The 121,447-nt window shown below is 46.7% G+C and overlaps 4 protein-coding genes and 1 pseudogene across 6 annotated transcripts; 4 read left to right on the forward strand and 1 right to left on the reverse strand.

Moving 5' to 3' along the window:
• Positions 1 to 24,487: 24,487 nt before the first annotated feature.
• BICRAL (BICRA like chromatin remodeling complex associated protein) lies at positions 24,488 to 62,962 on the forward strand (the record flags this gene model as incomplete). Its single annotated transcript, XM_081095063.1, has 11 exons — positions 24,488 to 24,528; positions 24,942 to 24,990; positions 25,077 to 25,145; positions 28,645 to 30,318; positions 50,311 to 50,416; positions 51,215 to 51,312; positions 52,307 to 52,368; positions 53,231 to 53,376; positions 54,820 to 54,914; positions 58,008 to 58,110; positions 59,374 to 62,962. 11 exons carry the CDS (start codon positions 24,488 to 24,490, stop codon positions 60,123 to 60,125), a joined length of 3,195 nt encoding a protein of 1,064 aa, XP_080951189.1. The 3' UTR covers positions 60,126 to 62,962.
• A 6,678-nt stretch (positions 62,963 to 69,640) lies between these two features.
• RPL7L1 (ribosomal protein L7 like 1) lies at positions 69,641 to 76,918 on the forward strand. Of its 2 annotated transcripts, none has more exons than XM_081094832.1 (7): positions 69,641 to 69,973; positions 71,023 to 71,131; positions 71,797 to 71,960; positions 73,109 to 73,246; positions 74,420 to 74,529; positions 74,716 to 74,930; positions 75,372 to 76,918. In XM_081094832.1, exons 1-6 carry the CDS (start codon positions 69,933 to 69,935, stop codon positions 74,922 to 74,924), a joined length of 771 nt encoding a protein of 256 aa, XP_080950958.1. In that variant the 5' UTR covers positions 69,641 to 69,932; the 3' UTR covers positions 74,925 to 74,930; positions 75,372 to 76,918. The 2 variants fall into 2 exon arrangements, with proteins under 2 accessions (XP_080950958.1, XP_080950957.1); XM_081094831.1 differs by having other exon boundaries at positions 69,703 to 69,973; positions 73,082 to 73,246.
• Positions 76,919 to 91,917: 14,999 nt separating this feature from the next.
• On the reverse strand, positions 91,918 to 93,239 carry LOC308521571 (Krueppel-like factor 17; annotated as a pseudogene). The gene is made up of 3 exons: positions 93,218 to 93,239; positions 92,931 to 93,100; positions 91,918 to 92,715 (listed from the first exon to the last, which is right to left on the reverse strand). The product of its transcript is annotated as a Krueppel-like factor 17 (transcript).
• A 9,218-nt stretch (positions 93,240 to 102,457) lies between these two features.
• On the forward strand, positions 102,458 to 104,356 carry LOC308521572 (RNA exonuclease 1 homolog; the record flags this gene model as incomplete). Its single annotated transcript, XM_081094637.1, has 1 exon — positions 102,458 to 104,356. One exon carries the CDS (start codon positions 102,458 to 102,460, stop codon positions 104,354 to 104,356), a length of 1,899 nt encoding a protein of 632 aa, XP_080950763.1.
• A 4,757-nt stretch (positions 104,357 to 109,113) lies between these two features.
• PTCRA (pre T cell antigen receptor alpha) lies at positions 109,114 to 115,189 on the forward strand (the record flags this gene model as incomplete). Its single annotated transcript, XM_081094638.1, has 6 exons — positions 109,114 to 109,171; positions 111,477 to 111,509; positions 112,312 to 112,632; positions 113,779 to 113,823; positions 114,447 to 114,604; positions 115,136 to 115,189. The coding sequence occupies 6 exons, from the start codon at positions 109,114 to 109,116 to the stop codon at positions 115,187 to 115,189; spliced, it is 669 nt and encodes a 222-aa protein (XP_080950764.1).
• Positions 115,190 to 121,447: the final 6,258 nt, after the last annotated feature.

A 121,447-nucleotide genomic window follows, 5' to 3' on the forward strand; every position in this document is an offset into this window, starting at 1 on the left:
TTCTAAATTAAATCTCTGTGTGTGTGGGGGGGGCGGGGCGGGGGTGATGAGGGGCTATATTCTGGTGAAAGTAAGAGTTATGGCAACTCCCTTCCCTCCAACCCTCTCCCATTAAAAATCCCACAAACAAAATCTCTGGGAAATCTTATATAAATAATTAGGGTAAATATTATTCACAACTCGTTAACTGTTCTTAAATCTTCTTTAAGATTTCTACCTTGTGGCTATCCATAAGGGCTATAGCAAGGAGAAAACCTCTAGGTTGTGTTTTTCCTGAATTAAGTTCTATAAGTCTATCAAGTTGTACATATTATTTTCTTAGCATTAAAAAATCTCCTGCAGGCCTGACCTGTGGGGCTCAGTTGGTTGGAGTGTCATCCCATACACAAAAGGTGGCAGGTTCAATTCCCGGTCAAGGCACATACCCAGGTTTTGGGTCCAATCCTGGGGCCTGGCTCGTGCAGGAGGCAGCCGATGTTTCTCCTCTCTCTCTCTCTCTGTCTCTCTCTCTTCTTCCCTCCCTCCCTCTTTTTAACATCAATTTAAAAACATCTTCCGCAGGCCCAGCTGGCGTGGCTCAGTGGTTGAGTACACAGTTCAGTTCCTAGTCAGCGCACATGCCTGGGTTGCAGGCTCCATCCTCAGTGTGGAGGCAGCCAATTAATGATTCTCTTTCATCATTGATTTCTATGTCTCTCCCCCTGTCCTTCCTCTCTTAAATCAATAAAAACTATATTTAAAAAAATCTCCCACAAAAATTCAGGGGAAAAAAAGTTCTCTAAGTCTGTAGACCTGAACTGTCCAATATGGTGGCCACCAGCCACGTGCGACTATTAGCACTTGAAATGTAGATTTAAAGTGCTTTGCCCTGGCCGGTGTGCTAAGTGGTTAGAGTCTTGGCCCCAGTACTCAGGGTCACAGGTTCAATTCCCAGTCTAGGGCACATACCTGGGTTGCAGGTTTGATCCCCGGCAGAGTTGGGGTGCGTGGGGGAGGCAACCAATCCATGTGTGTCTCCCACATCTCTCTCCCCCCGCCCCCTCTCCCCTTCCCTCCCTCCCTTCCACTGTCTCTAAAAATCAACGGAAAAAATATCCTCAGGTGAGGATTAACAAAAAATTAATTAAATTAAATAATATGCTTCGCTTTTCTCAGCAAACATGTCTTGTGATAAGTTGATCAAACTTTTAGAATTTTAATTGATGGAGGATTGAGGATTTTTGCTCTGGGAGGACGTGTTGTAAGATTCTCAATTGCCATCTTTCGGCATGGGAAACATTTATAGAAGTCAGACCTTCCAAAACTCATGTTTTCACCCACAGAGATGAGAAGCAGCAGGGCTTGGGAATTAGAGACTTGAGATCAAACCTCTGTCTCAACTACTCACAAACTCCGCAGTGTTGGGCAAGTGTCTTACATTCTTTATAAAAACAGCGGTAAGAATACACCCCTGGCAGGAAGGAGTGTGTTAGAAGGATTAGAACCATGTGAAGGGCCTGGCAGAGGGAAGGCATTTAGGAAATGTTAGCTGCTGTTACAGTTTTCAGCGCCTCCTGTGCCTTGGTATATCAGTTAATTATAAAAGGGGGTTACTATGACTGTAAATATCCCTACTAGCATATGTTTATTTGTATGCACATTAATAATGCTTTCTTGCAGATTGGAAATTATTTCAGATGTAGGTGTCTTGCGTTTTCAATAAGGTAATCAGCTCCTTGAGAGCTGGGACACTTATGTACTTGTGTGGGTCTTCTGTGTTTCTTTAATCCTTTACACGCCCCTCCAGCACAGGCTTATTTCAATAGATAATCAGGGAATCGAGTCTTTGTTAACATTATGATAAATTATAACAATACTTCAGTATGCTTTCTTTTTCAAAAACATATTTTATTGATTTTTTACAGAGAGGAAGGGAGAGGGATAGAGAGTTAGAAACATTGATGAGAGAGAAACATCTATCAGCTGCCTCCTGCACACTCCCCACTGGGGATGTGCCCGCAACCAAGGTACATGCCCTTGACCTGAATTGAACCTGGGACCCTTCAGTCCGCAGGCCGACGCTCTATCCACTGAGCCAAACCAGTTAGGGCTCAAAGTGCTTTCTTAAAGAAAAATTATGATATTGTTAAGAGCAGCATCAACAGAAGTTATAAGCTATCACTAGAAGTTTAAGAAAAAGTTAAATAATGACAAACCTCCATAGAAGTTAATTTTACTGAGGCAAAAATCTAAGAACTTAAGTCTTCAGAGAGGGAAATAGGTGTTTTTAAGGAAAGATTATTAAGACACCATGAAGCAAGAAAATATTGTAAACACTGCCAACGAACAAACAAAAAGAAAATATTATTCTAATTTGTCCAAAAGGATGATACTGAATAATGGTGATAATGGAACTATGGATCTGTCCTAATTTATTTTATTTTTTTTAAATATATTTTATTGATTTTTCACAGAGAGGAAGGGAGAGGGATAGAGAGTCAGAAACATCGATGAGAGAGAAACATCGATCAGCTGCCTCCCGCACATCTCCCACTGCGGATGTGCCCACAACCCAGGCACATGCCTTTGACTGGAATCGAACCTGGGACCTTTCAGTCCGCAGGCCGACGCTCTATCCACTGAGCCAAACCGGTTTCAGCTTATTTTATTTTTAAATATATTTTTATTGATTCAGAGGGAGGAAGGGAGAGAGAAAGAGAAATATCAGTGATGAGAGAGAATCATTGATTGGCTGCCTCTTGCACGCCCCCTACTAGGGATGGAGCCCACAACTCGGGCATGTGCCATGAGCAGGAATGGAAACGTGACCTAGTTCATGAATTGATGCTCAACAACTGAACCACTGGCTGAGCTGGGCCTGTCCTATTTTAAATGACCCAGAAGTGATATAAGATAGGGCCAACCAATCAACTAAATGAAAAGTGTTTCTCTCTTTCCCAAGGAAAAGGGCTGTGTTGTAGACACGAATCTCTCAGAAGATGGGACAGTTTTCTAAATCAGTTATACAGTTTACCCTAACACCATTCAGTTCTGGCACATGGGACTGCCACCTTCAAAATGACGTGGTTTTAAGTAAAAAAAAAAAAAATTAATTATACTGAGTTGGCCTTGAAAAGGAAATCTAGTATTTTTAGGCCTCTGGAGGCTGTTTTCAGTTACTCGATTCTTATGAGGGTTCAGTAATCTATAGCAGGCTAGCACAGGAGCATAGAAAAAGGTGTTCGTTTAGAGGTCTATTCAATTCCTAGCATTAATGTAAAAAGTGGAAAAGTACATGATTTGTGACTGTTTTCCACAGGGGATATTTGGAAGAAGGAAGATGTGAATTTTGACTAAGTTTTCCTGAAAAGACTGTTGCATGTTTATCAGATGAAATTTGCCTTTGTAGCTCAGCAAGAGTGGCTCAGTTGGTTGAGGTCATCCTGTGACTGAAAGGTTGCCTGTTCGATTTCCGGTCAGGACACATTCCTGGGTTTCAGGTTCCATCCCTGGTCGGGCGTGTGCGGGAGACAACCACTCGATATTTCTCTCTCTCCCTCTCCCTTTCCCTTTTTCTTCCTCTCTCTAAGCATGTCCTTGGTGAGGACTGAAATGTGCCTACTCTCGTCCAAGGTTGTATTTCTGTTGCTCTCTACTAAGCTTACAGAAAATTAGCATACTTGACCTTCCTCACGCAGGGAATTCTTTGAACCCTGGTGATACTGAAGAGTGTCCTCTCTGCACTGTTAAAACGGCAGATGTAGCCACCTACCTGTGCGTGTGGCAGCACCTTCAATTCCTTTGCATTGCAAAAAAGTGCATCAAAACAGTACATGGAAATGACCATCGTGTGCTTAGCTAGTATAAAAATATCTTGTGGATTATATTCAGATGTTTAGAATTCTGTTGTTTGTTACTGGATTGAGTTTATTCATTTCATGTGTTGAACAGCTGCCCTGGATCCCACAGTGGAAGGGCTCCATGACAGACACCTAAAGGATCTGCAGATAGAATTGGGAGAGGAGTACCCATGAACTTGTGTACGAAAAAAATTGCATGTTACTTACACTAGACTCCAATAAAAATTTATCATTTCCTAACTTTATGAATGAAGGCCACAAACCATAGTAGTATTAACAGTGCCTGGGATTTGTTACCAGTGGAAATATTTTTTCTCACATTACATTTGCAGGTATCTTGAAAGATTACTATCTTCCAAATGATAGCAACTACTAGACTCACCACTAAATCTTGTATATAATGCATTGATGAAGAATCACATAGATGCTTTATTATTTTTTATTGCGGTAAAATACACATAACATAAAATTTACCATTTTAACCATTTTAAGTACAGTTTGTGGCATGAAGTACATTCACATTGTTGTGCAACAATCATCACCATTTTTTTCCAGAACCTTTTCATCTTCTCTCACTGAAACTCAGCATCTTAATGGTCTTTGATAGAAATAACTATAAATGTAAATTTCAGCCCACATGGTATTTCTTAGGGTTTGTAAAAGACTTCACACTTTTAGATAGAAGTCTGTGTCTCTTAATTGGAGTTTAGAAAGGTGATATTAATTCATCTTTAAAGTTTTTTTTTGTAGAAACTGTGAAACCGTGGTTGGAGTAATTTGCTACATATATATTTGTCCATATTCTTTCTTTAATCATTTTTAAGCTTAAAACAAGTTCCTCTCATTTTCTCGTTCTTAAATAATTGATTTTGTCCAGATATCTTCCTTTGCATCTGCTATTATAAAAGGGAGTCCTCGGCTTTCTTCCTCAGTAACATTAACTTTGTAAAATGGAATTTTCTTTGTTAATATTGTTAGTTGTTTTTATGTGGCTTGTTTTTCTTGGATCATGCCATAAAACCAACATATTTTGAACGTTACTCATTGACAGAGAGCAAAGAGAGTCAAGAGTTTGCATAATAACTTTAACCAGATTGCTATTACTGATGCTTAGTAAAAGAAAAAAAAATTGTTTAGAATTACTGCCATTTCAAAGTATTTTTAAAATTGGTTTTAGAGAGGAAGGGAGGGAGGGGAGGAGAGAGGGAGGGCGGGAGAATTGCCTCTCATACACGCCTGAACCAAACCTGCAACCTAGGTTGTGCCCTGACTGGTGCACGGAGCAATGCTCCAACCAACTGAGCCACACGGGCCAGGGCTCAAAGTATTTTTAAAAGCAGTTCCATATATAAGGATAATAGCATGCAAACGACACTATCGGAGAGCAGTGGTGTCCTATCATATTAGAGGAAATACAAAAAAATTTCACGCAGCTTTTATTTTATTAGCTTAATTATTACCATACTATATTTTAGTGAATTTTAGGAATGGGGATGCAAACGGCAGTTCTGTTTACTACTTATGACTGATATTGTGCAACAATATCCATCATTTTTAAAAGTAGAGAAAAGTTACATTGGTAGGATTTTTGCTTTTACTTCATTTAAAATGTTTTCTAAAAGTAACCTCCTTTCTATTAGGAAAAACACAAGCGACAGATAAATCTCCATTTCATTTAATAAAAGATATATTTTTCTGAATGAAACTAGAAATCAAAATAGTGTTAGAGCAGCTTCTATTTAATATTCAGATAGTCTGCTTTTATGGAGAGGATACAAGTAAGACTTACTTTGGGCTCTTCTAGTTTTTCATCCTTATTCCTAAAATTTTTGCTTCTGTGTTTGGTTGATACACAGCCAGGTTTGCCTTTGGGTGGTTAGCTTTCATGTTGGCATTTCTTCCTTTTGCCGAGTCTGCTTGTCATGGTGACTGATTCTCTAATTGACTGATCATTTTTAGTGGAAGAAAAGTAATAAATGTGTCAATCATGATTAAAACAGAAAATCACCTTTTATTTTGAAATATAATACTGTTGCGGCCAAAGGTAAACTGAGTGGGGGGGTGAAAGGATTAAGGAAAGACAGATAATGAATGAAAGCTGGGTCTCAGTGGGACGCTGCTCCCTGATGAGGAGGCAACGACAGCGCCCACAAGCCGTGTCTTTATTTTATAGCAGATGCCACGAGGCAAAGCAGGGGCGTGATCACGTTGTTTACAGCATTCTCGTGAGCTCCAACCTCACTTAACTACATGCACCTGAACTCTAGCACAAGGCACGTGGGGTTACGTGTTCGGACCGTAGGTCCAAGCTTACTACCACAGCCATTGGCTATAATTGTGCTGGGGGGGCCCTGCCCTCCAGCTGGGACTTGCACGTGGCAATGAGAGGACCCTGTCCTTTCATTAGTCCGAGGCTTGAACCTGGCCATAACACTGTAGCCACGCCCCATATAATACAAGAATTCTTTCATCAAAATTCAGTAGTGTAGCCCTGGCCTGGTAGCTTAGTTGGTTAAAGTGTCATCCTGATATGGCAAGGTTGTGGGTTTGATCCCTGGTCAGGGTATATATAAGAAACAACCAATGAATGCATAAGTAAGTGGAACAACAAATTGATGCCTCTCTCTCTCTCTCTCTCTCTCTCTCTCTCAAAACAATAAAATAAATAAGTAGATAGATAAATAAATAAAATGAAATTTAGTAGTGTAACTGCAGAGAACTGACATCTTTTTAATACAATTATCCTATGTACCGAAAGAGTATGAATTATCACAAAGATAGTTTCAATTTTATTTTACTTAATATTTAATAGCAATCATAATAGCACTTTATATCATTTCTCAATCATATCTTATGTATTGTTTACCATAGTCATTAAAATGTTCAGTCTTATAAAACACAATAAAAACATTTTAAAGACATTTTGGCAGCGCATCTGTTTTTTTCTATCTTATAGAGTTGATTTTTCTTTTCTGTAAGGTCTAGTGTTGGTCCCCTCAAAACGCCATACATGGCTATGCCAGAGACTCTCTAACTTAGAGTCTTGCTTCTGAGCCTTTTAATGAACATGACTATTATTAATGTAATAAATGACTATGCTAAATATTTGGGGACTCCAAGGAATTATATTTATATTCAGTTTGTAAAACCCCTGTTTTAAGAAAGTTCATTAAATATTAAATGGATTGTCATGGAAGGATACACAATCTTTGTCCTATGGATCGTAAAGAATGATATTTCCTTAGGCCTCAGGGAGTTGAGCCGTCTGATCTGGAGCAGAGACGGGGAATCAGTTGACTTTTCATAGCTTTTCTGCATAGCAGGGATGCGTGGCTAGATACGTAAGGCCCAACATAAGCCAGTGGATCCTGGACGATGAACTATCCTGTATCCCAAGTCCTGTGCTTTATGGTTGAGAAAAAGTGCTCAAGTGTAGCCTAGCTGCATGTTCTTGGAAACTAAATGGTAAGGAATTAACATCACCACTGGAAAAAGTTACTCCTATAGACCAAAATCTTACAAAAGTAATTCAATGGAGTAAAACTCAGTTACTGGGCATGTTTGTATCAGGCATTGCACTAAATGCTAATAACACAAAGCTGGAAAGAATCTGATTCTGCTTTCGTGGAATTTGTAAGCTAACTAGGGAGTCAGAAAAACAAAATTTTGTCATACATGTGTCATGCTAGTAACATGTCAAACATGCTCTATGAATATAAGTAAGTGAACAACTAATTCTGCTTGAGGATTTAAAAAATTAAAAAAGAGACCAGTTGGTGTTGCTCTGTGGTTGAGCATTAACCTATGAACCAGGAGGTCACGGTTCAATTACCGGTCAGGGCACATGCCTGGGCTTTGGGCTTGATCCCTAGTAGGGGGTGTGCAGGAGGCAGCCAATCAATGATTCTCTCTCCCTCTCCCTTCCTCTCTGAAATCAATAAAAAATATATTTAAAATATTTTTTAATAAAAAAGAAAGAAAGGCAATATCACTTTACTCAAAGCCTTAAAAGGTAAGTTAGGCCCTGTCAGTTGAACACTTGGAGGTGGGTAGAAAGTCTTCTGTCTCCTAAGTAGAAGGGTAAGTGCAAAGCCAAAGGGTTGAATAAGTGGTCTGATAAGGTTTTGGGACATCTAATGGTCAAGATAGCCAAGAGCCAAGGGTTCCTTATGAGGAGGGTGGGGTAGGTAGAGGTACAAAAGGAGGCTGGAGCCTATTATAATGGGCCAGTATTTTCAGTTCGCTGATGCCAAAAAAATCATACAGTTGCTGCAATGGAAGAATTAATTGCTCTCTCATCAGTACTCATGGTACTCTATACTGCTCTTACTTAAATTTGAGCTCTGCTTTAGTTGGGAACAGAAGATATAAAGTAATGATATCAGTGACAGAGCAGTGTCTGGCTACTGTGAAAAGACACATGTTGTTGCTTTTAGAATTCTGGGTAAGAGAACCCTAAAGACCACAAGGTTGTCAGGGAAGGATTCACAGAGGTGGATTCAAGCTAAGTTTTGAGTAATAGATGGAATTTCAGTAGATTCAGAAGAGGAAGAAGAGCGTTTTAGTTAAGAAAATTGTCACCTGGACAAGGACAGAGGCTGGGAAAGTGTGCATTGGTTTGGGGGCCGGGAGAGTGGTGGTTTGGCCAGAAGAGAGTGTAGGGGAATAGTGGGGAATAACTGTAGCCCATTGTACATTCGAGTTTTAAATAGGATTCTTTATTTTCCACTTGAAAGTGTTCTCCCGCAGGAATAACCTAGTCTCCACAATGAGCATGCTTCCTTGGGAAACTGAAGTAGGTTTCAACTAAAAGGGAACAAGCACGCTTTCCCGGTGTGCCTGACCCTGTCCCAGGTCTTGCCATCTTGTGGCCAACATATTGGAAAGGGCGATAGTTTTTTTTCTTATTTTTATTTTTTTAAATATGTTTTTTATTGATTTTAGAGAGAGAGAGGAAGGGAGGTGGAGGGGCAGAGAGAGAAACATCATTTGGCTGCCTCCTGCACACCCCCTCCTGGGGATCGAGCCCAAAGCCAGGCATGTGCCCTGACCTAGAATCATAGTTTTGTTTTTTAAAATATTCATCGACCACAATGAGATGTTTCCTCATACCTGAGATAGCAAGTGAAGATGAGGACAAAATGGAACTCTAGTGCACTGTTGGAGGGGATGTAAATTGGTACAACCACTAAGGAAAATAGCCTGGAGATTCCTCAAAAAATTAAGAATAAAGCTACCATATGATCCAGCAATCCCACTTCCAGATGTCTACCAGAAGGAAATGAAATCATTATCTCATAGAGATATCTGCACCCCAGCATTATGTTCACTGCAGCTTTATTCACAATAGCCAAGATAGGGAAACAACTGAGTGTCTGTCAGGGGATGGTGGATAAAGAAATGTGATAGCTGGCTGGTGTGGCTCAATAGTTGAGCATCAACCTATGAACCAGCATTTTTCTCCAGTTAGATGACTGAGAAACTGAACCCTCCCCCTGAGTTTGGAGAGTTGACAGCCTCATTGTATTTCTGAGCTTACCAGAGGCCATGTTTGCAGGTCGCACCTCACTGCAGTTGGGACAGGTTCCCAGTTTCCTGAAAGTTGCCTGGGTGTGTACTATCGCCTGGGACAAAAGGGTGACCAACCTCAGGGGTCAGAGAGAAAACCCCAGAGGAGCCCCAGATTTTTGGTGAATCAGAATCTCTGGAGGGTGTGGGGGAGACAGGATTCCATGTTTTTAATAACCAACTCCATGCCCCGCCATTCTGGCTCAGTGGTTGAGCATCGACCCATGAACTAGGAAGTCACAGGTCAGGGCACATGCCCTGGTTTCAGGCTAGATCCCTGGTAGAGGGTGTGCAGGAAGCAACCAATCAATGATTCTCTCTTATCATTGATGTTTCTAACACTTCCTCTCCCTTCCTCTCTCTAAAATCAATAAAAAACATTTTTTAAAAGTAAAATTCTTCAGTTATTAAAAAATATATAATCAGCTCCAGTCTATATTATTTTGAAGCAAATCCCAGATATTATGTTAGTTCATTTATACCTATTTCAGTATGGATCTATAAAAGATAGAGTCCTTTTAAAAAATAAATCCCAATTTCATTACTACATCTAAAATTTTTTTAACAAAATTTTTAGACATAAAAAATTTAATATATTTGTAAGTCATCAGAAATTGTAAAATTTCAATAGTGATGCTTGGCCTGCGTGGCTCAGTGATTGAGCATCAACCTGTGAACAAGAACGTAACGGTTCCATTCCAGGTCACGGCACATGCCCAGGTTGCAGGCTCGATCCCCAGTGTGGGGCATGCAGGAGGCAGCCGATCAATGATTCCCTCTCATCATTGATGTTTCTATCTCTCTCTCCCTCTCCTTTCCTCTCTGAAATATCTATATCTATCTATCTATCTTTCTATATATTTTTTAAATTTCAATAGTCATGGAGTTTCGGAAATTATAACCTTTGTCAGGATTAATCTAGAATTATGTGCATTTTTAATTATGCAAGGGCTTTAGGAGCACAATCTTTGCATACAGTACAGTTGATTATATATATATATATATATATTATCTTCATCCAAGGGTATTTTTTCCATTGATTTCTAAAGAGAGTGGAAAGGAGGGAGGAGTGGGGGAGAGAGAGAGAAGCATCAATATGAGAAAGATACATCGATTGGTTGCCTCCTACATGCGCCCCTACCAGGGCTGGGGAACCTTTGACCAGGAATTCAACCTGAGACCCTTTGGTCTGCATGCCAATGCTGTAATTACTGTGCCAAATCTGCCAGGGAAGCTGCCCTATATTTAAATTCTGGATAGTTATTCAGTATTTCTTACACCTGTTTATGTGCTATTTGCTGGGGATATGAAGATGAATGTGATAAGATTCCTGCTTTGAGGGTAGCACTGTAATATTGTCTTATACTCTTAATTTCCAGATGATGGTCTATTTATATTTGAAGTCAGTCTTTTAGTCCACTATCACGGAGTTGTATTTAATACCCATAGCTCTTTGCCACTACTGGCTGGCGGTGTGAGTGAATGGGCATAGTTCAGTGCATCTGCCAACGCCCACAGGCTTTTGCTAATTTCAGAGTTTGGTATCTCATTGAACCACCACAGGTCTGAATCTAGATTCAGCAAAGACTTTTGGAACTCAACAACCGTCTGTTTTGATGCCCTCCTGGTTTAAACCTGGGGCCCACCCCTCCACCTAGCCTGGCACACAACACTGGCAGTTGGATTAGAGGAGGATGAAGCAGAGTGGCCTGGAAGTGTTTCCCCAGGGCCGTCTTTGCCTCAGTCAGACACATGCACACACAGGTCTGTCCATAGATTCTTATGGGGTCTCGAGATTTTGAGAGGCCTTCAGCAATCAGGTTTAGCAGATTTTAATGAGCCCTGAAAATTTTCAGGATGATTTTAGAATCTGTTAATGTTTTTCAAACTTGAGAACTCAAACCACCCAAGTCTATTTCCTCAGATCCCAGTTTGAGAAACATTCAAACAGTATGGTTAATGGTTCTATAGTCAACAAACTAAAGATCATTAACACTGTTCTGGAATTTATCTTTTTTAAAATTTATTTTTATTGTTGAAAGTATTACAGATGTTCCCCCTTTATTCCCCATTGACTCCCTCCACCCCACAACACCCCCACCCAGGCCTTCACTGCACTATTGTCTGTGTCCATGGGTTATGCATATCTCTATATATAAAAGGCTAAGTGACCACCGTACATGCGTCCGACTGTCCGACCAGCCAACCAACCAGCCGGTACATATGATGCGCACTCACAATTTAAAAATAAACGTTGACTCATGCATGTGCGACACATATAAAGCTCTCGCTGGCGCCAGTCGCACACGTGTGTTTTGATCAGTCATTGTCAATCATGAATTTGGTTGACACTTCTATTATGAAGGGCGAATAGCAATATTAAAATATTTCTTCTAATTAATTTCTTTTCAATGTGCACAAATCCGTGTACCAGGCCACTAGTATGCATATAAGCTCTTTCATTAATTTCTTCCCACCCACCCCACCCCCTGGAATTTATCTTAAAGAAGTTTGATATATTCATCAGGCAATATTTATCACCACAGTAGCCCCCCCTTATCCAAGGGGGATCTGTTCCAAGACCCCGAGTGGATGCCTAAAACCATGGATCATTCTGAACCCTAAATATACTTTTTTTTCCTATACACACATACACATTATGGCTTTTCTTTGGCATATCTGAATTTGCAGCATCACTACTCTTGTGCTTTGGGGCCATTATTAAGGGAAGTAAGGGTTACTTGAATATAAGCACTGTAACACCACAAGTCAGTCTGATAACCAGGAAGCTACTAAGTGACAGATGGGTAGGTAGTGAATACAGTGTGGGTACTCTGGACAAAGGGATGATTCATGTCATGGGCCAGAGGGAGCAGGACAACACTAGACTTCATCATGATACTCAGAACTGCACACAGTTTAAAACTTATGAATTGTTTATTTCTGGAATTTTCCATTTAATATTTTTGGGCTGAGGTTGACCATGGGTAACTGAAACCTTGGGAAGCAAAACCATGGGTAAGTGGGACTACTGTATTCTCTAGCTTGCTAAAATCATGAATGTCTTGACTTCTGTGGATCCTTGTATTTCCATTTTCAGATTGACCACCATTGATAGTCATTCCTTCCTAACACACAGCAAACCATTGAGTTCTGGGAGTTGGATAAATTAAATGGTTTTCAAACTTTTTTCCTCCTAGTTGAATGAGTTGAGTCACTCAGTTAAAGGGGAGTAGTGGGAATGTCTGAGTGCCTCTACCAACAACTTTTAGGCCTTCAAGACATCTCTTGTACACCTTGGAGAATCTTAGGTCCCCAGGCAACAAAGCTTAAATAATCACTGATGTGGCCCAGCCCATGCGGCTCAGTGGCTGAGCATTGACCCACGAACCAGGAAGTCACAGTTGGTCCGGGATCAGGGCACATGCCTGGGTTTCGAGCTCCATCCCCAGTCAATGATTCTCTCTCATCATTGATGTTTCTATTTCTCTCTCCCTCTCCCTTCAATCAATAAAAAAATATTTTTTTAAAAATCACTGATGTGGCCGAAACTGGTTTGGCTCAGTGGATAGAGCATCGGCCTGTGGACTGAGGGGTCCCAGGTTCGATTCCGGTCAAGGGCATGTACCTTGGTTGCAGTCACATCCCCAGTGGGGGGCGTGCAGGAGGCAGCTGATCGATGTTTCTTTCTCATCGATGTTTCTAACTCTCTATCTCTCTCCCTTCCTCTCTGTAAAAAATTAATAAAATATATATATTTTTAAAAATCACTGATGTGGCAACTGACTTTATTTAGGAATAGGAGAATGAGCCCTGAGAGATTGGAGCTTGTCAATAATCACAAGGTTAGTCAATGTCAGTATCCAAAACAAGCCCTTTGACTTTCAAATTGAGTGCTCTCCCCCCAGGCGTCCCTACCCTCTGGAAAGCCTTGCCAGACTTCTCCCCACCCCTGAGGTTGGTCACTTTTCCATTGTTTATCCAGCTGGATTGCTTAATGCGTTAGGTTTATTTCTACTCCATCTCATTCTAAGTAGCATATAAAGCAGCGTAAAGGCCTTCAAATTCTGCATTTCATAAGTTGAACTGATACTGCCGACATTAATGCTCGTCTTTTCTGACTATGAGGGATTTTTTAATTCCTAAATTTTTCTCCTAATAATGTTTCCTAGTGTTTTCCACCTTCACTTTCTTGCTGCTGGAAGGCTCTAGTTGGTGAAAAAATGGATGAAGTTCTTGGTTGAATAATAACTAAAAAATGCACAGCCCGTCATGTTGAGTTTGACAGCTTTTATTGCAAATGGGTATAACTGAAAATATAGTCATGTTTCTTCTACTAAAATGTCATTATTTCACAAAAATGCCCAGTTGCTTCACCTGAAGAATCTTGGGAACCCCTGCCAGAAACTAGCACTTCTCACGATTGCATTGTAACGAATTCTTACATTTCTCTCTTCCAAAAGAAAGTGAGTTCCTTAACACAGTTCCTTCACACAGTCTTAAAATTACAAAATTTACCAGCCCATAACAATTAGAATATGGTAAAAAGGATTTTAAAAAAAGGATATAGTAAAAGGAGTAAATGAGAGATTTTATATCCTAATTGACATAATAGTTACTTGCCCTGGGTAAGGGGCTATTTTACAGCATAATTTTTTGATCACAATAACCCATTGGAAAATTATTTGCTTATACCAGTAATTCACTTTTCAGTCTTGCTTTTACAATTCTACAAAAATATTAAGGGTATTACATTTATTATTACGCTCATCCTAGCCCCCGCTGTGCCTGCTGCTGCCGCAGCTTGGTAGCACTGCCGGGGAGGCAGGAGAGGCTCCCACTGCTGCCACAACTACACTCACCGGTGGTGAGCCTGGCTTCTGGCTGAGTGGCACTCCCGCTGTGGGAGTGCACTGACCACCAGGGGGCAGCTCCTGCATTGAGCATCTGCCCCCTGGTGGTCAGTGTGTGTCATAGCAACCGGTCAAACAGTCGTTCAGTCGATTGGCCATAATGATCACTTAGGCTTTCATATATAGATAGAAATTAAAGAAGCAGCTTTTGCACAGTTGCAGGCTCAATCCCTGGGTAGCATTGCAGGAGGCAGCCAATCAATGTGTCTCTCTCCCTCCCCTCCCCTCTCCTCTCTACTCTTTCTAAAAAATCAATGGGAAAAATATCCTCAGGTAAGGATAAAAAATTTTTTAAAAAAAGAAGCAGCTTTCCCCATTCCATAAGCTATTCTTCAGGGTGGAAAACAAGAGGCATAGGATAAAACTGTCTTTCCTTTCTCCTTTCCTTCCTCTTTCAGGATACTTGATCCTTTAATCCATGCTAATAAACTCATATAAACTCTTCTTACCTCCTAGAGCAGTGGTTTTCAACCTTGGCTGCACATTAGAATCACCTGGGAATCTTTTTAAAATCCTGATTTCTGGGCCTCATCCTCCGCAAATTCTGTTTCTTTATTATGGGGTGGGGCCACAACATTAGTAACAAAGAAACAGAATTTTCGGAGGATGAGGCCCAGAAATCAGGATTTTAAAAAGATTCCCAGGTGATTCTAATGTGCAGCCAAGGTTGAGAATCACTGTCCTAGAGTGATTTATTTTTAACCTTAAAAATGGAGTAAGATGGTCCAGCCAGGCGTGGCTCAGTGGTTGAGCATCGACCTATGAACCAGGAGGTCCCGGTTCGATTCCCAGTCAGGGCACATGCCCAGGTTGCAGGTTCGGTCCCCAGTGGAGGATGTGCAGTAGACAGCCCATCAATGATTCTCTCTCACCATTGATGTTTCTAACTCTCTCTCCCTTCCTTTCTGAAATCAATAAAAAAATATATTTTTTGTTAGATGGAGTAAGAGACACTGAATTTTATAAAATATATAAAACAATGGTGTTTAGACATTGGGTACTAGGCAGCACTGGACAGTGCCTCCTGAGAAATGGGAAACAAATGAGGTAATCCCTATGATTGCCCCAGCTTACTGTCTGGAGAGCGTTTCCAGCCACAGCACAGGGAAGGGGAATCCAGATGGAGTCTAGGAATCCTCCTGAGTTGAGCTGATGTAGCTGAGAGGTGAAAGAGGCTAAAACTCCCAGCACATTGTGCTCATTTGGTATTAGCCCTTAACATAGTACCTGGCACACAGTCGGTGCTAAATAAATAATGGATATTCTTTTCATCGACTGAAGATAAGAGAGAGCTGTACAGAGAGAAAAACCTGGAGATTTCAGTGTCTCCCGCGAGTCTTCATCTGATAGCTGATGAGTGCATGTCTGCGGGGAACTACCCAAGTCCGGGGAAAGAACCAGAGGATTAGAGAAAACAAAAACTTGGCGCTCACACGGGGCAGGGAAGAGTAAAATTAATGAAATTAGCACTTCATTTCTTTTTTTAAAAATATATTTTATTGATTTTTCACAGAGAGGAAAGGAGAGGGATAGAGAGTTGATGAGAGAGAAACATCGATCAACTGCCTCCTGCACACCTCCACTGGGGATGTGCCCACAACCAAGGTACATGCCCTTGACCGGAATCGAACCTGGGACCTTTCAGTCCGCAGCCACACCAGTTAGGGCTAGCACTTCATTTCATGTGAAGTACTCAAAAGGGTATTGCCTCAGTATAGGGCAAAATTAGCCTAAAGATAGACAAAGTTTAAAAGCAAGCCTCAAGAGTTCAAAAATATTTCTAGGGATACAAAAATATCTAGTACTCAATAATGTAATATTAACAGTGTCTGTCATCTAATCAAAAATTACCAGGAAACAGGAAAATACTACCCATAATGAAGAGGGGAAAAATCAGTCAATAGAAACAGACCCAGAAATGATACAAATGATAGAATTAGTAGAGAAGAACATTAAAATGTTATTAATATTTTGCATACGTTTAAGAAGGTAGAGGAAAGATTTAATATATTAAGTAAAGATATGGGAGATATTTAAAAGACTCAACTTCTGCCCTGGCCAGTATGCTCAGTGATTAGAGCATCAGCCTGTGCACCAAAGGGTTGCAGGTTCGACTCCCAGTCAAGGGCTTGTGCCTGGGATGCAGGTTCAATCCCCAGCCCCAGTTGTGCGGGAAACAACCAATCAATGTGTCTCTCTCATGTTGTCCTCTCTCTCTTTCCCTCTTTTCCCCTCCCCTCCCTCCCTTTCACTCTTTCTGGAAATCAATGGAAAGGGAACCCTTGGGTGAGGATTTTTTTAAAAAAGAAGACCCAACTTCTAGAGATGAAAACTACAATGTTTGAAAATAAAAATACGTTGGATGGGATTAATAGCAAATTAGACACAGCAGAAGAAAAGATTAGTGCACTTGAAGACACAGTGATGGAAACTTCTAAATGAAAGCCTAAGAGATAAAAGGACTGTGGGGGAACAAAGAAACATCACTGAGCCATGGAACAAATTCAAGCACCTCATTATATACATGTAATTGGGGTCCCCAAAGGAGGACACAAAATATATGAAGTAATGGCTGGATTTGTTCTAAATTGGAGGGAAACTATAAGCCTACAGATCCTGGAAGCTTAATGAATCCCAAGCACAAAAAGCATGAAGAAAACTATGCCAAGGCATATCACAATAAAATCGCTAAAAACCAGTGATAAAGAGAAAACTCTTTACAGCATCGAGGAGGGGAGAGACCCATTATGTACAAAGGGACAAGTATACGAATAACGGCATACTTCTCTCTGTAAATAATGCAAGCAAACAGTGAGGCAATAGTTTTATGAACTGAAAGAAAAGAAAAAAATTCAATCTAGAACTATATGCCCAAGGAAAGTACATTTCAAAAATGAAGGCAAAAAAAAAAAAATTTTTTTTTAAAAAAATGAAGGCAGCCCTGCCCTGGCTAGTTTAGCTCAGTGAATAGAGCGTGTTGGCCCATGAACTGAAGGGTCCTGGGTTTGATTCCGATCAAGGGCATGAATCTTGGTTGCAGGCTGGATTCCTGGCCCTGGTGGGTATGCACAGAAGGTAACCAAATGATCGATTATTTCTCTTTCTGTCTCTCCCCCTCCCTTCCATTCTCTCTGAAAATTAATGGAAAAATATCCTCAGTGAGGATTAACAACAACAACAAAATGAAGGCAGGCATGACTGGGTGCTTCAGTTGATTGGAGTGGTGTCCCATACACCAAAAAGTTGCGGGTTCGATTATGGTTAGGACACATACCTAGGTTGCAGGTTCCATCCCAGGCGGGCGCAGATGGGAGGCAACCGGTCAATGTTTCTCTCCCTCTCTCTCCCTTCCTTTCTCTTAAAAAAAAATCCATAAAAACATATCCTTGGCCCTAACCGGTTTGGCTCAATGGATAGAGCGTCGGCCTGCGGACTGAAGGGTCCCAGGTTCGATTCCGGTCAAGGGCATGTACCTTGGTTTCGGGCACATCCCCAGTAGGGTGTGTGCAGGAGGCAGCTGATTGATGTTTCTCTCTCATCGATGTTTCTAACTCTCTATCCCTCTCCCCTCCTCTCTGTAAAAAATCAATAAAATATATTTAAAAAACAAGCAAACATATCCTTGGATAAAGATTTGAAAAATGAAGGCAAAATAAACACTTTAGATATATAAAAGCAGAAAAAAAATCATCGCCAGTACATCTGCAGCACAGAAATATTAAAGGAAATCCTTCATGAGAAGGAAAATGAAACCAAATGGAAATCTGGATATACTCAAAGGAATGAGCAGCACTGGGAATGGCAACTCTGTAGATAAAAATAAAAGTTCTTACCGCTCATTATGCCTTCAGTAACTCAGGCAGAGAGCATAGGGCTCTGGAGAAGGCCGCCATTCCAGTTCATGACTGCTTCAACAAAGCTTCTCGATGGTCCCTCTGTAACTCAGCATCCTTGTTTTTCCCCAATTATAGTTGACATACAATATTACATTAGTTTCAGGTATACAATAATACAATATAGTGAGTTGTCATTTATATAACTTACGAAGTGATCGCCCCTATAAGTTTAGTACCCTTCTGGCATAACCTTAATATCTTTTAAAGGTAAATTTGTAAATGTGTGGAAAATTTTGGCATGTACTAATGCTATACTAAATTAATACGAATAAAGCGAATGTCAGTAGATTTTTTTTCTATGTTGATAAGATAGCCTATTGATTCTTGGTGGTATTTTTTTAAAATTTTGTTCTTGTTAATCCTCACCCGAGGATATTTTTTCTATTGACTTTTTTAGAATGGAAGGGAAGGGGAGGTAACAGAGGGAGAGAGAAACATCAATTGGAGACACATAGACTGGTTGCCTCCTGCATATGCCCCAACCAGTGTGGGGATCGAGGTACGTGCCCTTGACTGGAATGGACCTTCAGTCCGCAAGCCAATGCTCTAACCACTGAGCGAGTTGGCTAAGTCTAAAGTTTTAACTTATTAATCATTTTCACTAGGTTGTGTTTTTGGAAGAAGACACTGAACAGAGAAGCATATATAAAAGAGAACAAAAGCATTTGTTATGACAGGCTTACACCAAGGTTGATCACTGGATTCTCTTACACACATCCACAGGTGCAAGGGTATTTGCAGGACTAACACCCAGAAATAGCTTTGCCGAGTGAAATGATGTGTGCACTTACAATTTTGAAAGATATTGCTAACTTGCTTCTCTGTAGTAATGGGTTTACCCTCTCACTACCAAGGTATACACATTCCTGTTTCCCTACTCCCTGTCCAGCATAGTTCTCAATCTAATTTCATCTTTGCTACCTGACAGGAAACGGCATCTCATTGTAATGTTAATTTACATATGTTTCCCCTCCCCCCTTATCCACAGGGGAACATCCCAAATCGCCCCTCCCGTGCCTGAAACCATGGATGGTTACTGAACCCTGTAGATACTGTGTTTCTTCCTATACATAGATCCACGTGACGGCTGCTCTTTGGCATGTCCAGCATCACTACTCTGGTGCTTTGAGACCATTATTAAGTGGAAGAGGGTGACATGGACACCAGCACTGCAACTCTGACAGCCGATCTGATAACCCAGACAGCTACTGAGTGACTAACAGGCAGGGAGCATATGCGTGGGGACGCTGGGCAAAGGGATGATTCACATCCCTGCTGGGACCGAGCGGCGCTACAGAGAACAGTGTGCAATTGCAAACTTACGAATCGCTTATTTCTGGGACTTTCCATTTAATATTTTTGGACTGAGGTTGACCTTGGATAACTGAAACCGTGGAAAGTGAAACCATGGATAAGAGGGGGACCACTATATACTTCCCTTATTCTAAGTGAAGTTGGTTATTTTTATATATTTAAGGGCTACCTGTCTTATTTTAATGAATTAATTATTCATACCCCTTGATTTTCTGCAGGGTAGCTGATTTTTTTTTCTTTTTCTTTTTTTTCTTATTTATAGCCACTCTAAGTAGGGTGACATGAGTTGGAGATATACTTCCACTTTTGGGTGTTTTAGTCTGGCTTTATTTATGTATTTATCTGCTTTTATTTATGATTTTTCTTATGTCATGCAAAATTTTAAAATTTTATGTCATCAAATTTTCCAAGTCCTTCTTTTTTTAAAAAAAATATATTTTATTGATTTTTTTACAGAGAGGAGAGGAGAGGGATAGAGAGTTAGAAACATCGATGAGAGAGAAACATCGATCAGCTGCCTCCTGCACACTCCCCACTGGGGATGTGCCCACAACCAAGGTACATGCCCTTGACCAGAATCAAACCTGGGACCCCTCAGTCCGCAGGCCAACGCCCTATCCACTGAGCCAAACCGGTTAGGGCGCCAAGTCCTTTCTTTTATGACTTCTTTGCCTTGTGACATACTTAGACTTCCCCCACTCCAAGGTTATAAAAACCAATTTCTCCCATGTGTTAGTCTAGTACTTAAAGGTTCTCTTCACCCACTCCCACCCCATTTAACTCTCAGATTCACCCGGAATTTACTTTGGTGTAAGATGTGAGCTATGGACCCACCTTCTTTTCTCTATGTGGCTAACATTTTCCCCCGATTTGAAATGTCACTTTTACACTGTTTTGCTTTGTGTTTTGTGTTTGGTGGGAAAGGTCAAGTGGATACACTGTGTTCTCTCTCTCTCTCTCTCTCTTTTTTAAAATATGTTTTTACTAGAGGCCTGGTGCACAAAATTTGTGTATGGGCAGGGTCCCTAGGCCTGGCCTGCGATCAGGGCCGATCAGGTTCCCCGCCTCCCCACCTCCCCGCCTCCTCCTTCCCTTGCTCCCTCAGCACCCCACCTCCGAGGCTGGTCGCCCACCATGTTCTGCACTGCCCCCTTTTGGTCAGCACACATCATAGCAAGTGATCGAACTCCCGTTCTCCCAGTCGAACTCCCAAGGGGACACTGCATATTAGCTATATATATATATATATATATATATATATATATATATATATATATTGATTTCAAGAGGAAGGGAGAGGGTGAGAGAGATAGAAACATCAATGATAAGAGAAAAATCATTGATTGACTGCCTCCTGCACAACCCCACACTGGGGATCAAGTCCACAACCCGGGCATGTGCCCTGACCAGGAATCGAACAGTGACCTCCTGGATCGTAGCTCGATGCTCAATCACTGAGCCACACCTGCCAGGCTACACTGTGCTCTCTTGATTAAAGGTATTATTCAAAGTGGTTGTTGACTCCATTCAGAACAATTTTAAATATTAGCTTTAATTTTTTTAAGACTGGTAGTCAGCTATCTGGGGCAGTGATCTCTGAACTCTTGGGGCGCCTGCTGTCAGGGAGCTACAGCCCCCTTCTGTCCATGACAGATTCTGCTGTGTGCCCTGCTGTTACTGAGGGGAATGTGTCTCCCATATGATTTTGGGCCAAGAAGTGGTTTTAAACCACTGATCTAGGGATTTCCCTTTAGATCACTGGGGCTTTCAAACATAGAGAACACTTGCTACCCCTGTAGAAGGGACTTCCATTTCATGCCGCCTTATAGCATCCACCTGTTGCCCGAGGCCCAGCTAGTGGTCCAGGGTTGTTACTGGAACCAGGAGTATGTCACAGGAGTCCAGAAGGCAAGGGAGAACCTTTCCAAGGAAAACTGAGCTCTTCATTTTTGAGTCCATTTCTGGTCCTCAGATTGTCTTCCCACTTTAGAATCATAGTCAAACTGTACAACTTTACTTTCCTGGGGGAAAGAACGACTGGATTAAGCTGTACTATGGCTGTATTTTGTCACTGTGTAGAGCTTGGGATAGAGTAAGGTTCACCTCTTTTCATTTGAGACTGTTTAAAGTCAGAAATGAGTGTGGCCCTTTAAAAGGTAGAATTCTCAGGGTGCCCCCAGTATAAAGGCTCATAGAGTTCTACCCAGGGGGGCCAAAGGGTAGGTCTCTCTGGTAGGACCGCTGCCACTGACGAGGGCGGATTCCCTGGAAGGGTTCTGTCAGCCAAGTGTTTGAGCGCCCGGGGGGTTTGGTCAGGGAAGATGCACAGTGGCTTTTTATTGCATCCAGTCTTGTAAAGTTGTTTTTATTTGGGCTACTCACGGAGTAGCTTGTCACTTTGAACTTTGGGGTAGCAAGTGTCCTCTATGTTTGAAAGCCCCAGTGGCGCTGGCTTCCTTTCTCAGTTCGTTTGTTAGCCCTTGGGCACCTTGTCTTCTAGAGGAACTAGGAACAGGTGTAACATAGTGAGAGAAGCTGGGATAGTTGTAAAAGTGTTGTGGGGTCTTTCTTTAGACTATCTTACGGTAGAGGCCCGGTGCATGAAATTCGTGCACAGGTAGGGTCTTTAGGCCTGGCCGGTGATAAGGGCCTATCAGCTTCCCCACCTCCCTGCCTCCCCACCTCCTTCCTTTGCCATCCGCATGCCCCCACCTCCCTGCCTCCTCCTTCCCTCGCTCCCTCAGTGCCCTGCCACCGCTGCTGGTCGCCCGCCGTGTTCTGTGCTTCCCCCTGGTGGTCAGCGCACATCATAGCAAGCGATTATATATATTTAATTAGTTTGTTCCAGAGACTGTTAAACACTTAAAAATAAATTTACAGCCCAGCCAGTGTGGCTCAATGGTTGAGCATCAACCCATGAACCAAGAGGTCACTGGTTCAATTCCGGGTCAGGCTCAATGCCTGGGTTGTGGGCTCGATCCCCAGTAGAGGGCATGCAGGAGGCAGCTGATTGATGATGTTTCCCTCTGATCAAGGTCTCTATCTCTCTATCCCTCTCTCTAAAAATCAATAAAAATATATTTTAAATAAATTTACAGAGTACAGTGAATCTCTCAATAAATGGTCATATTGCCCTGGCTGGTTTGGCTCAGTCATTAAGAGTATCAACCCCACAGACCCAAGGGTTGCGGGTTCGATTCCCAGCCCCTGTCTGGGCATGTGCGGGAGGCAACCAGTCCATGTTTCTCTCTCTCCTCTCCGCATCCTCCCTTTCCCCTCTCTAAAAAATCAATGGAAAAGGTATCCTTGGGTGAGGATTAAAATAAAGGGTCATGTTGAAGTAAAGAAGTAATATCCACTTTATAGATTTAATTAATCCATGTGATTATGATGTCTGGCCAATGCAATTCTACCATAATAAATATCAGATTTAGGGGAAGCCCTTCACACAGGTTTCTACATACCTATTTAATAACAGTTTTCCTGTTTTCCTTCCTGGGCCATTTTCACTCCTCAAAAGTCACATTATGTTAGTACAGTCATTCTAGCATGCCCTTGAGTACCTCCACATGTTAGTCCTAAGAGCACTTTTCACTTACCAGCTGCCCCTTTGACAGTTTAAGCCATGGAGGTTACCTTTGATAAACTCTTTCTTCCTCCTGTCGCACACATCCTCTTCTCTCCCCTGAAGTTTCACTCAAATGGATTGTAATTTCCCGGATCACTCAGCAACTGAACAAGTTCATCCACCCAGGGGCCAGTCCCACACCCCGGGGTACTTACCCCTTCCAGACCCTTCCTGAGGAAAGCAAGTGTCCTTCCGTGAGCAGGAATCGATTTTATATTTGTTTAGCCCGTGACTGATAGGATGGATGGGCAGTTGGGGGAAGCGGAGAGGAGATGGCAGTTTTAAGGGAGAAAAAAAACATTAAGTAGAAATGATCCCTCTGCCTTCTTCGGGCGTGTCCCATTTCTGGGCATCTCTTCAGGATTTCATTCCTCCGTCCAACTGCCGTTCACACACTGCCCTTTCCAACCGCTCCAGAACTCTTGGCCTTGGCATTCCGTGATGTAAGTTATTCCACGCATGGCTCGAAATGGGTGTGGAGCAGTGTTGCCAGGTGTCGGATCACTAGTGTAAGTTTCCCGCATCTCAGGATCTCGGGGGAGGGAGGAGAAAGGGAGAGAACTGCTCTTGGAATTTGTGGGTTGTTATTGTTTGAGCCAGAACACAGTCACTGTGCTGGCTGAGCAGATGCTGCGGATGGCTGGGAGGGAGGGAGTTCTGGGCCCGGAGCTGGGGGAATTGGGGTTGAGATTTTATAGTGTTGGGATATAGATTGTTTGGAATCGAACAGTTGGCAGTATTGCTGCCGAGGGAGGAACCTGGGACCTTCGGGGCAAAGCCTGAGGCAGTGCTGCCTGGACTGTGGTGTCTCTTCTGTCTCAGAAAGGAGGGAGAGCGGCTTTTCTGTTTTCCTAAAGATAGCTCAAATGTGGCAAGAAATCCAGATTGCTCACCATGTTTGGAAACATCCAGTCACAAAATTCAAAGACTTCTGTATCCATGAGATCTTTTTCTAAAACAAAAATATTCTTTCTCCCCTTGTCATGATACATTTTGAGGAAGTTGCTGTTGATGGTTTACAGTCCCTTCGGGGAATCTGCATGAGGGGTTGCTGCCAACTATCTTTGATTTGTCCAGATTCCTTTTTGACTTGTAAGTTAAGGATTAGTGTTCAATAAAAACTATTTAAATTGAATACTTTATCTCTTGAATGATCACACACACAAAAACAAAATCCCATTAATAATCAGCAATTAGAAGAAAAGCTCACATGCAGTACAGTTATTTATCTAGGAAAGAACATTGTATGTTTTTAGGTTGCATGGCTGCTGCTGGCTTTAATCCACCTCACTGAAACAGTGTTTTTTTATTCCTTTTCTTATAGTTGTCATGGATGATGATGATGACTCGTGTCTCCTTGATCTTATTGGGTAAGATGCTCATTCCAAAATCAGGGTGAATCAATTGTGTGAGGTTTCCTCTACTAAAACAACCTAATAAGCATATTAAATCCAGATGGGTTTTTAAAGTAAAAATTAATCATCATAGTATGGATTAACAAGTAAAGAGACTTGGGTTGATAGGGATCAAATTTAGGTAATGCTTTATTTATCTTTATTAAATTTATTTTCTAACAAGTCCCAGGAATGGTAATAGGAAATAGAACAACATCAATTTAAAAAAAAAAAAAAAGTAAAACGAAAAACTACTAATGAACTTGAATTAAAATAGGGAGACAGTTTTACTCAGGCAATTGTGTCATTTTCGTTTTACCCTGGGAAAAAGAATCCTAAGTCTAGGTAACACATTTATGGTTGCTTTCCCCTTTTTCATTGTTTTCTAGAGACCCACAAGCACTGAACTATTTTCTGCATGGACCTAGTAATAAATCTGTAAGTAATACTTAGCACGCCGCAGATGTAACTTTTGTTTCTTCTCTGCAGTTAAAGTAATCTCTGTTGAATTTGTGCCTTTGCAGAGCAATGATGACTTGACTAATGCAGGATATTCTGCAGCCAATTCAAATTCAATTTTCGCCAACTCTAGTGTGAGTATGAGAGACTGAATGCGGTGATCAGTGTTTCTGTCTCATTGATGCCTGTGATTTGAGGCTTTACTTGCCTTTGTATCATGATGAGAATGATTACCTTGTCTTTTGTAACTGACATAGAAAGGAAATCTATTGAATTATGCTGACATTTTCTACTTTTAGCCAAGACAAGCTGTATGAGATTTACTATGCCATTTTCCTAAGCTTTCAACTTTCTTTTTAAACTGACTCAGAAATGTTATAATCTAAGAAAGTAGTATTACAAAGTTTTGAACCTTGTTACGTATAGCTTTAAATAAATTATTCTTAATTGTAGTTACATGCTAAATATTCTCATCTCAAACAAGAAAAATAATAACTGAAACTTATCTAGGATGTTTGAGGCACTGACGGTTCAACATAATTAACTTCATTAATCCTCCTGATAACTCTATGAAGTACGTTCTGTTATTATCCTTATTCTACAGATGAGGAAACTGCACAGAGAGGTTAGTACTCCCCCAAATGACACAGCCAGAGGTTGCAGAGCTAGCATTCTCACGCAGGCCACCAGGTTCTGGAGCCTGTATTCTCAAGTTCCAGGAGCATCCACACAAGAAGCCTGACCTGGAGGAAAGGGGTCCTGCCTGGAGGCGATACCCAAATTACTACGTTGAAGCCTGTGATTCTCCAAGTCCTGAGATGGCGCCCAGCTGACCGAGACCACATTAGCCCCATTTCAGCTGCTGGTTGACTGGGGTCCAGGGCACCAGTCCCGGCTTTTCCACGTAGTTCTTTGCATCTTCCATCCCCAGCCCTAGCAGCTCGGGCTGAGAATCCCTACAGCTTTGCACACTGGACCACTCATTCTTGATTGATCTACTTTTAATTTTTTCTTCACGTTAAAAAATTTTTTAAATTGTATTTAATATATATATATTATAAAATTTGCCATCTTCATTTTAAATGTACAGTTCAGTAGCATTAAGTACATTTACATTGAATTCACCTTATTTTATAAATATATTTTATTTATTTTTTACAGAGAGGAAGGGAGAGGGATAGAGAGTTAGAAACTTCGATGAGAGAGAAACATCCATCAGCTGCCTCCTGCACACCTCCTACTGGGGATGTGCCCGCAAGCAAGGTACATGCCCTTGACCGGAATCGAACCCGGGACCCTTCAGTCCACAGGCCAGCGCTCTATCCACTGAGCCAAACCAGTTAAGGCAATTCACCTTATTTTAAATAGCTGTTGATTCCATATCTTTTTTTAAAACAAGAGAACAAATTCACTTTTATTTATTTACTTTTCAATACATTTAAGTCCCTGAGGGTTACAGCATTACATAGATTCTGTGTCCAATGACCTTAGCAGGAAGGTTACTTTGGGACTTGACCCGAGTCATGCCACTGTTTCCATGAGCACGAGTTCCTGGCCCAGGCTACTCTGGTTTTGTTCGGTTTGCCACCAGGAGTCACTGTGCTGTTCTCTGCCTTATACACATAACCGCATCTCGTGCCTAGGTAGAATTCAGTTTCATCTCCAGCATGAACACCTTCAATTTTAAGAACTGTGTGTGCCCTGGCCTGGTAGCTCAGTTGATTGGACCATTATTTCATACACCAAAAAGGTTGTGGGTTCGATTCCTAGGTTTCAGGTTCAGTCCCTGGGCGGGGAGGGTACCATAGGCTACCAATTGATGTTTCTCTCTCTCTCTTTCTCTCTCTCTCTCTCTCAAAATCAATAAACAACATATCCTCGCCCGGCCAGTGTGGCTCAGTGGTTGAGTGTTGACCCATGAACCAAGAGGTCACTGGTTTGATTCCCAGTAGAGGACATGCAGGAGGCAGTCAATTGATGTTTCTGTCTCATAGATGTTTTTTATCTCTTTATCCCTCTCTAAAAATCAATAAAAACATATTTTTAAAAATTAACCAGTTAACAGCCACGATATCTTGAATTTAATTTAAAAAGGTCCACCGCTTGCATCTATAGATGCTTATGGAGTACAAATGGTTAAAAAAAAAAAAGCAAAAGATGGGTGGATCAACAAATCATTGTGTTTTTTTCTCTCTCGCTCATCCTCTCTCTCGAAATAATTCCAGAGACCCCGCTTATAGCCAGCACGTGGCCGTGGCCGGTGGTTCTCAGTGGTTAGTTAGAGCGTCGGCCCACGCACCAAAGTGTTGTGGGTTTGATTCCCAGTCAAGGGCGTGTACCTGGGTTTCCAGTTTGATCCCAGCCCGGTTGGAGTGTGTGTGGGAGACAAGCAGTTAATGTATCTCTAACATCGATGTTTCTCTCTCTCCCGCTCCCTTCCTCCCTTCTACTTTCTCTAAAAAAATAAAAAAATAAATGGAGCAAAATATCCTCGGGTGAGGATTAACAGAACAAAACAAAACAAATTGTTAATGGCCTTGGACCGCAGCCTTTCACACCCATTTGTCATTGTTGAAGTCCTGTTCCCAGTACGCCTTCACAGGCTCCAAGATGAGGGATAGAGTCCATATCTTTTATAAGTTTGACATGTCCCAGGAAAAACTGCTGGAATAGTGAGAATGTATCTTATTTATGGTGACCGTGTTCGGTTCCCTTCATATGCCTATACTGTTGTCTCTAGTTGGAATATGTTTTCCTTAAGGACAGAAACAAACACATAAGAGGGTGCTTGATAAATAACTGTTGAGAGGCTTGCTTTTGAATAGGGTGCTGAAGCACTTTTAAAGCATTATAATAAGCTGATCACTTCTAAGAAATCAAATGACCATTTACTCATTTTATGTAGGAAGCTAGTTTTTCCTGGACAGGTCTTGCCTGGGTGGGGAGGTTAGAACTGGAGTTCTGAGGAGCCTTGAAAGATAGGGCTGAATCTGATACCTTCTGGATCTCTCATAAAACAACACCTTGAACTCCCAAAACTCACTTAGACTCCCATTGTACAAAGGACTAGACATGGCCATCTCCTCAATACATACCTACCCGAGGCTGAGTTGCGCTTAAGCCTTGGCCTGGAAGCAATTATGAAAATTAAAGTCTGTGCCAGTATCTCAAAAAAATGAAGCTAGCCCTGGCCAGGTGGCTCAGTTGATTAGAGTGTCATCCCAGTACACCAAGGTTGTGGGTTCAATCCCTGGTCAGGGCACGTACCAGAATCAAGCAATGAATGCATGGATGGGTGGAACAACAAATCATCGTGTGTTTTTCTCTCTCTCTCATTCTCTAAATAATTTTTTTTAGATGAAGCTAAACTCCAGATAGTTGTCAGTATCTTTCTGTTACTTATCTGTTTTCTATAAACTGATTTACCAGAGCAATGAATGTGTATAATTGCAAAAGTAATGCTCAGCATCATGAGTAAGGAAATACAGTATGAGAATAAGGTGAGCCGTTCGGAGAGTTGTGTTCAAGCTGCCATGCTTGATTTGTATTCAGAAGTGAGATTAATTTTTTTTATAAGACTCTCTTTCAAAGGTTGGGTGTGCCATGTGTAACGTATTGCTTTCCTTTTAATAGAATGCTGATCCTAAGCCATCCCTCAAAGCTGTGAGCAGCCAGCTTGGGGAAGGGCCCGGTGACGGACTGCCGCTTCCCAACAGCCTTCAGTTTCTGGAGGATGAACTTGAGTCTTCTCCTCTCCCCGATCTCAGTGAGGACCAGCCTTTCGACATCCTTCAGAAGTCCTTGCAGGAGGCCAACATCACTGAGCAGACGCTGGCAGAAGAGGCGTATTTGGACGCCAGTATAGGTTCGAGCCAGCAGTTTGCACAAGCTCAGCTTCATCCTTCTTCATCAGCATCCTATACTCAGGCTTCTAATGTTTCTAATTACTCAGGTCAGACGCTGCAGCCTATCGGGGTGACTCACGTGCCTGTCGGAGCCTCGTTTGCAAGCAGTACAGTGGGTGTGCAACATGGATTTATGCAACACGTGGGGATCAGCGTGCCCAGCCAGCATTTGTCTAGTAGCGGTCAGCTGAGTGGTTCTGGTCAGATACAGTTAATTGGGTCATTTGGTAATCAACCTTCCATGATGACTATTAACAACCTAGATGGATCTCAAATCATATTAAAGGGCAGCGGGCAGCAAGCCCCATCCAATGTGAGTGGAGGACTTCTGGTACATAGACAGACTCCCAATGGCAACTCCTTGTTTGGGAACTCGAGTTCCAGTCCAGTAGCACAGCCTGTTACTGTTCCGTTTAACAGCACAAATTTTCAAACATCTTTACCTGTGCATAACATCATCATACAAAGGGGTCTCGCACCAAATTCCAACAAAGTCCCAATAAACATCCAGCCAAAGCCCATCCAGATGGGCCAGCAAAATACGTACAATGTGAACAATTTGGGAATACAGCAGCATCACGTGCAGCAAGGGATCTCTTTTGCCTCTGCGAGCTCACCCCAGGGTTCAGTCGTTGGCCCGCACATGTCTGTGAACATCGTGAACCAACAGAACACGAGAAAACCAGTCACCTCACAGCCAGTGAGCAGCGCTGCGGGTAGTATCGTCATTCACTCTCCCATGGGCCAGTCTCACACCCCCCAAAGTCAGTTCCTCGTACCTACAAGCCTTTCCGTCAGCTCCAACTCGGTACATCACGTCCAGACCATAAATGGGCAACTTGTTCAGACCCAGTCTTCTCAGCTCATTTCTGGCCAGGCGGCCTCAGAGCATGTAATGTTGAACAGAAACTCCTCCAACATGCTCAGGACCAACCAGCCGTATTCCGGGCAGATGCTGAACAACCAGAACACCGTCCAGCTGGTGTCTGGGCAGACGTTTGCTGCCTCTGGAAGTCCAGTGATAGTCAATCATGCCTCCCCTCAGATTGTTGGTGGACAGATGCCCTTGCAACAGGCATCACCAACGGTCTTACACCTGTCGCCTGGGCAGAGCAGCGTCTCCCAGGGAAGACCCGGCTTCACCACCATGCCCTCAGTGACAAGCATGTCAGGACCTAGCCGGTTCCCTGTTAGCTCGTCCAGCACTGTCCATCCTAGTCTTGGGTCTGCGGTTCAGTCGGGTGCATCAGGATCAAACTTTACAGGAGATCAGCTGACCCAGCCAAACAGGACTCCAGTACCGGTCAGTGTGTCTCATCGTCTTCCAGCTGCTGCTTCCAAACCTACCAGCACCTTCAGTAATGCACCGGGAGCGGGAACCCAGCAACAGTTCTTCTGTCAGGTACGCTCCCTTCATCGATGAGTGCTTGGGTGATTGCGAAAGGGAAAAGTGGGATTTGTATTTTAATAGACTGTAATGTTCCTCCTAATTTCCCGATGTGTGATTCATTGCCTTTTTTCTCCTCAATGAACATTTTTTTATCCAGCATAGCGTAGTGGTTTCGAGTGAAGACTCGAGAGTCAGGTTCATGGATTTGAATCTAAGCTTTAAGACATGGATCAAGTCTGACCTTAACTTACTCCTCTAGACGTAATTTTCCTCATCAGTGAAATGGACATAATGCTACTACCACCCCCATGGAGTTATTTGGAGGATTAAATGGTAGAACCCACATGAAGCACTTAGTCGCTGGCAAATAGCAATTATTCAATAAGAAGCAAATGAATATACAGCAGGTCCTTGAGTAACATCGTTTCATTCAACATTGTGTTGTTACAACCATGAGATGCTGTAGGAACTTAACTATTGTTTACATCAATTAGCCTGTGGAAAAACTGGTTTCATTATACGTCGTTTCACTTAAAGTCACAGAACCTATTAACAACTTTAAGTGAGGACTTACTGTATGTACTTGGTTGAACGTATTATGGGCATTTAAAATGAATTCTCATTTTAGATTATTTACTAACACATCATATAGCAAGCCATTAGGTCATAGGGCTATGTACTTGGTGGAGAAGTTGTAGTTGGCTCTTGGGTGCCAACCAGAAAGGCTCAGGGACCCGGTGTGACTCAGTGGTGAATAACTGGCTTGCACTGGGGGGTTGCATATAGAGGGAGGGATGCAGGGCACTGTCATTTGACCAGTACCGGAGTCTGCTCTTACCATGCCTTTGTGTACGTAAATTACAGTGGCCCATCAGCTAAACCACATGAGGGTTATGTTTCTTTCTTTTTTGAGGGTTATGTTTCTAAAGAGTCTCATGTCATCAGCTTTGATCCCTCACCCCCATCTGCCCAACCTAGCATTTGGTTCCCACTCATCCTGAGCGCATTCCTTAGTTCCAGTTACACACCTGCTTTCACCCCACAGTCTATCCTCTTAGTCCTCTGTTTCCACTGCCTTGCTCCTCCACAGTTAGAGGTATGCAAAAACTTCTCTACCATACACATCAATATTTTTTAAGCTGTATACCTTTGATTTAGTAATTCTACTCAGAATCCTAAGGAAGCAAAGATTATTTATGATCAAGGATGTTCAGTGTATTACCTTTAGTACCAAAGGGATGTGTGTGTGTGTGTGTGTGTGTGTGCGTTGTGTGTATGTGTTTTAAAATAATGTCAGACTTATAGAAAAGTTGCAAGAATAGTATAAAGAACTTTTACAAACCCTTTACCATAATTTTTTAGAGTTAATTGCAGGCATGATGTCCTTAACCCCTAAATACTTTGGACTTCAGTGTTTATTTTATAAAAACAGCGATATTTCCCTACATAACCTTACTGTAGTTATCAAAATCAAGAAATCAGCTTTGAGGAAGAAAAATATTATCTAATCTACAGACCTTATTCAGATTTAGTTAATTTTCACAGTAATATCCCTTTTAGCAAAAAAGAAAAAATGATTTTGTGTTGTTTTTATGGTCTAGGATCCAATCCAGGATTGCTGTCTAGTTTTCTTGTCATATCTTTATCTGTAATAGTTTCTCTATCTTTCTTTGGCTTTCCTGCCCTTTATATTTTTGAAGAGTACCAACTAATTATTTTATGGAATGTCCCTGAATTTGGATTTCTCTGATATTTCTTTGGGATTAGATGTGGGGCCTACAGTTTTGGTAGGATTGCCACAGGAAGGATGTGTCCTCACAGCGTGGACTTGTCCCATTACTGGTGATGTTGCCTTTGAACATTTGCTTACGATGGTGTCTCATGCATCTTAATAAGTCTCTTCTGGGAAATACTATGAAACTGGATATCCAGTTGCTCATCCGATTAGCATACACTCGTTTAAGCTCCCATTGATAATTATTGATAATTCCTAATTGAATCCGTTTTTACTGAATCATTATTATTGTGATGGTCACCAAATACAGATTTTCTGATTCCATCATTTATTCTGCATTAATTATTGGCATTGTAATCTAAGAAAAAGCTTTTCCTTCTCCCCCTTTTACTCATATGTTTGTTTATATCAGTATGAACTCATAGATTCTTATTTTATTCAATGGGTTATAAATTGTTAGTCATTTATTTTGATGCTCAGTTTATTTTATTTATTATTTTAAAAATATATTGATTTTTAGAGAGAGAAGAAGAAGAGGGAGGGAGAGAGAGAGAAATATGTATGTGAGAGCGAAATATCGATCGATCGGCTGCCTCCTCTATTGGGGATTGGGCCCACAACCTGGGCATGTGTCCTGACCAGGAATGGACCCGGCAACCCTTCGGTGCACCAGATGACGCCCAACCAACTGAGCCACACTGGCCAGGGCTTGATGCTCAGTTTAATTTGATAGCCAGTGGGCATCCCTCCAAATTGGCTGCTGGTCCTTCAGACATGTTTGCATCATGCTTTGAGCACGTTCTTTAATTTCTGGCAGAACAAAATGTTCCTTGTTCCTTTTTTACTGTGCATGCTTCTGCCCTGGAATCAACCATTTCTTAAAGGAGCCAATTTCCTTTTTCTTTTATTAATATATTTTTATTGATTTCAGAGAGGAAGTGAGAGGGAAAGAGAGATAGAAGCATCAGTGATGAGAGATAATCATTGATTGGCTGTCTCTCACACGCACCTCCCCCCCACCCTCCCACTGGGGATCAAGCCCACAACCTGGGCTTGTGCCCTGACTGGGAATCGAACCCCGACCTCCTGATTCACAGATCAACACTCAACCACTGAGCCACACTGGCTGGGCTAGTTTCTAGTTTATTTATCCTATGCTATTTTTGTACAGCTAAGCAGATACACTATTGTTTCCTCTCCTTTCTTACTCCAAATAGAGCATACTATAGATACTTGGCAAAAAAATATTTTCTAAAAACCCAAATGTCTAATAATAGGAGAATGATTGGATATGATGAAGTACTATGTAGCCATTTTAAAAGTTTTCAAAAAATAAAGATTTGGGGAAAGGCTTACAAAATAATTTTAAGTGCACATTTAAGTATAAAATAAAGTACATGTTAAAATGTAAAAATTTTTAATAAAAAATTTGTTTTCACTTTTAGAAAAATGATAGGGAGAGACAATGTGGCAAATTAGAAAACAGAAGACCCTTTTGCTTACAAAACACCAGAAACTTGATGAGAAGGAAATGTACTAGAACATTAGCAATTATCTGGGTGGTGGAATTATAGATTATTCTCTTTTATTCTAGTTTTAAAAACTCACCCCTCATAGGGCAGGTGATACCTGGACACCATTTATCAAACCATTTTTGTGCATTAAAAAAAAATAAGTAAAGCATGCAATTGGTAAACATTAAAAACCGTTCCAAAATAGTTTAAAGTGAAAAGTCCGTCTTCCTTCCCCAAGTTTCCCTCCCAGGGGCCAACTGTTTCTAGGCTCTCTGTATTTTCCCAGAGAACACAGGTACGTACAAGCACCACTTGAGGATAATTTTATATCAGTGTGTATTGATCTGCTTTAGGTTTGTTACTGTAATTACTTACATAGCATCGTCATTTCTTTTCCTTCCTTTAAAAAAAAATGCTTCAGTGGGGAAAGAACTATCTCTGCCTCCCCAAAGTTGCAATTATCCAAAGCTAGCAAGAAGCCTACATTGGCAGCGCCAAAGTAATCTGGGATTTTTATGCCAAGAAAGTGTTGGGCACTAGGTCAGTTGCGTGATGCCAGGTGTGTTCGTGCTGTGGGCTTAGGGGAGCGCTGAAGCAGCAGGTGTGCTGGATAAGGTCGCGGCCGTGGGTGCAGCATGGATTGGGAAGGACCGGTGAGGTGTCCCCTGGCATTCTAACTCCAGGAGGGCCACAGACACTAACAGCAACTCTTTCACTTTATCATTTTAGTATTACTTTCTTTATAGAACTTTTAATGAAAAAATACATCAGGGGCCTTAGTGTTTGTCTATTTGGGAAAATTCAATTCAGCAAGCTTTGATACTATAAAGCAGTGGTTCTCAACCTTCTGGCCCTTTAAATACAGCTCCTCATGTGGTGACCCAACCATAACATTATTTTCGTGGCTACTTCATCACTGTCATGTTGCTACTGTTATGAATCCTCATGTAAATATCTGATCTGCAGGATGGTCTTAGGCGACCCCTGTGAAAGGGTCGTTCGACCGCCAAAGGGGTCGCGACCCACAGGTTGAGAACCACTGCTATAAAGGGTTCATATTACAAAGGAGTAAGTTTTTAAATACAAACTTTATTTCGGTATAGATAATACAGAATCCTTTGTTGGATTCAAAATTCAGCTTAACAGTAACCCACAAACTTCGGACCAACTTGGATTCAAAATTCAAAAGGCACAGAAAGGTGTGTATACTACAGTGAAAAATGTGCCTCCTCCCGTCCTCCAGCCACCCAGTCGCTTGCAGTCAACCAAGGTAGCCAGCTTCTTGTAGAGTGAACTTAAGTCTCCACCCCATGTAATAAAACATCATGAAAACTTCCAGACCCACAGAAAAGCTGGAAGAATACAGCGAACCCATCCACTCACCTGCATTCACCAGGTGTTTAGGTTGTGCGCCATTGGCTTGATCTGTGGGTGTCTGTGTCACTGTACACCCGGACACACACTCACGCATACTTTTTTCTCTGAATCATTTGAAAGTAATTGCACATTTGAAAGTAAATCAGCCTCTCACCCATGAGCCCTTAGCCCTAAATACTTCAGCAGGTATCCCCTAAGAACAAGGACCTTCAACGCACCCATGATATCACTATTACACCCAAGAACTGTAACATTACTCTAAAAAAAGTACCAGATTTCTCCCATGTGGGCCAATAATGTCCTTTATAATAATGCTTCCCTCTAGAAACCAGTCAGAGAGCACTGATTTCATTTATTGTCATGTCTCTTTAGCCTTCAGCAGCCCAGGTCTGTGATGGAGTCGATTGGCCCTCGGTATAGCGTTATCAGATTGTCGCCTTGGGACTAGATTCAGGCTAAATGGTTTGGCATGACCCAAAATGTGGTTTGTCCCATTATCAGTGATTCTGAGTGTGATCACACGGTCAGTTGGCCCCCACCGGGTTTCTCCGCAAGGTACTCAACGTGCCTCGTTTCCTTTGAGAGGAAAGGACCACCTGACTGTCCTGTTCCCCAGCCTCTCACCCAGTGATTTGAGACTCCTTTGACGATCCTCACCCAAACATTACATTAGTGGTTGCAAAATGGTTTTCTAATCATGCTATCCTAGCTACGTTACTGGATGGGGCATTTTCCCATAAAACAGAGCTTTTTCTTTCCCTCCAGTTTTGTTTGTTTGTTTTTGATTTCTTTTAGTGACACAAGGGACTTTCCCCCATCATTTGAAAACTTTCTATTATGGGGAATTTTAAACATGGATAAAAGTAGACAAAATAGTGTGATGAGCCCCACGCTCAGTCAGCTCAATGCTTACCGACTACTCTTGTGCTGCCCTTACCCCACTCACGTTCCCCTGCCCAGTGTTATATTGGATCTGGTGCAGACCTGTAAGTTTATCTGTAATACTTATTGTATATCTCTAAAAGATCATATGTTCTTTTGTACTTAATGTGTTGTGCTCTGTTGCTTTCACTGTTCTTTTTGAGGTTGAAGTTGTGCCAAATGTGATCAGTGGGGGCCTGCATAACCCAGCTGCTCTGCTTTTGACATGTCCCCATCTCCTGTGAGCACTTTGTGACACAAGATGTAGGCCTGTCTTGTGATTACCTTGCCTCAGCATTTCTCCAGGGATCCCTGAGAACTTAAATCTCTTAATGCAGAGAGTAATTTCCAGGATTTAAACTTTCTTGTAAATGGATTAATATGCGAAAGTCCGTGATTAAAGGAGAAGATTGACAAAGTAAACAAATTATTTTAAGTCCAAATCTCCTTAGATCACAAAATGATTTAGTGGGTTTTAAATTCCTTGTGAGTAGTACCTGCCATGCTGTGGGTACTGATGGCTGGGAGTGACCACAACTAAGTCTGCAGCCCCGCCTGCCCCTCCCTAACTCCCTTCCTCCCCCAGCTCAGCCTGCCTCGCCTACTGTGGAACCAGACTTCAAAATCTAGGTGTCCTGTTTTCCCTCCCCTTCTACACCTTTAATAAGTTTCCAAATCCTACAAGTTTTTCTTTGAATGTCTCATGTCCACCCTTTCCAATAATAATGAAAGCCATGATCATATTATTCTGTGTGTGAGCATAGGCGTTATCTCCTTGTTTTGGGGTTGTAACAATTGCTTTTACCTTTTTAAATTTACCTTTATTGTAGAAAGTGTTACAGATGTCCCCTTCTCCCCCTCATTGACCCTCTCCACCCCGCCCTTCTGCCACCGCCAGGCCTTCCCTGCGCTATTGTCTGTGTCCATGGGTCATGCATATATGCATATAAATTCTTTGGTTAATCTCATGTTATTAACAACAGGTAGTGTCAGGGGCTACACATATTTCTAATCCTTACCTTGGGGTTACCCTATTGTTTCCATTTCACAGTCAAGGCGATGGAGGTTCAGAGCGTGCTTGTAAAGGCAGACTTTACCTGCTCGCTGTCTATACCGGCGATTTCCAACCTTTTTCATCTCATGCACACATAAACTAACTGCTGCAATTCTGCAGCACACCAAAAAATATATTTTTTGCTATTCTGACAAAAAAATACGTATAATTTTGATTCATTCACACTATTTTTGTGTTAGCTGTTGTCATTTTTTTATTTGACAATCTAAGGGAAAAGAGCTCAGTGCCCCTGACTACATAGATGTTTAGTGTGGCGGTGGCACACCAGTTGAAAATTGATGTTCTATACCAGTGGTTGGCAAACTCATTAGTCAACAGAGCCAACTATCAACAGTACGATGATTGAAATTTCTTTTGAGGGTCACATTTTTTAAACCTAAACTATATAGGTAGGTACATTGTTATTAACTTAATTAGGGTACTCCTAAGCTGGCTTTTGCTAAAAATGTCCTCAATCTGATTGAGGTACGTTCGCTGAGGTCGACCCCTCCCAACTCTCGCCGCCTGCGCCCAACTGACCAACACCCCCCACTTCTTCTAATTTCACTTCTTAATAGACTCACCCAGGCCGAAAACCGACTTCTGCGCATGGGCCATGAAGTTTCAGTCGTACTGTACATGTGCGCCCGCACGTGGTATTTTGTGGAAGAGCCACACTCAAGGAGCCAAAGAGCCGCATGTGGTTTGCCGACCACTGTTCTAGACTGTACTGCTTTCCATTTATCTCCTTTTCTACATTCATACCCTGAGCTAGACTTTAAGAGGAACTGCAATAGCCCTGGCCGGTGTGGCTCAGTGGGTTGGGCATTGTCCTGTGCGCCGAAAGGTTGCTGGTTTGATTCCCAGTCAGGGTTGCAGGCCTGATCCCCGGTAGGGGATGTATGGGAGGCAGCCGATCGATGTTCAGCTCTCACATTAATGTTTCTCTCTCTCTCTCTCTCTTCCTCTCGCTTCTTCTCTCTCTCTCTTTCTCTCTCTCTAAAAAAAAAACAAAAAACAACAATAAAAACTTTAAAAATTAAAAAAAAGAGAGAAGGGCCTGCAATATATTGGAAGAAACAAGAGTTGGACTAGGAGTCAGCACTCACTTGAAGGTCCTGCTTTGCCACTGACTGGTTTGTGGTCTAAGTTACTTAGTTCTCTGAGCCCTAGATTTCTGTCCTTGAAAATGAGGAACCCTAGCTGTGCAACAGAATCACCCCAGGGAGCTTTTTAAAAATGTGGTTTCCTGGGCTTCACTGCCATAAATTCTGATTTAAACGGTCTGGAGAAAGGGCTCTAGGCATCGGCATTTTTCAAAAGCTCCCCAAGTGATTCTCAAGTGCCACCGGGAGAGGGGAGAGAGCCCCTGGGCTCCACGCTTCCCAAGGCCCATTCATAACCCAGGTAGACAGCTGTGACAATTGTCCGGGTGATTAATCTGCCTGCGCTCTCTGGAAGGCCGGATTTCCACCACATTAATCTTCCTAAAACGTTTGTGTGGTGACCTGAACCAAATCATCCGGGAGCTTCCTGTTGCCACAGGAGAAAGCACAAACCTCTGCCCGCCTGGCCGGTAAGGTTCTGCAGTCGGAAACCCTCCAGGCTAGGCCGGCTGACCCCATTATGCCCTGAATAACCCAGACTCATTGTGAGCCTCTGGCCCTGCTGATGGGCATTCCTGGAACGTCCTTTCCCAACAGGTCCAAGTGCTTCCCCTCCTTCCGGCCCCACCCAAAGCCCCTGGGAGAATACAGCCTTTTCCCGTCTTGTCTTCCCTTGATTTCTTCTCCATACTTTTTGTTTGTCCTGCCCACTAGGTGCCTAATTGCTTGCTGTGCTAAATGTGTCCTTCATTGAGTCAGCCATCCAACAGTCAGTCAGTGCGGGCCATGCCAGCCCTGGGCCCGTCCCAGGGACACTGATCTCGTGCAGGGCGGGAAGCAGACAGATACGCCCGCAGCCAGCCAGGATTGCAGCCTCTGGTAGAAGTGGTCGGTGTGCCAGGCCCTGGAAAGGAGCCTCTAAAAGTGAGATGCTTGGGAAAGGCTCCCTCGAGACTGGTTTTTGACGGAGACCTTCTAAGGGAGAAGGAAGACTTATCCAGCCAGAGAGGGCCTGAGTGAAGGCTGTCCAGCCAGAGAGGGCCTGAGTGAAGGTGGTGGGAACTGCAAGTGCAAAGCCTGGCGAGGAGCCCATGGTCCTACAGAGGCGGGAAGGAGAACCTGTTCCGGTGAGGTGCCCCGTCATCCAGGACCCCGTCTGCCACCTTGAGGAGCCAGTGTCATAATCAGCATGAACTCGTGAAGACCCGGCCCCGCCCAGTGGCAGGAGAGGGGTGAGGAGGGAATGGACTTGAGCTGGGCTAGACAGCGCTTCCACTTGATTGGCTGTAGTGAGGAGCAAGGATGGCACACAGGGTCCTGCCGGGGACAAGGTTCACGGGGATAGAGCGCAGGTGTGGTTTGAAGGGAAGCTAGGAGTTTAGGATGTTTGTCAAGTCCGAGGTACCTGTAAGACAACAAAGTTTTATGGTTAAAGGCTTTATATACCAAAGCATCCAACCAAGACAGGGGCTGACGTGGGATCCATCAGCATGTAAGTTGTCATCAGAGCAGTGGAAGTGAATGAAATGGGTCAGGGAGAGCGTGGAAGCAGAGAAGAAAAAGCGCTGGGAAAGAACCCAAAGCACCTCGACGTGTAGGGGATGGACACAGAAAGGGGCGTCCACAGGTGAGGCTCCGACGGTTCCAGGAGGAGGAGTGAAACGAACAGGATTCAGCATTTTGGAAGCTGAGGAAGGAGAGCGTTGCAGGTAGGAGAGAGGCCCACGGAGTCCCTGAGAAGTCAGTGGAGGTCAGGACCGAGACGTTGCTGACGGGTTTAGCAACGCGGAGGCAGTAGCTGACCTTGGGGAGGCTTGTTTCATGGAGAGCTAGGTGCAGAAGCTCATTGCAATAGACCGAGGAGAGAGCGGGAGGTGTGGTGATGAGAACAGACAACTTTCAGAAAATGAAGGTAACAGACAGCAGTAGCTACAAGGATGTGTGGGGTCACAGGAATTATTTTTTTAAGAAACGGGAAAGGCTTGAGTTTTCTTCAAAGCAGACGGAGGAGAAGGACGTGAATTCGAGAGCACTGGTGGGATTCTTTGTAGAAAAAGGGGATGCCTCTTCCATTGTAACTAGAGAAGGGAAGGATGAAAGCCAGTGCAGGAAAGGTTGTATCTTTGAAAGTTAAATGAGTTCTCACCCGGCTTACAGGTTTGAAAATAATGGAATAGCGTTCAGTGGAGAATGAGCCAAGGAGCTAGCTGGGGAAAGAAAGGGTTGCTGGGCAGGAAGGAGGGCCCAGTTGAGGTGGGACCATAATTACTGGGCACTGATCCAATGCGTTCTGTGGGCCTGGGTGTTTTCTGGAGGGTAAACTTCTTTTTTTTTTTAACCTTTATTGTTGTAAGTATTACATATGTTCCCCCTTTTCCCCCCATTGTCCCCCATACCCCCCTGCCCCAGGCCCTCACCATCCCACTGTCTGCGTCCATGGGTTATAAATATATGCATACAAGGTCTTTGGTTGATTACCTCCCACCTACCCACCCTCCCCCCCCCTTCCCTCCGAGATTCCACACTCTGTTCCATGCTTCCATGTCTCTGGATCCACTCCGTTCATCAGTTTACTTTACTTAGATTCCACATGAGTGCCATCATGTAATATTTATCTTTCTCTGACTGATTTATTTCACTTAGCATGATACTCTCCAGGTCCCTCCATGCTGTCTCAAAGGGTAAGAGATTCTTCTTTTTTAATGCTGCATAGTATTTCATGATACAAATGTACCACAGCTTTTTTATCCACTCACCTACTGATGGGCACTTGGGCTCTTTCCAGGTCTTAGTATTGTAAATTGTGCTGCTATGAACATAGGGGGTGCATACGTTATTTTTGATTAGTGTTTCTGGATTCTTAAGATATATTTCTAGAAGTGGGATCACTGGGTCAAATGGAAGTTTCATATTTAATTTTTTGAGGAAACTCCATACTGTTTTCTATAGTGGCTGCACCATTGGCATTCCCACCAGCAGGGTAAGAGGGTTCCCTTTTCTTTTTCTTTTTTTTTTTTTAATTAAATCTTTATTGTTCAGATTATTACATTTGTTCCTCTTTTTCCCCCCCATAACTCCCCTCCTCCCAGTTCCCACCCCACCCTCCGCCCTCACTCCCCACCCACTGTCCTCATCCATAGGTGCACGATTTTTGTCCAGTCTCTTCCCGCATCTCCCACACCCCTTTCCCCCCCAAGAATAGTCAGTCCATTCCCTTTCTATGTCCCTGATTCTATTATAATCACCAGTTCATTCTGTTCATCAGATTATTTATTCACTTGATTCTTAGATTCACTTGTTGATAGATGCATATTTGTTGTTCATAATTTGTATCTTTACCTTTTTCTTCCTCTTCCTCTTCTTAAAGGATACCCTTCAGCATTTCATATAATCCTGGTTTGGTGGTGATGAACTCCTTTAGCTTTTCCTTATCTGTGAAGTTCTTTATCTGACCTTCAATTCTGAATGATAGCTTTGCTGGATAAAGTAATCTTGGTTGTAGGTTCTTGGTATTCATCACTTTGAATATTTCTTGCCACTCCCTTCTGGCCTGCAAAGTTTCTGTTGAGAAATCAGCTGACAGTCGTATGGGTATTCCCTTGTAGGTAACTGAGTTTCTTTCTCTTGCTGTTTTTAAGATTCTCTCTTTGTCTTTTGCTCTTGGCATTTTAATTATGATGTGTCTTGGTGTGGTCCTCTTTGGATTCCTTTTGTTTGGGGTTCTCCGCGCTTCTTGGACCTGTAAGTCCATTTCTTTCATCAGGTGAGGGAAGTTTTCTGTCATTATTTCTTCAAATAGGTTTTCAATATCTTGCTCTCTCTCATCTTCTGGCACCCCTATAATTCTGATGTTGGTACGCCTGAAGCTGTCCCAGAGGCTCCTTACACTATCCTCGCATTTTTGGATTCTTTCTTCATTTTGCTTTTCCGGTTGGGTGTTTTTTGCTTCCTCGCATTTCAAATCATTGACTTGATTCTTGCGCTCCTCTGGTCTGCTGTCGGGAGTCTGTATAATATTCTTTATTTCAGTCAGTGTATGCTTAATTTCTAGTTGGTTCCCCAATATAACATCGAGGGTCTCATTAGTTTTCTTGTAGATCTCATTAAGTTTATCGGCGGCTTCTAAACAGTTCTTGAGAGACCTTAAAAGTGTGGTTCTGAACTCTAGATCTTCCATTGACAATTTTGTCCTGTTTCTTTGTCTCCGCATTTTGTTATGCTTCCTTGGTGCACCCCCTAGTGGTCTTTGTTCGTGGTCTTATAGTTAAATCTTGATTGTTGTAGCTAATTCCAGGGAGGGTTTGACCTCCAGGCCAAGTGGCTATGAGAATCAGCTGTGTCAGCAGTGAGAGAACTTCTGTCCTCTAGGGAGGTGCTAATCTGGCGTTTGCCTGAGGCTATCCGGCAAATGCCTCTGTGCAGGGCTTGGGCGGGGCGGGTCGCACAGGATCAACAGGGTGGGCCGGAGAGAGCAGTTATGGCGGCTCTCAGTCCTGTCCCCAGGGGCTCTGCCTCTCTGAGTCCCAGCACCCGCTGCAAAGCTCGGAGAGAAAGCTGCACTCGCTCTGACCGAAGCCAGGCAGTCCCGCTTCTCCCGTTTGAGTCTGGGTCCCTAAAGACTCGCCCGGATCTGGAGCTCAGAGTCTGCGACTCCCTCCCGATTGAAAACGCCAACCGCGCCCTCCGCCGCCAGCCCGCTCCGCGCACTCCGCACCTCAGAATTTGACTTCAGCACTGCGCCTCCTCTGAGTGTCCGTATGCGTTTCTCTTTCCTCCTAGTTGTAGGACTTCCATTCAGCCAGCGTTCCAGTGGTTTTGGGTGATGTCCGTTCCGTCTTTTAGTTTCACTTTTGAAGTAGTTGTTCAAAGCAGCAAACTCCGGCGTTAACCTATGCCGCCATCTTGGTTCTCCCCGAGGGTTCCCTTTTCTCCACATCCTCGTGAGCACTTGTCATTTGTTGAGTGGTTGATGGTAGCCATTCTGGCAGGTGTGAGGTGATACTTCATTGTCGTTTTAATTTGCATATCTCAGATGATCAGTGACTTTGAGCATTTTTTCATATGCCTCTTGGCCATCTGTATGTCCACTTTGGATAAGTGTTTATTTATTTTTTTAATATATTTTATTGATTTTTTACAGAGAGGAAGGGAGAGGGATAGAGAGTCAGAAACATCGATGAGAGAGAAACACCGATCAGCTGCCTCCTGCACACTCCCTACTGGGTATGTGCCCGCAACCAAGGTACATGCCCTTGACCGGAATCGAACCTGGGACCTCTCAGTCCGCAGGCCGACGCTCTATCCACTGAGCCAAAATAGTTAGGGCAGATAAGTGTTTATTTAGGTCTTTTGCCCATTTTTTGATTGGATTGTTTGTTTTCCTCCTGTTAAGTTATATGAGTCACTTATATATTTTGGATATTAACCCTTTATCAGATCTATCATTGCCAAATATGTTCTCATACCGTGGACTCCCTTTTCGTTTTGTTGATGGTTTCTTTTACTGTGCATAAGTTATTCATTTATTTATTTTATTATTAATTGATTTCAGAGAGGAAGGGAGAGGGAGAGATAGAAACATCAATGATGAGAGAGAATCATTGATCGGCTGCCTCCTGCACGCCCTACACTGGGGATCAAGCCTGCAACCGGACAGGTGCCCTTGACCAGAATCGAACCTGGAACCCTTCAGTCCTCAGGCCAACACTCTATCCACTGAGCCAAACCAGCTAGGGCAGAAGCTTTTTATTTTTATACTAGAGGCCCGATGTACGAAAATTCATGCAAGAGTAGGCCTTTCTTCCTCCAGCTGCTGGCACCGGCTTCCCTCCGGCACCCGGGACCCAGGCTTCCCTCCTCAGGCCGCCGGCAGGCACCCAGGACCCGGGCTGCTTCCCTCCGGCCCTGGCTTCCTCAGGAAGGATGAACGGTATAATTAGCATATTACCCTTTTATTATTATAGATAGTCCCATTTGTTTATTTTTTCTTCGTTTCCTTTGCCCTAGGAGTTGTATCCTAAACATATTGCTCCAAGAGATGTCTGGTATTTTGCTGCCTATAGTTTCTTCTGGGATTTTTATGGTTTCCCGACTTACGTTTAAGGCTTTTATCCATTTTGAGTTTATTTTTGTGTATGGTGTAAGTTGGTGGTCTAGTTTCATTTTTTTGCATTTATTTGTCCAATTATCCCAAAACTATTTATTGAGGAGGCTTTTTTACTCCATTGTATGTTCTTGCCTCCTTTGTTAAGTATTGAGTGTAATGGCTTGGGTTGATTTCTGGGGTCTCTGTTCTGTTCCATTGAGCTATATGTCTGTTCCTGTGCCAGTACCAGGCTGTTTTGATTATAGTGGCTTTGTAGTATAACTTGATTTTTGGCATTGTGATTCCTCCAACTTTGTTCTTCTTTCTCTAGATTGCTGCAGCTATTCGGGGTCTTTTTTGGTTCCAAATAAATTTTTGTAGTATTAGTTCTAGATCTGTGAAATATGCTGTTGGTATTTTAATAGGGATTGCATTGAATCTGTAGATTGCCTTGGGTAGTATGGACATTTTAATGATGTTGATTCTACCAATCCATGAACACGGAATATTCTTTCACTTGTTTATATCTTCTATGGATGGTAAACTTTGAGAGGACAAAATCTGAGTTTGGTATTCTTCAGCCACCTCTCTGTGGCTGCCACAGCACTGTATGTACAGTTGATACCCAGATGTCTCAGTCATGGTACTTTGGGTTGCAACTATCAGAAACTCACCCCCCAAAAACAATAAAATAGACTGTCAAACTATAGCAGGAAGGCTGGGGAGGTCAGAGATCAACCAAAGGACTTGTATGCATGCTTATAAGCTTAACCTATGGACGCAAGACACTGGGGTGGGGGGTGAGGGCATGTGCCGGGAGTTAGGGGAGGCCGGGGGAAGGTCAATGGGGAAAAAAAAATGAGACATATGTACTACTATTTGTAATACTTTAAACAATAAAATAAAAATAAAATAGAATAATAAAATAATAAAATAAGATAATAAATAAAATAATATAAAATAAAAAAAAAACTCACCCTAACACATTTCGCAAAACAAGGGGAATGTCCAGAAAATACTAGTAGAGTGCAGCCCCTTCTAAGGGTCGGAAGCCAGTCCATGCTGCTCCCTCGGCCTCCTCGAGATAGTGTGGCCGCTTATCTGTCCGTCCCTGCTCTCTCCCACTCTTCAGCTGGACCGACATGGCCACCAGGCCAGCTTTACGTTACTACCCAGCATGTAACTGAGACTACAAGCGCAGTGGTTTCAGAACTCAGCAAAGCATTCACACCACCTGGAGCGCCTTTTACACGCCTAAAAGCCTAAGCCCCACAGTGGACTTCTGAATCGATCTTTGTGATCGGAACCCAGAAACTTTGTCTTTCAGAAGCGCCCCAGGTGATCTTGATCCAACCAGTCTATAAACTTGCATAAAAGAACCACTGCGCTTGGGTATTTACTGCTCCTCCCCCCTCCCCCCACCCATTCTAAATTCCCAGGAGAGAGTTTGATTGGCAGAGGATAGGGCTGTGGGTGACGTGAGTAGGTGGCATGCAGGGTCTCTGCTGCTCTGTACCAGGTGCCAACATAAAAAAGACGCCCCTCGCCGAAACCGGTTTGGCTCAGTGGATAGAGCGTCGGCCTGCGGACTGAAGGGTCCTAGGTTCGATTCCGGTCAAGGGCATGTACCTTGGTTGTGGGCACATCCCCAGTAGGAGATGTGCAGGAGGCAGCTGATCGATGTTTCTCTCTCATTGATGTTTCTAACTCTCTATCCCTCTCCCTTCCTCTCTGTAAAAAATCAATAAAATATATTTAAAAAAAAAAAAAAAAAAGACGCCCCTCTGCTCCCCTGGCAGGCTTGGCACTTTTAGATGGAAGAAAAGGTGCTCCTTCCCTGGATTTTAGCTCTTCGCCCTCTGTCAGGTAACTCGTCTGTGTGTCCTCTAACCGCTGGCTCTGACACAGCTCCGTGGCAGTGGGGCATTTCCCAGGGGAGAGTGTGGTTGGGCAGATACCAAGTGGTTTCTCTCATTCAGCAAATGCCTGCTGTTGGGTAAATAACATCTTGCTAATTTGTTATTTATTTGTTTTTAATTTTTACAAGAGTTTGAGTCAAACTGAGGACATATGCCAGGAGCAAGATCTCAGATGCTCCCCCAAAATGACAGTTTTGCAGCTTTTTTATGCATCTGAGATTAAGGGGGAATATAAGAAAGATTACATGAGGATGGGAGAAAGAGAGGCGGGGCCTGGATTACAGGATCGTTAACAAGATTGTGTGCTCTCTTGAGGGTGGTTCTGGCTTATATCAAATGTGTGTAAACCTAGATGCATAAAAACAATGGACAGGGCTTACTTAAAGCAAAGACAAACCTCTTACTAAAACGCTTTAAGTCTGGGGTGGCTGCCCATCATGACCTGCCCACTTAGGAATTTATGATCAGAGCACCTTACAAGGATACTTTCCAGGACCCTTTTTGTCCACAGTTCCCCATGTTGGTCCCAAGTCAGTCTAAAGAACGCATTGATGACCAGACTTTTAGTTGGATCATCTGATCTGTAATTGGCTTCTTTCAAAGTGTGCCACAGAGATTGAAATTACCATATTAAGTATCCTGATTCATGGTGTCATGATAATTCATGGGGTCTAAAGAGTTAAAATTGTACATTGATATTAGCAGAGTTCTTGGAGCCAAGTACAACCAAATATCCTTAAGTAGCTTCTCTATTTGTGAAGAAAATACATTCCAAGAGCAGGTCTTCCCTCAGAGTTCAGTAAAAACCACAGAATGGTAAATGTTATTTCTGGAAGATTTTCATCTGTGGGCATAGGAATAGGCCAGTGATGGCGAACCTTTTGAGCTCGGCGTGTCAGCATTTTGAAAAACCCTAACTTAACTCTGGTGCCGTGTCACATATACAAATTTTTTGATATTTGCAACCATAGTGAAACAAAGACTTATATTTTTGATATTTATTTTATATACTTAAATGCCATTTAACAAAGAAAAATCAACCAAAAAAATGAGTTCGCGTGTCACCTCTGACACGCGTGTCATAGGCTCGCCATCACTGGAATAGGAGAAAGTTGATGGCTCCTGGGGAGAGGAGAGCTGGACTGGGAGGAGAGGCAGGCCCTGTGACTTCTGCTGCAGTGGAATTCATTCACTCTTTTTTTTTCCAATTATAAGAGAAAGTTTATTTAGAAAGTCACAGACATAGAAAAAGTGAGCCAGCAGGGCGGGCTCAGGAAATAAGTTATAGAGGCAGAAGAGGACCTCTGGAGCTGTAAGGTGTCTGGGGGAGGATGGGGGGAAGGGGAAGGCACAGGCACACCCCAGAGACAGTGTGCCTCATTCACTGTTTTTATTTTTTATTTTTATAAGATTTTTAAAATATATTTTTATTAATTTCAGAGAGAGAGGGAGAAGGGGAGAGAGATAGAAACATCAACGATGAGAATCATTGATCAGCTGCCTCTTGCGCACCCCCTACTAGGAGTTGAGCCCGCAACCCGGGCATGTGCCCTGACCTGGAATTGAACCGTGACCTCCTGGTTTATAGGTTAACGCTCAAGCACTGAGCCACACCGGCTGAGCATGGATACGAGTTTTTATAAGAGTTTATTTGAGCCAATCTGATGGCATAGGCCGGGAGCAAGCTCTCGAATGCTCCTTGCTCATTGTTCTTTAACAACTGTTTTCTGGGTGCTCACTGCGTGCGGTGCAGGCCTGTCCTGGTGCTGGGATCCCACAGTGAACCAGACAGCAAAAGTCCTGCCCAGCAGTGAGTGGACTGGGAGCAACCAGTGCACTTCTGGAGACAGAGCGGATCTTTCCAAACATGCAGACCTGGTGAGTCAGGGGACCCCAGTGTAGGCGCCAGGCCAGGTTCCACCTGGCCCACCCCCCCACCCACCTCCCGCTGCCCCCACAGCGTGACAGTTACATTGACAGTCCTAGTCCCAAGGGAAGGGACGCAGCGAGGAGCACGGGCAGCAGAGGCTGAGAACTCAGGTGCCGATGCCCAGCACCCACACGGGCCCACCAGGGGGCTGGAACACACGGGCCCACCAGGGGGCTGGAACACACGGGCCCACCAGGGGGCTGGAACACACGGGCCCACCAGGGGGCTGGAACACACGGGCCCAAACGCGCTGAGAGGAGACACGCCTCTGCAGACCCAGCCGTGGTGTCAGACACGCCCGTGCCTATACCCTCAAATGATGGCAGATTTTCCAATGTTGACATTACATTAGATTGTTTTTCTTTTTTTCTTTTTACTCTTCTGTATTGTGAAATAGAACACATTTAGAAAAAAAATGCATGAAACATAAATGTACAGTTAAATAATTATAGAGCAAATACCCATCCATTTAGCCACTCAAGAAATAAAACATTACCACCACCCCCAGAAACACCCTCTTCCGCGTGCCTCTCCTGACTTTCATGGAGATCTCTTCCTTGCTTTTCTCTTTTTTCCCCTTGCTTTTCTTTATAGTTTTACTCCTTAACGTCTGCACGGATTTTGATTTATTTGACTGTTTAGTAGCTAAGAGTCATTCCAGGTCATGTCCGATAAATAAGAGGGAGAGCATTTTCTCAAAACAAAAGGTGTGCGGTCTGAAGCGGCCAGGATGGTGTTCTTCTGTGTCGTGTGAACGGTGAGCGAGGCGTATTGGTGGAATTCCAAACGTCGTGCACTGGCCACACTGCCGTCCATATAGATTCTGCTTTCTCTATCTTTCTGTTGATCTCGTTATCTCAGAGTCCCGTGCATAGCCTTGGCCTGTCCCAACTTCTGTGTGTTTTGTTTCTTCCTGGGAGTGGCCCTTAGTGCCCCTCGCCCCCCCCCCCCCGGAAACGTTTGTGAGGAGGCCTGCACTCACCGCGAGCCCCAGGCCTCTCCTCAGCACGTGTCCGCTGGGGAAGAGATCCCCTGGGGTGGGAGGGTGTGGGGTGACATTCTGGGGGAAATACATGAAAACTGGAGAATTTTCCCCCAGGGTTTTCATGCTAAGAACTTACTGTCTGTCTCCCTAGAGTGGTGTAAGGTCTGCCCTGCCCTGCTAATGGCAGGATGAACCAGGGGACCGTTTCCGACGCTGTAAGGACAGAACTAACATGAGCTTAGTTGGTCAGGCGATGCCAGGGTATATGAGCACCCACATGTGAACGGTTGGTGAGAACATTGCACTTAGGCGCCTGTGGAGATGGTTAGGCTGAACTCTAAATCCACTATACAAAATAGAAAACTGAAGAAAAAACTCTGAAAACCTGAGGCATGATGAAAGTAGCGTAACATAGAGGATTAAAAGTGGAAAGTAGTTTAAGAGCCCTTTATTGTCTTACCTTAAATGCTTTATAGAGGTAACAGATGTTCTTAGTGAAAAAGAACTTGGAGTCCTCAAACATCATCCAGCCTTAGCTGGTTTGGCTCAGTGGATAGAGCGTCGGCCTGCAGACTGAAGGGTCCTGGGTTCGATACTAGTCAAGGGCACATGCCCAGGTTGCGGGCTCGATCCCCAGTAGGGGGCGTGCAGGAGGCAGCCCATCAATAATTCTCTCTCATCATTGATGTTTCTCTCTCTCCATCTCCCTTCCTCTCTAAAATCAATAAAAATATATTTAAGAATAATAATAAGTTTTTAAAAAAATCATCCAATTCATCTTCCTCATGTATAGAAAAGATGCACACAACAGTTTAAATATCAGATTAATGTTTCTAATAATATTTCTTAGGCCAATGTTTGATTGAGTTTACATTTCCCAGTTACATGCCACCTGATGTTGACATGAAGCGGGTAAAATGTACTTTAGACCCTCTGCACAGAAGAAAGTGGGTGTAGACAGTCCATCTGGGGTTGGCACATGGGCTCTGGCCCGGTGCTTGAAGCCAGTGCAGACACCAGGTCAGGACTGACCGTCGGGGTCATAATCCTTGCAGGCGGCATATAAAATTGCCGGGGATGGAAAGAGTTCTGGCTCAGCTTGTGTCTGAGCTCCACAAGCGTGGTCCCCCGAGCAGAGGGCGGTCTGCTGTCCGTCCAGCTCCCGGCTAACAGGTCTGAAAGGCCAGTGTGCCTCCAGGTTTGAGGTAGTCTTCATTCTCCAGTGTGAAAGGAGAGAGTGTTGGGACTTCTGTTTTGGTTTGTAGTCTAAGCTGAAGGTAATGCCAGGTAAGCATTAACAGAAGTGGTTGGCATTAAGTAATCTATTAAAGCTTTTACTCATGAAATTAATGTTTCCATCTTGGCAATGTTTTGACAGGCTCAGAAGAAATGTTTGAATCAGACTTGCCCCATTTCTGCTTCCAAGACCCCCGATGGCCTGAGGCAAGCACAGATTCCTGGCCTCCTGAGCACCGCACTGCCAGGTCAGGAGCCTTCGTCGCAAGCTCCCCTTAGCTCATCCCTGTCTCCTGCCACCCAGGACACTTCTCGCACCCCACCTCCTGCATGCAGTCTTTCTGACGCACTCGCACCTCTACTCTGATCATTCCTTTCTTCTCTATCCTTTTCACGTTGCACCTGTAGCATCATTTTATACACCACTAAGCAAGAAACAAGCGCTTCTAATTAAATTACGTGAAATAATGTGCTGCTTAGAAACAACACAATCTAGCATTCTATGGCACAGGTGGCTTTGTAATTATCCTTGTGCTGCTTCCTATATGTAGATTTAGAATCCCACCCAGACTAAAAATCTTGTGCCAGTGCCTCCCGCTTTTCCTAAAGCTTCAAACACCTGCACTGCTCAGTAAGCACTAGGAAGACAAAAGCATGAGCGCGCCTAGTCAGTCCCCTGCTCGGGCCTCCCTTTCTCTCAGTTGTGGGTGTTTTGCGTTTTGGTAATGCTGACAGATTACTAGCTTGAGGCCTATTCCTCAGACCATAGGTAATTTGAAACTGGAGCATTGACAGCTTTTATTTATTTACGTGTGTATTTATTTCTACTTATTATTCTAACTGGGCTTTACTAACCCCCGCCTCTGCCTCCAGAGGTTTTGTCGATAAATGTACTTCCTGCTCCCCTTCCTCACATCAAGCATCCATGATAAGGAAGCCCTTTCGGACTGTTCCGCCACCTGTGCGCACCGTGTCCAGGGTTGTTCGACGGGCCTGCTTTACTGTTTCTGTTGAACACTGTCTTTCTTGTGTGTTCATTCAAATAGGGCAGGATTCTGGAAGCAAAGTTATATCCGCATCCTTAGGAACCGCACAACCTCAGCAGGAAAACGTAGGATCCTCTCCTGGCCAGCCAGCTGTGCAGGTAGAACACAGTTTATGAAGCTTCTTTCAACATTCAGTGTCATTGAAAGGAAATGTGTGATCACCTGCGCGCTTACTGCTGCCGGCACTGTCTCCACAGCCAGCCCGGTGCCTGTGTGACCACAAACGTGCTCACTGAAGACCTTCCCCCAGGTCCCGGCCTTGCTATGTTGATGTTTATGGGATGAATGTGTCTGTTCTGCTTCTCACATGTTCACAGTGCTATCACGTTTTCATCAATTAATAGTATCCCAGCAGCCAACACAGAGTAGGCACTCACAATATGTAGTTTACTGTTGAATGATATCACTATCATATCAAAGTGGGTTATTCCTCTTAGTTACACTGAGATCTTTTTTTCTGCAGTAGCAGCCGGGAGTGTATGAAGTAGGTCCCTGTGGTCTTTTGACTCAACACTGATCTAAGAAGGAGGGAAAGTTGTTTTCCACTTACGAAGGCTTCAGTCTCTTCTCCATCAGACTTAGCAATCCGTGGTAGTTGAGTGACACTTGTTGTAGTCCGGGTCTGCCTGGCCCCCTCAGGCAAGGATCTGGTTCATTCTCAGGTTCCTTAACATTATAGAAACGCCTGCGAGATTGCACTCCTAACTGTGAAGGAGCTCAAAGTGTTTGCTCCCTTATTTATCACTGAGAAGATGAACTCAGTGATGTCTACTGAATTTTCAGATGTTCATGGAGTTGGTACCCACAAATATACTTCCTCAGAAATACAAGGATGCACTCGCAGAGGGAGGTGGGGATTTGGGCTTTAAGGTCCAGGCTGAGTCCTCCCAAGGAGCTATGGCACAGCTTTCATGATCTGACACAGTGCCACTCCGCCACATGTGTCTATGGGCTTTCAGAGCAAATTCTGCATCCTTAGAATACGCTCTCGATGGCGAGTTGAAAGTACTCAAAACATGGTGACCTTTATGTGTAACTGCATCCTGCTTGTGTTTTCAAGAAAAGGGAATAAAAGGTGTGTTTTGTCCGTAGGTGGATGGTCATTCGGGAGGACAGAAGAGGCCTGCCGCAAAACAGCTAACTAAAGGGGCTTTGTGAGTGACCTTGGCTACCACTCATTTTGAACATTCCTCTAGGTTCCTAACCTTCAGTACATATACCACAGAAGTCAGGTTATAACAATACATACGGTATTTGTAAACATATATTTTGAAAACCCATTCCTACAATTTGTTTCCGTTAGGACCTATAAATATCTCAAATGTAGTTTGAGGTTACTGTCTGCTCTCTTGTTCTATTTTTTAAATATATTTTTATTGATTTCAGAGAGGAAGGGGGAGAGAGAGAGAGAGAGAGAGAGAAACATCAATGATGAGAGATAATCATTGATCAGCTGCTTCCTGCACGCCCCCTACTGGGGGTTGAGCCCGTAACCTGGGCATGTGCCCTTGATTGGAATCAAACCCAGGACCCTTCAGTTCACAGGCCAACCGCTCTGAGCCAAACTGGCTAGGGATGCTCTTTCGTTCTTAAGGAGAAGCAGCCTTTGCCGTCTCAGTATACCACGTGCCCTGTGGCTGGCCAGGCGTCTCTGAGGGGAGCATGGTTTGATAAACTCCTATGTTCAGAACAGAAATGTTCGCATCAGCGTGGTTGGCCGTTGCTCAGGCGTTGCCGGTCGGGGTGAGCCCCACGCGTGCGTGGTTGGTAGGAACCCTGAGCTTCCGAGGCCAGGGCCAGAGTGTGCCTTCCCTGTGGGTGGCTACACCGAACTCTGAACCACCCTGGTGTTCAAAGTGTGAAACTGTAGGAAAACCAGACGTGCTATACTTTGAACAGTAACATTCCTGTATGTCTTACTCTCTCCGCATGCAAAGGGTCCCGTTCCTTCTCTCTCAGGGAGGGGCTCCGTTTCTTCCCGTGACTCTGCATCGACGTGCAGTCTCTCTCTTGCAGCATCCTCCAGCAGCTGCAGAGGGACCAAGCCCACGCCGTGACGCCCGATAAAAGTCAGTTCCGGTCTCTCGGTGACGCGGTGCAGAGGCTGCTCTCCTACCACGTGTGCCAGGGCTCCATGCCCACCGAGGAGGACTTGAGGAAAGGTAAGCCGCCGTGACCCTCAGCGCCCTCTGGGGATGCCCCCAGATGGTAGCCAGCTACTGTTTTTATCACAGTTTATTTACTCTGTTTCCCAGTCTGCGTTTAGGGTCGTGGCTTATTCTTCTCAGTGTTCTGGGAAGGGAGACCCACGTGCCAGAGGCTTTTATGGACACATCTTGGGGGCGGTAAAGGCACAGCATTGTTCGGGCTGCTGGCTGCAGAGGGGACGGCTCTGCCCAGCGCCTCAGGCGGAGTCCTCCTGTTTAGGCGAGTGCACACCCTTAGCTCCCACTACCAGTTCTATGAGTTGCATCGATCCTTCAGCCCCAGACATTCTTACAGGTTCCAAAGTGAGTCCAGGGCATTGCTGTTTGTCAAGAAACTGGCAAAAAGGGGCTAAGGATAAGTTCCTTGTCCCAACCTGGAACTCAGCCCAGTCTCCCTCCTGACCCGCTGCCTCCCCAGCAGTGCAGCTCGCCTAGTTCTGCCTCCCTCCCACCACCATGCCCAGGCTGCCTGCAGAGATCCCCCACTGCTCACATCCTCTTCAGCTGCCAGGCTCGCTCCCGCAGGAAAGGTGAACCGGCCGTGACCCCACAGCCACTGTGACACCAGGGGTCTCTGAGCTGAGTGTCCTGGTCTCCATCAGTCCATGTGAGCTTCCCGGGGAGGCCCTGGTCCAACATTGGGCAGGGGCGTGAAGACTCTAAGAGTGAAGTAGAAATGTGAGACCTTGGGGACCAACCGACAAGGACAGAGCCACGGCACCATGGCCTGCAAGGGACCATGAGCTAGTTTGTCTTTAGATAACACTGTCTGCCCAGTCCAGACAGTAGGACTTCATTGTCCCAGCTGTTAACTTTTTATATGATTGGCAGGGAGGGAGGCTTGATATTTGTTGCTGGTCTGTGTGATATTATTTTCTTTTATAGGTGATGTTAAAAATACTATGTTTTTGGATTCCTTTTTTTTTTAATCCTCACCTGAGGGTATTTTTCCAGAGAGAGGGAAGGACAGAGAGAAATATTGATGTGAGAGAAGCACATCGATTGGTTGCCTCCTGCACATGCCCTGACCTGGGCCCAGGCTGGGGAGGAGCCTGCAACCAAGGTATGTGCCCTTGACCGGAATCGAACCCAGGACCCTCCGGTCTGCAGGCTGACTCTCTTTCTACTGAGCTAAACCGGTGAGGGCTATTTTTGGATTTTTAGTTAAAATTAATAGAAGCTAGTATTGAACTCAGTCTCCACAATCACAGACCGGTGGACAGTGAGGGAAGGCAGTGCAGAAGCACAATGCTCAGTCACGGAAAAGCTGACCTGAGAAGTGGAAACGGCCACAGACAGGACCTGTTTGAACAGGGGAAGAATAATGCATTTCAGTCCTGAACTGAAGACCTACGGGTGATTGGCACTCTCTTACTATTTCTCTCTCTCTTCTTACAGTCGACAATGAATTTGAAACAGTTGCCACTCAGCTCCTAAAAAGGACCCAAGCTATGCTTAACAAGTACAGATGCCTGCTCCTGGAGGATGCCATGGTAAACGCTGCTGCAAGCACATTTGGTTCTTAAACCCTGCAGGTCACAGCTACTGGTTCAGAGAGAAAAACTTCGGGAATTAGGTTTCCCCAGCAGTTTAAAAGGCACAGATATTTAAGTTTGCAGGAAACCTCACACTTGACCGTTATACCACCAGCAGCAGGTGGTACCTATTGTGCGGACCGGTTGCTCACCATCAGTGCTCCTGTGACTGTCCCAAATGAGGGACCTAGGCTCTGGTTAAGTAGTTCACCCAGGATCACAGCTAGTGAGCCTGTCGGGCAATGAGCAGAGCCCGATGCAGCCCAGCCCCCGACACCTGGCCCACTCCGATGCTGTGTGCTGCCCCTCCCCAGCCCAGAGGGGGGAGGCCTGGGGCACCGCCAGTGAAGGTTCACAGCAGCAGCTGGACAGACGAGGTGATGACAGGTGTTACAATTAGTTTTGTCTTGGTTTGTTTTTTTGTTTTAATATATTTTATTGATTTTTCACAGAGAGGAAGGGAGAGAGATAGAGAGAGTTAGAAACATCGATGAGAAACATCGATCAGCTGCCTCCTGCACATCCCCCACCGGGGATGTGCCCGCAACCCAGGCACATGCCCTTGACTGGAATCGAACCCGGGACCCCTCAGTCCGCAGGCCGACGCTCTATCCACTGAGCCAAACCGGTTTTGGCAGTTTTGTCTTGTTTTTATTTGATTGTTAGCCTGTCATAAAATTCACGCTTAATTTTCACATGTACAACCTGATGGTTTTTAGCATATTCACAAAATTGTGCAACCATCACCACTGTCTAATTCCAGAACATTTTCAACACCTCAAATAGGAACTAGCCTTGCCTTTAAAGCACCAGTTAGAGAAAGGAGTAAGGTGTCTCAGGGAATGATGGAAAGACCAAACCTAGTCTGAGATTTTAGCAGTTCTAAAAACATGTGGGCGTTAACCTATAAATTGGTCTCTTTCAGTGGTTTTCAGTTTGAGATCAACTTTGGAAATGTTCTGTGGAGGATTAATTGAACTACATTATACATGTACACAATATTGTGTAAATATGTAGATATGTTTGTGCTTATATATGTACTAGAGACCCGGTGCACGAAATTTGTGCACTGGCGGCGGGGAGAGGTCCCTTAGCCCGGCCTGCACCCTCTTGCAATCCGGGACCCCTCGCTCCTTACCACCCGCCTGCTTATTGCTCCTTAGCACTGCTGCGGAAATGGGAGAGGCTCCCGCCACCACTGCTGCACTCGCCAGCCATGAGCCTGGCTTCTGGCTGAGCAGCGCTCCCCCTTTGGGAGCACACTGACCACTGTGGTCAGCGTGCATCATAGCGACCAGTCGTTCTGGTTGTTCCACCCTAATGGTAGCTTAGGCTTTTATTATATGTGTGTGTGTGTGCACGTGCGCGCGCGTGTGTGTGTGTGTATGCGCATTTCTAATATATTTTTACTTAAAAGTATGCCTCCAAAATCTGAAATAGTTGTTCTTTTTGTTGTTGCTGTTGTTAATCCTCACCAGAGGATATTTTTCCATTGATTTTTAGAGAGAGTGGATGAGAGAGGGAAAGACAGAGAGAAACATTGATTGGTTTCCTCCTGCACGCACCCTGACCAGGGCCCAGGTCAGGGTGGAGCCTGCAACTGAGGTACCTGCCCTTGACTGGAATTGAACCCAGGACCCTTTGGTCCACAGGCCAATGCTCTATCCACTGAGCCAAACCGGCCAGGGCTGAAATAAGTGTTCTTATATTGATAACCATTTCTAAAACAAAATTGTGAGATGTCAAAAAGACTATCATTATTGAGGAAAGGACCACTTGTTTGGTCAAATTGTATCTGCCATGAGTTTTCATGTTAAATAAGACCCAGAAATGTAACTTCAGATTTGATTCTGTATGGCACAAACTAATTTTAAGGAAAGCCCTAAAAAAATGACAAATTTAAGCATAGCAGAGTGCAAAGTTAAAAGGTCATTCTAAGGAAAAGATTTCCAACATGTTAGCAGAAGGGGAATAAGAAAGGTACAAAACAGCATGTATTGTTGCTACCATTTGTGTGCAAAATATAAAAAAAGAGAGAGAACATAATGTGTGTATGTGCATGATCTGTTTCTGGAAGAGTGTATTAAACTGCTAGGCACGGGGTGCCTCCAGGGAGAGACACTGGGGGTGGGAAGGGCACAGGGGGAGGCGAAGAAGAAGGGTTTACTTTTCACATCCCCTTTAGTACCAATGTGTAGATTACCTTTCCCCCCAAAATACTATTTTATTTATTTATACATTTTTTATTTTATTTTCAAACCTGTATGATTTTATTAATTGGTGTCTCCCCAATAAATTCAGTGAGAGAGAGAGAGAAACAGAGAAAAACAGAGATAAAAAGATAAGATGATATGTCCATCATTGCCCCGGGAGTACTCACCTCATTTCGGTAAAAATACAATTTAAAAAAATGCATCCTGCCCTGACCGGTTTGGCTCAGTGGATAGAGCGTCGGCCTGCGGACTCAAGGGTCCCAGGTTTGATTCCGGTCAAGAGCATATACCTTGGTTGCAGGCACATCCCCAGTAGGGGGTGTGTAGGAGGCAGCTGATCCATGTTTCTCTCTCATTGATGTTTCTAACTTTCTATCCCTCTCCCTTCCTCTCTGTAAAAAAAATCAATAAAAATTTTAAAAAATAATAAAAAAATAAAAGCATCCTAGCCTGGCCAGTGTGGCTCAGTGGTTGAGCATCGACCTATGAACCAGAAAGGCACGGTTCGATTCACAGTCAGGGCTCTTGCCCAGGTGTGGCTCGATTCCCAGCGTGGGGCATGCAGGAGGCAGTCGATCAATGATTATATCTCATCATTGAAGTTTCTATCTCTCCCTCTCCCTTCTTCTCTGAAATCAATTAAAAAATAAGAACAAAAAAACAGATTTTTTTTTTTTTTTTAAATGCATCCTATGTGGCAAGGAAAAATTTGACTGAATGGGACACCTGGAACTTAGACATTAAACTCTCGCTTCTGACTGCTTCCGGCCCAAAGATGCAGGGAGATGCTTGCGCTTGTTAAAGGGCACCTGGGATGACTGGCCTCTCTCCTTTTCAGCGGATGAATCCCTCGGCTGAGATGGTGATGATCGACAGAATGTTCAACCAGGAGGAGAGGGCATCTCTGTCCCGGGACAAGCGGCTGGCACTTGTGGACCCTGGTAAGTCACGTGGGTGGAAAGCGGCCGTCGGGTATCAGGGTTCTCTCCTTCGAGTTTTCCGTTGATTATTCAGGAAGTTTTTCTGTATTTTAGATGTAATTCTAGTTCATTCCTGGGAGCATGTCCATGTAGCATCCACTTACTCTGCCGCCATTTTTAATCCTCAAGCTATGGATTCTATGTTTTATGCGGTTACGAGGCATGGGGAGATGTTTGTTACACAAGTCTCTGCACCACAAAAGCCTGTCATCGGCTGCTGCCTGACTGACGCCCAATACCTTCCATGCGCACCGTTCTCCAGGGAGCAGGCAAACTTGGTGCTTTGCACAACGGTCCTATTTTACCTTCAAATTACTATCTGTTTCTTTCCATCCTCATCACATTGGTTTTTCCATTAGTAAGATGGCAGATTTTTTGTTTGTTTTGTTAATCCTCACCTGAGGATATTTTTCCATTGATTTTTTTAGTGAGAGTGGAATGGAGGGAGAGAGAGAGAAACATTGATGTGAGAGAGAGACATCAATTGGTTGCCTCCCGAATACCCCAACCAGGGCAGGGAATCGAACCCATGACCCTTCAGTCTGCAGGCCCATGCTCTATCCACTGAGCAAAACCAGCCAGGGCAGTAAGATGGCAATTTCATCACAGCATTTGAAAATACTAGTACAATCATATAATGCCAGTGCTGGACCAATGATGGCTGGTGCTAACCAGTTTTAACTAGAAGGTAAGCACCAATAGAAGAATAATATAAAAGGCTGCATGGGGAAAAAAAGAAAGATTACTGAAAACAAGATCATTCTTTTCCTGGACAGGACGCATGTCGACCTGGCAGAGTGCAGCTGGTTATTCCAGGTCCCCACGTGTGTCTTAGGGCCTGACGTGCCACCACCCAAGGCACACAGTCCCTCACACCCACCCCTGCTCGAGCCGCCTCCTGGAGCTCGCTGCTGCGGGGAAGAAACCGGCTGGCACTGCATCTCATTTGTTTCAGAGCTAACGGGAGAGCGGGGCGAAGCGGAGCGCTGCCCGCTGCCCACTGCCCGCTGCCCGTCGGGTTCCCTCTGCCGTCCAGCAGCTGCCTTGCAAGGAGGTCTGTCTGGCTCCTGCGGGAGGCCGGCAGCCCGGGGCCCCGGGTGTTGAGCTTGGGCATCTCCTGGGACACAGGCCAACTCCGTGGGGCGGGCGGGCTGACCCCCGCCTGGGTCTGGGGTGCGGCCCTCGCTCCTCCGTTTATTCATGTTTTTTCCGCTCCGTTTCCAGAGGGCTTTCAAGCTGACTTCTGTTGCTCCTTCAAACCCGACGCCGCTGCCTGCGAGCCGCCGTGTGGCCGCACCACCAGCTCGCTCCCTCCGCCCAAGGCCGCGAGCAGGGACCGAGCCAAAGCCGGCGGGGCGGAGCCCGCGCACCCCGACCCGCTCCACCCAGTGCCTAATCACATCGTGGTCTCCGCGGAAGGAAACATTTCTAAGAAGACGGAGTGCCTGGGCCGGGCGCTGCCGGGGGACCGCGCGGGGCAGCCGCGGGCGGCGGAGGGCAAGGCCGGCCGCAGGGACCCTGCCCCGGGCAGCGAGGGCGCCCCCGGCCCCGAGGGGCCCCGGAGAACCGCGGCCAGACCCGATCCCGGTCCCGAGAGCAAGCTCTCGAGCATCCTCGGCGACTCTCGCTTGGAGATGACGTGTAGCAATTCCTTCCAGGACAAAACTCGCAGGAATTCGCCCCAGAGCGACGTTTTACACACAGACATCATGAAGGGGTCGGGCGAGCCGCAGCCGGACCTCCAGCTCACCAGGAGCCTGGAGACCACGTTCAAGAACCTCCTGGAGCTCAAGAAGGCGGGGCGGCAGGCCCCCAGCGACCCCGCCCGGGGCGCCGCGGAGCTGGACTTCCCCGGCTTCTCCCCCGCCGCCGCGCAGGACAGCTGCCTGGAGAAGTTCGCCCCGGACCGCAGCGAGGGCGCCGTGGAGACGGACTCCGTTTTAGAAGCCGCTGTAAATAGCATCCTCGAGTGTTAATCGCAGCTCCCGCCCGCCCGCCCGCTCCAGTCTCTCCTGCAAAAGCGACCGGACGGCCCTGGCTCCCGCCCGCGCGGCCCATCACCTCCCTCCTGCTCTCACCCTGTTCTTCCTCAAGAGCAATACTCGCCTGGGTCCAGGGAGATCCGCCAGGAAAACAGTCCTTGTTAGAAAGCAGTCTGATAGGCCTTCACCTTGCAAGTGTTTTGAACGCGCTTTTAGTCAGTTTTTTGTTTACTTGTTTTATTTTCTTAAAAATACTGTGTAACTCAATGCGATCATAGGACCCTTGGCCCTGGGTAAAAAGAAAAATCCAGACAATCATAAGTCATTTGAAAAGAACAGACTTATTAAAGAAAATCAAACAGGACTGATAGAAGCTACTTTTTAAAGCATCCCCCACTGTATCTCCAAATGTTGGCTTTTGGGTTTTGTTGCTGTTGCCAGAGGGGAGACCACATGGCTCTCCCCTCGCCGCCTCAGCAGTGGCTGCTGGCCGCTGCGGGGGACCCCTCGGCCCTGGGGTGGCCCAGGGGCGGCAGCCGGTGGGAGGGTGCGGGCATGTGCAGGGCGTCCCTGTTCGTGTTCCGTGCTTTCCCGAGGCTCCTGAGCTCGGCCGCGGGCCTTCCCAGCACGTCCGAGGGGGGCGCCCAGGCCTGCCCGTTCCTAGTGCCGCAGCGTGGCTCCGAGCCTCGGGCTAGGCAACGGGACGGAACCGTGAGGTGGCACAGCGCGGGGTGGGGCCGGGGCGCAGCCGGAGGCATAAACCTGTATATATGTAAAAGCACATATATGTTAACTGTGAGAAAAACAGGCGTTTTGCATTTTATGATTGGATAGAGCCAACATAGGATGTACCTTTTTGTTTGTTGCTGGGTTTTGTTTCCTTTAACCTCTCTTTGCACCCTCTCCCACAACAAACAGCCAAGCGTCAAAAGCACTTTCATTTGAAAACTATGTTGTAATTTTTCTGTTTAAACCTTAAGGGGACTTTGGCCTTGTTTATGCTGCTTGTTGTCTGAGAACAGTAGTCACCCCTGGCAGCAGTCATTACCAAAACACAGACAAACCAAAGGTAGCCAGCCAGCCCACCACGGAACGAGGAGATCTGGGACGCGGGAGTCCCACGCAAGAGCCAAAGGACGTGCCCTGTCATGGCTTGTGTTCGGCCTATGTTCATATTAGTGGACGTGACCTTGCTTTATTTATTTATATTTCTTTTCAGGGAGCTTTCCCCATTTCCTTTCTTTTGTGCCTGCCAAGGTCACCCCATTTCTGTGGTTACTGTCACTCTGGTGTCATGGTAACATCAGTTAGGTCCCGTCCCTGGGAAAGCTACATCATGGTATTTGCTGTGCACTGTCACACAGGCGTGAATTTGCCTGAGTGCTCGGGTCCCCAGGTCGTCGTGCTGACAGTGTGTACACACGCTCCCCTTCGGTGTATGCACTCTCTCGGTTATTCTGGTTGTCTCTATGGCTTCAGAGGTGTGCCCATGGTGTCCAGCCTGACACATTGCCAGGGCCTGCTTCTGGCTGTCCGCAGAATGCGGGTGACTCCCATTGTCATCATGTTGGACATGTCTTTTCCAGATTGGCCTGTGATGGAAAGGAAGGCTTCTGATTGCTAGAAAACACAGCAACAGAAGATAACTCCCTGCCCCTTTGTCCCACCAGAGAAACCCTGCGCGACAGCCAGTCTTCATAAAAGCAGAGCACCTCCTCCCCACGCCCACCCCCCGCCAATAGAAACCGGAAAATGTGGGCCATCTGAGAGGGCTGCCATGTTTTCCTTGCTTGTGCCAATGTCCACGCTGCATATCCCCCTTTTTCCTTTATTGTAACATATTAGGAAGAGAAGTTGCTGTTGCCAGTCGGAACTTTCTGTTTGGGCAGCCCTGGGGTGGCACCCGGCCCTGAACCCCAAGGTTTCACAGGCTCTTCTTCCTTTATGGCTCACGCTCCCCTAATTCCTAGCAAGACTTAAAGATGGTTCCTCCTGATCAAATTCTCCTCATTGTGGAACTTTATCCCTGGAAGCCTTTTCGAAGGCTGCTAATGAGTTACATTAATTACTGCGAATCAGTGGAATTCTTAAAGAGACAAGATAAGCTCTGTGTACATTTGTTGCACCTCTTCCCCATCCTGCCCTGCTACCCAAACCCTAGCTTTTCTATATACCACCTTCAAGGGTTTTTAAGCCCTAACACTTGTCTAGCAAATGGAGAGCCTAATTTACCAAAATGAAACTTGTAAATTTCTGTGTCCTTGTATGTAAGTTTACTTTTTATGGAGGGAAGATTCTAGATAATGACAAATGAAGATTATGAGATGTGTTTTACTCCTGTGATTAGGTTATGCGCACATAGGTCATAACCCGCATGCCGAGCCCTCTGGTGAAGGGTAAGAGAGCTCAGCCTCAGATGGCCAACCTTCAGTCGTTCAGGTTCATCGTCTAAGTTTTAGAACTACTTGTACTCAGTAACAAAGATCATTTCTTTCTCTCTTTTTTTTTCTGTTGTTGTGGAAAAGTGTGAATTTGTTATTAAGCATTTGATTTTCTGTGTCCTTAAGTACTGCCTAAAGATAAAGCAAATTTTAAACCGGCAATTACGAAAAAAAGAACTATTTTAGCTCTGAAGAATTTAGTAGACTTTGTTAGATTAGGGAGGCCTTACAGACTGACTTGACTTAAAGAGGACGCGTCACTCACTGTCAGTGTGGTGTGGGCTTTATTTGCTTAAATACCTTCATTTGTATAGTATGTCTCACTTGAAATTGCTTTGTATACATTTTGTAAAAATATTTATAAAATGTTTTGTAAAAAAGTATAACAAATTGCAGTTTATTTTGTTATGTTGGATAAATACTGTTAAAAGAAACCAGTCAGTAACTATATTGTTAATCCATGGTTAGGAAATGTTTAGTTGGAGATTACAAAATGAAACAACCATTGCAATACAGCCAAAGATTTGGGAAAATGTGCAACTGTGATTGTCTTGATTTGCAAGTAGGAATGGCTGCTTTTCCCAGAAGAAGGGTAAGTAAGTGTTCAGTGGGAGTTCTGTTGAAATAAACTTGCCATTGCCGAAAGTAGCCCGGGCAGTGAGAAGGTAGGGTTTTAACTGATCGCTTTCCAAACGGTTACAAATTAAACCAAGTTGGTCTGGGGAAAGTTTCCTCATGTACTTCTCTGGCCTCCATCCCCGCTCCTGTCACACGGATCCTTCCTTAACTGGCGAAGGAAAAACAGGGTCATTTGAAAAGTTAGATAAGTGAGCCTCCATCTGTAGGAAGTTTCCTTCCATATATTCTTATATTTATTTTGTTTCTTCAAGGACAAGAAAGTGAGGGGATAAAGAACAAAAGCAGAGCCCTGGCCGGTGTGGCTCGGCTGGGCATCATCCCGTGCACTGAGAGGTTGCTGTTTTGATACCTGGTCAGGGCACCTGCCCAGGTTGTGGGCTCAGTCCCCAGTAGGGGACATGCAGGAGGCAGCCAATCGATGTTACACTCTCACATTGATGTTTCTCTTTTCTCCCTTCCTCTCTAAAATTCAACAAATTCTTTTTTTATTTTTTTACTTAATGTATTTTTATTGAGGAAGGGAGAAGGAGAGATAGAAACATCAATGATGAGAGAGAATCATTGATAAGCTGTCACCTGCACGCTCCCCACTGGGGACCGAGCCCAAAACCCAGGTATGTGTCCTGACCGTAAAGAAAACTATTTCATATAAGACTTGTTCCAGCACTACCTGGGTAGCTCAGTTGGTTAGAGCATTGTCCCGATATGCCAAGGTTGTGTTTTCAATCCCCAGTCAGGACACATTAAAGAACCAACCAGTGAATGCATCATAGGTGGAACAACAAATCTCTCTCTCTAAAACCAATAAATAAAAATTTAGCCCTTGCCAGTGTGGATCAGTTGGTTGGAGCATCATACCATATACTGAAAGGTTTCGGGTTCAATTCCCAGTCAGAGCGCATACCCAAGTTGTGGGTTCTATCTCTGGTTGGTCAGGACGCATGTGGGAGGCAACCAATGTTTCTCACATCAATCTCTCTCTCTCTCTCATCAATTTTTTTAAAGTATAAATAAATACATTTTAAAATTTATTTCAGAATTAACATGTTTCTCTTTGGAGTCACACCTTTGACCAAAATGGTAAGAAATACCCATGTAACCTTATCTGTAAAGTTAGTCCCATGAGGCCCTTCTGCGTTTCTGTCCTCACGAGTGTGACTCTACCCAATTGTTAGGGGAACCACCAGAGGGCGAAATATATTTCTAGGGATGACAGTATAGGACTCCTTAAATTTCTCTTTGGGGCCTAGAATTTATACTCACACCCTTACTTGTGGTTTCATTGCTTCCCCTGCCCTTAAAGCAGTAGCAGTCGTGAACACAACAGTCAGCAACAACCAACATGTAAATAGGAAGTTGTCATATAACTAACAGAAATTAGGATACTTACTGCTTGAATCGTCACATCAGTGGATGGATTCCCTAATTATTTTTATTTTTGAAGTGTTGCCCTGATGTCGAGCTTCTCTCCTTACTAAGGTCAAATGTGTGTCCATCCTGATGCTCTTGTCCCCCTTGGACCCTTTGCAATGGGGATGCCCCCTAGGTGACGAGTTAGAAGGAGGGACCATCTGACTGCTTAGTTAGGATCAGTGTCTGTCCCCAGGGACAGGCCCAGAGGAAGGAACCAGGCATCTTCTCTGAGGAGGGGGAAGCCCTCAGCCCTGGCTGTGGGAGGTGGGAGGCCTTGTTTCAGGAGGGACCCTAGTTCTCCCTGATGTGAGGAAGTAGCCAGTGGATTCTTGGGGACAGAGGGAAGGGAAAAGACACAAAACCCCCACCATCTGGGGAATCACTGAAACAGCATCGCTCAAGCAGGACTAGCTATGCTGTCTGCGGGACTAACTCCCGAGACAGATAGGGCTCCTGGGGGCCCAGCTGAAGGTGGAGAGCAGTAACCGCCAAGCTTTGGAGCAGTTTACGGGCACGGGGCTAGACACGGGGGCGTGTGTAACTGAGGCTGATTTCTGTTCTCTAGGAGCTCCAAATCTAGAGAGAAAACAAGCAAATAACTAGGTACGTTTGGGAACCGGCCGGATGGAGTTCCAGAGAAAAGAAACGAGCTGCAACTCTCCAGGACTGCCACTTGGTAGAGAGCGACAAACCGGATTTCCATGCCCTGGTTCTTAGTGCAGTTTCCTGAGTGATGTTTGAGAGCAAATATATAGATTTTCTGCAGGGATGAAGGTAAAGGACGTTTGTAATTATAGTGTTAGCATGTGGAGAAATCTGTCCCAGTGTGCACACAAATGCTGGAGGCGCGTTTGTCGTATAAAGTAGATTCTTACGCGAACAGCCTGCGTCTGCATTGCTGCAGGGGAAAGGCCTTTATGAGAAACCTCTCTGTATCCCTCGCGCACAGGTGCTGTAGCCTGGCCTCTGACGGCAGCGGCAAAGGCAGGACGACCCTCCTGGGAAATCTAATTTCTGTGAAGGTCAAGGAGAGCCGTGGGGGGGGGGGGGGGGGAGGCGGCAGCATCTGGAAGCAGGTGCCAGCGCTTCATCTCACACGGATTCAGCTGCCTCCACCAAACTAGGAAGGCTCGTCCGGAAATGAAGCTGCCTCCATTCCTTGGTGTAAAATGATGTTACTGAAGACGTGTGGAAGGTAGAGAAAGCTAATGTTCCATTATCCCTGGGATAATTGAGAAGGGGTTTGGGTTTCCGGTCTTGTTTGGTTTTACCTTCTGCACACTGTCTCCTTCCTACCCTAGCTTTCTGTGTCTGTCCTTAACCCTCGAAAAGCGGCTGCCCCTCACCTGTTCGCTCCCTTTTCCTTCCCACTTTTGCTCCCTTACGTTTGTTTTTCAAGATCAAAAGCTGCTGTCCATGTTGTCTTCCCCAACTCCAGGCTCCTCTGGCTGCTCTCACACTACAGTGAGTTCTCACTTAAGGTCATTAATAGGTTCTCGGAACTGCGGTGAAATGGCGACAAGGAAACCAATTTTACCGCAAGCCAATTGATATAAACAAGTTACGTTCCTGTGGCATCTCATCAGCGCTGTCATGTAGCGACATTATTCCAGGACCTGCTGTAATCTCTTTCCCGCATGCTTCCTGGTAACCCTCGTCCCTCCGAGGAAGCAACAAGGAAAGCCTGAAACGAAGGACGCGGGCTGCTAGAAGGGCCGTAATCCAGGAAGGAGGTGTGGGGCAGACAGGAAACTGCAGGCGGACCCTCTTTCCGGTGTGGGGGGTGTGGTGGTTTGCCTTTCGGAGAAGGCACTGCTTCATTATCTAAGTGAAAAGAGTAGGATTACAAATAACCCCAAAGTGCAGAGAATACTGACATAACTTATTGTGGGATTTGTTAGCAAAGGGACCCTGGGGTTAATTCAGGGAACCACAAAACGTTGGTCCTGAAAGGAGTCTTAAAAAACATACAGTCGAGGAGTTTCTGAAACAGACAAATCACAGGTGGCTAATGACCGAGAGAGCTTTCATTAAGCTAATAAATATGTGATAAACAAAGGGCATACCACAAAATGTAAGCCTTGCTCCCATTCCAGGCCCCACTCCCATTTCCCAAAAATAATACCCATCTACACTTTTTTGTATATCCTTCCAAAATTGTTGCATACAAATACATCTTTAGCCAAAAAACAAAAACAACCAGGACCATGCTCTTACACCCTATTCTGTATCTTGCTGTTTCAAATACAATCCAATACAGACATTTTCCAAATGTCTTAGAATGCTATAGTCAGGATTCTGTGATGGCAAGCAACAGAAACTGATCTGGTTAACTAGCATACGGAGTTTTATAGGAAGGGTAAGGATTGAAGGGAAGTTTGAAAAAAACACCAGGTTTGAGCAGCCCAGGAACAAGGAAATTCCAGGAGGTTTCACTCAGTAGGTGGAAATCCTTAAAAGGCTTGCCGCAAACCTACATTTCTTCCGTCACCGCTGCTCAAGATTCAAAACCAAGGAAGGTAAGTTTACAAGTTTATGGTCCCAGGCCCCTCCCACTGGGCAGGTGAGAGGCCTGGGACAGGTCTCCCAGAACCCTTTCACGTTATGCGTGGAGGGCAAGCTTGTGCTACTCCACTCCCACAGATGTACAGGATGAGGGACAGCTCACTGGAAAAGGGGATACCACTGGGAAAGAGGATTGCGCCAGAACCAGTTTGCTCAGTGGGTAGAGCGTTGGCCTGCAGACTCAAGGGTCCCGGGTTCGATTCCAGTCAAGGGCATGTACCTTGGTTGTGCGGGCACATCCCCAATGGGGGGCGTGCAGGAGGCAGCTGATCAATGTTTCTGGCTCTCTATCCCTCTCCCTTCCTCTCTGTAAAAAATCAATAAAATATATATATATAAAAAAAGAGGATTGGATGTCAGCAGGCCAAAAAGTGAAAAACACCTACCACTGAAGTTTTGGGGACTTGAGGACCTACATCACTACATATAATTGCAGAGTCTTCCATACATTTTTAAATTTTTTTATATTAGAGAGAGGAAGGTAGAGAGAGAAACACTGATTTGTTGTTCCACTTATTTATGATTCATTGGTTGATTCTTGTATGTGCCTTGACTGGGTATTGAACCGGCAACATGGCTGAATCAGGATGACCTTCTCACCAACCCAGCTCCCTGGCCAGGGCCTTCCCTAATCCATGTAATCGCTCCCTAATGACGGACAACTGGTCAGGAAAAAAGAGAGCAGAAGCTTCTAAGACAAGCTACAGAGAATAAGATTCTTGAGGCGGTGAATGGCCATGCCAGGCTCTCACTCAGTAACCTCCCTTAGAAAAAACCCACTACCATCTCACCCGGTGTGAGAGCCCGTGCTCAAAGCTCAGTAAACATGTTCAGTTGGTGAGGGATTTTTGGTTGAAGCCTCCATCCCCTTTTTCTCTGACCAGCCTGGTGGGCGGGTGGCTTTGGCACTGAGATGAAGGATGCCCTCAGCACCACCCGCGGGCACGGGATCGCCTTCCCTGAATCCTGGCCTCCAAAGTCTTGTCAGCCAGTGTTGCTCATACCCCTGAAAGTCCTCCTCTCTCGAATATGTCCGCTCCCCAGAGCCTACCTTTTATCTGTCGGGGAAGTTACAAAATACTGACTCATTTTGGTTCTTTGTCCAGACCAATACGATGCCTTGCACGCGGCCAACAAGCCCCTGCAGGGGTCCACTGCTGTGACAGGTGCTGTACCTCAGAGACAGGAGACAAGCTCCCCGCCTTCTGAGCACCCGGTCTAAGCAGGGAAACAACAGGCCAGATGGTACAGGATGAAGTCTGTGGGGCCCCTGGAAGTGCTGACGGCCAAATAACCACATCGCTCTACCCTCAGGAAGCATATGCTGTGCTAGACACTTGGCAAAGCCTGGAGACTTTTTTTTTTTGCCACAGCTGGCGTGGGGATGCTACTGGCTTATAGTGGGTGCAAGTTTGGGTTGCTGCTGAACACCCTTACAGCGCACAAGACAGCCCCCCCATAACAAATAATTATCCGGGGCCCCAAATGCCACTAGTGCCAAGATGAAGAAGCCCGTGCTGAAATGGAAAAAAAGAAAGAGCCCTGACCGGTGTGGCTCAGTGGATAGAGCGTCGGCCTGCGGACTCAAGGGTCCCAGGTTCAATTCTGGTCAAGGGCAGGTACCTGGGTTGCAGGCACATCCCCAGTAGGGAGTGTACAGGAGGCGGCTGATCGGTGTTTCTCTCTCATCAATGTTTCTAACTCTCTATCCCTCTCCCTTCCTCTCTGTAATAAAATATATTTTTTTTAAAAAAGAGAAACCTGTGCTAGACGTCTAGGATCAGGCATGGCCCCTGCCCTGCCAGTGTCACGGGGAAGAAATGTGTGCAGGAATTCGGAGAAAGGGCGGAGACTGCTTAGAGCCTTGCTGGTCAAAATGTATTCCTAGACCCGAAGCATCCCTTCGAAGCGTCTTAAAACGCCGCCTCCGACCTGACGCCCCCGCCCCTCCCGAGTAAGTATCTGCATTTTCGCAGGACCCTCGGGTGGCTTCTGTGCACACAGTGCTTGAGACGCGATGTCTGAAAAGGCGTGACTGAGTTCCATCCCATGGTTTTACTAGGACCAGAGAGAAGGCAGCGCATTCCAGGCGGCAAGAGGGAATGTTGGGAGGACGGAGGCAGGCACTCCCGGTTCTCGGTCCGGCAGCGGTAACACCAGCGCTGCTGCCGGCGGTCGGTGTCTGTGCCCGGCGCTCCCCCCCGGAGCAGCTCACACACCCTCCTGAGATTGTTGGGGGGCGGGAGGGGGGCCCGTTATTATCCTCGTTCTGTGGGTGAAGGAGACTAAGACGTAGAGCAAGGCCCTCTGCTGGAGCCGGGCCGAGGTCGTCCACAAGACCTCCGCCCGCCGGAGAGCCGCCGCCGAAGGGAGCGAAAAAGCGGCCCGGAAGCGGCCCGTCTTCCCTTCCGCGCAGCCCAGCGGAAGCCCGCGGAGCAGCGCCCGCCCCCCACCGGAAGTCGTCGTGCACTGTGGGAAGCGTTTCCTTGTTTATAGCCCAGCCCCCGGCATATGAGACTATAGCTTGAGTGAAAGGGTTTTGAGTGTTACTGGGTTCCAAAGCCCTTGGGAACAGTGTAAAGAAAGCCTTGTGCAACCTCTGGCAGGAATAGGGGCTGGCGTGACCTCCGCGGTGGCTGCTGCTAACGGGACGCCTGCTCTCCGGGTCGCGAGGCTAAGAGACGTCTCTATGGTCAAGTACACATAGAGCGGTGCCTCGCTTCCCCACGCGGTGGGACTGCGCATGCGCTGTGGCTGTAGCTTTGGCAAGATGGCGGAGGAAGAGTGAGTATTTGGGACTCTGAGTCTCTGGCGTGGGCCCCAGGGCATCCGGTGCCATCCACGGGTTTGCGGGAAACAGGGATACTGGTGGCCTGAAGGAAGAGAATGGAAAAGGCTCCAGATAACAGAGGATGGGGGTGTAGAGCGGGGACCGGAGGGCTCCGGCGGGCCGGCGGGCAGCGGAGGCCGTCAAGTTCCGGTGGCATGGAGGGGCGAGGATTGACTTCCAGGCCGCGGGGCTGGAGTTCGGTTCACCGAGCCTGATTTAGGATTCCCGCTGCGAATGGGTCTGCGCCCGCCCCAGCCCCAGGGTTTTTCGAGGATGTCCTCGCTGCTAGTGTCTGTGAAAGGCTGTGTCAGTAAAAGCTACTTGGGCATGAGGCGGAACAGTGCCTAAAGGGTTCGTGATTTTTTGTATGTTTTCATTGATTTTAGAGAAAGAGAGAGAGAAACATCCATCGGTTGCTCGGGTAGACACCTCAGTCCAGGCGTGTGCCCTGACGAATAGGTTTGGTGCTCGGGCCAGGGCGGAAGTTCATGACTCGCTAAGCAGCGGTTCTCAACCTGTGGGTCGCGACCCCTTTGGGGGTCAAACGACCCTTTCACAGGGGTCGCCTAAGACCATCGGAAAACACATATATAACTGCATATTGTTTTTGTGATTAATCACTGTGCTTTAATCATGTTCAACTTGTAACAATGAAAATACATCCTGCATATCAGATATTGACATGACGGTTCATAACAGTAGCAACATTACAGTTATGAAGTAGCAACGAAAATAATGTTATGGTTGGGGGTCACCACCACATGAGGAACCGTGTTAAAGGGTCGCGGCATGAGGAAGGTTGAGAACCACTGCGCTAAGGCTTCCAAGCGGGGGTGGGACCGGTCCACTTGGAGGACCGGAGTCAGAACCACAGGTCTCCGGGGAGGCTCGGTTCTTAGGACTTTGAAGACGGTAATGTTCGCCGAAGCCTAGGAAATGGTTTGGAGGCCCATTGAAGATGCGTTTCCCAGACATTGTCGCTGACCTCAATTTTCTGTATCAGGCAAAGAAAAAAGATCCCTTTGGTTCCAGAAAACCTCCTGAAAAAGAGGAAGGCGTACCAGGCCCTCAAAGCCACCCAGGCGAAGCGGGCACTTTTGGAAAAGAAGGAGGTAATTGTGGGGACCCGGGAGGATGGAGTTAGAATGTACATGTGTTGATTTTCATCCGGCTCGGGTTGAATTGGATTTGGTGCCCCACCCCCGTCAGTTCCATGGTTCGTGCCTTCATTTAGCAAATCTTTATCGAACGCCAACTGTGGGCAAAATACTGGCGTTGTTTGTTCAGGAAAACGTGGGAGGGAAGCTTGTACCAGCTGGGTTCATACCGAGTGATTTGAGAGACCAGACCTGTCACTGGGGAAAACAATCTTAACATCTTTTTTTAAACACTATTTGCTCAGTGTTTTGGGTAAATATATATATATATATGTATGCTTTTTTTTTTTTTTTTTTTGGAGGCGGGGAACAAAACGCGTGCATCCCTGTTTTGTATTTTGTGCTTAAATGTTAGGTTCCCAAAAACGCCTGTAGGTAAACATTGGTTAACAGCACGTGAGTGAATTTATCAAGGACTTTTCTCAGCAGTTCCCAGGTTTCTCAGCTCCATCTTCACCTGGTATCTCATTTTTTCTTTACATGAGAATGAAGGAGTTGGTTTGCTCCCTTTGCAGACGTAAGGGGAGATAAGCTCTATTGATAGTGATTAATGCCTTACTGTCCTGGAAGTAAAGGTGACTAGAGACACCAAGTGGTGATGCTGGTCTGCCTCTCCGTAGCAGCGGAAAGGAAACGATATCAGGTTTAAGCGACTGGAATGGTTCCTGCACGATGCCTGGCGGCAGCAACGTGACAAGGTGCGCCTCAGACGACTGGAAGTGAAGCCGCACGGTTTGGAGGTGCCAGATGAACATTCCTTGGCCTTCGTCGTGCGCATCCAAAGGTAGGTCACTTGCTCAATTACGCAAGGCTGGGGGCAAACTAGTGATTCGGCTCTAGACCCCTTTCTGGGGAGATGAGGTAAAAATAGGCCTTAAGCCACTAGGTAAATTGTGCCGGGAATTCAGGGTTGAGCACAGCATAGGTTTTGTCTGTGAGGTTAAGGAACTGATCTTAGGCAAATAGACATGAAAATACACTATGTGCTGTGAGGGTTAAGTTTGGGATTGGTGGGGGGGACAGTGTATGCAGGTTGAAGACACTCTTCTAAAGCAGGAGCTTGAAGCTGAGGCCTGCAAACATGTAAGGAGTTCACCAGTGTTAGGGAAAGGCTTTCCACGGGAGCTGCAGAAAGTCCTGAAGTGGGGGAATCAGGGCATCTCTAGGAACGACCAAGGTCAAGTGGATGGAGCATAATCAGCGCTAGGGAGTTTGACATGAAAATTGTTGCGTTTTTTTGTTTTTTAATTGATTTCACAGAGGGAGAGAGAGAGATAGAGAAACATTAATGATGAGAGAGAATCATTGGCTGGCTCCCTCCTGCACTGCTCCACGCTGAGGATCAAGCCTGCAGCCTGGGCATGTGACCTGGTTCATAGGTCGATGTCCAACCACTGAGCCACACTGGCCAGGCATTTTCCTTACTCGTTCCTGCTTGCACATACAACTCTGCCTCTTTCTGTTTCCCCTGCCCAGTCACCCAAACCAGAAACCTGTGTATTTTAAATATTGATGGGCCTTGCTTACCAGACCTCCTACTCTGTCAATAGTCTATTTCCTGGGCTATCACTTTAGTTTTCTAACTTTTTCTGCTTCTGGTGTCACATTCTCCGATCTGTCCTCTGTACCCAAAAAGAAATCTGATCCTGTCTTCTTTACTTAATATTTTCCATCGCTTTTACTGTCCACAGAAGCAAGTCCAGCTTCCTTAGCTTGATATACATAGGCCCACCCCCACACACACACCACAAATCCCGGGACCGCCTCTTCCCATAGCACCTCAGGCTTTGCTGCACATCGTGTGGGAATGATCCGCTCCGCGGCTGCCTCCTACTCTCCTGGACTCTGTGAGGCACAGTCGGTGTCTTGCTCTCGGTGCAGCCAGTAGTGGCGTACCTCTCACAGGTGCTGGTTCTCTGCTCTTCATTTCAGGATCAGGGGGGTGAGCTTACTGGTACAGAAAACCATTGCAAGGCTTCGCCTGAAGAAGATTTTCAGTGGTGTCTTTGTCAGAGTGACCCCCCAGACCATAAAAACGCTGCGTATAGTGGAACCGTATGTGACCTGGGGGTGAGTACGGCTTTTGTGTGTGTGGCTTTTTTAGGTTGTATTTGAACATGTTGAGAACATTAGGATGCACAGGGTACTATTCCCCAAGGCTCTCGTTGCTGTGTTGAAAGAACATTTTGCTGTGACCACAGTCACCAGAAATCAGTGGCCAGCCGCAAGAACCTTGGGATATGGGGCAGGTAGAGCAGGGGATACCGTGCTGCTGGTAATGTGCCGCGGACAGTACCATGCAGGGCTTGGTCCTCTAGGCCAGCGGCTCGCAACCTGTGGGTCGCGACCCCTTTGGCGGTCGAATGACCCTTTCACAGGGGTCACCTAAGACCATCCTGCATATCAGATATTTACATGATGATTCATAACAGTAGCAACATTACAGTTATGAAGTAGCAACGAAAATAATTTTATGGTTGGGTCACAACATGAGGAACTGTATTTAAAGGGCCAGGAGGTTGAGAACCACTGATCTAGACCACAGCTGAGTGCAGTGGGTAGAACAGAAACTAATTATTGGAGTCCTTTTTTTTTATTTTTTTTTTATTGATTGATTTTTTACAGAGAGGAAGGGAGAGAGAGATAGAGAGTTAGAAACATCGATGAGAGAGAAACATCAATCAGCTGCCTCCTGCACATCTCCTACTGGGGATGTGCCCGCAACCCAGGCACATGCCCTCGACCGGAATCGAACCTGGGACCCTTCAGTCCGCAGGCCAACGCTCTATCCACTGAGCCAAACCGGTTTCAGCTAATTATTGGAGGCTTAAAGCAGAACTAGGAGCAGTGCTTGTGTAAGAGTAATGTTCCTTCAAACATTAAACCCAGCAAAGGCTTGAATTTAGTTGCAAACTCTTGCACCATCTTGAGTAGAGGGACACCTAAGGCCAAAGTCCTAGACTATAAGCCAGGACTTATTTGTGTCTGGGAAATAAACTTTTTCCTGGTAACATTTATGTCCATAAATTGTAATTCAGATTGGATAGTCAGGCCGCTCTGGTTTTTACGCTCTTCACTGGGTGTGCCCTCGCCTCCCAGCTGCAGTGAGATTGCAGGACGCTTCGTGGTGAGGGGAAGGGGTAGTTGGGAGCATCTCTCCTCAGCCAGGCTGCAGGACTGAGCGGCAGTGTAAGGCAGTGTGCCAGGGGCAGCTAAGGCTGTTCTTTATTCTGCCTCCCTTAGATTTCCCAATCTGAAGTCTGTCCGGGAGCTCATCTTGAAACGTGGACAAGCCAAGGTCAAGAATAAAGTCATCCCTTTGACAGACAACACAGTGATTGAGGAGCATCTGGGTGAGTACTGCATCTTAGGGATAAGTTTTGGCAAAAAGCAAGGCTCTTTGGTGGTCCTGTGTGGGGTCCAGGTTATATTCTTGAGATCCCAGGAACCCACCAGAGTGCCAGGTTCTGGTGTATGAGAGCCTCTCAGCACACGCTGGGGAAATTTCGGATAAAGGAAACTGCCCTTGTGTTTCTTAGGGAAGTTTGGTGTCATTTGCTTGGAAGACCTCATTCATGAAATTGCCTTCCCGGGGAAGAATTTCCAGGCGGTCTCAGGGTTCCTGTGCCCTTTCCATCTCTCGGTGGCCCGTCACGCTCCCAAGAATAGAGTGGGCTTCCTCAAGGAGGTGGGCTCCCCCGGTTATCGAGGTGAACGCATCAACCAGCTCATCCGGCAGCTGAACTAAACCCAGGTGAGGCGGGGCTGCAGACTGCCCTGTGCTGACTTCCTGGGCTAAGCTTTGTCCCTTAAAAATTCTTTTTGCATTTGCCAGTATATGAGAGGAACTTTGGTATTGGGGGCGAGAGGAGGCTGGTATTTACGAGTCTAGTGGACGGAGACGAGCTTGGAAGGATGAATGCCTGGTTAGGACATGGGACTGTGTATTCCAAGACTTACAGGCTAGGAAATGTTGAGCAGTGAAAGAAATCTCTGTATTAGTGTGGTTATTTAGCGGAAAGTGGGGAGAGAGTAATACTAAAAACTAAATAGAAAGGATTTGAAGATCTAAACCATCCATTTTGTTGAAGGAATCTAACTCTGAACGTGCTCTTTATCGTGGTTACTACGGTACTCTTAAGTGCCAGGTCACAGTTCATTTGTATTAACAAGACTGTGTTTTCCTTCCTCCCAGAATATCTGAAAGCACACTGCATTGGAAGCATGTGTTTCTGTTTTTTGGAATTATCCAGTATCTTCAAAGAAGATTATTTTCTGCTATATCTTCAGAAACTGCAGGGGAAGGGTCAGGGAAAAGATGGTGGTGATGTCCCACTTCCAAAGGAAAAGTCCAGTGTGTTGGCCAAGTTCCCACGTTGGCCACTGCTGCCACCTCTGAAATCAGCCAAGGACTCATGCCATGGAGGAGAGGGGCCTGCGTCACAGATAGGAGATGTCCCTCGTCACATCTTCTGGGCCCAAGCGTGAACTCAAGACGGCAGTGGGCCCAGCCCAGAGGCATACCTGAACTTGGGGTTCCCAATGCCTCGTTTTGGAAAGAACTTGAAATACATTTAGAAGAGCACAGAAATGGGGCTCCGTTGTCTCTGTGTGTGTCCGTGTTCCAGCTTTTCGGTGACAGCTTGGAAAGCTCTCAGGCTTGACTGGCTCTAAATTTACCTGGTGGCTTCCTTTTCCTAGCTCAGGATTTTAACCTATTCTTGGATTTGTGAGAAGGGAAGGACCATTTCCCCAGAAAAACATGCATCCACTCCAGTTTTTGCTCAAGGGCTTAGGGTGTGTGTAGACTCTTCTCAGGGACCCATGCACCTTACACGAGAAAGTCCTGCTCTATCAGGAGTGGTTGCCCAGGCCTGGCCTTGCTAATCTGGTTCCCTGTCCTGTGGAAAACCAAAGCTTACAAGATCGCCTTTTCCCTTCAAGCTAATGGGTATTTCCTGTTCGGAACACAGAGGTAGAGACTGAGCCCCTATACCGACTTTAACTTGGGGTATTGTCCCCCATTTCTGCTGGGCTTTACGGTCAATTTTCTGGTTTCCCTGATGATCCGTCCTCTGCTTTAAGAACCCAAAATCAGGAAAAAATGAACCATTTTCTTGGTTTGGCATGGATGGAATTGGCACTATTTGGTCTTTGAGGCCCTGGGCAAGCTTAGCTACACCCTTTCCTGTTGGGGCGCAGCGACAGGGTTTTGGACAGGTTCAAGCCTTGGACTGAGGCAGTGGTCGGCAAACTCATTAGTCAACAGAGCCAAATATCAACAGTACAACGATTGAAATTTCTTTTGAGGGCCAAATTTTTTAAACTTAAACTATATAGGTAGGTACATTGTTATTAACTTAATTAGGGTACTCCTAAGGCTTAGGAAGAGCCACACTCAAGGGGCCAAAAAGCCGCACGTAGCTCGCGAGCCGCAGTTTGCTGACCACGGGACTGAGGAGAGGGCACCGTCCTCATTGCCACATGCAAGTCCCAGCTTGGAGGGCAGAGCCTTCCCAGCACAATTATAACAGATATAGTTGTAAACTTGAACCTATGGTCTGGACACGTGGCCCCACGTGCCTGAGTGATAAAGTTCAGGTGCATGTAGTTGAGTAGGGTTGAAACCCACGAGAATGCTGTAAACATCTTGATCATGCCCTTTGCCTCGTGGCATCTGCTATAAAAGACACAGCTTGTAGGCACGGGCACTGTCCATCAGAGGAGCAGTGTCCCACCGAGACCCGGCTTTCATTCTCTTATTTATCTTTTCTAAGCCTTTCATCGCCCCCACTCAGGGTCACTGAACCAGGCTGAGCTGGCATGAGTCTGCCATGGCCATGCTGGCTCCCCACATTTCCTTGCGTATTCTAGGCTGCAGGCCCCTCCAGGAGTATTGCTCTCTAGCCTGCTGGTAATGCTGTAATAGACCAACATGAGGACACTAGTGCTCCTGGGACGTTACACTTGACAAGGGTCTGATCCTGCCTATGTTGTCATAAGTGCGTTTTCTCTTCTGCCACTCAGTTGCCTCAACCTGCCATCGCAGCAGCTGGTGAAGGTGTGCCAGGCCCAGGTTAAGACTTGAAAATATGCTTAGCCAGTGTTGCCTGATCCCTTAAGATCAGCCTTGCTGCAGTTTGGCTCATGGGCCCGCAAACATAGCTGTGAGATTGAGTTAGTGTAACTGCCTCAGCGTGTGCCAGGTTATGAGGTAATTAATTAGGTGGTTGCCTTGGGAGTTAACCTGCCAGGAATAGATGTTACTCCAACACTGGAGAGCATTGTGAAATCAGATTACAGTGATGGATCTAAAGTCCTGGGAAAAGAACACTGGAAGCCCAGAGTTTGTACCCCAGATCTGTCTCACACTAAATACGGGAATAAGATTTTCACTCTTGCCTGTAAAATGGGGCTAATTGTGTAGTCTAGCCTGTCTGCCTCACATGGTTGTTACAAGGATTAAGGAAAATAAGTTTTTAACTTTGAATTCTGTATCTATACTAGTACATATAAAGGCCTAAGCAACCAGGACTACTGGTCGACCAGTCGCTATGATGTTCAGTGACCACCAGGGGGCAGGCGCTCAATGCAGGAGCTGCCCCCTGGTGGTCAGTACCTCCACCTCCCCCCATAGGCCTCCATCTCTGGCCAGGCTGAGGGACCTCACCAGGTGTGCACCCGCCATGTCTATTGTGTACCGTGGTATGCCACTCCCCAAACAAGTGGGACTGTCCTTACTTCTGGGAAAAGCAGGAAGAGAAGGTGCAGGGAGCCAGATCCAGCGGTTAGAGCCAAGGGTTCTGGGGTTTGATTGGCTGTTCTTCAATGCCTTGGGATTTCATTTGCTTAATGCATTTTTTTAAGTCATTTTGAGGCCAGATTTGACCATCAAACCTTTTATTAACTGTCTGGAGAGTGGCTGTCCAAAATCAATGCCACTTGAATCCTAAATTCACTTCCACAACCATCAGAATGAGCTGAAGCAGTATATAAACACGTTATCAACATTTCTAAGTTCTCGGTGTGTCCTAAGTTGCATTTTAAAAATGAAAACACCTTGATGCATACCACATAGTATGAGATTTGTTGCCATTGCATTGAAGGGCTTTGTGAAATTTGTTTATTGAAATACGGACACAAAACAACCCCATGGCGCTCCCAGGCGGCTTAGGTCCAGCTGAGACAGGTCAGGCCGGAAGCACAAAAGACGAGTAACTGGTCAGTACCCAGTGTTCAGTCCGAGTTTATGTGGGACAGTCCCCTCCAGATCTCGCAGCTGCAAAGGATCTCGAGCCTCGGGAACCCACGACGGCCCCTTAGGAAGACGTGGTCCTCGGTCCGCCGAGCCGGGCTCCCCCAGGTGTCCCCTCCTTCCCTACCCGAGGGTCCGCGTGCCTGTGGCCCGGGTCTAGGGCGGCGGCGCCCGGGCCTCGGCCGAGCCGGTGGCCTCCCAGGGCTTGGGCCTCCGCGGGAGCCGGGACGCCGTGGGTTCGCCATGGGTCGCCGCGATCTGGCGCTTTTCCAGGCCGGGGAGCTCCCGGCCCTGCTGCACCAGCTGCAGGAGCTGCGCCAGGGTCACCGAGGCCGGGGCTGACTCCGCGGGCGCGGGGGCTCGGCCTGACCAGCTCGCACTGCCTGGCGCGTCCATGTCCGACCGCGCAGCGGACCGGCGTGTGGGAGGCAAACATTTCCGGGCGGTATGGGTGCAACCACCTCGCAGGGGCCACGGGCCATACCAAGCCGCCCAGGCAGGGGGAGCACTTGAGAACCACGACCGGCTCTGCTCAGAAACGCTGACACACACATGCACAACTTCACCCACCCAGAGCCTGCACGGTGGAAGGCTTTGGGGGAAACAGGAAGGCTCGCAGCAACAACGTGCATGCGACGGGCTGATGCAGGCCAGAAGACCCACGTGTGCGCACCTACCTCCTTTCCTGCACACGCAGCCGGGACACCTGCATAGTCACAAGGCGGGCTCATCAACGTCCTGGACTCCGCAGCACCCACGGAAAGCAGCCGCGGAGCTGTCTCCAGGAGCCTCCAGAGAACTGGGAGTAAGTGACGGCACTGCGGAGCCTGGCCCCTCCCTTCCATCGAGACCCCCTGGTGTTCCCAATGCGGGTGAGAACAGAGGGAGCCAGGCCGGGTGTGCTACAGCCCCTCTGGCTGCTTGGAAAGCCAGGCCAGTGGTCTCAGGTGTCTTAGTTTATCGGAAGCTAGCCTGATCTGGCAACACCGCCTTAATCATGGAATCAAAGTTCATTACATTAACAGGACAGACTAGCACCACGTGTCTCCTGATGCGATGCTCTGAGGACACTGCGGATGTAGGAATACTACATCTCTTCTGTCCTATTCATACCTGCTGGGGTCCATCCCCAGCAGGTCCAGGGGTCCCCGAAGGTGTGGACGGAGTCGGCAAAGAAGAAATGACACGGAGACAGCGTTCAGTTGATCAGCAGCCTAGCCAGGATCTCCACCCAAGTTCTGTCTAGGATCTCCAGCCAAGTTCTGTGTCTAGGTTCTCTAGCCATGCTCTCTCGCTAGGTTCTCCAGCCAGGTTCTGTGTCTAGGTTCTCCAGCCAAGTTCTGTCACCAGGTTCTCTAGCCAGGTTCCCCAGCCAGGTTCTATCCAGGTTCTCCTGCCAAGTTCTGTTGCCAGGTTCTGTCCAGGTTCTGTTGCCATGTTCTCTCGATAGGTTCTGTCTCTAGGTTCTGTGGCCAGTTTCTGTCCAGGATCTTTTGCCATGTTCTCTCCAGCGAAGTTCTTCTGTCTCTAGGTTCTGTGTAGGTTCTGTGTCTAGGTTCTGTGTCTAGGTTCTGTGTCCTGTTGTCTTGTTACACCTGTATTTATACCAGTTGATTCCAATCCTATCAATCTCTATTCCAAAGGTTAGGGCGTTTCTTATCTCCATTCCAGGGAGTAAAGATTATGTACCTAAAGCATGATTGTTCGTAGTTAAAGTGATTAATTACCCGCCTGGCACTTAGTTAAGGGGTTTTATTCCCTCCCTAACTTCAGGGGAAAATCCCTACCTGGGGAAACAACCTTTCTCAGAGAGGTGACCTTGGTTAAAACACATAGTGCCAAGAAGGTGAGCAAACATATTAAGAACAGTATGCCATATATGCCAGGTCCCTTGAAACAGCAAGGATGGACCGGCTCCCGGCACATGCCAAAAATGTTCACTCTGAACCTCATCTTGAGGGAATGGACAGACAAACCAAAGTGAGAGCCATCCTGCAAAATGACTGGCCTGGACACTTTATAAATGTTCATCTCATGGGAGAGCATTCTGGATCATGTGGGTGGGCCAGTTACCAACCATCACAACGGTTCCGAGAAGAAGGAGGGAGTGTTTGAGTCAGAGAAGGAGATGCGATGATGGAAACTGAGGCAGACAGATTGAAGGTATATGCTGCCGGCTTTGAAGACGGAGGAAGGAGCCACAAACCAGGGAATACAAGAGGCTCCTGGGAGCTGCAAAAGGCAAGGAAATAAGGAATGCAGTCCTGCCACAACTTGATGTTAGCCCAGTGAAACCCATTTCAGACTTCTGACCGCCATATTGTGAGATTACAAACTTGTGTTGTTTTGCCCTAGCCAATTTGGCTCGGTGGTTAGAGTGTTGGCCTGCAGACCAAAGGGTCCCGGGTTCGATTCTGGTCAAGGGCACAAGCAGGCTCCTCCCTGTCCCGGGCCCTGGTCAGGGCTCATGCAGGAGGCAGCCAATCAGTGTGTTTCTCTCACATCAATGTTTCTCTCTGTCTTTCCCTTTCTCTTCTACTCTCTCTAAAAATCAATGGAAACATATCCTCGGGTGAGGATTAACACACACACAAAACAAATTTGTGTTGTTTTTTAAAACTTTTTTGAATGTCATAAAAAAGAAAGAAAGAAAGAAAGGAAGGAAGGAAAAGAAAAGATTGGGGAGGTGTGTCAGATTAAACGAGATATGAAAACTGCAAAGTGTGATCCTGGCCGAAACCGGTTTGGCTCAGTGGATGGAGCGTCGGCCTGCGGACTGGGGGGTCCCAGGTTCGATTCCGGTCAGGGGCATGTGCCTGGGTTGCGGGCACAGCCCCAGTGGGGGATGTGCAGGAGGCGGCTGATCGATGTTTCTAACTCTCTCTATCTCTCTCCCTTCCTCTCTGTGAAAAATCAATAAAATATATTTAAAAAAAAAAAAAAAGTGTGATCCTGGATTGGATCCAAGTTGGAGGGGAAGTCAGTTATTATGCTTAAATATATTTTTTTTATTGTTGATAATATTACAGATATCTCCCATTTCCCCCCACCTCTTTTCCCCCTTCTTTCCAGCCCTTACACCCCGCCCCCCCAGGTCTTCACTAACCTATGGCCATGGGCTATGCATATAAGTATATAAGTTCTTTGGGAAAATCAGTTATAAAGGACATTGTACCCTTGGGGAAATTTGAGTATGATCTGCATATTGGATGATAGTATTCCAATGCCCCCACTCCCCCCGCCCCATCTTCAGGGGATACATTCCAAGACCTCTGGTGGATGCCTGAAACATGGATAGTACTGGACCCTATATCTGCTATGTTTTATCCCATACATATGCACATACCTATGATAAAGTTTAATTTACAAATTAGTCTCAGTAAGAGATTAGCAATATAACTAATAAAATAAAACAATTATAACAATATACTGTAATAAAAGTTATGTTAATATGGCCTCTCTATCTGATAACTGAGATGGCTACTCAGTGACTAACAGGCGGGTAGTGTATTGTGTGGATATGCTGGACAAAGGGATGATTCGTATCCTGGGTGGGACGGCGCAAGACAGCTCAAGATTTTATCACAGGTTAAGGCTGGTGCTTTAAAACATGAATTGTTGCCTGGCCAGGGTGGCTCAGTGGTTGAGTGTTGACCCATGAACCAGGAGGACAGGGTTCCATTCCTGGTTGGGGCACATTCCCCAGGTTGTGGGCTCGATCCCCAGTAGGGGGCGTGCAGGAGGCGGCAGATCAGTGATTCTCTCTCATCATGATATTCTAGCCCTCTCTCCCTTCCTCTCTCTGAAATCAATACAAACATATATTTTTTTAAAAGCTAACAACTTGTTATTGTTTATTTCTGGAATTTTCCATTTAATCTTTTCAGACCATGGTTGACCTCCAATAAATAAAACCACAGAAAAGAAAGAAGGGGAAATTACTGGGACATTAATTTACGGAGAGCACAAATTGTGACAAAATTGTGAAGAATTGTTTAATCTAAATGGTTTGAAACTTGTCAGAATAAAAAGCTGGACTTGAGAAGCTAGCCTGGTGGAAACTGACCACACTATATGCTGTATAATAAAGAATTTGACTGGCTTTTGTCCCTCATTCCTGGGAGAGAGACTAAATCCTTGGAATTTCCCAAGTATTAGGAGTGATATTCATGGTGAGCCCTGACAGTTTATACCAAACAGGTGACTCATGGTGGCCCCTAAAAAGTTTCAGGATTGAGGCTGGCCATGCCAGAAAAACCAACCATGTGGTGAAAGGGTTGCGGTTTTGAGCCCTGTGAGGTCTAGGGAGAAAAGAAAGCCTGGAGATTGAGTTCGATTGCCAGCCAATTATCTAATCAACTGTGCCTGGGTCAGGAAGCCCCAATAAAAGCTCTGCACACAGAACTCAGTGGAGCTTCCTCATTGGTGAGCACACGGAGGTGTCAGGAAGGTAATGTGTCCGGATTCCATAAGGAGAGGGCACCCACAAGCTGTGCATTCAGGACCCTCCCAGACCTGGCCCTATGCGCCTCTTCATGCGGCTGGTCCTGCTGATTCATGTCCCAATATAGTTATTCATAAGAATGGCGCTGTCCTGGGTTCTGTGAGTTGTTCTAGTGAATTATGGAACCTAAAGGGGGTTGTGGGAATCCCCAGTTTTTACCCCGTCAATAAGAAGTGCCTGTGGCCTGGGAACCCTTCTGAACATGCAGCTGGCATCTGAAGCAAGAGCAGTCTTGTTGGGGTCCAGGCCCTTTAACTTGTGGGGTCTGCGCTAACGTTAGGTGGTTGGCACTAGAATTCCGTTGCAGCTGGGGTTGGTAACAGAACTCTGAATGAAGGGTCAGCAATCAGGACATCTTGGAGGGCACATAAGGCTGAGGACTGGCCCTAGGGTGTCATTGGGTTGCCAAGTGGCAGTGCTAATTAAATGCTCAACACTCTAGTCCAGTGATGGCGGACTTTTTTAGCTTGGTGTGTCAGCATTTTTAAAAACCCTAACTTAACTCTGGTGCCGTGTCACATATAGAAATTTTTTGATATTTGCAACCATAGTAAAACAAAGACATATATTTTTGATATTTATTTTATATATTTAAATGCCATTTAACAAAAAAAAAAATCAACCAAAAAAATGAGTTCCACGCGTGTCATAGGTTCATCATCTGCTCTAGTCTCTTAGGCTAAGATAAGGGCATTGATGGGAAATGGGTGGGACGCTGAGAGGGGGTGGGGACATTGGCGCAGACATGGATGAGGCTGAGAATGGTTGAGTCCCCAGATTCTCCTGAAATAGTCTTGTCTGTGGAGACAACATCCTCTGTAGGTCTCCTGTCTCCCAGGACATCAGCCTCAGAGCCCTTCCCTCCTCCATCCCCCCTTGGCTCCAGGCCCTTCGTGAGTTAGATCCCAGCACAGCCTGCACAGGCCCACGCTAAGAGGAGAAAGCCAGCCAGAAAGAGTTACAGGCCTTGCCAACCTGCCTTGGCGGGAGCCACTGGAACGTGTGTGGGAAACAGACCCAGCAGGGTGGAATGTAAGGCTCAGCACGGCCAAACTCACGGCCATGGATGCTCATCAGGATTTGGCATTTAATATTTAATGTATTGGCGTGAGCACCTGGGAGAGGCATTCATAGTCTGCTGGTTTGGTTAATTAAAGCCTGAACTTCGTGGTAGCCTATAGTTAATAAACTTGAAATGCCGGAATTTCCCTGGCATACTAGAGAGGAAGGAATCTGAAATCTCAGGGAGATGGGAAGGCTGGATTGGATTTGTTCTGTGCAATCTGTTTAGCCACCAGCCACATGGTTGGAGGGGGTCCGGAAAACACTCCTTTACCAAAGCATGTCGAAGTGCATTGGCGAGCGACATCGAATTCTTGATATGCTCAGATGGCTGTCCTCTGTAGGCTGGTAATGCTATTGGGGGGGCCAGGGGGCTGCCAGGGGGATCACTGGAACTGGATTCCCTGATCTCAGTGAGGATAATGGTATCCTGGTGATGTAAAGGCCAGGCGGTGATATTTTTTGCATGTGTTTTTTTTAAATATATATATTTTTATCAATTTTAGAGAGGAAGGGAGAGAGAGAGAGAGAAACATCAAGGATGAGAGAGAATCATGGGTCAGCTGCCTCCTGCATGCCCCACCCAGGGGATCGAGCCTGCAATCTGGGCATGTGCCCTGACCGGGAGTCGAACCGTGACCTTCTGGTTCATAGGTCGATGCTCAACCACTGAGCCACACCAGCCGGGCCAGGTGGTCATGTTTAATAGCCAAAGGCAAGGTAACTGCAAAGACCCACAACAAAGCGTGGGAAAGACTGGTCATCAGGTGGACCGTGATCAGCCTCTATCCCCAGGCACCCCAGGGCTTGTTCTGTCAACCACGGTGGCAGGGATGGAGTCATGCTTTGTCTCAGTAGCGTAGTCTTCCCCTCTCTGGGGCTACCTGCTGTGGCCAGTGCTGAGCATCCTTCGTACTCACAGCCCAGTGCTGAGTCCCCAGTTGGGCACCATTCCCACCCGGTTGTAGATGGATCTGACTTGGCCCTGCTAGCATGGAAGGGCTGTGCTTTAGCTCTGCAAGAATAGACACATTCCAGGTATGCATTCACCTCTGCCTGCTTTGCGTTTGTCAGCACCACCGTTCATGGACCTACAGAGTACCTTATCCATCCATCACCACGGCAGGCCACACAACACCTCCTCCAACCAAGGCATGCATTTTATAGCCAAGGAAACTGTCAAATGAGCTCATGCCCAAAGAATTTACTGGTCGTACCCTGTGCCCCGGGGCCTAGAAGCCGCTGGCTTGATAGAAGACCAGATTGCAGCCGAAGGCTCAGGGAGAGCAGAGCCCAGAAGCCACCCCTGCAAGGTGAAGGCGCCTTCCTTCAGGATGCAGGGTGTTCTTTCAACCAAAACCACAGTCAAACTCACATACAACTGCCCTGCAGTGTGGCTCAGAGGTAGAGCGTTGACCTATGAACCAGGAGATCATGGTTTAATTCCCGGTCAGGGCTCAATTCCCAGTGAGTTTCTCTCATCATTGATGTTTCAATCTCTCCCTCTCTCTCCCTTCTTCTCTGAAATCAATAAAAATACATTTTTAAAAATCATATACAGCTGAGACATAGGGGTAGCAGTGGCCTCCTCAGGTTGAAGACTCGATCCCCAGTGTGGGGTGTGCAGGAAGCAGCCAATCAATGATTCTCTCTCATCATTTCTCTCTCTCTATCCCTCTCCCTACTTTCTGAAATCAATAAAAATATATTTTTTTAAAAAACACATTAAACCAATCACTGTATTGTTTAATAATAGATACATATATGTAGAAACAACAAATAAAAGCAAAGGCAAAATTAACCAAAATTCAGGATAGAGGTTACCTCTATGGAGGATGGGGGGATGTGATCAAAGGGGGAGTGCAAAGGCTTCAAATGTATGAATTAGTATCCACTTTTTCTCAAGTGACATAAAAGGATAGATAAGGTTTATTATTATTCTTTAAATTGCACACATACAAAAATAATACTTTTGCGTGTATAACTGATCATAAAAATAGAAAATAAATTACATCATGAAGTTCATCCACTCTTCTGTGCTACCTATAATACAAGCCAAAAACCCGGGAGTCATCCTTGACCCGCCTTCAACCAAATCCCATTAATTATCACTCCTGACATTTTCTAATCTCCCACTTCCTCACCCTAGTCCTTCCAGGGTCACCCGGAGCACCGCAACCCCTTGCTCTCCCTTCAGGCAGTCAAAGAAACCATTTTTCGAATGTGAGTATCATTTTAGTGTGAATCCAATCTTGCCAACTTGCTATCAGAAGCAAGAGAGAGAAAGAAGTAAATTGCCCAGGACCACACAGCCAGGAAATGGCAGGATTCAAAACCTACTAATCTTTCCCACCCTTTGGTTGAACAAGATAATACTGGGAGGGCTTAGCCCAAACCTGGCACAGACAGCGTAAGACTGTTAACGGGTAGATTGATTCCTTCTCCTGCATTCACCCCCTCACCACGGAAGGGGCCTAGTGCCCAGGTGGGCATAAAAGAGATCTTCGGTGCTGGAAACCTGAGTCCTCGGGGCCAGTAATTGGGTCACAAATGAGCGCCCTCTTGCCTTACTTTTAAAAAAAATATCATATCCACTCCCCGTGCTTGGAAGTTGGGTGGAGGACACCTGGAGGCCTGGCCCAGGTGCACTGGGGCCATTAAAACAGACCGAGGTGGCCTGCAGAACAGAGCTGGGGGCAGGGGAGGGCAGGCAGAGCTAAGGTGCAGGGACCTCCCCAGTTGCCCAGAATAAGTTAGAGGCTGCAGAGGTTCAGCTCTTCGCCTTGGCGGCACGGTCAGAATTGCCCGTTATCTTTCTGCCCTAGAGCAGGCACCATCGTGTTCTGAGCTCTGGTGTCCAGCACCAAGCATGACCCAGGGTAGGCAGCCAGGAAATGGCAAGTCTGGCGAAGCCCCATGAGCTCTTCAGCTCTGACTCGGGCCCCTCCTTGAGAAGAGAAGTCTTCTTCCCCGCACACTGCTGCTGTTTCCCTGCCATCCACCACCAACCCCCTCAGCTGGGGTGCTCTCTGAATCGCAGGCTTAAAAATCTTTGCTGAGTCTGGTCAGTGTGGCTCCGTTCACTGACCGTGGTCTTGTGCACTGAAAAGCTGCCAGTTCGATTCCCAGTCAGGGCACACCCCCAAGGTGGTGGTTCAATCCCTGGTCAGGGCGCATATGCCTGTCCGACCTTCCCCTGTAGGTGCCCCTCCTCTCCATGGGCGCTGCCCCTGGGTGGGCCTCTCAGCCCCTAGCCTAACGGTTCCTGGACCCCAGGAGCCTGCCCTGATTCATCTCACTGTGGCATCACCTGGCAGTGCTCGGCATCAGAGTAGGCACAGGCAGCATCTGTAGAAGGCATCATCTCTGAGTGAAGAGAGGTGCCTGCGGAGTGGACAGATCCTGGTTGGGATCCCAGCTCTGCCACTGGAGAGCTCGCTGGAGAGCGTGGGGAAATTCCTTTCTATTAGTTTGCTGGTCAGAAGAATGGCTGGCTGAGAAGTCCAGAAATGAGGTCTGGAACTACCTGGTTGATTTTCAGGAGAGCCCTTATGCTCAGGTATCTGGTCTCTGAGCTCTGTAAGGAGGCGAAGTTACAGTGGGTTTGCCCTCTGCCCCAGTCGATTGTCCTCCACCCCCAAGTCACCTAGAAAACAGAACCTAAAACAAGAACAAAGTACCACTATTTTACTTGGATGGCGTAAACCCAAGGCACTGAGAGGGAGAAAGAAAAAGCAAGGCAGGGGAGAAGGGAGGTGATGGCAGGGGGGATCCTGCGTCCCCACAAGCCTTGAAGCACAACAGGTGTGCTCACTGGCTGCTTGGGAGATCTCCCCATCGGCTGCCTGTGTGGAGAGACAGTGCCTTGCAGCAATTCAGGGAAGGGAGGGGAGAAGAGGGAACTTACCTGCTTGGGTCTCTCCCAACTCCCATTAGTCAAATGTTACCCAAGAGGATTAACTCCCCCAGGCTTCTGTGTTGCTGGTGGCCACTTGAGATGCCAGATCCCCTGCCCTGCGGTGGGGCATTCCATCCAAGTCTGAAAGTGGTGGGAGGAGACAGAAGCTCTGGGCATGTGGCTGATGAGTGGTGGACAGAATCTGATTCAATAAGCATGTGTCCCAAACAGGCCAATAGTACTTTTCTCACCAGAAGACCTTCCCCAAGGTCACATGGCTAGTTAGTGGTAAATTCAGGATTTGAACATACTAGTAGCCTGGCTCTGGAAACTGTGGAAGATTATGATGAGGAATTTGGATTTTTTGTAGCAGGCCAAGGAGAGTCACTGAAGGATTGCAAGTTGAGGAGTGACATAAAGAGCTTTTTTAAAAAAATATTTTTTTATTGATTTCAGAGAGGAAGGGAGACAGAGAGAAAGAGAGACAGAAACATCAATGATGAGAGAGAATCATTGATCAGCTGTCTCCTGCATGCCCCCTACTGGGGGGATTGAGCCCACAACCCTGGGCATGTACCCTTGACTGAAATCGAACCCAGGATCCTTCAGTCCACAGGCCAATGCTCTATTCACTCAGCCAAACCAGCTAGGGCCTTTTTTTTTAAACCCTTAGGGCAGATAGCTTCCCTTCAGCTTTAATTCCTCAGGCCTTGGGGAAATCCCCAGGATTCTAACAGCTTTCTTTAAAAATAAATTATTAATTTTAGAGAAAGAGAGAGAGAGGAAAGAAGAGAGAAAGAGAGAGAGAGAGAGAGAGAGAGAGAGAGAGAGAAAGAGAAACATCAGTTTGTTGTTTCACTTATTTATGCATTCATTGGTTGCTTCTTCTTGTATGTGCCCTGACCGGAAATCAAATCAGCAACCTTGGTGTATCGAGACAATGCTAACCAGCTGAGCTGCCTCAAGAACTTTCTAATAAAACTCCCAATCTCTACTTTACTTCATCTGTCCATGTAGCTAAACGCAGCAACAGTAGGTGGCCCCAAAGAGACAAGGGCATGCAAGACAGTTTTTGAAGAGTCCCTGAGGGGGGTCCAGCTCATATGGGCTTCACTCAACACTGCCTCATAATCTTTCTCTAAAGCAGCGGTTCTCAAAGAATGCAGTCCTGGGGAGAAACCAAGATGGAGGCATTGGTAAACACCGGAGTTTGCTGTCTTGAACAACCACTTCAAAAATACAACTAAAAGACAAAACGGACATCATCCAGAACCACAGGAAGGCTGGCTAAGTGGAAATTCTACAACTAAAAGGAAAGAGAAAAGCACTGAGACTCAGAGGAGGTGCCGAAGTAAAGTGCAGAGGTATGGAGGCGCATGCCAAAAGGGCTGGCGGCTGAAGACACGGTTGTCTTTTTCAATCAGGAGGGAGTCACAAGCTCCCGACGGCTCTGAACTCCAGTTCCGGGTGAGTCTCTGGGGACCCAGATTCATACGGGGAGAAACTGGACTGTCTGGCATCGGGCAGAACTCGAGGGCGACTTTCTCTCAGAGGTGCTTGTAGCGATTACCGGGACACTGAGACACGGGGCCTCTTAGGGTAGGACTGGGGAGCAGCCATAGCTGCTTGCTCATCCCTGTTGATCCCTTGAGACCCCGCCCCACCCAAGCTGTGCACAGAGGCTCTTGCATATGAAAGGCCTGGCCCTTTGCAACCTGAAAATTACCTAACAAACTGAAGCTGAATCAGAGAGACCCAGAACTTCCAAAAGAAGGTCCAAGGCCCCACAGCAGCTTGCATTGCTTCACAGCTGGGCCTCATCTGGGCACCTCCAAACCCCAAACAAAGAAGAGGAATCTCTCCACAGCTCCTGCTGGGTAGCCTCAGGCAGAGGCTAAATTAGTACCTCCTGGTAGGGGGGTAAGAGATCAACTAAAGGACTTGTATGCATGCATATAACATAACCAGTGGACATAAGACATTGGGGGATAGGGGGGGTTAGGGGACTGTCTAGGGCGGGGGGATAAAACGGACACATATGTAATACCCTTTGTAATACTTTAAGCAATAAATTTAAAAAAATGAAAAAAATAAATAAATAAATAAATTAGTACCTCCTTAGAGATCCAAGAGCCAGTGTACCCAGTGGTCAGAGTGGGACCATCCAGATTACAACTCCTCAGATCCATAAGGGACACACTCAGGCGGCAGACTCAGTGAGCACCAAAGCCACACTGAAGCAAGTCTCGCCCCAGAAGGGTGTCTTCAGCTCAGAAGTTCTCCCACTGCAGACAGCTGACTCTCACAGCCAATTGGCCTGGAGGTCAATTCCTCCCAGTGATACCTACAACAATCAAGGCTTAACTACAACAAGACTGTGCACAAAGCCCACAAAGGGGTGCACCAAGAGTGTCCACCTCAGGTAATTGGGGAGGCTGAGCCACTGGGCCCTATAGGACACCTAGCACAAAAAGCCACTCTATCAACACAGGGAAGCATAAAAAATGCGGAGACAAAGAAACAAGTCACAAATGACACAAATAGAGGAAAGCAAACTACTGGATATAGAGTTCCAAACCACACTTTTAAGGTTTTTCAAGAATTTTCTAGAAACCGCCGATAAATTTAGTGAGATCCTCAATAAGTCTAGTGAGACCCTCGAGGTTATGAAAAAGGGCCAACTAGAAATTAAGCATACACTGACTGAGATAAAGAATATTATACAGAGTTACAACAGCAGACCAGAGGATCTCAAGAATCAAGTCAAAGATTTGAAATACAAAGAAGCAAAAATCACCCAACTGGAAAAACAAAAAGAAAAAAGAATCCAAAAATATGAAGATAGTGTAAGGAGCCTCTGGGACAGCTTCAAGCGTACCAACATCTGAATTATAGGGGTGCCAGAAGATGAGAGAGACCAAGATATAGAAAACCTATTTGAAGAAATAATGACAGAAAACTTCCCCTACCTGCTGAAAGAAATAGACTTACAAGTCCAGGAAGCGCAGAGAACACCAAACAAAAGGAATCCAAAAAGGGCCACACCAAGACACATCATAATTAAGATGCCAAGAGCAAAAGACAAATAGAGAATCTTAAAAGCAGCAAGAGAAAAACAATCAGTTACCTACAAGGGAGTACCCATACAACTGTCAGCTGATTTCTCAACAGAAACTTTGCAGGCCAGAAGGGAGTGGCAAGAAATATTCAAAGTGATGAATAGCAAGAACCTACAACCTAGATTACTTTACCCAGCAAAGCTATCATTCAGAATTGAAGGTCAGATAAAGAGCTTCACAGATAAGAAAAAGCTAAAGGAGTTCATCACCACCAAACCAGTATTATATGAAATGCTGAAAGGTATCCTTTAAGAAGAGGAAGAAGAAGAAAAAGGTAAAGATACAAATTATGAACAACAAATACACATCTATCAACAAGTGAATCTAAAAATCAAGGGAATAAATAATCTGATGAACAGAATAAACCGGTGAATATAATAGAATCAGGGGCATAGAAAGGGAGTGGACTGACTATTCGCCGGGGGAAAAGGGGTGTGGGGGTGCAGGAAGAGACTGGACAAAATTCGTACACCTATGGATGAGGACAGTGGTGGGGGGGGGTAAGGGCAGAGGATGGGGTGGGAACCGGGTGGAGGGGAGCTATGGGGGGGAAAAAGAGGAACAACTGTAATAATCTGAACAATATAGATTTAATTTAAAAAAAAATAATAAAGCAGCGGTTCTCAACTTGTGGGTCGCAACCCCTTTGGCGGTCGAATGACCCTTTCACAGGGGTCGCCTAAGACCATCCTGCATATCAGATATTTACATTACGACTCATAACAGTAGCAACATTACAGTTATGAAGTAGCAATGAAAATAATTTTACGGTTGGGGGTCACACCATGAGGAACTGTATTTAAAGGGCCAGAAGGTTGAGAACCACTGCTCTAAAGAGACTAACTGGTCCGAGGCAGGCAGGATCTGGGTGGAGAAGCCACGTGAGGGGAAGAGGAGATTGACCTAAAGGCCAGGAGGACCAGCCACCTGTTCATCGTTGGCCTGTGGACTGGGGGATCCTGGCACCCGCAGATGTGTCCTTTGGTGTTGCCTGAGATGGTCAGACCTCATCAATTCTTGGCCGCACTGATCACATGTATGTGGCCAGTAGCTGGTGTGTATCCACATATGTCGTCCAACTGAAGAAAGGCCACGTACAGACTTCCCGCACACCTTTATAGGGCCTCTCACCTGTGTGTGTGCGTTGGTGACTCAGGAGGTGGGGGCGCGTGGTGTATGCTTTCCCACAGTTCTCATGCTGGCATCAGGAAGGCCCTGCAACCGGGCTCTCCTCCTGGGAGCCCTTTCCGGGGTCCTGCACGTCTGCTCTGCTCTTTGGGGAGCAGGTGTGGGCTGCTCAGGGAGGAAGGAGTCTTCCTGGGAGGCTGGCTGGCTAACAAAAGCGTCCTAGGATTCTAACGTCAGCAATAAGGGGGACCCAGCTGGGGCCATCCCACAGTTGTGGGGACCTCTGGGGGGGCAACGTCTGAGCCAAAGAGGGGAGCCCTGCCTGGCCCCCAGCAGAAGGCATGGTTTGGGCAATAGCATTCTAGATTAAAGAGTCTCTATTAGAAGGTACTGTGGGGGCCAGCATAATGCATTGTTGGTGTCCTAATGTGGCCCACTGGGGGGCATGCTTTCATTCCCACTGAAGGTCACGGCCACCCCTGGAATACTGGGCTCTCCTCAGGGCATCGTCTGGGGCCCTTTGAACATCATCGTTCCTGGTGGAGAGGGAGACATTCCAGGCCAGTAACCCGTCTGGGAGGGAGGGAGTCACCTGGGGGCAGCAGTTACCACGCTCAAGCAGAAGCACATCGAACTGTGGTCCCGTTTCCTTTGCCTTCTGCCTGGGCTCCTGAGCAGAAGCCAGGGGGTCCTCTCCAGCTGCGGACCCTGAAGGATGTGTCCGGTGCCCGCGGACCCTCGCCATTCCCATTTCTCACACCACCGGCCCAACAGGCAGAGAAGGTCACCGTCATGGGCGGCTGATGAATCCCAAGCACCAGAGAAACTGGGTTGCGACTGCGCCGCAGAGGTTGGCCCTGGATCTGGAGCCCAAGGGACTCGCCGAAGGGCTTCTTCACAGCCCTCTGCCCAGGAGCCGGGTCCACCCAGGAGAGCCGAGACCACACGGACTCAGGCCCTACAGGGATAAAGGCTGGGGTCACCCTCCGAGTGAAACACCCTGCCCAGCCAAGGTGCTGGCGAAGGGCGAGGAGGCTGTGTCCTTGGGGGTGAAAGCAGGTGGCTACGATGATACATTCAGGCCTCACGACCCCCATTTCCCGCTGCTGACTTCTGGGAAGAACTCTCGCAGTAGCTAGGTTTCCATAGGAGTGTTGCCAGGTTGACATCTGCCCCCCCACCCCCACCCCAATCATATAGTCGCTGATGGGACCAAGGATAAGAGGAGCTTCCCTGTGATTCACCCTCCAACCCTGCCGACCCTGCGCCCTGGTGAGCTGAGCGACAACAGGGGACTCGGGACTCACAGCCTCCGTTTCAGGATCAGAAGATGGGGGGATGGTGAAGTCAGGAAATTTATTCTCCTTTTTCTCTCCCTGTGGGGTCAATACTGACGATATCCACCGACTGGCGGTCACTGTGGGCTGGCACCCTCTCCACCCAGCTCTCTCTGGCTCGGGGTTCCTGAACGGCTCCCTCTCCCCCCCATTTCAGACCACAAGTGCTGACGCCCACTGGTACTTGCCACGGGTGCTGTAGCCGCCCCTGTGGTTTCTCTGTGCCCTGCCCACACCTCTATGAACAGTTCCCTTATTAAACTCCCTTCGAATCACCCAGCTGCCTTCCCGCTAGGGCCCTGGGACAGGAATATGTTTTAGTTAGGATTCATTTTAGAAGAAAGAGCAGAAAAGTTAAAATAACCATAGTATACACTATGTGGACTTTTTCATCCTTTCTGAATTAACGTCAGAACTGTTTTCCCACATGACAAACGCTTCATAAAGAATCAGGACGGGGCTCAGGTCTCATCTTCTCAGTCACTTTTCCTGCTGATCGCTCCAAGTCTAGAAGAATCCTCTCCTCCTCCCAGGACTCCACTCTCTATCCCTGTGCGCGCGCACGCACACACACACACACACACACGCACACACACGCACACACACACACGCACACACACACACACACACACACGCACACACACACACACACGCACACACACACACACTCACACACACTCACACTCACACACACTCACACACACACTCACACACACCACACACACACACACACTCACACACACGCACACATGCACACACACACACTCACACACACACACTCACCAGCCCTGGCATCTCACTGTCCAAGTTCTGAACCTGTTTATGAGCTTATCTCCTTCCTTGACTGCAGGCAGCACCTCTTTTTGTCTTGTCCCCAGCCACAGTTCCTGGCACAAAACAGAGACCAATGAATGGGTTTGGATGATAGCATGTTTTAAGGCCCACATTTTTTACATATTTTTATTGATTTCAGAGGGGGAGAGAGAGATAGATGATGAGAGAGAATCATTGATCAGCTGCCTCCTGCACACCCCACTCTGGGGATTGAACCCGCAACCCGGGCATGTGCCCTTGGCCGGAATCGAACCTGGGACCTTTTAGTCCTCAGGCTGACGCTCTATCCACTGAGCCAAACCAGCTAGGGCTTAAGGCCCACATTTTTTAAAATTAATTTTTTTTTTAGAGAGAGACATAGATTTGTTGTCCTACGTATTTATGCATTCATTGGTTGACTCTTGTATGTGCCCTGACGGGGGATTGAATACACAACCTTGAAGTATCAGGGACAACACTCTAACCAACTGAGCTATCCAGCCAGGGCGAGGCCCACACATTTCGTCATGGAGATGTACCCCAGCTTATTTAGCTATTTCCTTATTGAACATTGAGGTGATTTTTACTTTTTATATAAATATTATGGTTGGGTTTTTATTTAACCAACGAAGAGGTGCCCCTGTTGGCGTTACTAAAAGAGACTTCTTAATAATTAGCACGCACACATGCTCACCCCCCTTTGCCCCTCTGGCTACAATTTTCCCATTGGAGGGCAGGTGCACACCCAGTCACTGTTCGGTAATATCCACAATCTTCTCTAGTGAGCACTGCTACTTTCCCCTCATTTTCTTTCTCACATCCCATGTAGTCATCTCAGGTTAACAAGGGCGCTCCGTTTTCTACCTGTGCATATTAAAAAAAGTAGGGGGCCAGACACTCAGATAAGTATTCACATTCAATTTCATTTTCCCAAAAACCACATGAAAAGAGCTTTGGAGAGAGGCAGGCCTGTGAACGCACCTGGCCCCGCGCTGGCCTGCTAGACAATCTTCAGCGGTGCAACCTGCGGTCTCTGAGCCTCCGACGGGGATGAGGATGCCTGGTGACGGGGTGGCTCTGCGAACTGAACTTGATGTCTGTGAACAAGCCTGGCTCTTCGCAGCCGGTGGCAAGTGGCAGGCTCAGTCCCAAGGGAGGGGCTCAGCGCGGATTCAGCTGGGGAGCTCAGGCAGCTATCAGGACATCCTCCCCCCCTGGGCAAGGGCATCTTTAGGGCCAGCGGGGGCTCCTGTATGGGAGGAACCCCTGTGTGAGCAGACAGTGTCAGCTCCCTATGGCCAGGGAGCTACGCGAGGTGCCCCAAGCAGTGGGGGTCCCCACCTTCCTCTCCCTGGGAAGGTCTTGAAACCCATCTGTAATGTGGTAACCTCCCCGGGCTGGAGGGCGGGAGAGTCGTTAGGGACACCTGCCTTCCCCCTCCCCCTCTCAGTGGGAACCCATGGGGACTGAGCACCTGGGCTCCACAGCTCCTGGGAACACGTGGCCACAGAGCTTCCAGGCTGCCCTGCAGGAAAGGGGCGGAGTGGAGCCCAGACTGGAGGAGGTTTCCTCAGGACATCGAGGGTGTAAGCAGCATGAAGATTAAAAATAATCATGGGGGAGAATCATGGGGACTATTAAAATAATCAAAGGGAAATGAAGTGAAGCTGGCACCAGAATAAAGAAATGAGAGCATAAACCCGCCAATGTAAAAGGCATTAACACGCAATAAAAAACGTTTCCCAAATAAGGGGGACAGGAGGGACTATCAGTTAATAATCTTGGAATAATTGATTAGCTCTCTGGGGGGAATTAGATACACACCGTCTATCATACAGCAACATTAACTCCTGATGGAGTTAAGTCGGGGGTGCAGAGAACAAACTACATACGCACAGAAACACAATAGAAGTGAGACTATGTCCTGGCGTGGGCAGTGGGGGTTGGGGGTTGGGGGAGGGGGGTGCTCATTGGTGAGAATGTGGTGCTGATGCAACAAGATTGCGATTCAGTCCCTGGCCAGGGCACATGTGAGAATCACCCATTGAGTGCATGGATGAGAGGAACAACAGACCCATGTTTCTCTCCCTCTCTCGCTCTCAAATCAAATTTTTTTTTTTTAAGTGAGACTATATCAATTCACTGGAAGGGGGAGCAGACTTTCTAGGCTTAAAAGGCACAAGATAAATCCCAATAGGGAAGATGGATATGTTAGTTCATATGAAACAAAAAACCGCAGGTTAAGAAAAAAAAGTGCAATTTGCCCAGCCCTTGTGGCTCAGTGGTCGAACATCGGCTTATGAACCAAGAGGTTACGGTTCGATTCCCGGTACATGCCCAGGTTTCAGGCTTGATCCCTAACGTGCAGCATGCAGGAGGCAGCTGTTTCAATGATTCTCTCTCATCACCGATCTCTCTCTCTCTCTCTCTTCCTCTCTGAAATCAATAAAAAAATATATTTTTTTAAAAAGTGAAATTAAAAGTAGTCAGTTAATTGGGAGATGAGTCCAACCAAGTGCAATATACAAAGGGTTGGTATCATTCGTGTGTGAAAGTTCTTACAAAGACACTGGCCTTACAGGACGACAATAAACAGACAATATAGTGACGGAAACAAGTGAGGACATCATGTTGTGATCAGAGAAGTTATATACTATTTTTTAATGATTAAATTAGGATGGTTTTCCTTGTCCTTTTTTTAAAATTTTTTTTAAGAAATGCCAAATACTGTTGGGGATGAAATAGGCTTGTCATGCATAGTGGTAGAGTATAGATTTTTTTTCTAGTTTTTTATTTTTATTTTAAGAAAAGTGATTTTAACTATAATAATGTTACATGCAATAAACATTAATAGCTCAAGAAAAATGATTTTACATATGGCAATGTTGCATGCAATAAACACCAATTATTCAAGAAAAATGAACTTACATATAATAATATTACATGCTATAAACATTATTATTTTAAGAATAAAAGGATTGTAAGTATAATAGTATTACCAAAACTGTACTAACATAGTATGATATCACAAAAGTTAGAGGAAATATTAAAAATCTGCAAATAACAGGATTATTTCTTTTATATTCTAGAATATTTTCTCCCCCTCTGGCTCTATTTTTTGTCATCAGTTTATGTTGTTCATTGTATTCCACAAATGAGTGAGGTCATATGATATTTATCTTTCTCCGACTGGCTTATTTCGCTTAGCATAATGCTTTTAAAGTCTATTTTGTCGCATATGAGTATTGCTACTCCAACTTTTGTTCGTTACAATTTTCATGGAAAATTTTTTTTCATCCCGTCACTTTCATCCTGTGTGTGTCTTTTGTTTTGAGATGAGTCTCTTGTAGAGAGCATATAGTTGGGTCATGTTTTTGTATCCATTCAGCTACCCTACACCTTTTGATTGGAGCATTTATTCCATTTACATTTAGGGTTATTATTGAGAGGTACTTATTTATAGCCATTTTAATTCTGTATGGCTAAGTTTCTCTCTCTGTGTTTCTTCTTCTCAGCAATCCCTTACAGCAATCCCTTTAGCATTTCCTGTAATGCTGGCTTGGTGGTGATGAACTCCTTTAGCCTATTTTGGTCTGGGAGTTATCTGACCGTCTATTTTGAATGATAGCCTTGCTGAATATAATAATCGTGGTTTCAAATCCTTGCTTTCCATTACCTTGAGTGCTTCATGCCATTCCCTTCTGGCCTGTAGAGTTTCTGATGAGAAATCAGGTGTGTCAGCCTTATGGGAGCTCCTTTGTAGGTAACAGTTTTCTTTTCTCTTGCGGTCTTTAAGATTCTCTCTTTGTCTTTAATTTTTGGCATTTTTATTATGATGTGTCTGGGTGTGGGTTTGTTTGGGTTCTTCTTGTTTGGGGTTCTCTGTGCCTCCTGAACTTGTGTGACTTTTTCCTTTACCAGGTTAAGGAAGTTTTCTATCATTATTTCTTCAAACACCTTCTCTATCCCTTTCTTCCTTGCTGTCTCTTCTGGCACACCTACTATTCTAATATTGTTACATTTCACATTGTCCCACAGCTCCCTTAAGCTATCCTCCTGTTTTTTAATTGTTTTTTCTTTTTGATTCTCTAATTTAGTGATATTTTCAACTCTGTCTTCTGATTCACTGATTTGATCCTCTGCTTCCCCTAATCTGCTGTGTATTCCTTCCAATGTATTCTTTATTTGTGTTATGTCATTCTTTATCTCAGACTATTTTTTTCATAGTTACTATATCTTTTTTCATACTGTAGAGCATTTTTAACATTATTACTCTGAACTCTGATTCAGATAAATTTCTTATCTCTGCTTTATTTATCTCGTCTTCTAGTTCTTTCATTTGGGGGTTGTTTCTTTGTTTCCTCATTTTGGTTGTCTGTTTGGGTTTGTGACTATGTATTAGGTAGATCCTCTATATCTCTCAATCTCTAGTGCAGGACAGTGTTAAAGGTTGTTTCTGTCTAATTGGATCAGGCTAAGACTCAAAGCCTTCAGAGACCACTTCTGTCTACAGACTAATAGGATTCAGAGTTGAATTGCCCCCAGGCAAACATCCTCAGGTGTGGTGAGAGATTTTTCAACAGGGTGGGGCAGTTGCTTCTGCCTGGAGGCTCATAGTTACTTTTACTCTCTTAAGTGGCCTCAGGGCAAGGTGTTTCCCAAGAGGGTGTGTCGATTGTCTTCCCCCCAGGCAAGGCAGATGTCTATGTGGGAAAGATGTCCTCCGTGTGTGAGGGAATGGCTCAGACCAGGAAACTTGAGGTGTCTGCCTTCTGAGCTCTATCCCCAGAGTCCCCACTTCTGGGTACTGCTCTCACACTTCACCCTCCCTCTGCCAAAGCACAAAATGGGTGGCTCCACAGTGTATTTAGTGTGTTGGCCCTTTAAGAGGGTGCCTGAATTTCCAGCCATCTCTCCCTCTCAGACAGCACCCCACTGCTTTTCACAGCTAGATGTTATGTGGGTACCCTCCTCAGTTTGGTGCTCTCTGCTGGAGAGCCCAGCTTCAGGATTATATCCCAGAGTTCTCAGTGGCACCTCCACCCCTACAGCTGAGATATCTCTCTGGGACTTCAGTTGCCATCTGTGGGGGCCCGACCAGCCCTTTTGCGCCTCTGTCCCTCATACCAGTCTCTATGCAGACTCTACTTTGAGTCCTTGGGGATCAGGGTTCTCTCCTGTGAGTTTTCTGTTGATTATTCAGGAAGACTTTCCATATTTCAGTTGTAATTCCAGCTTGTTTCTGGGAGCATGTCTGTGCAGCATCCGCCTACTCTGCCACCATTTTTAATCCAACCCCTGGCCCATTTCTATTATTTTTTTCAGTAGAGCATAGATTTGCACAGGGATGTTATCAGGGAGCTTTAAAACACAGAGGCCTTAAGTCAGTGGTTCTCAACCTTCCTAATGCCATGACCATTTAATACAGTTCCTCATGTTGTGGTGACCCCCAACCATAAAATTATTTTCGTTGCTACTTCATAACTGTAATTTTGCTACTGTTATGAATCATAATGTAAATATCTGATATGCAGGATGTATTTTCCTTGTTACAAATTGAACATAATTAAAGCATAGTGATTAATCACAAAAACAATATGTAATTATATATGTGTTTTCTTTTTTAAAAAATGTATTTTATTGATTTTTTACAAAGAGGAAGAGAGGGGGATAGAGTTAGAAACATCGATTAGCTGCCTTTTACTGGGGATGTGCCTGCAACCAAGGTACATGCCCTTTGACTGGAATCGAACCTGGGACCCTTCAGTCCGCAGGCTGACGCTCTATCCACTGAGCCAAACTGGTTAGGGAATATATGTGTTTTCTGATGGTCTTAGGCGACCCCTGTGAAAGGGTCGTTCGACCCCCAGAGGGGTTGTGACCCACAGGTTGAGAACCACTGCCTTAAGTGATGGCCTGGCCTAATCATTAGGGAAATGCAAATGGAAACCTTAGTGAGATAACACTTCACACCAATTCAGAAGGCCACTATCCAATTAAACTACAATTAGTGCCCAGGCCAGAATGGCTCCATGGTTGGAGACTCCACCTTTGGATCAAAAGGTCTCAGGATTGATACCCAGTCAAGGGCATATTACTCAGCTGTGGGATTGATGCCCAGGTCCCATCAGGGTGTGTGCAGGTGAAAGTCAATTGATCCTCTCCCTCCCTATAACTCTTTCTGAAAATTAATGAAAAAAATATACTCCCCTGATATTTTTTTTAAAAAGAAGTCAATTCTGACACATACTCCAACGTAGATAATGACCTATCAGGACATGATGCTACATGAAATCAGCCAGGCTAAAGAGACAAATTCTGTAGAATTCCACTTTAATGAGGCGGTCAAATTCACAGGGACAGAAACTGGAATGTTAGCATCCAGAGACTGGGGGGAGAGGGAAGGCAAAGTTAGGATGTTTAATGGGTACAGAGGTTCAGTTTAGCAAAATGAAAAAAGGGGGAAGGAGCTTATGGACGGATGAATATGTACTCTGGGTTAAGCATCAACCTAGAAACCAGGAGGTCATGGTTTGATTTAGGGTACGGGAACCTGCCTGGGTCGCGGGTCGCGGGCGCCATCCCTAATGTGGGGCATGCAGGAGAGAGCCAATCAATGATTCTCTTACCATTAATGTTTCTCTCTCTCTCTCTCTCTCTCTCTCTCTCTCTCTCTCTCTCTCTCTCTGCCTTATCTTTCCTTTCTGAGGATATTATTTTAAAGATATATAAATGAAATTCATAATGATGATAAAAATAAATAAATTAACAACCATGTCCAGTTTCTCAGTGGTTGGAGCATCAGCCCACGGATCAAAAGGTTGAGGGTTCAAATTCCGTTCAAAGGCACATACCTCCATGGTGGATTTGACACCCAGCTTCCAGGCAGGGTATGTGTGGGAGGCAACCAAACTCTCTCTCTCTCTCTCTCTCTCTCTCTCTCTCTCTCTCTGCCTCTCTCTCGCTCTCCCAAATCTCCCTAAAAATCAATGGAAAAAATTCCTCTGGAGAGGATTAACAAACAAAAACTTAAAAATTAAATAAAATAACCTAATGGTCCAGCAGTGCCAGTTCTGGCTATATACACACAGAAATGGAAAGCAGGGTCCCGAAGAGCTATTTGGGCATCTGTGTTCACATCTCAGATGGAAGCAGCCACTGAGGAACGTGCATGGAGAGATGAATGGATAAGAAGCAAAATGGAGCCTAGACATGAACCAGGAATAGTGTTCAGCTTTAAAAAAGGAAGGAAATTCTGACACGTGCTCCCAACATGGATGATGACCTTTGAGGATATAATGTCTCATGATATCAGCCAGGCCCAAAAAGGCAAGATCTGTAGAATTCCACTTCAATGAGGTGGTCAACTTGACAGAGACAGAAAGTGGAATGTTGGTGTCCAGGGACTTGGGGGAGAAGGAAGGGAGAGTTCGGGTGTTACATGGGTTCAGAGGTTCCGTTTAGCAAGATGGAAAGCGGGGAGGGAGCCTTATGGAGGGGTGGCCATGTGTTGCAGCCCCCCAGAGAAGAGAAGGCCGAGAACAAGGAGCCGTTGCATCTGACCGCTCTGTCCCCTGGGCAGGAGGCATAGAGGACCTCTCATCTCATCAAGCAAAGCAAGGAGATGCAGTCCCACACACCCCGAGTCCTGGCAGACAAGTGCCGGGACCCATATTCAATCAGAGTTGTGCTCCACCCTGGGGTGGGGGGAGGGGAAGGGACAAGAGCAGGGAGAGCGAGATGTGGGTGACCCCTCCCACAAGGTCATAGCGCCTGACCCCTGTCTTGCTCCGGACTTGGGCTGTGCCCTCTTGACCTGTGAGAGCCGTGGCTTCTTCCCCTCGGCCCAGAGGCAGGCACGGTTGTCGGGTGACTCTGGGGCACTCAGGGGCCTGGCACAGGGAGAACTGAGCAGAGGATGGGGCCCACCCTCTGCACTCAGAGCTCCCTCCTGTTGACTCGGTCCCAAGGGAGCTCCAGGATTCTAGAAGCCAGTCCGTCCAGAGAAGATCGGATTAAGTAGGGTGGGAGAAGATGTGACCAAGTACAGGAGTATTCATTGGCTGAGCGAGTTAATCTGCTTGGAGGCGGGGCTTTCCGCCAGTATAAGAGCTGAGGGCACCCAGCCTTGGCTTCCAGACACCAGAACCCAGGAGAGCAGGACCATGTCGGCACCCGGGGGAAGTGAAGCAGTGAGAGTTCCAGCCCTCCTGAGGGCCACGGCACCGAGCTGGTTTCCTCCCGGCCATCTGCAAGCTCAGGAGGCCGAGCTGAATGCCTCCTGTCCTGCCGCCATTCTGGTGCCTCTCCCTCTCTGCCAGGGACCCTGCCATCAGCCTGTTGGCCCCGGCGGCCTGCTCCCAGTGCCCGCCACATACAGCTGGGCCCCCAAATACCTCCTCACCCAGCCAGAGTCTGTGAGGAGAGGCCTGGCCCCCCACACCGGGCTACCTACCACCCAGGAGCTGTGTGACCTGCTGCGGGGAGCACACCAGGCTCCCATGAAGTCAGCCAGCTTGCCACAGGCTGCCCAGCAGCCGGCCCCGAAGCCCCGCTCCATGCACCTCTCAGCCGCCAGAGACAAGAGGAGGATTGCCCGCGTCCCCATGCCCTGCCTGGGTGAAGGTGCCAAGAGGCGCCTCCTGGCCAGCAGCAGCAGCAGCCGCCCGCCTTCCAAAAACCAGGGGCTGGGCAGCCAGCTCCCAGAGGCACCCGCCCCATCGGGCCAGGCGTCCATGGCCACCAGCCCCGTGCCCCCAAAGCGCCTGGCCCGCGGCCCACCTGTGCAGACTTCTCAGAAGCCCGTTCCTCCAACACAGTGTGGGGGCAAAGTGCCCGCCATCACCCCTCAACGCCGTCTCCGCCTCTTTATGGACGAGGGTCTCAAGTTCTGCTCCTCCACCCAGGAAGCCACAGGGAAGGAACTGAAGGAGGAGAAGGTGGCCGACCACCAGAGCCCCAGCAAGAGGATGGACCGGGAAGTGGCCGCCAACACCTTCCACAAGATGCAGGGCCTGGAACCCGGCCCTGGAGCCGGTCTCCACAAGACCCGGGACAGCGGGGCTGTGTCCCAGGAGGTGGTGCCGGGGGGCAAGTTGGCCACCCAGACCAGCTTCCCGCTCCCGCGCCCGCACAGCCCCCATGGGGAGGATCCTGTGCCAGGGGCCATCCTGTACCAGCGCCTCAAGGAGCACCTGCTCACCCAGGCCCAGCTCAAGGAGAACGGCTACCCCTTTGCGCACCCCACACTGCCGGGGGGCGCTGTCCTCTTCACCGCCCAGGAGAAGCCGCCCCAAGACGCCTCCTGCAGGCTGTGCTGCCGCTGTGGCACCCAGTACCTCGTGGCCCCCTCGGGCCGCTGTGTGCGCCAGGAAGAATGTCGCTACCACTGGGGGCGGCTGCGCCCCACTCCAGCGGCTGGGGGCTGGCAGATTCAGTACACGTGCTGCTCGGCCGCCATCGGCTCCCCTGGCTGCCAGGTGGCCCAGCAGCATGTGCAGGACAGCCGCCAGCAGGACCTGCAGGGCTTCGTGCAGACCTTGGACAAAGAGCTGCCCCCAGGGGCCCACCCTGGCATCTACGCCCTGGACTGTGAGATGTGCTACACCACCGCTGGCCTGGAGCTGACCCGCGTCAGCGTGGTGGACAGCGCCCTGCGGCTGGTGTACGACACCTTCGTCAGGCCGGACCGCGACATCGTCGACTACAACACCAGGTTTTCCGGAGTCACCGCGGCTGACCTGGCCCGCACCAGCACCTCCATCCGGGACGTCCAGGCCGCCCTGCTGACGCTCTTCAACACCCGCACCATCCTCATCGGACACAGCCTGCAGAGCGACCTGCTGGCCTTGAAGCTCATCCACGGCACCGTGCTGGACACATCGGTGCTCTTCCCGCACCGCCGCGGCCTCCCCTACAAGCGCTCCCTTCGCAACCTCGCGGCTCACTACCTCGGACATGTCATCCAGGACCGCGTGGATGGCCACAGCTCCAGCGAGGACGCCAGCGCCTGCATGCGCCTGGTCATCTGGAAGATGGGACAAGACGCCGAGACTCAGCGCTGACCGCAGCCCAGCATGTTGTGGACAGGACTAGGACTTGGGAAAGTGCTTTGTGATCACATATATCTCTTGCCCCACATGTCTAACAATAAAGGAATGGTTCAGTAAACCATAGCACATCTGTTGTGTTATTTGTCATCATGTCATTTCCTGTCCCACCTCCATGGTCTCGGTTTCATTCCGGGTCTGGGAACCTGCCTGTGTTGCAGGCTTCAACCCCAAGGTGTGGCAAGCAGGAGGTAGCCCATCAATGAGTCTCTCATCATTGATGTTTCTCTCTCTCTCTCTCTCCCTCCTCCCTTCCTCTCTGAGATGTAATTTTAATATATATACTTTGAAATCATAACCATGATAAAATCTGATTAAACTTAATATCTCTGTCCAGTTATCTCAATGGTTGGATGGGTCTTCGGGCCGTGCTGATTCCCTAGGAGTTTGCTCTGCTCACAGCCGCAGGTCACACAGCTCCTGGGCCGTGGCAAGCCGGGTGCAGGGGCCAGGCCTCTCCTCACAGACGCTGGCTGGATGATGAGATATATGGGGGCCCAGCTGTATATGGGGGGCACCGGAAGCAGGCCGCCTGGGCCAATAGGCTGATGGCAGGGTCCCTGGCAGGGAGGCAGGGCCACCAGGATTGGAGCCAGGCAGGAGGCAGCTGATCAATGATTCTCTCTCATCATTGATGTTTTTATCTCTCTCTTCCCCCCTTCCTCTCTGCAATCAATAAAAATAATTTTTTTAAAATGTGAACTATACATACATTTTTTAAAGAGTAATAAAAACAAAAAAAACAAGATAGCGCTTTCTCTCTAGGTGCTTGCAGCCATTACCGTGGGACACTGAGACCCGGGTCCTCTTAGGGCAGGGCTGAGGATCAGCCATAGGTGCTTGCTCCGCCCTGTTGATTCCCTGAGACTCCGCCCCACCCAAGCTGTGTGCAGAGGCTTTTGCATATGAAAGGCCTGGCCCTTTGCAATCTGAAAATTACCTAACAAACTGAAGCTGGGCAAAACAGACCCAGAACTTCCCAAAGAAAGCCCAAGGCCCCACAGCAGCTTGCATTGCTTCACAGCTGGGCCTCATCTAGGCACCTCCAAACCCCAAACAAAGAAGAGGAATCTGCAGATCTCTCCATAGCTCCTGCTGGGTAGCCTCAGGAAGAAGCTAAATTAGCACCTCCTTAGAGATCCAAGAGCCAGTGTACCCAGTAGTCATAGTGGGACCATCCAGATTATAACTCCTCAGATCCATAAGGGACACATTCAGGGGGCAGACTCAGTGAGCACCAAAGCCCCACTGAAGCAAGTCTTGCCCCAAAAGGGTGTCTCCAGCACAAAAGTTCTCCCACTGCAGACACAGCTGATTCTCACAACCAATTGGGCTGGAGGTCAATTCCTCCCAGTGATACCTACAACAATCAAGGCTTAACTGCAACAAGACTGTGCACAAAGCCCACGAAGGGGTACACCAAGAGTCTCCACCTCAGGTAATTGGGGAGGCTGAGCCACTGGGCCCTATAGGACACCTAGCACAAAAAGCCACTCTATCAACACAGGGAAGCATAAAAAATGCAGAGACAAAGAAACAGGTCACAAATGACACAAATGGAAGAAAGAAAACTACTGGATATAGAGTTGAAAACCACACTTATAAGGTTTTTCAAGAATTTTCTAGAAACCGCCAATAAATTTAGCGAGACCCTCAATAAATCTAGTGAGACCCTCGAGGTTATGAAAAAGGACCAGCTAGAAATTAAGCATACAATGACTGAAATAAAGAATATTATACAGAGTTCCAACAGCAGACTATTGGATCCCAAGAATCAAGTCAAAGATTTGAAATACGAAGAAGCAAAAAACACCCAACCAGAAAAACAAAAAGAAAAAAGAATCCAAAAATATGAAGATAGTGTAAGGAGCCTCAGGGACAACTTCAAGCGTACCAACATCTGAATTATAGGGGTGCCAGAAGAAGAGAGAGAGCAAGATATTGAAAACCTATTTGAAGAAATAATGACAGAAAACTTCCCCTACCTGCTGAAAGAAATAGACTTACAAGCCCAGGAAGTGCAGAGAACCCCAAACAAAAGGAATCCAAAGAGGACCACACCAAGACACATCATAATTAAGATGCCAAGAGCAAAAGACAAATAGAGAATCTTAAAAGCAGCAAGAGAAAAACAATCAGTTACCTACAAGGGCGTACCCATACGACTGTCAGCTGATTTCTCAACAGAAACTTTGCAGGCCAGAAGGGAGTGGCAAGAAATATTCAAAGTGATGAATGCCAAGAACCTACAACCAAGATTACTTTACCCAACAAAGCTATCATTCAGAATTGAAGGTCAGATAAAGAGCATCACAGATAAGAAAAAGCTAAAGGAGTTCATCACCACCAAACCAGTATTATATGAAATGCTGAAAGGTATCCTTTAAGAAGAGGAAGAAGAAGAAAAAGGTAAAGATACAAATTATGAACAACAAATACACATCTATCAACAAGTGAATCTAAAAATCAAGGGGCATAGAAAGGGAGTGGACTGACTATTCTCGGGGGGTGGGGGGGAAGAGGTGTGGGGATGCGGGAAGAGACTGGACAAAAATCGTACACCTATGGATGAGGACAGTTGGGGGGGAGGGTAAGGGCAGAAGGTGGGGTGGGAACCAAGTGTAGGGAAGCTATGGGGGAAAAAAAGAGGAACAACTGTAATAATCTAAACAATAAAGATTTAATAAAAATTTTTTTAAAAACCACAAAAAACACTTGCTAAACTTAAGAAGAAGAAGAAGAAGAAGAAGAAGAAGAAGAAGAAGAAGAAGAAAAACAAATAAGGTAATTATTTTCCAACCCAGTTTTTCTAGTTCAGAGTCACAGGTGGTCGGAGTCCACCCCAGCAGCCCTGGCCCAGGAGGACAGGACATCTCCCTGGACAGGACACCCTTCCATCACACCCATTCCCACACTCACTCAGACTGGGGCCGATGTAGATCCTCAATTCACCTCCTCTTTGGGAGGTGAGAGGAACCAGAGTCCCTGGAGAAAACCCAGCCAGATGTGGGGAGACCATGCAAACTCCTCACAGAGAGCAGCCCCGCCAGGAATCGATTCTATTTCCTCATCAGTGTTATAAGGAAACAACATGGAGCAGCGAAACTCCGTGGTTCAAAGACTTGCTGTATAAGGAACAGTGCTAAATCCACTTCGTGGCTTATCTTCTTTACGTATCACAGGACCCCTCTGAGGTATTATCACCCTCATTGTACAGGAGGAACTTGAGAATGAGGGAATTAAGTAATTTGGTGCAAGTCACACAACTCCTGAATGACCTAGTCCGGGTGGAAAGCCAGGCGGTCTGCCTTCACAGCCCACACTCTGAAGAAAACTCTCTTCTACATCCCATGTCACTAAACATTCTTTGAAAACATGATTTGAAAAGCTGCTGCATAATATTGACTAACATAAATATGCCAAAGATGAGTTAATCTAACTCTTTCCCTGGCATTGAGCAATTGGGTTGTTTATAATTGCTCTGGCATTTGTTTTTGTCTTTTGTTAATCCTCCCCCCTCCACCACCAGATATTTTTTCATTGCCTTTTTTTATGAGGAAATTGATAAAATTCTAGTAACTCTACTCTTCCCCCCAAATAAAGTTGCTTCCCTCAAATCCAATTAATCTTACAATGGAAATTAAAATATACATTACTTTTATTTTTTTGAATAGTTCTTTATTGCTGAAAGTATTATATATGTCCCCTTTATTTTCATTGCTGTTTAGAGAATGGGAGGGAGAGGGAGGAAGGGAGGAGAAAGAAAAATCAATGTGAGAGAGGCACTGGTTGCCTCCCAAATGCACCCTGATCAGGGCCAGGGATCGAACCTGCAACCCCAGGTATGTGACCTTGACCGGGAATTGAACTCTCGACCCCTCCATGCACGGGCCAACGCTCTGACCATTGAACACCACCAGCCAGGGCCTGCTTTTGTGTTGTAAGTGTAATATTTCAAAGAGTATTTTTGTGCATAAATCTTACAATGACCAATCTCTTATTATTTCACTAGGAAATATACCTAGATGGGAAGTTTTAGGATCAAAATGATACCTAGCTAAAGTTTAGTGGAGTCGCTGCAAATGGCATTTATAACAAGCTTATTTTTTTAAGGGGTTTTACTTGACAGTGCAAGGAATACATGGGATATCTTTGAACCTTCTGCTCAATGTTGTTGTGAACTGGAAATTGCTCTAAAAAAATAAATTCTATTTCAAAGGGGCAGTGTAACATGGAAACAAGTTTATGGGGCTTTGGGGCCAGCCATCAGGAGCAGTTCCAGCCCTGGCTCTGCCACCTGCCAGCTGGGTGGCCTTGGGCAGGTCCCTCAATCGCCCTGGGCCTCAGTGGCCTCACCTGTGACATGGAACCCACAGTGGTGAGGGGGATGGGATGAAGTGCTGTGAATGAAGCCCCTGACATACAGCCTCGTGCTCTGCGTCCTCCAGATGGCAGGGCCAGTGACGGGGAGGGAGTGTGGGCACCCAGCTCCTGCTGTGGGAGTGGCAGCCTGAGTTCCCTGGCCCATGAGAGAGGATGGGGTTTGGGGGCCCAGGTGGAGTGGGAGGGGCCCCTCTGGAGGGAAACGGCTCCGCGGTGGAGCAGCTGAGGTGCAGCTGGGCCTGCGGCCTGGGAGGCAGCCTTGTGGGTGCCTGCTCCCCCGGCCCACACCTCAGGCCTGCAGCTGTGACCTGCCTCCTACCGAATGGGCCATGGCCGGGGCTTGGCTGCTGCTTCTCTTGGCCCTCGGGTGTCCAGCCCTGCCCACAGGTGAGTCCTTCCCTGCTTCTCTCTCTGTGCCCCATTTGTCTGCCCCAAACCCCCCTCTCCCTCTGGGCGTCCCGGTGTGGGTGAGATGCAGGGAGGCAGAACAGAGGCTCTGGGGCCTCTGGGGAGGGTCTCACCAGAAGCCCTTCTTCCCTTTCCCACTGCACTCTACCTCCCAGCTACCTGGCTCTGGGGCCCGAGTCCTGCTCCCCTGGGGTCCACAGTGTTGGTAGGGAGTAGTCACCTCTTGGAGGTGTAGAGAAACAAAGCAAGCTGGCTGGGTGTCCATGGGGGTCGGGTGGAGGAGCCAGGGCTGTTATGTGATATGGAGTGATGGGACCTGGGCAATATTGTGGGGTCCCCTCCTGCCCTTCCTGTCCAGGTCTCCTGCCCTCGGGGTGCCCTTTCCACCAGGGTTCAGTGTTCCCCCTTATCAATGGGCTCTCTGGAGAAGTCCCAAGGCCTCAGTGACTTCCGCATGTATGTACCCCCAGGCCTCCAACGATCAAGGCTGGAACCAAAGGACTAGAATTGTAAGAATTCCAGCTTCATTAGCCTGTGCATATTTGCATGTTTTGGGGGTGGGGGGAGGGAGTCCTTGACCTTTGAATCAAGACATCTCCTTGAGCTAAAGCTGACCCAGTGTGCCAGTGTGGCACAGCTCCCCCTCCTAAGGAGGCCAAGCATACCCATGTGGAGCAGGGCAGGAGACGGAGCTCTGGGAAGGACGCAGCCAGGGTGAGGAGGCGCAATCCTGGGAGGCTTTGTGGAGGAGGCAGATGCTTAACTTCCTTGGGGAGTGTCTACCGGTACAACTGCGAAGGCTCAGGAGCTGTGGTTCCTGGAGCCCACTCCCTGCCTTCTCTACCTCCTTTGTTTGTGATACCTTATTAATGATAGTATTGGTAAGAATACTAATACTCATCTGCCATGTGTTTTACATGCATGAACTTTATTCTATGCAACAACTTTGTGGGGCCGGTGTTACTAACCCCATTATATTGATGGGACCATTGAGACTCAGTATATTAAGTTCATGAGACAGACCAACTCTATTTGAGGCCACGTCCCAGGTTTGGTCCACGTTGTCACGTAGCAAAATCTTAGTCATCCTTCCAAGTGGGGTGAAATGTGGGACTTGGAGTCACCGAGATCTGAGCTCAAATCCTGAGTGGGCTACTAACCATCCACATGCTACTAGGTCAGTTATCTGACCCTCAAGAAATCTCATGTGAGCACTCCACACCCCTCCGTCCCCACAAAATACCCTGGCACGGGTCCCCGCACCCTGGGCATTTCTTTGGCCTGGCTACACTTAGAGTTGTTGTGGGGTTTTTGTGTGTGTGTGTGTGTGTGTGTGCATGTGTGTGTGTGTGTGTGTGTGTGTGTGTGTTGTTGTTGTTGTTGTTTTGTTAATCCTCACCAGAGGATATTTTTCCATTGATTTTTAGAGAGAGTGGAAAGGAGGGGAAGAGACAGAGAGAAACATCAATGTGAGAGAGACACATCGATTGGTTGCCTCCTCCATGTGCCCTGGCCAGGCCCAGGGTTCGAGCCTGCAACCAAGGTACATGCCATTGACTGAAATCGAACCCAGGACCCTTCAGTCCACAGGTCGACGCTCTATCCACTGAGCCAAACCAGCTAGGGCTTAACTTAACAGTTTTAATTTGTTTGGAGGTTTTAACCTTTGAGATTTAGTTTTTATGAGCAACTATGCAACTGTTCAAAAATAACGTTCGGTTCTGTATTAAATGAATCATCCTTACTGAAAAGACTAAGTTTGTGGAAAATTGGGACTGTTCTGGAAAATAAAGGACAGATCTACCTGGATTGCAGGTTCAATCCCCGGTCGAGGCTGTTTTTCTCACATCAATGTTTCTCTCCCTTCCTCTCTCTAAGCATGTCCTGGGGTGAATAACACAACCCACACCCTTCCATGTTCCACTCAGATTAACAAATGGTTATGATCCTGCCATATTTGAACTAGATTTTTAAAAATATGTATTTTTTTTTATTTATTTCAGAGAGGAAAGGAGAGGGAGAAAGAGATAAAAACATCAGTGATGAGAGAGAAACATCGATCAGATGCCCCCTGCATGCCCCCTACTGGGGATCAAGCCCGCAACCCCGGCATGTGCCCTGACCGGGAATTGAACTGTGACCTCCTGGTTCATCGGTCGATGCTCAACCACTGAGCCACGCTGGTCGGGCTGAACTAGATTGTTTTAAGAATCAAAAAGTTACAGATACATTTGAAGCCCCTTTAATCTCATTCCAGATCATGTTTCCTTCCCTTCCTCCCCAGAGGCGACCACTCTCCTGAGGCTGGCACAACCAGGTATTATGCGTGTTTGTTTCCCATGAGACTGAGTTCTTTGAAAGTGGGGACAATCTATACTAATAAAAGGGTAATATGCTAATTAGACCAGACGTCTTCTGGACAATGCCACGGTGGTGGGGGCCAAGGCAGAGGTGGTTAGGGGCGATCAGGCAGGCAGGCAGAGGCAGTTAGGGGCGATCAGGCAGGCAGAGGCTGTTAGGGATGATCAGGCAGGCAGGCAGGCGAGCAGTTAGGAGCCAACAGTCCCAGATTGCAAGAGGGATGTCTGACTGCCAGTTTAGGCCCGATCCCACAGGGGTCCAGAGGGGTCCTGGATTGGAGAGGATGCAGGCCAGGCAGAGGGACTCTCCCCATACACAAATTTCATGCACCGGGCTTCTAGTGTATATATAAATTATTATATATAATTTAATGTTGTATGTAAATTAATGTTGTATCCCTAATGCCTTGCACAGAAAGGTTCAGATATGATAGATGAATGATGGAAAGATGGATGGATGGATGGATGGATGGATGGATGGACAGATGGACAGATGGACATATAGATGGAAAGTAGAGAGAATAGCTGTAGAAAACATGGATGATGGAAAAAGAGTGAATGAATAGAGAGGTGAATGACAGGGTGGAGGGAAGGAAGGGTGTTTAGATGGGAAAACGCAAGGAGAGAGGGGTGGTTGAGAGGATGGAGGGACAGATGGATGGTGAACTGACAGATAGAAGCCTAGGCGCCTACAGTGAGATGCTGGCCTGGGAGGGCACGAACAGATCGAGGCCCCCACAGGACCATGCTCTCTTACAGGTGTGGGCGGCACCCCCTTCCCCTCGCTGGCCCCACCCATCACGATGCAGGTGGATGGGAAGCAGCAGGTGCTGGTGGTCTGCCTGGTCCTCGATGCCGCGCCCCCTGGCCTTGAGAGCCCCATCTGGTTCTCAGCTGGCAACGGCAGCGCACTGGACGCCTTCACCTACGGTCCTTCCCCAGCTGCAGATGGCACCTGGACTAGCGTGGCCCAGCTCTCCCTGCCCTCGGAGGAGCTGGCATCCTGGGAAACCTTGGTCTGTCACACCGGGCCTGGGGCTGGGGATCGCAGCCAGAGCACACAGCCCCTGCAGCTGTCAGGTGGGGACAGAGCCTGGGGCCTTTAAAAGCCCCCTGCCCCTTTCACTCGCCCTGGAACCAGGATTTGGTGGGAAGGGAGGCAGGCCCAGACCATGGGGGCATGAAGGGTGTCCAAGTGACGACCAACTAGGTGAAGCGATGCCTGGGCTCAGAGCAGGGCCACCTGAGGGCCCTGAGTCCTGGGATTTGCAACTGTGATATCTCACTCAAATCTAGGCTCTATGCACAACTTCCACGAGGTAATAATGCCTCTTCCCTCCTAGGATTGAGATATATATTAAGGTATATATATTAACCCTACCACCTAGGGCTAATATCTCTCTATATACCCAGGATTAATATCTATATATCACCCTATATATAACTCCCTACCTATTAGAACCAAACAATAAGTAAATAATAAATTGCTACCACTTATTCAGTGCTTACTCTTGCCAGGTACTATTTGTTGTAAACACTTTACATTTATGAAGTCATATAATTTTCCTCATTTTTTCAGGCACAGAGAAGTTAAGTAATATGTCCAAAGTCATCTATTACTATTACTTTATTCTTTAAAAAATATATTTTTATTGATTTCAGAGAGGAAGGGAAAGGGAGAGAGATATAGAAACATCAATGATGAAAGAGAATCATTGATTGGCTGCCTCGCGCACGCCCCACACTGGGGATGGAACCCACAACTCGGGCATGTGCCCTGACCGAGAATCGAACTGTGACCTCCTGGTTCATCGGTCGACGCTCGACCACTGAGCCACGCCGGCCGGGCTGTTATTACTTTATTACTAACCAGATGACTTCCTCTTTTTGGATTATGTTGGCTTTAACATAATATTTGTTGAACAAATTCTCTGCCTTCCAAAGGCTGCTGAGAAAACCGATTCCTTGTCCGGAAGTGCTGAGGCAGCTCGGCCTCCCAGCGACACAGAACAGGGGGCGACAGGGAGCCGGGGAGATCCAGGCCCCTCGGAGGACGTGCAGCGAATGGGCTCAGGTTCCCACTGCCGGTTCCTTTGTCCATTTATCCAACATGCCATGAGCAGGCCCTGTGTCAGGGCCGGGGCACAGTCCTGGGGCGGAGGGCACGGTACTGGGGTGCAGGGAACGGCCCCTCCCAAGTCTCACTCCCTTCTCCTTGGCTGGCAGGAGTGACTTCCTCAGCGAGGACCTGCCTCTGGGAACCTCTTGGGGGTGAGTACTGGGGGCCAGGCCCTTAGATGCTGTCGGGATCTGGCCTGATGGGTCCTACTGGGGGTTGGTAGGTGTTCCCTGAGGAGGCAGTCTGGCTGGGTTGGTGCACTGGCCAGCCTGGGCCTCTGCCCACCGGTGGGTAAGATCTCTGACCCCAGCCCAGTGCCTGGACACCAGTTGAGAAGCACAGGTGAGCGCTAACAGAAGGGCCGTGAACTTCCCCGGGGCAGCCCGGGCGAACGGTCAGCCTGAGCCTCAGGAGACCCCTGGGAGTCTGGGGAGCGGTCACTTCCACCACCTGCTGGCCATGGTCACCAGTCCGGTCTCTTCCTGGCCGAATGAGACTTCTGAGCTGGCTCCTCTCTGCAGCGATGCTGGCTCCTGCCTGGCCTGCATCCCCGTGGTTTGGGGGGAAATATAATAAAATGAAGGTTAGGCAGGTATTTGTTATGACCAGGAAGGGTTGAGGGTAGACCCCAGGAAGGACTCCCCCTGAATTTGGGGGGCGACAGGGAGGAGGAATGGCCAGGGCAGAGGACAAGGCCCCTCCTCTCGGGTGGACATTCGCAGCGGGTGGGGTGCGCCAGGAGCCCCGGGCCCAGCCTGCTCCTTCCCCCCCGCAGGGGCGCCCGGCCGCGCGCTGCGGCTGGAGGCGCTGCGGCTGCTGCTCTTCAAGCTGCTGCTGTTCGACGTGCTCCTGACCTGCAGCCGCCTGCGCGCCCCGCCCGCCGGACGCCGAGCTCCCCGCGCCGGCCGCCGGCCCGCAGCGCAGCCTCGGCGGGTGAGAGAGCCTCTGCCGCCACCGACTGCCACGGCCGCCGCGAGAGGCCGGGGGCTCAGACCTTTGCCCCGCCCTCCGGGTCCCGACCCTGGCGGGAGCCCAGTCCGGGAGGAGGGGAGGCTCTCTGCCCACCCAGCGCCCAGCGCTCAGGACCCGCCTTCAGTATGCAGACCTCCCGCCTCGGAGGACACCGCGACCTGCCTCCTCCTGGACCCGAGCTTCCTGGGGGTGGGGGCGCTCCCTCCTTCCACTGAGGCCGATCGGAGGGAAAGGCTGCGTCTGCCCGATCTGGACATTTGAGATGCAGAACACCTAGGACCATTAAAGGAGAACTTAAATGGCACAAGCCAATGGGAAGTGTTTTCATTCATGTCTTCTCTGGGAGGAGGCAATTTGGCAGGTTTAGGGGAGGAAGAAATCTGGGAGGGCTTTCCAGAGGAGGAGGGCTTCCTGAGGGCAAGACCCTGGGAATTGCAGCCTGGGGCTGGGGGTTGGGGAGGACCCTGTCCCACCTGTCTCCTTACTCCGCAGCCAAGCATGAGGCAAGGCCCCTTCTGGCTCCTCACCCTGGCCCACGCTCTGTGAGAGGTCAGGCGTGCAGCCCAGGAGCCCAGAAATGTGGGTGCAGGGCCTGATGTGAAATCTTGTACAGACACGACTGAGGGGAGCAGGGCCAGGATCCCAGAGTAAGGGGAGTGTGTTCAATGCCAAGAACATTGGTGATCATTCCAAGCTTACACTTATTAATCAAGTAAGGTCATTATTCATTTCACAAACATTCGTTGAACATCAACTCCGCCAGGCACTAAAGCGGTTTTTGTTTTGTTTTGTTTCCTAAAGAGGGTTCTTGTGCTGATAGAATATGAGGCTCCACGATGGGGTGTAACCAGCGTGTGCCCTGTTCCTTCAGCACTGCCCCTCCCAGAGGTTCCTCTCAGTGAATCAGCCCAAGAACTCTGGGTGCTGTCACATGGATGTCCCTTGGGCAGTCTATGGGGTCAATGGTGCTATTGGAGCATCCATCTTATATAAAAACTGCTGTTTGAAATGTTAACCCTGCTATTGTGGCTCCTGTAAATGCCTGCTGGTTTAAATAATAAGGAAAATAAGACTACTCCCATTCCAGAGAGGCCATAAACCTTCCCCAGACGAAGTTATCAGCGCTGGCGCCAGGCCAGGCCTCTGGTTGAGGTCTCAAAGCCCCAGCACAAAGGGCTCTTTAGAACTTGCAAAAGGGACCGGAAAACCCCATATTTGGGAGACAAAGAAGGTAAAAAAGATATAAATAGGGAAACTTGCTCCATGTTGGGGCCCAGAATGTGAAATACAGTTTTCTCGAGGCCCGGTGTAATAATAATAATAATAATAAAGTGTAACTCCATCTCTCTAAGCGGTGCTTGGTTCTTCTCCGGTCTTCTGTAACATTAATGGTTCCCTGAAACACTGGGAAATCAACCGCGCTCGGCCCTTTGGCCTCCAGTGAGCGTACGGGTTTGGGGCCCGGGGGCGCCGGATAGGCCTCCGGGAGGCACCGCTCTGCTGATTTAGCAGAATTGAACTGGGGGACTCTGGGCGCTCCCGGACCTCAGCCCAGGACCCGGCTGGCATCAGGAAAGAGTGGAAGGACACTTCTGAACCTGTCGACAGAATCGGTAAGGTAGGGGCCCCAGTCAGTCAGGCCCACTCCAAGTGAGTAGAAGGGGGAGCTTGATCACCTCCCCAGAAGCCATATGGCTTCCTCAGGCAATTAATCAGGAATCAAGTGGACTGTTTAAACTCTGAGTAAATATCTGGTAGAAGTCAAAAACTCAGATTGTCTGGTGTATAAATGTGTAAGAGTCTGTGTGAAGTGAAAGCTACTTTGTGCCATCTGGCTGTACACATGAGAGTATTTGTTATCTCTTCCTGCTGTTTAATTTGTTTAAAGATAGGGCAAACCCCACTTTAGGGGAAGCGTAATTGTGTATAGTAAGGCTGAACGCTGTGACGAACTGCAGAAGTCTCTAGCTGCTGAGAGCTATTTTTCTCAGAGTCTTTTGCTCTCCATCGAGGAGGGAATCAGCCCGCTTAAATTTCTGTCTATGTTTATGTACTAGGGGCTTTGGTTTGCTCTTCCCTCCCTGATCTGTGATTTTGCTGTTTTAGGTTGAAATTTTGGAATTCTGGGGTTAAAGGTATAAATTTGTGAAGGGGGTAGCCCAGAGAAGTTTAAACAAAGGCTAGACCACTACCCTTTTCTCCCCTGCTAAGGCTTGTTAGGTTAAGATTAGTACATTTTCTCATGGCCTGTTTAGGGCAAGAGAGAAAGACTGCCAGACTTTTCATAATTAACTGCTCCGGAGCGGGTGTGGGGTGGGGTGGGGGCAGTGGGATTCGCTGGGTAGGGTGGTAGGCTCTCAGCCTGTTGAGCTAGAGGAGCCCTGGGCTGGGAGGCAGGGAGATGGTTGGAGAGATCAAGAGTAGTAAAGGAGGAGGATTTAAGATCCTCTAGGGCAGCGGTTCTCAACCTGTGGGTCCTGACCCCTTTGGGGGTCGAATGACCCTTTCACAGGGGTCGCCTAAGACCATCGGAAAACACTTATATATTACATATTGTTTTTGTGATTAATCACTATGCTTTAATTATGTTCAATTTATAACAATGAAAATACATCCTGCATATCAGATATTTACATTACGATTCATAACAGTAGCAAAATTACAGTTATGAAGTAGCAATGAAAATAATTTTATGGTTGGGGGTCACCACAACATGAGGAACTGTATTAAAGGGTGGTGGCATTAGGAAGGTTGAGAACCACTGCACTAGGGGCTTAGAGTAAAGGGGAAAAATCTGTGAGGGAAAGCAACTGTTACAGGAAGAAAAAAATGTATCCTTGAATGTAAAAAGCCTAAATATACAGGATCTCAGACCATTTGCCTTGTTTCAGGACAGAGTAAATGGTTAATATAGAAAGAGGGGGGAGGGGTACCAGCAGTTAATTATGAAGCAGTGAGAAATAGGTTTTTGTTGATTTTACTGGTTGCAGACCGCTCTGCTGGCGTAGGGGTCTGGTCCACAGCCTACCAGGTGTCTTATCTGAACTGCACTAGACTCAAGGTTGCAAGTTTTCTGCAGGCGCAGTAAATCTTTCTCTGCCCCGTTTTATTCTTTTTAACCCTTCCAATACTAAATTATACCGATATAATATACTTGAATTTACATAAGGAAAAATATAGCAGTTTTTACTAGACAAGTTTTAATTTACCTGTTCTTAGTTTTATCACAGAAGGTCCAAGGCATGGTTATGCATTTTTAAAGGACATAGAAAGAAGGTTTAAAGGCTAATTTGAAAGTATGAAATTTGTAAAGGTTATGTATACGATAAAAAGGAAAAGAGAAATGTTAAAAAGAAATCCAACTAATGTTATCATAATCATCTATTCATGAACCCCGTCTGCCCTGGTTATATATCTTGTATGTCTTGTTTGTCTTGCTGTTTCCAGTTATTTATTAGGATCCTCATAGAGGACATAACCTGGTCTTTCCCTTCCTCCCTCACTCCTGATCCTGACAGCATGTGTAACTGGATTAAAGATCTTTTCTTTCAGGAGGCCCTCCAGGCTTTCAGTCCACAAGAAATTTCCCTGCACACCATTGTCATCCTCTGCCTTCTTTTCCAGGCCGACTAAGAGTCATTTTTCTCCACAAGTCGGACCCCAGCCTCCGGGAGGGAGGACTGCTACAGCATAGTCTGTAGTTTTCTCCGAAACTCCCACTGTTTCTATTTCTCCCTCTGTAGGAATTGTCTTCCTCTGACTCACAATAGGAAAGGGGACAAGCTACGGGCCCTGGAATCTGTGAAAGTGGCCAGCGATGAAGCTGATAAAGTTTCCCATTTGTAAATGTGCTGAAAGGGGACAGGTAGGCTGTGTTTGGCTCACCACTGGGAACCAAGCGGTGGTGAGAGACAGGGATGGCAAGGCCCTGTAACTGATGAACAGGGTTAACAGGAGAGGGTAAAGGGAAGGCACTTTCCATGTACCAGAGAGCCTTCAGGACTTTCAGACTCTCCTAGAGAGGAGGAGTCTGACTAAGGGACGGGCGGAGAAGCCGTTGGGTTAGGAGGACCAGAGGCTGCATATTAAACTTATAGACTGCAGTTTGCTAGACAGAGGTCCAAGCCCAGATGTATAGGGGTTAAGCTGCCTGTGTACAGCAAAACAACTTTTTCTCGTGCCAGAATACATTTTAGGGAAATTGGACAGACTGTGTTTGTGGCTGGAAAGAAGAACTGGCTGCCACGTACAGCCCTGACAGTGGCCTGCAGAAAACTGTATAATAGACTTATTAATGCCTGCATCTTCATGGACATGACTCCAGAGAGACAAGGACAGTTTTGCTCGTATGAGAAGGTCAAAAATGGACTTTCGTCACCTCCCTGCGATGTTTGTATAGCCCTACCAGGTGTCATGTTTGGTAGCAGAAAATTTGGCTGCCTGAAGTGGCCACAGTGCCAATATTGTACTTCATTATATAAACATGTTATATTAACCTTTAATTCTCTTGCAGATTTGAATGCAGTTGCCAAAAGGGCAGGTGCCCAAATAGGCAAAGAAAAATACCCATCAGGTTTTGGTCTCTATTGAAAGACAACTGGCAGCCTGTATACTGCCTTGCAGGCCTGTGTGACCATGCCCATGTCAGGGGTGGCGCAAACCTCAACTTTAGAAGCCTGGGGGAGGCCTGTATAGAACAGGGGGAAGTAGTGAGTACCAGCCCTCTGTCATGGGAATTACAGACCCTGTGAGGTCCTGTGACATGTGAGACCCTGCAAAGGGATAAAGCTCATGTGGAAGCGCTACTCCCTTAATCCATTCTGAGAGGGCATGTCACCCCTCCCAGAGGCCATATATAGTTTAAGGACAAGTCAAGTACGGGGAATCCTACTGCAGGACAGCTGTGACTATTTGAATATAGACACATTTTAAATTTCCAACCTGGTGACTCTGTTTGGGTAAAGAAATTTACTACCCAAGGACTGACTCCAACCTGGAAAGGACCACCCCCACGGCAGTCAAGGTCGACGGGATCCCAATGTGGCTTAAGGCAGCACAGACAAAAGGATTCTCTAAAGATAAAACTTTCACATGCACCATATTATTAATTCTCTTTATAGGACCTGGTAAAGGAAACCTCAAAGCTGAGTAGGTTAACAATGTTAACTGCCAAGAGTCAATGATTTGACTCATGTACATAAAACCAGTGGGGAATGAAGCATCCATCTTATATAAAAACTGCTGTTTGAGTTTTTAACCCTGCTATTGTGGCTCCTGTAAATGCCTGCTGGCTTAAATAATAAGGAAAATAAGACTACTCCCATTCCAGAGAGGCCATAAACCTTCCCCAGACAAAGTTATCAGTGCTGGCGCCAGGCCAGGCCTCTGGTTGAGGTCTCAAAGCCCCAGCACATAGGGCTCTTTAAGAACTTGCAAAGGGGACCGGAAGACCCCATATTTGGGAGACAAAGAAGGTAAAAAAGATATAAATAGGGAAACTTCCTCCATATTGGGGCCCAGAATTTGAAATACAGTTTTCTCTCAGCCCGCGCATAATATGCTAATTAGACTGGACGGCCTGCGAGGGAAGCCCGGGCCCCAGGTGCCAGAGGGAAGCCAGTGCCAGCAGCCAGGGGAGGGAAGGCCCACTCTTGCATGAATTTCGTGCATTGGGCCTCTAGTAATAATAATATAATAATAATAAAGTGTAACTCCATCTCTCTAAGCGTTGCTTGGTTCTTCTCCAGTCTTCAGTAACACTATCTTGGTCTTCCCCAAGGTATCGGTGGGAAACTATGCTCTAATACGGACACACACACCCTCCATATGGTGTCAATGACACCTCCAGCTTCCTTGAGCCTCTGTGCCCACTTCGCTGCTGGTCCATGAAAACCCTCACTATCTCCTCCACTGCCCACCCCTCACCAGCCCATCAGAAGATTCTCCCACCTCTTTTTGGATTATTCGGGGGGGGGGGGGGGGAAGGGGGCGGGGTGTCCCACAAGTTCTAGGGATGAATCTGTCCACCATCCCCACAGAGCCAGCTGCTCCCCCAACACACAGACTGAGAAGGGGTAGGCTGGGTCAGGGTGGGGTCATGTCCAGTCACAGCCTCAGACTTCATCCAGTCATCATCCCTTCCCAGGTTTCAGCCCCCACACTGAGCTCAGGGCTCCTTCCTGCCACACTGATTCTTGCCTCAGTAAAGGTCTCCTCATTCTGGAAGCAGGGTTTCCCTTAGCTGCAACACCCCTCCCCAATGCCCCAATGCCCCCAGTCCTGCCCTGCCCCAGACTGCATCCCCACCGAGACTGGTTTAATGTTATTTTTCAGGAGGGCTCCTGGACCTAGGTAAATCAAGTCCCTGCCTTCTATGAGCTCAGAATCCAAAGGAATAAATAATAGGGCATTCAAGGACTGATGCTACAGGGAATTACTGCGAGAACTTTTTACAACCCGCTCTATACGCTTTAATCCCATTAACCTCTTTGAACTTCCCAGGAGCAGGCAAGCCTCCAATAGCCGCTGGAAGGGTCCGTTAGTCATCACACCGCTAGAAAGCGAGGCTCGGATAGGAAGTGATGTGTTTGGTTCTCGCTGGGACAAACCTAGGGACGCTGGGCACGAAAAGAGCTATTGAAAGGCCGGGGACTGTCTGAGCCCTGGGCTCTCACCCACGGCGCCTAGGAGCGTGGCTGGCAGTAGCAACAGCGGCAATAATAATAAAACTTATAAAACGGCTGCTCAGTAGGATCCCAAGCATGACACCCCGGGGGAAGTGACGTGAAAGGAAGCGGAGAGGCG

This window comes from Myotis nattereri (assembly GCF_964212035.1).
Source record: "Myotis nattereri genome assembly, chromosome: 6".
Taxonomy (NCBI): domain Eukaryota; kingdom Metazoa; phylum Chordata; class Mammalia; order Chiroptera; family Vespertilionidae; genus Myotis; species Myotis nattereri.

What these genes read in the sequence shown, in the direction of transcription:
- RPL7L1 (XM_081094831.1), top strand. Translation starts at nt 69,933, where the DNA reads ATGCGCTGTGGCTGTAGCTTTGGCAAGATGGCGGAGGAAGA. An exon ending in GGCAAGATGGCGGAGGAAGA is followed by an intron (nt 69,974 to 71,022) that starts GTGAGTATTTGG and finishes TTTCTGTATCAG; the next exon opens with GCAAAGAAAAAAGATCCCTT. An exon ending in AGTGATTGAGGAGCATCTGG is followed by an intron (nt 74,530 to 74,715) that starts GTGAGTACTGCA and finishes TGTGTTTCTTAG; the next exon opens with GGAAGTTTGGTGTCATTTGC.